The sequence below is a fragment of the Bos javanicus genome, chromosome 23 (genome assembly GCF_032452875.1).
Source record: "Bos javanicus breed banteng chromosome 23, ARS-OSU_banteng_1.0, whole genome shotgun sequence".
In the NCBI taxonomy this organism is placed as follows: Eukaryota; Metazoa; Chordata; class Mammalia; order Artiodactyla; family Bovidae; genus Bos; species Bos javanicus.
The window spans coordinates 31,839,336-31,953,990 of NC_083890.1; the positions used below are offsets into that span (position 1 = coordinate 31,839,336).

The following is a 114,655-nucleotide window of genomic DNA, read 5'->3' on the forward strand; positions in this document are numbered from 1 at the left end:
CAGCAACTTAGATATTTCAAACTGGTGGTCCAAGGCCTAATTTAAGAACAAGCCTGTACCGGTTTTCCATTGAGAAATATGTGAAACTAAATTTAAAATAGAAATATAAAAGATAGTTTTAAGAGGAAAATTAATAGTACTGCTAGGTAGTAACCTAGTAGGTAGTAGCAGGTTAGTAGCATTGGTAGTAACCTGCTAGGAAATTACAAGTGTGATTTTGAGAATATTTAAAATTTTGGGGTCACTCAATTTTTCAAATATAAGCCTCATATTTTCCCACCCACTAGGAAGGTAGCCTCCCACTTTATCTTTTAAGGACTTTTCAAAGAGTTGTTGTTCAGTCAGTCATTCGTGTCTGACTCTTTGCAACCCCGTGGACTGTAGCACACCAGGCTTCCCAATCCTTCACTATCTCTTGGAGTTTGCTCAAACTCATGTCCATCGAGTCGGTGATGCCATCCAGCCATCTCATCCTCTGTTGTCCCCTTCTCCTCCTGCCTTCCATCTTGCCCAGCATTAGGGTCTTTTCAAATGAGTCAGTTCTTCGCATCAGATGGCCAAAGTATTGGAGCCTCAGCTTCAGTATCAGTCCTTTCAATGAATATTCAGGATTGACTTCCTTCAAGATTGACTGGTTTGATCTCCTTTCTGTTCAACGAACTCTCAAGAGTCCTCTAGCACCGCAGTTTGAAAGCATCGGTTCTTCAGCACTCAGCCTTCTTTACAGTCCAACACTCATATCCATACATGACTACTGGAAAAACCATAGCTTTGACTAGACAGACTGTTTTTGGCAAAGTGATGTCTCTGCTTTTTAATACGTTGTCTAGGTTTGTCATAGCTTTTCTTTCAAGGAGCAAGCATCTTTTAATTTCATGACTGAAGTCACTGTCCTCAATGATTTTAGAGTACCAAAAAATAAAGTCTCTAACTGTTTCCATTGTTTCCCCATCTACTTGCCATGAGGTGATAGGACCAGATGCCATAATCTGAGTTTCTTGAATGTTGAGTTTCAAACCAACTTTTTCATTCTCCTCTTTCACCTTCATCAAGATGCTCTTTAGTTCCTCTTCACTTTTTACCATTAGGGTGGTGTCATCTTCATATCCGAGATTATTGATTTCTCCCGGCAATCTCCCGGCAATCTTCCAGCCTGTGATTCATCCAGCCCAGCATTTCGCATGATGTACTCTGCATATAAGTTAAATAAGCAGAGTGACAATACACAGCATTGATTTACTCCTTGCCTAATTTTGAACCAGTCCATTGTTCCACATCTGTTTCTATGCTTCTTGACCTGCACTCAGGTTTCTCAGGAAGCAGGTAAGGTGATCTGGCATTCCCATCTCTTGAAGAATTTTTCACCATTTGCTGTGATCCACACAAAGAAAGGTTTTATTTTAGTGTGATCAATGAAGCAGATGTTTTCCTGGAATTCCTTTGCTTTCTCTATGACCCAGTGAATGTTGGCAATTTGATCTCTGGTTACTCTACCTTTGCTAAATCCAGCTTGTACATCTGCATGTTCTCGGTTCACATACTGCTGAAATCTAGCTTGAAGGATTTTGAGCATAACCTTACTAGCATGTGAAATGAGCATAATTGTGCAGTAGTTTGAATATTCTTTGGCATTGCCCTTCTTTGGGACTGGAATGAAAACTGACCTTTTTCAGTCCTGTGGCCACTGCTAAGTTTTCTAAATTTGCTGACATAGGTAAAGATGGTCAAAAATAAAGTAAGTCCTGAGGAGGTAATGTACAACATGCTGATTTTTTTTTAAAAGAGGTTACACTGAAAATATACTAAAATGGACAGTATGTTGGGTCATAATTGAAGCCTCGCTTCAAAGGACCAGAAGCATTCACTTTGCTATTGGTTACAGTGCATTATACTAGAAATCAATAATAAAAAGGTAATCAGATAATCTATACCTGCTTGGAAATTATGGAACATACTCCTAAATAACACGTGTCAAAACAGAAACCACAATAAAAAATAAATATTTTTACTCAATTATATAGGCACATCATATTAAAATTTGTGGATGGTGTAAAAGAAAAAGGAAATTTTATAGATGTGAATGCACTTCAGAACATAAGAATGCCTGAAAATATGTAGACTAATCTTCCATCTCAAAAAAACTGAGCAAAAGAATAGGAACTCAAACTCAAAGGAAGCACAAGCAAAACAAAAAGGGATGCACAAGAAAATAAACATACAGTGGGAGATAATTAACAAAGCACCAAGAATGGCTCTTTGAAATACATTCTTGTCAAATGCAAATAAAATAGTCACCAAAGTAGACCATGTCCTGAGCCATCAAATGAGTATCTGTAAATTTAAAATTGAAATTTCACAAAATACCAAATTAGAAATCAACAACAAACATACCAAAAATTTACAGATATTTGGAAACAAAAAATAACCCATGGGTCAAGGAATAAGTCAAGTGAGAATGAAAATATTTAAACTATAAGATAATAGAAGGATAACATAATAAAATCCACAAAAGAAAATACACATACAAAATTGTATGAAGGAAAACACAGAGCTCTGAAGAGAAATTTATTTATTTATTTTTTAAATTTATTTGGCTGTGCCAGTTCTTAGTCACAGCATGCAAACTCTTATTTGTGGCATGTGGGTTCTAGTTCCCTGACCAGAGATCAAACCCAGGTCCGCTGCAGTGGGAGACTGAGTGTTAGCCACTGGACCATCAGGGATGTCCTGAAATGAGAAATTTAAAAGTCAGGGATCCGTTTCCACATTAATCAGATAGAAAAAAGAAAAAATTCAAACCAAAACAGTAGAAGAAAGGAAAGAGTAACACTAAGAGAGTGAAAAATAATTAAAATATAATAGCAAAATAGGGAAAATGAACAAAATAAAAAATTGTTAGTAAACTTGACAAACCTCTAGCAAGCTGTTGGGAAAGTAGCTGGATGCCCCATGAGTCCTGATGTGCCAAGTTTTCTCTGCTTGAAAAAACTTTGGTCACCCTCCTGAACCTTCTCCTAGGCCCGTCTGTGCACTCGCTTGAGAATTCCAGTTTTAGCAAGAACAGCGTGTGTCAATTTAACCAGAAATCCACCACCATGACCTGTGATTGCCCTCAATTTCTGATCCATTTCCTCATCCTCCACCATCCCCCAGGTGATGTCTGATCTCTGAGGATACAATAAACCTGGATCTACAGGTGTTTCATAAAATCTGGAAAATGGAACAAATGTTTTGTCAATGCAGAGTGGAGAGCTGTCGCCCTAGAATACAGAATGTACCAGAGAATAGTCCCTCTAGTGACAGAATCTAACAGAAAACCAGCCAGCAAAGGGGAAATGTGTTTTGCAGAATCACAGCCCAAGCATCCCCAAAGTGCAACACACAATTGGGACCTATGAGATTCATATCATATATTTTTATGCTAAGCTCACGTGCTTATATGAGTTTTCCTATTCTAGATTACCCTACTGAAAAGATTTTTAAATCTTATTTCCAAACTTTATTACATGGGTAACTTTATGTCTTTACATATTTTCTGTAAAGTAAATTCAATAGAATTATTTCGCATGTCTTCTACCTATTCTTTTATTCCCTTGGGCTTCAGATCCAAATCTGAGTATCTAGACCTGTCTCAGTTACTGAGAACTTAGAGATTTTCTGCTTATCCCTTTAAACCATGATTCTCAGAGTTTCTTCTACACCCTAATTTATCATGCTATTTTTGATAATAACTTTTAAAACCAACTAAAATATATTAGGTGAACATCAAGCTACTCTCACATCTGTCGATGAATTATAGTAAATAATATTTATGACCTAGAAACATGACCCTTGCACTTCTAAATTTCTCCAATGAACTGGACTGTTCATATCAGACTCCCACTTAAAGTTTCTTTATAGAAGACTGCTGCTGCTGCCAAGTCACTTCAGTCGTGTCCGACTCTGTGCGACCCCATGGACAGCAGCCCACCAGGCTCCCCCATCCCTGGGATTCTCCAGGCAAGAACACTGGAGTGGGTTGTCATTTCCTTCTCCAATGCAGCAAAGTGAAAAGTGAAAGAGAAGTCGCTCAGTCATGTCCGACTCTTAGCAACGCCATGGACTGCAGCCCACCAGGCTCCTTCGTCCATGGGATTTTCCAGGCAAGAGTCCTGGAGTAGGGTGCCATTGCCTTCTCCATTATAGAAGGCTAGTTAACAATAAATTCTACATTTATACTATCTCTATGGGGATGTAATGGACATAATGTAACATGGGATTAATATTTAGACATGCCAAAACACTAAGATTTAAAATTCAATCAAGCTTCCATTTGATCTAAATTTATAACCACTTAACTAAGTGAAGTAATTGAGAATTACTTTATGTAAGGGAACAAAGATTCCTGGCTGTTTCCAGACCTTTGGAATGAATTTTTTATTTTAACCTTATTTAACCCTAAGGATGAATTACTTATATTTTCAAAGTTTTCAAATACATGCAGAAATCCAGTGGTCAAGGGAGAATAACTCGTCATCATAAAGGGAGAATGTGTTGGGTCCAGGAAATCACCTGAGGGAACAAACTTTTGTCAGTGTATGTTTTCCAAAGAAGGGGTAGCAAATGGAAGTCTTTGGACCACGAAATGTCCCTGTGATTCTTGAGAATGTTTAGCACTCTGGTTGTGAAATAGTAGAGCTATGCTTAAGCCAGCTCTGCTTTCAGGTGGGAGAGATGCTCCTAAATTGAGAACATCTTCATGGCATTTCTATTGGGCTCTATTTCTAAAGATGATGGACCATGTACTTTATCAATTTAAGCTGTATTAAAAACTCCTGAAGCTTCCTGAAGATTCAGAAAGTCTGCCAGTCAGGAACCTTTTTCAAAGAAGATCTGGATCAGGAATCATCCTTTGAAGATAATTTGCTTCTGATCCTAGGATTCTTCAGGTTCTCACAGGGCAACTTTGGGCTCTGGATTTCTCGGCCAATCCAAGTTAAACTTCATCCTTCCTTGGTGATCTCATACTTCAGAAGATCTCTGTCACCGTAGGCCTTTCTGAAGTGCCTCCTTTAGAAAAGGCGCCTGTGGATCCTCTTCTAAAGTCACATGTGATCTTGATTTCAATATAGTTTTCATCTGTTTCTCTGCCTCCCTCTCTCTCCATGTCTGTCACTTGTACTGATTTGTACTGTGTTCTTCCGTCTCTCTCCGTGTCTCAGATTCCCTCACTGAGGTCCCCATAAGTCATACACCGGTCCCTGTATACAGCAGAGGGGCATGAAAATATTTGTCTCTTCAGATTGGTCTCTCACGCACCAGCAGACACTTTTAACTTACTGATTTCCTGAGACACCTTCACTCTATCCCTCAGTTATTCAGTGAAACTTTTCCAAAGACAACTCTAGGAAACATTTGGTAAGATTTTCACTTAATAAGTAAAGATTTTCAGAACCTGATAGGGAATCAGAATCAGAAAGTAAATAAACCCACGGACAAAGTTCCTAACAGATCACAAGGGAATGGCAAAGCACTTCAGTATTCTTGCCTTGAGAACCCCATGAACAGTATGAAAAGGCAAAATGATAGGATACTGAAAGAGGAACTCCCCAGGTCAGTAGGTGCCCAATATGCTACTGGAGATCAGTGGAGAAATAACTCCAGAAAGAATGAAGGGATGGAGCCAGAGCAAAAAGAATACCTAGCTGTGGATGTGACTGGTGATAGAAGCAAGGTCCGATGCTGTAAAGAGCAATATTGCATAGGAACCTGGAATGTCAGGTCCATGAATCAAGGCAAATTGGAAGTGGTCAAACAAGAGATGGCAAGAGTGAATGTCGACATTCTAGGAATCAGCAAACTGAAATGGACTGGAATGGGTGAATTTAACTCAGATGACCATTATATCTACTACTGCAGGCAGGAATCCCTCAGAAGAAATGGAGTAGCCATCATGGTCAACAAGAGTCTGAAATGCAGTACTTGGATGCAATCTCAAAAACGACAGAACGATCTCTGTTCGTTTCCAAGGCAAATCATTCAATACCACAGTAATCCAAGTCTATGCCCCAACCAGTAACACTGAAGAAGCTGAAGTTGAACGGTTCTATGAAGACCTACAAGACCTTTTAGAACTAACACCCCCAAAAGATGTCCTTTTCATTATAGGGGACTGGAATGCAAAAGTAGGAAGTCAAGAAACACCTGGGGTAACTGGCAAATTTGGCCTTGGAATACAGAATGAAGCAGGGCAAAGACTAATAGAGTTTTGCCAAGAAAATGCACTGGTCAGAACAAACACCCTCTTCCAACAACACAAGAGAAGACTCTATACATGGACATCATCAGATGATCAACACCGAAATCAGATTGATTATATTCTTTGCAGCCAAAGATGGAGAAGCTCTATACAGTCAGCAAAAACAAGACCAGGAGCTGACTGTAGCTCAGACCATCAACTCCTTATTGCCAAATTCAGACTGAAATTGAAGAAAGTAGGGAAAACCACTAGACCATTCAGGTATGACCTAAATCAAATCCCTTATGATTATACAGTGGAAGTGAGAAATAGATTTAAGGACCTAGATCTGATAGATAAGAGTGCCTGATGAACTGTGGAATGAGGTTCATGACAGGAGACAGGGATCAAGACCATCCCCATGGAAAAGAAATGCAAAAAAGCAAAATGGCTGTCCGGGGAGGCCTTACAAATACCTGTGAAAAGAAGAGAGGTGAAAGGCAAAGGAGAAAAGGAAAGATAGAAACATCTGAATGCAGAGCTCCAAAGAATAGAAAGAAGAGATAAGAAAGCCTTCTTCAGCGATCAATGCAAAGAAATAGAGGAAAACAACAGAATGGGAAAGACTAGAGATCTCTTCAAGAAAATCAGAGATACCAAAGGAACATTTCATGCAAAGATGGGCTCAATAAAGGACAGAAATGGTATGGACCTAACAGAAGCAGAAGATATTATGAAGAGATGGCATGAATACACAGAAGAACTGTACAAAAAAGATCTTCACGACCCAGATAATCATGATGGTGTGATCACTGACCTACAGCCAGACATCCTGGAATGTGAAGTTAAGTGGGCCTTAGAAAGCATCACTACGAACAAAGCTAGTGGAGGTGATGGAATTCCAGTGGAGCTATTCCAAATCCTGAAAGATGATGCTGTGAAAGTGCTGCACTCAATATGCCAGCAAATTTGGAAAACTCAGCAGTGGCCACAGGACTGGAAAAGGTCAGTTTTCATTCCAATCCCAAAGAAAGGCATGTCAAAGAACGCTCAAACTACCGCACAATTGCACTCATCTCACACGCTAGTAAAGTAATGCTCAAAATTCTCCAAGCCAGGCTTCAGCAATATGTGAACCGTGAACTTCCTGATGTTCAAGCTGGTTTTAGAAAAGGCAGAGGAACCAGAGATCAAATTGCCAACATCCGCTGGATCATGGAAAAAGCAAGAGAGTTCCAAAAAACATCTATTTCTGCTTTATTGACTATGTCAAAGCCTTTGACTGTGTGGATCACAACAAACTGTGGAAAATTCTGAAAGAGATGGGAATACCAGACCACCCGATCTGCCTCTTGAGAAATTTGTATGCAGGTCAGGAAGCAACAGTTAGAACTGGACATGGAACAACAGACTGGTTCCAAATAGGAAAAGGAGTACGTCAAGGCTGTATATTGTTACCCTGCTTATTTAACTTATACGCAGAGTACATCATGAGAAATGCTGGACTGGAAGAAACACAAGCTGCAATCAAGATTGCCGGGAGAAATATCAAGAACCTCAGATATGCAGATGACACCACCCTTATGGCAGAAAGTGAAGAGGAACTCAAAAGCCTCTTGATGAAATTGAAAGTGGAGAGTGAAAAACTTGGCTTAAAGCTCAACATTCAGAAAATGAAGATCATGGCACCCGGTCCCATCACTTCATGGGAAATAGATGGGGAAACAGTGTCAGACTTTATTTTTCTGGGCTCCAAAATCACTGCAGATGGTGATTGCAGCCATGAAATTAAAAGACGCTTACTCCTTGGAAGGAAAGTTATGACCAACCTAGATAGCATATTCAAAAGCAGAGGCATTACTTTGCCAACAAAGGTCTATCCGGTCAAGGCTATGGTTTTTCCTGTGGTCATGTATGGATGTGAGAGTTGGACTATGAAGGAAGCTGAGCACCGAAGAATTGATGCTTTTGAACTGTGGTGTTGGAAAAGACTCTTGAGAGTCCCTTGGACTGCAAGGACATCCAACCAGTCCATTCTGAAGGAGATCAGCCCTGGGATTTCTTTGGAAGGAATGATGCTAAAGCGGAAACTCCAGTACTTTGGCCACCTCATGCGAAGAGTTGACTCACTGGAAAAGACTCTGATGCTGGGAGGGATTGGGGGCAAAAGGAGAAGGGGACGACAGAGGATGAGATGGCTGGATGGCATCACTGACTCGATGGACTTGAGTCTGAATGAACTCCAGGAGTTGGTGATGGACAGGGAGGCCTGGCATTTTGCGATTCATGGGGTCGCAAAGAGTCGGACACAACTGAGCGACTGACCTGACCTGAACACATCACATCCGTCAAAGCCGGCCCTGGGTGGGCTTGAACCACCAACCTTTTGGTTAACAGCCAAAGGTGCTAACTGATTGCGCCACAGAGCCAGACACTATAGAGTTTCTTTTCCAAGGATGTTATTTTTTGTTTAAACTGTATATAACATTTTAGAAATGCATCTTTTGCTGGGTAATAATACAGATATTATCCCTAGTAGAGAAAAAGTGGAGTGTCAATTAAGTGGGCTGGGATGCGTAACTGTTGTTTACCCAAACATGAGCTTATTCTAAGGAAAGACATCCAGACAGAACTTATTCTCATTTCAGTGAGAGAGTTTTTGCTAATAATTCAATTGACGGAAAACCCCTCGAAGGATTCCGTAGACACGAAGATAAATTAAATGGGAAAGACACGAGTAAGAGCAACAAAGATGGGTAAATAATTTAGAAGAAAATCTGTTGTTAAGTTTTCCAATAGAAAGTTGGAAAAGTTGAGGGGAAACAAATGACCATCACCAAAGCCAAGCCTACCAAGTTGTTCCTTGAAAAGAATTCAGGCGAGGGCTTCCTTTAGGTGAGTAGTTTGGGCACTTTCACATTTAGTTAAGTGAAAGCCGTAACTCTGGTCTCCATTGTCTTATTATTTCATATTAACTAGTGCTTTATTATGAATTTCTGTCCTGAATGTTCAAATGGGTGCAATAGTATCAATAAAATGTACCTAAAAGTGCACGGCATTTTTCATTAGGTTGTTTATTTTCTCTTTATATATATAGTATATATTATATAAATATATAAAAATATATTTAAAATATAGACCCTTAACTCAATCACACACAGTAGCTCACGGGTGGGATGAGTGGGCAGGAACTGACAAGAGTCCCAGTTATTCTCAGGTCCCTTGAGACCAGTCCTGGGTCACTGCCTGGTCTTCGCCCTGGAAGCTGCCACCCATTGAAGCCCTCACGCACTGAAGCCCTTGTACACCAGATGTGCTTCTCAAACACATTTTCTTGTCCTTCCCTCCCCTTTTACCCTTCCCCTGTGGTTTCTAGGGTAATTCCAACCACTCCCTCCCATATCCTGCAGTATCCTGAGACACAACTGGTGTTTGTGCCTGCGCCAGGCTCCTTTGTAAGTTCTTCTGCATCCTCCTGAGTGATTTCACGCCTGAGAGGGGAGGCTGAGGAAAGGGAAAGCCAAAACACTTTACATTGCTGTTCACGGAAGCTTAGTTCAAGTCTCACAGGTATTCCGCATTTTAACATATTAAAAAAAAAATTAGAGCCTAGAAAAGCAAACTCTTTAACCGATTATTTTCCATTTCATTCCCCCTGGCTGAGTTTATTACTCAAATCGCTTTGTGTGTGGTGAAGGAAATGGCAACCCACTCCAGTATTCTTGCCTGGAGAATCCTAGGGACAGAGGAGCCTGGTGGGCTGCCATCTATGGAACCACACAGAGTTGGACACGACTGAAGTGACTTAGCAGCAGCAGCAGCAGCAGCTTTGTGTGGGTGTGAGAATGGTGGACACATTTACCAAAAAGGAAGAAAATTACCACTTCTGCTGGGAGTTGGAGGTGGGACTCCCTCTTAAAGGTTGGGAAATCTAATTAACACAGAATCTTCCTCTGCTGAGGATAGGGTCACATCAAATAAACCCATCTAAGTTGAAAGCATCTGTAATTCCAAAATGCATTTAATATACCTAACCTACTGAACAGCGTAATGTAGCCTGGTGGTGGTGGTTTAGTTGCCAAATCTATCAGACTAGGCTCCTCTGTCCATGGGATTCTCCAGGCAAGAATACTGGAGTGAGTTGCCATTTCCTTTTCCAGGGGATCTTCCTGACCCAGGAATCAAAGCCGGGTCTCCTGCATTGCAGGCAGATGATTTACCAACTCTACCCTAAATGTGCTCAGAACACTTTCATTAGTTGGGCAAAATCTAACCTAAAGCCTATTTCATAACTGTGTTGATTATCTCATATTATTTATTGAATACTGTACTGAGAGTGAAAAGTAATCATTTACCCTTATGATTGAATGGCTGCCCAGCTCCAGGAGAGTATCACACCACTTATCAATGGCACTAGCCATGGAAAAGATCAAAATTCAAAATTGGAAGTAGTTTCTACTGAATGTGCACCACCTTTGCACTGAAGATAAAAAATTAAACACTGAACCATTTTAAGTCAGGGACCACAAGCAATCCACTGAAACATTAACTCTTAGGGAAACGGCACATTCCTGAGGCTTAGACAAAGGGTTTTTCCCCTTTCAACTCTATAGTATTGTTACAAGACTACTTCCAGAGATAAGAAGAACAATGTAAAAGTAAACTGAGGAAGAGTGCTTTGTGATTTTTGGACATTTTCAGGAATTTCATATGCCTGGACACACCTATCAAGAGCCCTCCTACTCTCTTTAGCAGAATCCCATTCCTCATCTTACCAATTTATCATTTTCTGCAAATGCAGGGTCCTACCTTCTTGGATGGTGTGTAACTAAGTTGATTCAAAGAATTCATTGCAACAATAGGTTCCTAACTTAGTCTAACAGTCTAATCATATAGGGGATGGTTGAGTGCTGTATCACCCAGTTTGCAACACTTGGTATTAGATTAATCCATTCATATTTGCAGTAACTCTTCACTATATGTTACATGATGTTCATGCAATAAACATTTACCATATACACATAGGCAAAGCAACTGGGGAAGATGCTGGTAATAAAAAACATTAAGGAGCAACTTGTGTCACATATAAGCCTAATTTTAATGATGGAAATGTGGAGATGATATGATTTTGTATGCTTGTGTATTAAACAAGTTAACTCATATAAAAAACTTAAGCATTGTTCAAATGGGGACAAAACTGGAAGTATAAAAAAGGTATTTTCCTTTCAAAGGGCTTAGAAGTGAGGGAATCACAATTATAGTTCCTGGGAAATCGATTTCCTTCCACCCATTCTTATTTTCATTTTTCACTCCACTTGTGACTTACCCACCCATAGGTTTGAGCTCTACATGCAGAACTGTTTAAACTTGAGACTGAAATGCTGACTTTGAATATCCTTATATATAACATCAATCTGGAAACACAAGTTCATTCATTCAAAAAATTAAGCCCTACGTGTGTTTTACTGTTAGTAACTTAAGTTTCTTCATCTTCGTATTCTCTATGTAGGAGAAGTGACAACAGATACTCAGAACTTTGAATAAATGAATATAACAGCTTGTCAGATTCTGAAACTGGATCTTCCTGGTTCACATGGAAGACATCATGAAGAGTCCACATGGAATAAACCCAAATGAAATGAGCACAGATGTGTTTGTGTGCTGAGTTTTGAGGACTGTGAAAAATGTTACACCTAACAGATCATAATTCATTTCTTTCCTCCCAAATAAACTGCACTTATCAAGTTGAGATCTTAATAAAATTTGGTTATTTAGAGCCAAAGTAGGTGAATCCACTTGACCCAAAGAACACAATGATAATTACATTGATGACAGTTAAGCAGAAAGAACAAAAAGAACCTAAGAAAATAAATGGCACAAACAAAACTCAAATGACTTTACTATTATTGCTCTAACACTTCCTGTAAGTTTAAATAGCCAGAATTTTAGTCTATTATGAGGCTGTGTATAGATATTTTTCAGTTTTTTGTTGACATCTCAGTTTTCATTTCCCATCAGTGGCTTACATGCATTCTATCACCTCCAGAGCTGCTTTGCATGTTGTTTGTGAACCTTCCCTTGTCTAAGCATAGACAAAATGTATAAATGCACCAGAAGGACATTATGTGTGCACAACTACCTCCTAGGCTTTGCCCACCTTCACAACAGTCTGAACCCAACACGTCATCCATGGAGTTTTGTTTGCAATTATAGGAGTTTATCAGGCTCTTTCAGACTTTGGTTCACTTCTCAGGATGTTGCTGACTTTCCCAGATAGAATCAATCAGGCCTTCCCATGGCCTCACTCTACCTCTTATATACATCTGGCATGATGCCTACAGTACTTCTATACATTTATTTCTTAAACATCTGTCTTTTTTAGCAGTCTATAAGACTTACACCAAGGGCCATGTGTCCTCATATAGTGACTTAGTAAACGTTGAATTAAATAAGTGTTAACAACAAGGCCTAAGAAACTGATTAGATAGGTAAATGTTGAATTAGATAAGTGTTAACAACATGGCCTAAGAAACTGATTAGATGGAAAACTATCCAGGTTAAAATGGAGGGAGGTATCCTGTGTCCAGAAGATGGAGTGAAGGTGGGTGAATTCTGTCCAACACACAAGTTGGAACTTATCCAATGACCATCTCCACCCCCCCACGCCATAAACTACAAAGGTATGTTTAAAAATATGTATTTACATATCTTTTTCTATTCTATAAATATATTTTGAAGGTGGCTCCCAAGCCACTCTAGCCCATTAACCCCTGTCCCTATTAATCTTTTCTAAACAAAAAGGATGTTGCTGCTGCCCAATAATGTGGTTGGTAAACAGCTGTCTGGACTAGCCATTATCACTCTAATTCAAGGTAAAGGCTGTTCCTGGGGCCAGAAAGTAGGACTTTTAAAGGGTCCCAGTGGGCAGAAGGCAGGAAGCCAAGAACTGAACAAGGTAAAACAGACATGAGCAGACTAGCATAATCATGCTGGTAAGAACTAAGTGCCTCAGCCAGGCATGTACAGGAGCTGGAAGGAGGAAGAGGAGAGGCCTACAAAACTTCTGAGGAACTCACCAGACTCCTGGTTTGAGAAACACAACAGAATGTCCGCCTGGGTAGTCATTATAAGGTAGACAGGACGCTGGGCTGGGCTAGGAGGTGGAAGGGGCCTCTCTGACCCTCAAGAGTTCCTGGCCGGTGAGGAGTTCCCCCTGCTTTCTGAGGGTGTAGGGGCTCCAAAGATCTTGGCAAGAAGCCCTCGGTTGGAGCGGGCCTGGTCCTGAGCGTTAGCCAGGCGAGCTCGTTCACGCCCCCCTGGCCGAGCTGCCTTCCGGGCCCTCATCTCCTGCTCAGTAGGACGCTGGGCAAAGGCCCAGGAACCATTCGGGCGGGTAGAGTCCCCATCAGCCGCAAGAAAACGCTGTCCGCGCTCCACACTTCGAAGATAGAAGTCAGTCTCACGCTTGGCCTGGGCAACCTCAGCCCTCAGACGCTGCCTGCGCACCTGGCGCTCAAAAGCAAGATGCTCGCTGAGGTGGGACCAGGTAAAACGGTGCAGGTACTGTGGACAGGAAAACAAGAAAAGATCTGAGTAAGGCAGATCACAGATGGGGAGTTGATGGAAGGGATGGGCGCCATAAAGACGATAAGGGTGCGTGGGCTGTGGCCGCGAAGGCGAGAGGGTGAGTGGTGCGGCAGACAAGCCAATCCCCTCACCTTGAGGTTCCACAGATCATAACGGAAGGGGCTGCGCCTGCGGGAGCCCATGGGCGTGTTGTGAAGACTGACCGCCACACGCTTGGCTACTCGCTTGTCCCGGAACTCCACCCAGCCCTCCGTGTAGTCCTTGCTGTACTTGGACCGCTTTTTCCCTCCGGCGGCGGAGGCAGCTGCTGCCTTCTTCTTGCGCTTCACGAACCCGTCTGGAGTCCAAGACAAAGCAGTGGTCAAAGAGGCCCATACAGCATCCACTCAACAGCACCTCCCACTCACCAATTCTCCAGACCTCCCCGCAGGCCAGGATCCCACCTTGTCTTTGCCCATAAGTGGCTAACTGTATAGTCCACACTTTACCCCTCATCTAAACTCAACCTTTTCCTCAAATGTTAATTCTTTTATCATTACGTCTGCCCTAATCGTTCTATTTAAAACCTGCACAGGCCCCCAACCCCAATTAGTGACTGAATGGGAGTTGGGCGCGGCCTATCATATACTGTCTCTTGACCTGGGCCTCGACATGACAAAGAGGTATGTTCAGTTTTGTGGAAAAATCACTGAGATTTTAATTCAGGCCGTACTCATTTAACAAACTGGTAAATTCGCCTCAAGAAAGTAGGGTGGGCGGAGCCGAGATTAGAATCCAAAAATTAGCGAAACATTTAGGCTCAGCTAGGTATACAAAGCTACCCACATTCTGCATTTCAGCCTTCTAAAACGTGCGCGTCACCTACTTACCAAAGAAAACAGACGCAGGTACCCGGCTCCGTCAGCGCCTCCAAGCACGGCTGAGGCAACAAAACACGCACTGTGTATTCAGTGCCAGCGAGTACCACCCCTCTTCCCTCACCATCAAGGCCTGAGCACTTACCCTCAGCCTGGAAAAAAACACGCCCGACCTCCCCGTAGGCGCTGAGAAGGTTCCGTACGTGTAAAGGCCTAAAGCGGGGCGGGATGTGGCCCAGGTACACAATGCCCGGCACTACCCGTTTCTTGCTGCCACCAGCCGCGTCTTCAGATTCCTCCTGTTCCTCCTCTGCCTCTAGTTTCTGGTCACTCCCTTCCAGAGGTCCCAGCTCCGCGGTGTCCAACTCCAAACCCTCTACCTCCATGCTTGCCGATACGTAAGACAGGGCAGCCGTAAAGCGCCGCGCCTCTGACGCACTCGTGTACGACAGCCTGCGGTTGGTGGGCGGGGCCGGCTCGAGTGACGTCAAACGAAAAGAAAGGACTGTGCCGGAAAGTGCAGGAACTAGCGGAGAGGGCGGAAGTAGGCAGGGTCAGCCGCGAGATACAAAGTGTGAGAGCCTTTGACTCCCGAGCTGAAGAGACAAAGGCGAGGTAGACCCTCCAGCATAATTTATCCTAGAGAATTCCGTGGTGAAATGCAAAAGGAGGGGGATGAGGCATGCTCTTCGGAAATTTTGGAGAACTATTTTGGAAGTGAAGGGAGGTTTCTTTGTATTCTAGCGGTCAAAGTAGCATTTTACCCAAAGGACTCGGGTGAGACTCCAGTTGGGGGATGGCTCAACTTCTGAAGTTTACTGAAATTTCAGTTTTTTAATTAATTAAGTTTGAGTGTTAACTAATTTTCCAAATTTAATTTAGAGATTTGAGTTTTTAAAATTTAAGTTTTGAGAATGTAATTTACCTTTGCAAATAAAAGTTTTAGAAATTTAGTCAGACTTAATGTTTGAAAATTTCACTTGTGACCTTTTCATTTAGTTAAAATCTTTTTTACTTTAAAATATTAATTTAAAATTTGATTTTGTGCATAAATCATCTAAAAGTTTTAACTTGCCACAATTTCTTTTATTTTAAAATTTGGCGCCTGTTTTACATTTGTGTTAATGCATGATTTGTATTTATACTTCTGTTTCAAACATCTATTGGCAAATGTATACTTAGCCTTGATTTAAGCCACCGCTAGGACAGGGAGCTTTATTCTCCCTGGGACTTTGTTTTCACAGTGTTGGGGTCCAGGGTACCCAAAATGTGCCTCAGTGGCATACTGATTATGTTGAATTAAAGTTACTGAAGAATCTGATACTACTCTTCTGTCTCCCTAAAAGCAAGAAATCTCTCTTGTGAAAGGTATTTCCATGCATTTGGTGGAAAGACACCATTAGCACCAAAGATATTCTAGGTTAAGGTTATATAAACAAACCTTACTTCTTTAATTTACTACCTCAAGCCTAAACTCTATTTAGATTCTTCACTAGCTAGGTACCCAGAACCTAAGTTTCTTTGTCTAAAAAGTATCAAAGCTGCCTGATTTGGCCACTTCTTAGGTCCCATTTCCATGGGACCTCCATGTTCATGAATTAAAATTTCTTTCTTTTTCTCCTGTTAACATCTTGCAACCACAGGTACTCAAGAGGAGAAGGGGAAATTTCCCCCTCCCCAACAACAGATTTGCTGTTAGATCACAAACTAATTTTCCCTCTGTTGTAGCCAAACACTCCAGAAAGCAAACTCACTCAGAAGGACAGCATGAAGGAGTGGAGTGCAGTTTATTATACCAGCGGGTCTGAGGCAGAGTTTCCTCTTTAGCCAGGGTTACCAACCAATTTTTGTGACAACGTTTTATGCCCAAGGTGTATGTGCCCAAGCCCACATCTGCAAATTCTTTAAAACCCACTCTGGACAATGTTAGTAAGAGATAATCAGGTTTTAGCCATAAATTCACATTCTAAAGCTATCTGGACATACAGTTTACCCCACATCAATAGGTATTATTAAGATTTCAGAAGATAGTGATTGATTACATAGTGGGCATTGCATTCCTTCTGGCTCCGGGAGGTCTAGGTACAGGGTCTGCCTGGTCTGGTTTTTATCCATCCCGGAGACCTGTTCAGCCGCTGGTATTTTATCTCCATGGCCTCCCAGATATACAGTCCAAAAGTTTGCTGAGAGTGTAAGATGGAGTTCCTTTTCTTTTAAAAATGAAGTCAGTCCAGTCAAGGCAACCTGCTCCTTTAGTCTTTCATTCCCCTCTCTTGATGCTCTTAGCTTCTAACGTGAATATCACTTATAGGGACATATTGCACATTAGGTCTTTTGGCATGTACTTGGGTAAATGTAGTCAATATCAGCGACACAAATTGGACAATATACTGGAGAATACAAGGTCCACATAACAAAATTAACAGAGCAACTGTAACAACAATTGACAGTTCGCCAATCCCCCTTTATCCATGAAAAAACAGAAAAGGTACTGAGTCATCTGACATTTGTTTTACATGAGCTTGTGTATCTCTGAGAGCTTCAGTAACGTTTCCAGACAAGACTGGGATATACACACACCACTCAACCTTTATTATGGCACAAGTCTCTCCTTGAGCAGCGGTCAAGATGTCCAAAGCCATTCTATTTTGAATTACTGCCTTTCTCATTTGTATTTGTTCAGTATTTAATGCTTGAATTGCCCTCAGGCTGTCATTTAGGGCCCTTTGGGTGAAATTAGTTAGGGCTTCAACTCTAATCATTGTACCTGTAGTGCCCAACGAAGGAACAAATGTAGCAGTCAAATAATCATACCAATGGAAAAGTGATCGTGACCATCTGGCCCGTAGGGAGGGTACATTTATGGGGTCCTGTATTGTTGGCCTAATGTTCCCATGGGCAAAGGCCAGACCTAAAGTACATCTTCCTACCCACACTTAGGTACCCATGGCCACAGATTGGTCCTGCATAACCAATGAGTGCTGTTTGGAGCAATCCACCTGATTCCGGGGTTGACTCCCTAGTCCGTCCCAGGCCATTGGGTGGATTGATTTGGATCATAAGTAATTTTATAGGTCTTATAACACTGTTCTGTCCGTAGAAAGCCCACTGGCTTCAAGTCCTTTTTGTCTATTGTCTGGTTATTATATCCAGTAGTGTGTACAGCCTGTTCCCAGCAAATGTCAGCTATCATAACAAGTTGTCTCTTTTCTGGAGTAATCTACATAGATTCATTTCATATCTGGTAAAATTGGTCAAAATACCTGTTTTTTTTTTAATTGTTTGGGCATTGGCTATCACATAATATTGATAAGCATTTTCTGAGCTAAGAATACAATTAAAATGTATCCTGTGGCCTTTTGTCAGATCATCAGCCTTTTTATCAAACCAATGGGTAGTGGCTGCTGTAATGACAGTTTCCACATTCGACTTTTGTTGTTTCATCTGAAGAAAATAGTCACATAAACTAGGCATGTCACCCCTTCGTAGAGGTGACACCCACCATGGGAGTCCATCCATGATGGACATGGGCATAGCTCCACATACCCAGCAGTTAGATCTATTGTGGAAGTCAGCATAGGAATGTGCCCATGAGATGAAAATGTTGTCTTATGCTGAAATTAGGGTTAGTCCCAGGATACCAGAAAGTCCGTGTAGTAGGAGTTGATTGCGGAGCTTCATTTTTTCTTTTTAAGATGATCTTGGTTTCACGGAGATCAGCGAGGTCCTTTTGTATAGTCCACTCGGCATCCTCCAGGTCTGTGTGGTATGTCCTCTTCACCCTCGTGTGATGGATCCAGGGAGTGACACCTGCAACTTTAACTGCCTTAGGTGTAGTTAGTACAACAGTATATGGATCTTTCCAATGTGGGGCCAAGGAGTCATGCTTCCAGTCCTTGACCCACACTTGATCACCGGGCACAAATTCATGAATCTGCTCCCCAAGGGGGAATGACATCCATTCTTGGACAAACTTAGTTACCTGGTTTATCACTTTACCTCATTTTTCCATCCTCTGTGAAATCCCATCCCCCTCTTACATGGCAAATTTGCCAACACCTGTCTTACTATGGGAGGGGGTCTTCCATAGACAGTTTCATAAGGAGAATAACCATGGGAACATGAGGTCATTCTTAATTTGAGCAAGGCCACCAGAAGTAAGTCCATCCATGAACCCTCAGTCTTTATGATCCATTTTGAAAGTGTATCTTTTAGGGTTTGGTTAGTTCTTTCCACCATTCTGGAACTCTGGGGTCTATATGCTGTATGTAATTTCCATTTGACATTTAGAGGTTTACATAGTTGTTGAATTAAATTGGCTACAAAAGCAAGACCATTGTCTGAGCCTATACTGGTTGAGAACCCAAATCTGGGGATTATTTCTTGAATCAGACAATGAGCCACTTCATTTGCTTTTTCAGTTCAGGTGGGGAATGCCTCCACCCAACCTGAAAAGGTACGTACCACGACTTGTAAATAATGATAATACCAATAGGGTTTCATTTAAGTTAAGTCCACTTCTAAATGTTCAAAGGGCAGAGTACCCTTTAATTGTATTCCCAGAGATTTCTGCTTATGTCCGGGGGTAGCATTGACCTCTGAGCAAGCAGAACAGTTCTGGGATTCCATTTTACACAAGGAAGAAAGCCGTGGTATTAAAAAATATTTCCAAATTAATTCTTCCATTTTGTCACATCCCAAGTGAGTAGCCTAGGGTACTGAGACACTAATGAAGAGGCCAATATTTCAGGAACTAGCAATCTGCCATCCAGCAGTTCCCATCAGCCCTTTTCATTCTTGGTGGCCCTTTCTATCTCAGCCAGCTGGTCTTGGGCCGGGGTATACTGTGGGACAGTTGAAGTTAACTTGGGCATTCTCAAGAGCACAAAAGCCTTAACAATCCCACCCCAGTGACTCCAAATTCTTCAGCGGCTTATTTTGTGGCTCCATCTGCCTGTCGATTTCCCCCCGCCTGCAGGGTGCCCTCTTTTTGGTGAGCCCAGCAATATATTATTGCTACTTTTTCAGGTTCCCATACAGCATCTAGTAGGGTCAAGATCTCTTCCTTGTTTTTGATGTCTTTACTGTTAGCTGTTAAGAGCCCTTTCTCCTTGTATAGGGCCCCATGTACATTGCAAAGTAGCAAAAGCATACCTGGAGTCAGTGTAAACGTTGGTCTTCTTACCTTTTGACAACTGGAGGGCCCGAATGAGAGCCCATAATTCAGTCCGTTGAGCAGACCAGTGAGATAGCAGAGAACCAGTCTCGACGATGCTCTTTTCTGTGACTACCACATACCCCGATAGCCATTGTCCTTGTTTCACCAGGCTGGTGCCATCAGTGTACAGGACCCAATGTGAGTCCAGGATTGGCTAGTCTCTCAGGTCAGGTCTGCTAGCATAAACTTCTTCCAGGATTTCTTCACAATTATGTGAGGGTCCGCCTTCCCCCATAGGAAGGAATGTAGCCAGATTTAAGGTCTGACAGAGCTCAATAGTAACATGGGGGTTCTCACATAAAAGTCCCTGATATTGGGTAATCTGCTACGTTGACAACCATTTGTGGGGTCTCCTCATAGGAGAGCATTGACCTCATGGTGGACCTTTACAATTAAGTTTTGGCCCAAAGTTAGCTTGGATGCTTCTCGGACCAGTAAGGCAACCACGGCAATCACTCGAAAGCACCCGGGCCACCCGGTGGCAATGTTGTACAGCCGTTTTGAGAGATAGGCCATTGGTCTATCCCACGTCCCCATAGCCTGGGTTAATACCCCCATAGCCACTTTGTCTTTTTCAGTCACATAAAGAGTGAATGGTTTAGTAAGTTCTGGCAGACCCAATGCAGGTGCCGATGTAATTGCCAATTTTAGCTTTTCAAAGGCCTGTTGCTGCCTCTCAGTCCAATTTCGTGAATTCCCTTCTGGCCCTGTTAGGAGTTCGTATAACGGTTGGTCCATCTGAGAGTATCCTGGGATCCAAATTCTACAGAACCCAGTGGCTCCCCCAAATTCTCAGACCTATCGTCAGGTTTTTGGTCATGAGATTCTCAAGATTACTTCGTTTCTGGATTGGTCCAACAGTCTTTTGCTCCATCTCAGGACAAACCCCAAATATCTTACCTCCTCCTTGTAGATCTGTGCCTTTTTCCTCGAAACTCAGTAGCCCGTCTCCATCAATGGTTCTAGCAAAGCCTTAGTTCCTTCCCAGCAGTGTTCTTTATTCTCTGCAGCCAACAGCAGATCATCCATGTATTGTAGCAACCAGTATCTAAACCTTCCTGGCTGGAATGAATCCAGATCGGAAGCCAAGGCTTCCCCAAAAATGATCGAGGAATTCTTAAATCCTTGTGGGAGGCAAGTCCAAGTGAGCTGTTGTTTGGTGCTCCCTGCTGGATCTTCCCATTCAAAGACAAAAGTGGGTTCAGGTACCGGAGCAATGTGGATACAAAAGAATGTGTATTTTAGATACAGGCGAGTATAGGTCTTAGCACTCGGTGGGAGGAGACTGAGTAAGGTATATGGGTTAGCAACAGTGGAGTGTAGAGTTATCGCTGTTTGGTTGACCTGTGTGAGGTCCTGTACAGGCCTGTAGTCCTGTCCCCCTTCCTTCTTAACTGGCAAGATCAGTGTGTTCCAGGCTGACTGGCATTCAATCATGATGCCCACCTGCTGTAGTGTATTTATATGTGGAAAGATACCAATTCGTGCCTCCAGCGGTAACTGGTACTGACATTTCCTGACTGGTATGGCACCAGGTTTGAGTTCTCTTACCACTGGAGCTTAATGTTTGGCGAGCCCGGGCGGGGGCAGGGGGGAGGGGAGGGGGAGGGTGGATATCTTTCGCCCAAACCTCAGGGAATTGTTGGATTAGCTCTCTCTCTCTGGATTGTTTAACCCATCAGGTTTCCCTTCTGAAAGATCATGCAACCTCCATTCATCTTGAGGGGTTACCGAGAGGGAGAGTAAATAGGTGGTCGAGCCCACTGGAGAGTGGGTCTTTCTTGGGGGGAAAGGTCACTTGTGGCCCCAACTTAGACAACAAGTCTCTCTACAACAGAGGTACTGGGCATTCAGGAATATACAAGAATTCATAAGTCACTTGATGCCCCCCACCCCAATCTGGCATTTTTGGGGTAGACAGAATGGTTAGTCAGCTTTTCCCTGGTTACTCCTACAGCAGTGACCTTCTCTGGGGAGCCACCTGTTCAGTCACCACTGACATTTCTGCTCCAGTATTCACCATAAAGTCAATAATTTGGTCCTCCACTTTTAGTTTTACCATGGGCTCTTGGGGACCTTGTGTCTTTGAGCCCCGGCACCCCTATTCAGCTTCCAGTTCAGCCAGCCCGAAAACAGCCAATGCCAGTTATTTTTCCCAGCTATTCTGGGGCATTCATTTTTCCAATGACCGAAGCCCCGGCATCGGGCGCATTGATTTGGTTGCAGGGCGGTCCTGGGCTTCCTTGTAGGAGGCTTGCCAGGAGACCAACACTGATTTAGAGGGGGTGGAGGTTTTGGGGATGGCCCAGGGAGGGGCCTTCCCAAGGCCTGAGCCAGTAACGCGATCCTCTAATCTGCTCTCTTGTTATCCTTCTCTCCGTTTTTTCTCAGCCTTCTTTTTTGCCTCCATGTCTCTGTTTCTGAACACCTTATTAGCAATGTCAATTATTTGTCAGCTGGTCGTGGCTAATACTCCGTCTATCTTTTGGAGCTTGCGTCTGATATCAGGGTAGGCTTGAGATACAAAGGTTGTATTTATCACAATTTGAGACCAAGCTGCCTCTGGATCTATTGGTGTATAAAGTCTATAGGTCTTGCATAGTCTTTCATAAAACTCAGTAGGTGTTTCGGTTTCCTTTCGGACTACTTCGGTATGTTTTGCCATATTTATAGGCTTACCGGCAGCCCTCTTGAGATCTTGTAAAATAGCCGCCCTATATCTCTCAAGGTGGCCCCTTCCTGCCTCTGTGTTATAGTCCCAATCCGGCCTTTCATCAGGGGTGGCTAATTCTGCCTACCGCTGTGGGTTTACAGTACACTCGGGGTCCACTTCTTGTAGCCATTTTCTAGCCTCAGTATGGATCCTGTGTCTTTCTTCAGTACTGAAGAGGGAGACTAGCAGCTGGATTATGTCGTCCCACGTAAGACGGTAGATTCGAAAAATAGTCTCCATCAGCCTGATCATGCCTTGTGGCTCCTCCGAGTACGGTGGAGTGAGTTTCTGCCAATTTAGTAGATCCACAGAGGAAAATGGTTGGTAATAGTAGGCGCGGGGAGGCTGGTGGTAGTGTCTGTCTGCTCCCTGAACAGGCTGTTGTAGCTCTCTGCGAGGCACTTGTTGCGGGACCCTTTCCCCCGGCTCCTTGGCGGAGCGCAGCCTCGGTCGAATTCCTGTGTCTCCTTCCCCTCTTCCGTCAGTACTCACCGGGAGAGGCGGATACTGCTTAGGAGGTTCGGCTGAGGCTGAGTCCTGTGGACGTTGACTAGAAGTTCCTACCGCCGGGATCGGAGCCTGCCGAGATGGCGGCTGTACGATCTCCGAGGTAGTTGGCGGGGGAGCAGCTGGTGGAGCCCCAGCAGGCCCTGGATCGGTGGTCATTAAGGCGGTCTCCGGTCCTGGTGGAGCATTAGGGGGCCGACGCGTCATCCAGTATGGGGGAGAGGGCAAATAGCTCCCGTCCGGATCCTGCAGAATTTCTCTTTTGTCATCAGTCGATTTTTGTGCCATTAATGTTTTCCCTCTCTCTTTTTGAATGCAGAGTCTTGCCCGAGGGGGAGGATCTCGAGCCAACCACAGCCATGAATCAATATATGGGTATTGATCCGGCTGCTCCGGCGTTCCTGTGACTACTGCAGACTGCTTTTATTGGTTTTAAGTCCATGGTGCCCTCTGGTGGCCATCCTATTCCGGGAGAGGGCCGTTCAACCTCACAGAATACGCGGAGTCGGTTAGGCGTCATGTTCACCCCATAGTCTTCTTCATATCCCTTCTTAAAATGCTTAATCATGCACTCCAATACAGTTGCCTTAGATACACTTCCTCCCATCTCGCTTACTTTCTTGGACCTTCTTCTTCCTTCCCTTTTCGTTCTGTCCACAAGTTCTCGGTAACCTAAGTACTTCTTGATATTTCCACTCAATGAAACAAATTGCCATTCCTCCTCCTTCTTAATTGGGGTGAGGAGAGCCTTCCTGCCAGAAGGGGAATCGGCGAGTCTTCACCTGCAGGTCCGCACAGCCGAACCAGAACACCAAGTGGTCCAAGGTTGTTTCTCCTCTCACTTTGAAAGTCTGTTCTGCCTTGGTGGGCTTGATTGGGTGCGGATGAAAACATAGATGGATTAAATATTCCACGTCCCAGACCGTCTCCGGAAAGGTCAATTTCTATTCACTCGCGTATCTTCCTCCTTTTAGCCTGACAACCCTGAGGGATCAAGAATTCCACAGCAGATGGGACACCTCCTCGGGGAGGGCATAATATACGCACACAAAGACCAAGTTTCTTCCTCCCAAAGCTCTCTTGCAATCGCCTGGTAACAATTTACCCCAAGACGACGAGGACACCACCTCCTTTGTGACTTTGACTGTCAGTGTGTGTCCCCTATTCCCTCCCATGGGGTTGATCAGGCCCCCTCTTCCACCCGGCAGGGTGGGAACCTCCTTACCTGAGCGCCTAACTCCCCTGCCGCAGTCCACTACCCACTAACGTGAAAGATCCCGGCGTGGAGAAGTGGAATCTTTCCAGAAGGGCGAGGCGCCTTCCCCCCTCTAGAAGATCCGAGCCGCGAAGCCTCGGAGTAGCCCCAAATGGGACTTGTCTCTCACAGAGAAGAGTTTCCCGGCCAAAGCACGAAATGTTGTAGCCAAACGCTCCGGGAAGCAAACTCACTCAGAAGGATAGCGTGAATAGTGGACTGCAGTTTATTACACCCGCGGGTCTGAGGCAGAGTTTCCTCTTTAGCCAGGGACCCGACCGATTTTTGTGACAACCTATTATGCCCAAAATGTACGTGCCCAAGCCCACATCCCCAAATTCTTTAAAATCGGCTCTGGACAACGTTAGTAAGAGATACAGTCAGGTTTTAGCCATAAATTCACATTCTAAAGCTAACTGGACATACAGTTTAGCCCCACATCAATAGGTATTATTAAGATTACAGATAGTGACTGATTAGATAGTGGACATTGCTTTCCTTCTGGCTCCGGGAGGTCTAGGTACGGCGTCTGCCTGGTCTGGGTTTTTGTTCGTGCGCTGGTATTTTATCTCCATGGCCTCTCAGATATACAGTCCAAAAGTTCGCCGAGGGTGTAAGATGGAGTTCCTTTTCTTTTAAAAATGGAGTCAGTCCAGTCAGAGCAACCTGCTTCTTTCCTCTTTCACCTCCTTGAGCTGAACAACCGCTAGAACGGACTCGGCCCTGGCAGTTCCCAACTATGGCGAGGTCTTGAACGCGGTCCCTTCATCAAACCAGAGGCCGCTTTCCGGGCTCGCTCCCCTCATCTTGTGGCCGGAGGACTTGTCCGTTTGTGCGCGCTACCCGTGTCCTTAAGGCGCCAAGGTTCCTCCGACCCACATCTGCCTTGGGGTCGACTGCAAGGCGCCGCGCCCTGGAATGCGTACAAATTCTTGGGCCGGCTTCCTGGAAGGGGCTGTGGACGAGTTTGTGGCTCAAGATTTCCCATCCCGGTGGAACCAGGGAGCCAAGAAAGCCAGAGGATGCAAGCAGTAGTAAATCTACCCACAGTTATAATCCGAGATGACAGTCGTTGCTGAACAGGACTCCAAGTATATTTTCTAAAGTTAACTCGCCACGTGCTCTTTGATGGAGTGGTTCTAAAGACTAATAAACTGTGTTTCTCTAGTTCTCATATGCCTGTTTCATTCATTTATGGACGAGAACTTTCTGTTAGTTGCCTCCTACTTTTTTGGAATAGGGAGAGAAACAAACGAGGTTTCGCTTTTAGCTCTTAACACCGAAGTCTTCAAAATACTGAGCCACAAAGAGTGAAATGAGAAAACTTTTGGGGATTGACTACAAGAATGAGGGAGGTGGGTCTTGTGCAAGAGTAGATGATGTCAGTTGCCACTGTGATGGCCACAATGGTAAATTATTCTGTGTTCTTTACCTTGGGTGTATTTGAAATTGTCATTGATAGAACGTTTATTCACATAAGTCTCAACGGAGAGCTTTAAAGGGCCATTGAACCTTTAGGAAAAATGAAAACATTGTGGTAGGGTGACCTACCCCTTTGCCATAAACCCCTTCTCAATTCCTTGAAAAATCAGTTTCTGGAGATTCTTTTAGCAACCCAGATGAAACAAGTATTTTTTGACAGCTTCCTGTGCCTACCTCAGGTTCATTTGTTTGTTTATCTGTCTATTCCTACAAGATCATCGTGTTTAGGCTTGCAATGCTGCTAAGTCAATTCAGTCGTGTCCGACTCTGTGCGACTCCAGAGACGGCAGCCCATCAGGCTCCCCCATCCCTGGGATTCTCCAGGCAAAAACACTGGAGTGGGTTGCCATTTCCTTCTCCAATGCATGAAAGTGAAAAGTGAAAGTGAAGTCGGTCAATCGTGTTCGACCCTCAGCGACCCCATGGACTGCAGCCGTCCAGGCTCCTCTGTCCATGGGATGTTCCAGGCAAGAGTAGTGGAGTGGGGTGCCCTTGCCTTCTCCGTTAGGTTTGCAATGCTTTTCCTAAAATGAGACCTCCTTCGAGCCGGATTCGAACCAGCGACCTAAGGATAACCATCAACCAAGTTCCTACAGTCCTCCGCTCTACCAACTGAGCTATCGAAGGAGCTGTTGAGCAGTTGTCTTAGAATACTTTAAATAATCTTTACCTGAGTATTGTAATTTTGACTGTTTATTTCAAAAACAGAGGCAAACGTGAAAGGTGCTAGAAATATTCTAAAATTAATATGGGTAGTGATTATATAATTGTATTTTAAAAATTAATTCCCTTGAACACTAAAGAGTTTTGCTTTGCTACCCCTGTTCTATCTGCTTTAGCTCCTCCTCTCTCAATCAAAAGTGAGCCATGAGTGATACGGTTTTCCTAAATGGGTAGGACAGAATCTTGTTATCTTGAAGCGGAGTTACTTTTCAAAAAGTGTGCTCCTTCGAGCCGGATTCGAACCAGCGACCTAAGGATGGCCATTAGTCAAATACCTACAGTCCTCCGCTCTACCAACTGAGCTATCGAAGGATCACCTCCGAGAACTTTTTTAGACTCCCTTTTCTAATGTCTATCCAGATGATTTCTGCTTTGATAATACGCATTCATTTTTAAAAGTATAATTCATTTTGAGCAGTCTTTTTAAAGGCTGAATAGGTCCTATGTCATGATCTGGGTAATTGCTTTCACGGATTTAATAAATATCTAAAATCCATTGGGTTGTACATCTAGGACGTTAGGATATTGTTCTATGTATATCTTAAAAGTTCTACCGATATCCCATGTCCTCCTCCCTAAGTATTACATACCTACTAGGGTGAATTTCTTGCATTACGCCCGATTTCCTGCTGTCCCCTCTAATTACCATTTCCTTTTTCTCTAGAAAAAAAAAAGTCTAGATTTGCTCAATAAATGATATAATTACTGAAAACACAATTAGGTTAAAGAGGATCCCTAAGTTGTGAACAGAGAAATATCTGGTGCATTTTCGTATCATTGTGATTCTCTTTCTGAAAATCTAATGGGAAATTGTGTGTGTTCATAGATCTAATGATGAAATATGTGGAGTGTCAATTTTTTTAGTTGAATAAATAATTTGGGTGGTTCATATTATATTGAATGATTACTGTGGTGCAATTAAAGTGAAACCAAAACACCTATGAAATTTAAATGTGAATATAAATAAATGGTTTTTCCAGAGAAAATTGTCAAACATTGAGGTTCAACAGAGATTGCCTTAGACTTGTGCCTAAAGCAGAAATAGACATAAATGGGGAATACACTAAATTATCTGGAGAGAAAAGGCTTTCTTTGGAAATACACTTAAGGAAAATATATTTTATAAATGTCTGTGCTTATTTATACAAATTTATGCAAAACTATACTATTTATACAAAATGATATTATTGAAAAATATTCCCAAATTTTCCTTAAATGGCAGTTGCCAATGCCTTCTATTTAGGAATATTGAGAGCATGTAGTCAATATTGAATTCAGTAATTAAATCCCTTTCCGTGAAAAATTAAGAAAATATCTAGCAACTTGCAATGTTCCTGACCTAATAGAGAATTACCAGCTGGATAGGAGAGATCCTAGAAAGTGAAGTTTCTAATTCATTGTCCAGTGTCCTATCCATGCTTCAAATACAAGGTGGAAAATAGCAGATATGCCAAGTGTGAAAAATTCAGCATGGTGCTGGATTCAATTGCTGCTTCAGAACTGTTGTGTCTTTTGGGATGCAGAAGTTTACTGGGGTGATACTTAGAGGCGCAGGAAGCTCCCAGGAAGAAAACTGAAAAGACAAGTCCACCTTTCCTCTTCCTCCTCCTTGCATTCTCCCGCTAGCTTCCTTTTTGGCAAAGGAAGGGGATGACAGAGGATGAGATGGTTGGATGGCATCACCGACTGGATGGACATGAGTTTGAGTAAGCTCAGGGAGTTGGTGATGGACAGGGAAGCCTGCTGTGCTGCAGTCCTTGGGGTCGCAGAGTCAGACATGACTGAGTGACTGAACTCAATATAAAGCCTAGTAGTAAGTCAGCAGTGTGGTTTATAGAGTCCTACCTCCTTTATCACAAGGCAGATTAAAGGATGCGTGTCTTAGTCTGCACCAGCTGCTATGACAAAATGCCATAGACTGGGTGGTTTAAATAACAGAAATTAATTTTCTCACAGTTCTGGAGGCTGGGATGTCTGAGATCAAGATGACAACCATTCAGTTCCAGGTGAGAGCTCTCTTCCTGATTTGACAGAGAGAACTCTGATGTCTCCCATTATGAGGACAGTAATCCTACAGGATCAGGGCCCCACCCTAACTACTACATTAACCATAATCACTTTCTAATTCCAAATACAGTCACATTTGGATGTGGGAAGAACACAGTTCAGTCCAGAGCAGTGAGTTTAGAGTTCAGTCAATAGTTTAACAACTGGTAAAATGTCCGTGTGAATTTTATGACAGTATTCTTGATCTTCATTTTACTTCTAATGGAAGCTAAGAGGTTCAAAATTTAATACCTAATTCAATGCTATTGGAAACTAGAACTCCTAGCTCATGGTTGAAATCCCGAAGTTGGTCCCAGTTCATAATCAGTCATCCCAAAGCTCAATCCATGGATCTGAATTGTGGAATTAGGCCACTTTTTTCTTTTTTTCATTCCAGTTCCATATTTGCATCTCTAATATAATCATGGAAAATAAATGTTAAAAAAAAAATGAGTGGAGGACAAACTGGCTTTTGTACCTGGGTAAATTCTATCCAAGGAAGAGTAAAGTGAGAACATGTAGATGGAGAGAAGGTAAGGCTGACCTTGAGCTGAATTTTGAGATAAATGGTGGGTTTCTACATACACTTGGAATATCTGAGTTTTGAACTCTTTTGTCTCAAATGGAGTGGGTGCAGGAAGGTGGAGGACTTTTTCCCACAGAAAGTTATTCACTTTTTTTTTTTTTTTAATCTGCCTTGATTGCACTGAAATAGAAAAGAGAAGCGCAAGCATTTAAGAGGATTAAGAGGGTTCTGGAAAGGCCTGCACAGCATGCCTACACAGCATAGGAACATAGAGTCACTTTCTTGAGTAAAATGCTCCATCTTCTCCATTTCAATTTTATCACTTTGCCCCAGTTTCATTGAGACTAGAAAATAAAACTAAACAATAAGAACAAAAAGTTTCTAATGATGGAATTTCAGACAAAGAAGTAGTTGATATTTAGATGTTGGAGAAGGACCTTCAAATGACTTTACTGCAAGTGATGGTCCTCGAAATGCCCAAGAGTTCTCTCTTCAGAACTAACTCTGTACAGTACCTAGCACCTAAAACAGTGCTTGGTACCTGGTACTCCGCAGGCCCAGAATAAAAAGTGGCACCTACTACTTTTGTTTTTGTTTTGCAGAGAATCCAGATCTAAGCATGTAACCATGATTATATTCTCTTCTCCTATTAATATTTACCCTTAGAAAAATAACTTGTACACCCTTGATCGAAATCGGGACTACGAAGTCAGAATGAAGGGAGGAATTTACTGGGACGCACATCCCCTCGTGACCTTGTGTCCACCGACGGAAATTTTTTTTTAAGCCAGACAGAAAGCAGATCTTAGGGGACATTTGTCCGAACTCTGGAGAATCTGTTTCTGGGGCTAGCTGAGTCAACTGGTGGAAAACTTAGGAATGAGGGAATTGTCAGGAACTATTGGGATGGCCAAAAGCCGAGTCTCATTGGTCGAGAAACTTGAATTGCCCTTCTGGATACACCTGCAATTTCCTTTCTGTCCCCGGTTTCCGTAGATGTGAGTCAAGTGTGAAACTCTTGCGCAATATTGAATACAGGTACAAATCGCACTGGCCACAAGTTCTGAATTACTTTCAGATTTAAAGTGAGAAAGGAAGACAGGTTTACCTATCTACGTGGGGAATTAGCTCAAATGGTAGAGCGCTCGCTTAGCATGTGAGAGGTAGCGGGATCGATGCCCGCATTCTCCAGCTTTATGTTCCACTTACGCTTTGGCCTTTATTCCCATGCTTCTATAAATAATAAACACTTTGCTTAAACATTACCACTTAAAGACGCAATTCAGTAATATTGATGACCTCACCTTTGTCTTCAATGATAAGGTAGGCAAGTTTGGATGCTTTGGGTTTTCTCTCCGTTTTTGAAGACTGTCTCTACCAGGTGAATTTACACATCTACCTTCCAGTTATTTATACGTTAATGTTACATTTTTATTCTCAGAATCAATTTCCCACATGTCTGATCTCTTGAAGGTAACGTGAAATTCTTACAACTGAAACAAATGATTTCCACCTTTTTTTAAAACTTGGGAGATAATTGCTTTATGTACTTCTTAATACGATTGTGACGAGCTAAAGAATATGTAGGTATGTTTGAGGTTTTTTTTTTTTTTTTTTTTTTTACATTCACTCTTCCTCTTCTGAAGTCATCTGGCTGTTTCTACAGAGATGGTGGGGCTGCTGCTGGCACTAATACTGGAAATCTTGAGGAATATGGCCTGATTATGGGAGGGAAGGGCTTCCAGGTGGCGCTAGTGGTAAAGAACCTACCTGCCAGTCCAGGAGACTAAGAGACGCCTGTTCGATCCCTGGGTTGGGAAGATCCCCTGGAGGCGAGCACGCCACCCACTCACCTATTCTTGCCTGGAGAATCCCCTGGACAGAAGAGCCTAGAGAGCTACAGTCCATAGGGTTGCAAAGAGTTGGACACGATTGAAGCGAGTAAGCGGGCAAGCACAGCATGGGAGAGAAATCGCAGTGGAGAACTTGTTTGAATTGGAAGCTCTGGTGAGAGCTCGGTGAGAAAATCCAGGACAATCTAATAAGCTGTGCATCCAAGGCCCATGCTATCTTTGAAAAGAAAATTGGACCATTTTTCTTGTTTACTCTTTTGCCCTCAATTTGCTTTCAAAGAGCAAGGATACTACCAGTTCTAGCCGTTAATACTGGTAGTTGCCAATGTGTTATAGGCAGTGTCTCTCAAACCTAGTTCATTAAGCCTGGACTTCTGTGTCCTACATTAACTCTCTAGGTGGTTCACTCACCAAAGTTTGAGAATTGCTTACTTAAAGAATAAAAGTTCTGAAGCATGGGAAGGAACATGCAAAAGTGTCAGGCACAAAACCCTCAGACAACTCTTCCTTACTTAATATCTTTTATAGTTGGGAACTCTTCCGTAGGTATTCGGAATCACATTTTTCAGACGGGGTAGAAGTGTGGTTAACATATTTTAATGAAATTGGCATAAAATTAACAATTATTTTCTATTGTTAACCCTTGTCTATTAATTTTCTAAAAACTTCTATTCTGCAGTGGTTCTCAAATCGTGCAATACGTTCAAATTATCTGGGAGATTTTATTTTATTTTTTATTTTTGAAAAGTTAAAAATTCCTTAACTTTTTATTCCTGGTACCACTACCACAATTTACAGGGCAATATACCTGATGTAATGAAAAGAAAAAGAAAAAGACAAAGCTACAACAGATAAAAGACCTCAGAAATGTACATCTAATTGACACTACATTGCATTAATCAAAGCTGCACTTTTTGCAAACTGTGGCTATGACAGTCCTGAACAAGAAGGGTTTCCTGTTTAAGCTACAGTAACTTTTCTGACTATGGATCATCGTTCCTTCTGTGGCAGATTTTTACAGTTCCTCTAACGCATTTGGGACGACTGTCTCAAAGTAACCTGCAGCTTTCCTGACAACTCCTCGCTCTCTCTCCTGCTAAGAACTGTAGCCCTTTTCTTCTGAGTTTTTAGAACCTTCTGCTACCATATCCACCACTTCCACCACCAGATCCATAACCACCACCATAGGGACTGCCCAAACTTCTTCCACCAAAACTACCCCCTTTCATGGGTCCCTAATTTGACTGCTGTTGTCCACTATAATTTCCAAAATCATTATAGTTTCCACCACCACCATAGTTACCTCCAAAATTTCCTCCTTCATTGTAACCATCATATCCTCCACCACTGCCACCATATCCACCACCTTGGTTTCCATATCCTCCTGGTCCACCACCACCGTAACCTCCTCTACTACTATAACCAGGACCACCGCCATAATTGCCACCATCCCCTCTAAATCCATTATATCCACCATTGCCTCCTCCATAGCTCCCTCTGCTGCCACCACCTCCACCACCATAGCCGCCTCTTCCACCAAAGTTTCCACCACAGCCAAAGTTACCTCCACCACCTCCAAAGTTTCCTCCATGACCCATAAAGTTGCCAGATCCACCTCCACAACTTCTTTGTGATCCAGTAGATTGCATCTCTTGTTTAGAAAGGGCCTTTTTCACTTCACAATTATGCCCATTAATAGTGTGGTATTTCTGAACAACAATTATATCAACTGTATCATGATCATCAAAAGTTACAAAAGCAAATCCTCTCTTTTTCCCACTCTGCCTGTTTTCCATAACTTCTATGGTTTCAATCTTGCCATACTTTTCAAAGTAGTCTCTCAGGCAGGCGGAGAAGGCGGTGCCCACGAGGCGTCTTCGACTTCCCCGCCCTCCACTCCCGGCGTGGGCCTTTGGCCTCGTAAAGTTCATTTGGAAATACTGCACCCGGAAGCCGCCCCTTCCCCTCGAACACCAGCGCCAGAGCTGCGCCCTCCGCTTGAGGTTGCCCCAAGATCGGCGGCCCCCACGCCTGTGACGCGGGAACCCTTTTCCTTGACCGCAGGACCCGCGCTGCCTCTCAGGTAAGGGTCCTCCCTGCCCAGGTTCCCGTCTTGGAGGTCGGGAGGAAGGCATCTCGTGTCCGCATTTCACCCACGCAAGTTAACAGAAAAACCGACTTCAGCCTTCCTGCAAGTAAACACCAAGGTGGCGCTCGGCTGTTAAAATAGTGTTCCAGCCTCGTTCCACCTTCACAACACTGCGAGGAAGATCCTTTCATTTTATGCGTATTTCTACAGCTTGGAGAAGCCTGCTTCCGCACGCTCGCAGAGCCGGGAAGCCAAGGATCAGGTTGTGAACCGCGGGGGGCGGGGCGGAGGCGGGAGGCGGCGGGTGCGCTCAGGGGACGGCGTCCTGCCCGGAACACGTGCACAGATAGGAGCGTCGATTCTTCCGTGGACTCTGATGATGCAAGGAAACCCCTATTCTCCAATTACAGGTGTCCCAGGGCTCCCATCACTCACTCACCCACCTGCACCTACACCCACACTGAACCAGAGCACTAAAATACAAGGAAACTTTTATTTTCAGTTTTCATCAAGAAATCTGCTGTTTTTTGCTTTTTTTTTTTTATGCTTTTGGTTCTTTTCCTTTTTTTTTTTTTTTTTCCACTTTATTTCATTCTAGCCACTCAGGGGCTGGAGCCGCTGGGTTCCTGGTATTAAAAAGATGCCAACAGAGGTAGCTGTGTCTCGCCCAGGGGCCTGGCCCACTGTGAATACCCCCCAAAAAGGAGAAAAGAAAACACAAAATCAACCAACAAAATAAAACGGAAGGAGGAAGAAACTCAGATCATTTTCTTCAAGCCTGGCGGGAACCCACAACAGTTCGTGTTGTAACAGACAGTGTTACAGTGGGGAGAAGCCAGGGCCCAGAAGGCCAGCCCGCCAGCTCCCTGCAGATGGCGCCGGCGCTACTGCTGCAGTCTCTCCAGCAGGAAGGGCACCACTGCCCCTCACTCCCTCCCCTCCCCTAGTGCTCGGGGGGGCTGTTCCTCTACAACTTAGAAGATGGGGCAGAAGGAAGGAGAGGGTCTCTCGGGCGCCCAGGGGAGAATCTGGGCAAGGGAAAGTGAGGAAGGTCACTGCTCAGCGGTGGAGGTGGTATTTTCCATCTGGGTCTTCACTGCTGCTGGGCTACCTATAGGAAGACAAGGCCAAGGGAGTCAGAGTTCCAAGACCACAGCAACCCACCAGATCCCAAGAGAACTCACTGGTAAGCCCACCCCGCTGCCCAGCCTGTAAAGCTAGGGACAAACAGCAAAGTTTCCAACTTCTGGAATGGCTCTGTTCAACAGCTGGCCAGAGGAAAATGGTCCTATACCTGCTGTGGAGGTGGTTCAGGCGCCCGGTTTGCCAGGCGACTGAGAATATTACGCTCTGACATCTGTAGCCTCACAGCAACTGGGGGGATTCGGGCAATAGTGGCTGGGAGTCGAGTCACATCGGCTTTCATGTCACTCAGCAGTTCTTCTAGCTGTTTCAGAACTGCATGGGGAGAAAAAGAGGCGGTGAGCCGTGGTGGTCAAGACCCAGGTCTGTCCTCCCATATGGGGACCATCCCTTCCCCCTAGAACTTCTCAGCTACCGAAACTGATGTGCTGGAATACTGTCATTTGTCACTGAGTCACCTGACCTGGCTCCACCACGTATTTCTTATTCCTCATGTTCCAGTTCCAGCTGCCCGTGAGTCTATGATTTTAAAGTCACCTGTTCCTTGATCCCTATTGTCTTATTTCCTCCACTTCTTGAATAGTTATTCCGTTTCCTTTTCTCATCTTTCCTCTCTTCTTTTGGAGCTCTCCCTTCTTCCTACATACCAGCCTTCTTTCTGTCCTTTCACCCTCCACCCCCCTCACAGTGTCTTAACTTTAATCAGAAACTGAATGTTGAAAGGGGTCTAGAACTTGACAGGATATTAAATCACCTAAAATTACCTCTAAACTACCACAGATGAAACTATGTTATTCTGCTTTGTTTCCACCTCCAGGAACTATATTCAAGTTAAGAGGCAAAGAACTACTGTCCTTGATTGCCTTTAAGATGTCAGCTGCCTGAGGAGGAAGGCGAGGATACCGCGCATACCCTAAGCTCCCAGACAAAGGGGCTGGATAAAGGCTGAGGCAGGAGGAGTAACTGTGTACTGGGGAGGGGCAGAGAAGGAAGAGGCCAGGTTGGCAGGAGGCAGGGGAGCCACTGGCTACCTTTGTGCAGGACTGCGTTAGCTGGCTTGTTTCCTGCCATGGACTCCTTGGACAGGTGCTGATGACTCTCTGCCAGACACTCCACCTCAGCAAAGCGGGTGTTTAGGGCCATGGAAGGGTAAGAAGGGTCCTCTGACATGTTGAGGTAAGCTGCCCGACGCAGCTGCTCCTCAATCACCAGGGCTTGTTCTAAGAGCTGGACAAGAGACAAAGAGGAGACGGCAATCAGACTGATGCTCACTCCGCTTGCTTCTGACAGGCCTCTCAGAACCTGTAAAGAACCTCACAGATGGATGCTTCCTCCCCCTCATCTGGCAGTCCAACATTATACTACAGCCTTTTTTACCCCTCTTTGGAGGTCTGTGTTTTTAAAAGTTCTTCACCCTTTACTGATTCACCCTTATACAAAAATGATATTCAATTTAGAACATAATGTATAAAGAATTCAAATCACAATTCCACCTCCAAAAGATAACGTTAAAGGTTTTTCATTACATATGTTTTTTACAAAATTAGATTCTATATACGTATTTATATTGCTTTCACTCAAAGTTACATAGTTAAGTGAAGTCACTCAGTCGTGTCTGACTCTTTGTGACCCCATGGACTGTAGCCTACCAGGCTCCTCCGTCCATGGGATATTCCAGGCAAGGGTACTGGAGTGGGGTGCCATTTCCTTCTCCAGAGGATCTTCCCAACCCAGGGATCAAACCTGAGTCTCCCACATTGCAGGCAGACGCTTTACTGTCTAAGCTACCAGGGAAGACAAGTCTTACATGGTAAAACTCTATAAATAAAATATGACTTTAAACAGTAAAAAAACAAACAAACAAACAAAGTAGTCTCTCAAATTATATTCTTCTATATCTTCTTTAATATCACCAACAAAAATTTTCTTCACTCTTAGATGGGCACCAGGCTTTACAGAATCCTCTCTAGAAACAGCTCTCTTTGGTTCCACTACACGCCCATCAAGCTTGTGCGGTCGAGCACACATTGCTGCATCCACTTCTTCAACACAAGAGTAAGTCACAAAACCAAAGCCCCTGGAACGTTTTGTTTGAGGGTCTCTCATCACCACACAATCTGTAAGTGTGCCCCATTTCTCAAAATGTTCTCTTAAGCTATCATCTGTAGTTTCAAAGCTCAGACCACCAATAAAGAGCTTTCTCAACTGCTCTGGTTCCTTGGGATCATGATCCTCCATTTTGAGACCGGACTCGCCTCTTCCAACTCGAGTTCAATATGGGACCGAGAGCTACCTGGGAGCTTTTAAAACTACCGATGTCTAGGTCCCACCGCCAAAGTAGCGCAAGTATAGGCGCTTTGTAAAATATTCGCAGGTGATTCTGACATCCACCCACGTTTCCCAGCCAGTAATGAGAATCACCTTTCTTTGCATAACTAAACCTAGAAGGGGAGGTAGAATTTCATCCCTCCTCCAGGGGTTGTAGGTGGCTGCCAGTAGTAGAGCATCCACCGGGAAAGAACAGAGCAAGTCCCGGAAGTTGGTGATGGACAGGGAAGCCTGGCTTGCCGCAGTCCAAGGGGTCGCAGAGTTAGACACGACTGAGCGATTGAACTGAGTACACCAGGGGGCGCTCGTGCTCCACCAGTTACTAACAATTGGTGAGCGTTGTTCCAGCAGGCCGCCCCCTCCCCCTCCCGGGTTCTTCCCGCCCGGGTCTTCTGATCCCCAGGGGTGTGGCGAAGACTTGTCCCTTGATTCCTTGATTCCTGGGTCGGGAAGACCCCCTGGAGAAGGAAATGGCAACCCATTCCAGCATTCTTGTCTAGGAAATCCCGTGGACAGAGGAGCCTGGCAGTCCACAGTCCCTGGGGTCGCAAAAGAGTAGGACGTGACTTAGCGACTAGATCACCACCACCTTTGCTGAAAACGGGCCCAACTCTGATCCCCTGGTCGGGGTTCCGGACTTCTCTGCGGCACCGGCCCTTAATGAATTATGGTGCTGAAGTGCGATCGTGCGTGTTAGAAGTTGTTACGGAAAACAATAGTTTAAAGAAACATATTCCCTGCACACAGTTGAGTCTTCAACAGATGCACAACAAGTATTTACGTAAGTGACAAAGGCCTTAAGGTGGGCGATTTAATTTAAAACCACACAAAACATGAACTCCTTCGAGCCGGATTCGAACCAGCGACCTAAGGATGCCTATGACGTTTACACACTACAGTCCTCCGCTCTACCAACTGAGCTATCGAAGGAATTACGTTTCGAAGTTGACCTGGAGAGGATGCCATCGCTGCATAAGGCTGGGAGACCATTGGTGCTTGTCGTTTTGTTCACCCATGCTGTTGATAAATACGCTCTGGTGGCCTCCACGTTTTCTTTCTTTTTTAAAATAATCTAGACTTAGCAGCAGCAGTAGCAGCAGCAGTACTCCTTCACAGGGCGACTGCCCTGGGCCAAGGTGAAAACGGTAGCACCCACTGGTTTGCAAAAAGAAAATAAAACAATGAGGCATGAGGAACTAACAAAAATTTAGCAACAGATTGTCTTTTACTGTGATGAATGAATTTAAATAACCAGTCTTAGAATTTTAAGTACTTTAATCTGCAATTTTAACAGATAATTAATAGGAGGAGGAGGAAGAAAACAAGTACCGAGTTAAACTCTTCAAACCATACTAAGACTTCTTTAATTGACATTAGTCCCTGTAGATAGATCAGACTATCATACTAATTCTAAACTCAGAAAATAATCTGTCCATGGGGAGCTAAAATAATATTTTAAAGCTAACTCAAGGTAGAAAGTACTGTCATTCAAATACTAGTTAATTTTGCAAAGTGTGAGCCTAGTCTAATTTTCTGTGACAGTCTAAACCTCAAAATGGTTATTATTCTCTCCTAAATGAAATCCACTTGAGGTGGGAACCGACAAGAGAAATCTGCTTTGGTCTCTACGTTCCACTAAAGATCATTACATTGTCATACTGTTAGGGGAAGCACACTAATTAAAACCGCCCACCCTGGCCAGGCACCATAGTAACTATTTGCATGAGTTGTTTTATGACAGGAGGTTCTGGTAAAGAACACAACTAATAAGCCTCCACCAACCGGAAGAGTTCGGGAAAGGTCAAAAGGAGACACCACATATCCGACCACCTCACGGAACCCTCCTCTCTGGCTTGCTGAACAAGGTGTGCACCACTAGGAAGGACTCTGAGACAACCCGGAAAATAATCCCATCACCATAAAACCCGAGACTGCAAGCCATGTGACAGAGCAGTTCTCCTGGGTTCCCTTACCCTCCTGCTCTGTGCCCGGGCGCCCTTTCCCAATAAAATCTCTTGCTTTGTCAGCAATGTGTCTCCTCGGACAATTCATTTCCAAGTGTTAGACAAGAGCCCAATTTCAAGCCCTGGAAGGGATCCCCCTTCCTGCAACAATACGGTGGAGCCATACACATTGGACAAACGAACCCCTTGGGCAAATAGAACACTGAGACTAGCGTTCACTCTTCCATGGCACAAATATTTGCTTTTTGTCTGTTTCTGAATAGGTGTTGCTGCTGCTGCTGCTGCTAAGTCGCTTCAGTCGTGTCCGACTCTTTCTCCAGGCAAGAACACTGGAGTAGGTTGCCATTGCCTTCTCCATTGTGTTAAAGTGAAAAGTGAAAGTGAAGTCGCTCAGTCGCGTCCGACTCGTAGCGACCCCATGGACTGCAGCCTACCAGGCTCCTCCATCCATGGGATTTTAGGGAAATTTAAATAGAGGCAGTCTTACTCAAGCTTCAGAAGCAGGATAGCAGGCCTCTGAACAGTTTCTAACCTGCCTGGACTTTGCCAGGATTCCGAGCCTGCCTGCAAGCATAGCAAGTCAGGCAGCACTTTAGATAAGAAAGGGAGCAGGTCTTGAAATGCTTGAGCTCCTGGAGGTCTGGCCAACCGCGCATGGGGTTTAACCTTTGACTGGCAAGATAAAACAAAAAGCATTGTAATAATGTAAAAGTAAAACCAGAGCTGCTCTTTTTGCAGCCTGGGATTACAAGTTCAGTTCAGTTCTGTCGCTCAGTCGTGTCCGACTCTTTGCGACCCCACGGACTGCAGCCGGAAGACCCCGGAAGCCGGAAGACACCAGGCTTGCCTGTCCATCACCAACTCCCAGAGCTTGCTCAAACTCATGTCCATCGAATAGGTGATGCCATCCAACCATCTCATCTTCTGTTGTCCCCTTTTCCTCCCGCCTTCTATCTTTCCCAGCATCAGGGTCTTCTACAAATGTTAGGTAGTTAGAATAGGAAAAAGGAGTCCAAAATGATGGTGGCTAGAAGACAAAGGAAAAAGCCTGCGAAAATGAAACAAAAGAAAATCTGTGGACCGGAGTGAGAACCTCTGGTGAAACAAACAGCCCTCTTGGCTAGCCCAGTTTACACAGGGCAGGCTCAGGGGGAAGGAGACAAAAAACTTATAACAAGAGGAAGCCAAGACGCATTGAGGTCTCTCCTTCGGGGTAGGCCCGCTGTCACCACTCGAGAGTGTATTATAATTTGCTCCCAGAATAAAACTTAGTTGTAACTGAGCTGAAACACTGGTCCACCCTGTCAAATCTTTGTTGTCTGCTAGACAGAACCGAGGAAATTACACACTACCCTGACACAATAAGTCAGTTCTTCGCATCAGGTGGCCAAAGTATTGGAGCTTCAACTTCAGCATCAGTCCTTTCAATGAATATTCAGGACTGATTTCTTTTAGGATGGATTGGTTGTTTCTCCTTGCTGTCCAAGGGACTCTCAAGAGTCTTCTCCAACACCATAGTTCAAAAGCATCAATTCTTCCGTGCTCAGCTTTCTTTATGGTCCAGCTCTCACATCGATACATGACTACTGGAAAAACCATGGCTTTGACTAGATGGACCTTTGTTGGCAAGTGGGAGCCTCCAGAGCTGCTATTTGAAGTCTCACGGGTGAGATGGATGCATCACCTGGGACCCTTTCCCAACTGGACTCCAGATTGCTGTCATTTGGGACTGCCCAGTGCTGTCCAAGTGTGAATGTAGGTCGTCCCCTTTTGATGATATATATGCTGTTACTTCTCTCTGTTGTTTCTATGTCTTTTAAGAATTAAGTCAAATAATCTCTGTTATAAATTCAAATTGTTTATTTGTGTGTAACAAATGGTTTGTTTTGTTAACGGATCCTTCTAACCTAAAGCGAAAGTAAAACTTTCCACAAAACATTTAAAGGCAAGTTGCTAATCACTTAATCTGGTCATTTACCCCCTCAAGTCTTTATAAAACTGAAACATCTGTTTTGAGAGGGGCTAGTCTGAATGGTTTAAATATGAAATTTTATCTCTTCCCCAACCCCAACTGACTGAATAAGTTATCCTATTTTATAGATATACTTAATACTATCCATTTTGTAAAAGTATATGCAAAAAGTATCCATCCTGCCTTCCTTTTCTACCACTCCATATTACAATACAGAAGATTCAGGCGGTTAAGACAGGTCTTAAGGAGCTTTCAGGAAAGAACAAATAGCAGATTTGAGAGATTCTGAGAAGTGTGTGTACGTATGTGAATAACTTGAATTTTTGTAGGTCAAGAATCACATCTGGTTCTTCCATATGTCGACTTAGAAAAAATGCACATGAGAGTTGTTTTATTTGGCTCAAAAAGAGGACTGCAGCCGGAGATAGCTCTGAGAAACTGCTCCAAAGAGGTAGGGGAGGTCAGTATATATATGATTTTGGTAATGGGGAAGTGCATGCAATCAAGCTTAGATTCTCTTTTTACAGAAAGTTTCTGTTAGTCTTGTGAAGCTTCTATTAGTCATGAAGAGCAGTCATCACCGTGAAGGATTTTAGTGCTGTTCTAGATTTGAAGAGATACTAGAATTGGGTTCATAAAATCACCTCCTGATAATATCTAACTGTTGGAAGACCTGTCCTACCAGTTTTCCTGGAGCACAGACTGCCTCATTTCTGCACTCCACCCTGAACTCCTTTCAGGGGGTGTTGAAGGTCAGCAGCTGCAGCAGCACATGATTTAATCCTTGTAGAGTTAGACAGCAAGCACCCATGGCAAGTGCCAATTTGTAATTGAGACATATGTTACCGAGTCCGAACTCGCTCTACTCCCTGCACAAGAGACCAATTAACTGAGAGACGATGTGTTGAGGCAAAGAATGGGACTTTATTCTGAAAGCTAGCTGACGGAGAAGGTGGCACATTAGTACTTCAAAAGAACCATCTTATCTGGGTCTGAATGCCACATTCTTTTCTAGAACAGAGATGGGGGATGTTGAGGAAGTAAAGTAAAAGGGCCATCAGTCTTGCAAAACATCTCCAGGAATGGCCACCTTGTGGAAGGGATGTGTTCATTTCTTCTTTCTTGCAGCCATTCACAAGTAGGCAGCGTCAGATTATTTCTCTGTGAGCTGAATAAAGGCACCTGAGTTTGACAGTCAAACACAGGGGCAGTGTTCTCTGAGGCAGACCATTAGATATGATTATAATAACAAAAGCAACACAAAGCAAGTCAAAGAAACAGTTTCAAAAAGAGTCAGAACTGGCTCTTCCCTGCAACAAACCTAGCCTTCTTTTCGATATATTTACACAGTAAAGTATAACAATGTGAAAGTGTTAAGAAGCAGGAAAGTTTTGGAGTTCCTTTCTTTTTCGTCTTCATAAGTATTCTTAGATGCAGGTGGGAGACAAATTTTGAATGTTACCATAACCGGAAAGAACAAATCTGACTCCGTTTTAAACATATTTCTTTTACTTTAACCTTTGAGCCCACATTCCTCAGTGGTAAAGAATCCACCCGCCAAACCAGGAGACCGCAGGTTCAATCCCTGGATGGCGAGGATGCCCTGGAGAAGGAAATGGCAACCCACTCCAGTATTCTTACCCAGGAAATCTCAAGGACAGAAGAGCCTGGAGCGTTACATTCCAAGAGATCACAAAAGACTCAGACAAGACTTCGAGACTAAACACTTTAACCTTTGCATTCTATTAGCTTCATTATAAATTTATCACTAAAGGGATGTTGCCTAAGGATTAAACTATACATAAAAGCCTTTTTCCAGGAACCGTGCCTCCCAGGCCTGAGGGCTTAAGGTGAAAAATACCTTTGTTTAGCTTCCAGAAAAACCCTGACCCAGCCCCCTTGTGAATGGATGCTGGAAAGAAGAAATTATCAGATCCCTCCCCCTCCCCACCCCACCCCCACCCCACACTCCAGTCTTGTGAGAACAAGGAAATATTTGCTACAACTTACCGGGTTTTTTTGTTTGTTTGTTTGTTTTAACTTGATTGCCTCACTTTCCCCTCTTTGTTCCATAAAAGACACTAGCATCCAAGCCAGACCAGAGGGTTCTTGAGGCCGTTTGACCACCATCTTCTGCAGTTGGTTGGCCTTGCAGATAAAGTCGCTATTCCTTTCCCCAACACCTCATCTCTCTATGGATTGACCCGTGTGGGATGAGAAGTAGGAGCTTGGACTTGATCACAAACTTCTGCGACGCCAGTCAGGGCCTTGCTACTAGAGGCCAGTGGGCGGGTGGCACAATTTTAGGGTAAGGCCCTAGAAGCTGCAGGCACCACTTGTTCTGAAAATCTTCCCCTTCAAAGTCCCCTGAAGCGGCACCAGACGCTTGCAGCAAGGAATCCACAGACTTCTAGAAACTGAAGAACTCGATCATCCAGTAGTGTGAGTCGCTGTTGGTGGACAACAGGGAACACCCTCCCCCACACAGTTGGGGTTTTCCTCCACCAGGCCAGCCAATTTGTTTTGCATTTGACTGAGATACCCTGTTGGAGAGGGCACTTGTTGGACTCTACCCGACTTGGAAACCAGTTTGTTTCCTTCTACTCTGTTCATTCTTGTTGGAATGTGTGCTTTTAGTGTTGGGATTTGTTTGTGCTTTTGGTGCTTTGTTGTTCTTGAACTTTTAAATATGGGAAATACGCCATCTGTCCCTAAGGAAAGCCTTTTGGGGGATTATCTTAAATAAGTGGGCAAAATATAGCTTTGAGCCTATGACTAAGAAAGAGATGATATTCTATTATGACAATGTGTGGCTCCAACATATATCAGGATCAGAAAAGTGATGACACCTGAAGGGCTCACTCAATTACTATACAGTCTTGCAATTGGAATTGTTTTGTTCAAGGGCAGGAGAAAAGGGTTAAATTCCACATGCACAGCATTTATGCTATTACGTCAAGAGGAAAAGAAGTCAGATGACTGCCAGCCTACAGTGCAGCAGTCTGAAAGGAAACCCAAGAGAAAAATCTGTTGTATGAAAGGGAGCGGGAGAAAATGAGAGTGAGGGCATGTTAGTCACACCTTAAATCCCACTCTGGCCAATACGGCTCCCCCACCTGACCTGGTAACTTCAGATTGCTCCCATGCCCCAGAACTACTCACTCCTTTCATGTGTTCATCTTTTCCCTACTTATGGGGAACGATTAGAAGTTTCTATGTTAATCCCTGGGGCACAGGCACTTAGTTTCGTATTGTTAGGTAGGTAGAATAGGGAAAAGGAGTCCAAAATGGCGGTGGCTAAAAGACAAGGAAGGTCCGAGGACCACAGTGAAGACTTCAGGCAGAACAAACAGAACAAACAGCACTCCTGGCTAAGCCCAATTTGCATAGGGCAGGCCCAGGTGGAGGAAAAAACATATAAAAAGAGGAGCCAAAGGAGAAAAGGAATTGGAGAAAAGATTGCTCTAGGCTAAAAAATAAGAAGGAAAACAAGAAAGATAGGAGCCACTCAGATGGTTGAAAGAGAGGAATATTAATGAATGAAGAAGACCAGGGGCTCCATTGGACTTGAGGCCCAATTCTAATTTCCCCACATGAACCCTGAGTAAAATTGACTAGCGAATGAGTTGATAGACTTTTGATACATGCAGGTGCAACATACTCTATAGAAAACACCAAGGTGGCACCAAAAAACATCTCGATTCATCCTGCTCATGGGAGTCTCTGGAGAAGAACAAAATTGTAGACCTATGTATTCACAAAATTGTGATTTGTGTCTGACTTTACTTTTCTTCCAGAGACTGTCCTCTCAAGGTCAGATCTAACTGTAGGCTAACATGTTCTTGTAGACAGCCTCTTAAATTACTGACCTCTGGCTGTTCTTTGCTATCTGGCTCAATCCAGGATCAGTTAAACTGTAATCGTGAACAGAAAGTCTGGACTCTGCTTTCAGATTATCTGTCCTAAGAAAAAGCCACTTAAGTTTTTTTTTTTTAGTTATTTTGATAGGTGGGATTTATTAAACAATGTTATATGTATAAAAGATTGTGTTAAGTATTCTAAAGGTGAGGCAACTAAATTATTCTTCAACAAATACGTGAGAGCTTACTATGTATCAAATTCCTGAATTCCAAAATGTCATAATGTGTTTTTTTTCTCTTTTGTAACCCCACAGTGTGGCTGTATTTGGAATAAGGAAGTAATTAAAGTCAGATTGGTGTTCTTGAAAGAAGAGACATCCGGGAAGCGCATTCCCTGTTTCTGCCTTTGAGGACACAGCAAGAAGACAGCCCTTTATAAGCCCAGAAGAGAGTGCCCACCAGTAACTGAATCAGCTAGTGCCTTAATCTTATACTTCTCAGCCTCCAGAACTGCAAGAAAATAAATTTTTTTTAGTTTAAGCTACCCAATCTGTGGTATTTTGTTTTGGCAGCCCAAGTAGAGTAAGAAACCAGCAGGAACCTATGCTCTTTTTAACCACCTTCCTTTGCAGTTGAAGTGTTAGGTCTAAGGAGTTAGGTTAGCTTGTGTTCTGGACCAAGCTCAGGGATGGTCTTGGCCTTGGAGATGTTTGCATGGGTCTTGGGTTCAGAAATTCACTTTTTAAGTAGGTTAACTCAATTTTAACAAGATAGCCCAATGGCCATAAGACTGAGGAAAGGCAATCTGTTCTAAGAAACACAAAAAATTGTTTATATACCAGAAATCCATTAAGGTAATTGACAACAGGACATATGACTTATTAATACCAGTAATATTTGTTCCTCTGTGTAGGACATCCCTTTATAGTTTTTATCATACCAGGAAACCAAAACATTAAGCAGAGGCTGCTGAGTGAGCAAAGGGAAATCAGGCTTTACAATAAGACTTAGGGTGTGATATCCACAACATGTGGTCTGTAAATGTTCAATGAGTGTTTTCTCTAGTAAATAAAATGTTCGTATGAATCAGAAACAGGATCTCGGTTCCCTTGATTTTAGTGGATAAATACTGGTAATCTCTTAACTCTATTTCTGTCGCTGTCACCTATTTTTTATTTTTTATTTATTTATTTATTTATTTTTTACCTATTTTTTAAAAGTCACTCCAACCACCTTAATTTTGTAATAAGTATCCAACTTGGAAAAGATGCTTAATAAAAATATGGTCATCAATTGATTTGAAAGACTTCTTGTCTTTAAAGGAGACTGGAAAACAGTTACTTTCTAGGAAAGCTGCTGCTTGTCCATCCATTTTCAGTTGACTCGTGATTCTCAGTTTCACTGTTTATATTGACAATACTTCCAGATTGGAGGGTGTCAACTTATTTTAAAACGTGATTCCATATGCCCAACCATAGGTGCTATTGATTTAAATAGGTGAAATACGAACTTTAAACATTGGATTTCTTAATAACAATATTCAGGTTCCTGAGTAAAGAAAAAAGCAAGATCTGGATGGGAAGGTTGGAGAGTGGTAAACAGTATGTCTCCAGCGTGCTCAGAAGTAGGCACTCTTTCAATACAATAATCAATAGTTCTGGGGCTTTTGGTCTTAATAGGTACAGTTAAAATTGTCAGGTTTTCAAAACGACATAATGTTAACATCTAACTCCTTTTGCTCTGATATACACTAAGCAAACTTTCGCACGAATTTTGCCTTCCGAAATTTGAAAGCAGAAGGAAATGGCAACCCACTTCAATATGCTTGCCTGGAGAATCCCAGGGACGGGAGCCTGGTGGGCCCGCTGTCTCTGGGGTCACACAGAGTCGGACACGACTGACGTGACTTAGCAGCAGCAGCAGCAGCAGCAAAAACACACTAGGGGAATTTCCCGGGTGGTGAAATGGATAAGAATCTGCCTTCCAATGCAGGAAACAGGGGTTTGATCCCTGATTTGGGAAGATTCCACTTTCCGCAGAGCCCAGCGCCACAACTACTTAGACGGCACTCTAAAGCCCAAGGGTTGCAATTACGAAGCCCACGAGCCTTGGAACGTGTGCTCCGCATAGAGAGGAGCCCGCGCGCGGCATCGAGAGAGCAGCCCCTGCTCTGCACAAGGAGAGAGAGCCCGGGCACAGTAGCGAAGACCCAGGGTAGCCAACTTGACTATCCACACTTCCATTCAAGAGAGAATGGCAGAAATGCAATTTGGATTTTAAAAACCAGGTTTAGATCTTTAAATTTTATTTTCTAGGCAGTTTCAACCTGTTGTGGGTTGGATTTTCATCTATGTTGTGTTGTTGTTTAGTGGCTAAGTCGTGTCCGCCTCTTTTGACCCCATGGAATGGATCCCGCCAGTTCCTTCTCCAGGGGTTGATCAACCCAGCGATCAACTCCACATCTCCTGCACTGGCAGGTTTCTTTACCATGAGCCACCAAGGAGATCCATTGTGCTGTTTATGTGTGGGTGATCAGGAGCTGAAAGGGTATATGGGATAGTGGTAATAGAAAATCTCTCTCGTTACTACATAATGGCACTTGCTTGAGCCAGAAAGTAGAATCACCATTCTCAAAATTCCATGAACATCACTGCCTCTGCCCCCTAAACTGTTTCTTTTGTTTGGATTGTCTTCTCCACCCTCACACTTGACCTTCCCAACATCCTTGCATCCTAAATCGTTTTTGATGGGAAATCATCCCAGAAGTTTAAATAAACAAAGCCAATGCCCTACCAGAGACCTCGTATCTCTTATCAAAATAAAAGCTCTAATAAGGTCAGAAAAAAAAAAGCGTTGCCGCCAGGGGGCGATGAGGCTTAACTTCGCGGAGCCAGAAAGCTGGCCCGAATAGTTCAACAGAGCCAGTAAACCGTAGCAGGTCACCAGGATTCCGTAATTCAGTATTGGACAGTTTTGGAATATAAAGTTTCTCATGTGTGGCAACGGTGGGGAACTTCGTTTCCGAGATTAGGAAGGTGCGGAAATCTAGCGGAGAGAAAAGATTGAAAAAAAGATACAAAGGATACCACTCGCCCAACGTGGGGCTCGAACCCACGACCCTGAGATTAAGAGTCTCATGCTCTACCGACTGAGCTAGCCGGGCGGTTGGTTTGAAATCCTGCCTTAATGAATTAAGAGACTATGTCGAACAGACTTCCTGGACCGACGGTGATTATAGGATTTTAGATTTTATTTGACTGCTTTTGTTATATAAGCTAGATGATATGAAACGGCAAAGAATGTAAGCATTATTAGAAATTATTGGAGCGCACTCCAATCACTTTCATAACTTCTTCCGTCTTCCTCTCATTTTTACCAACCTGTACTGATAGACTACAAACTGTTTCTGGAATCCAAGAGTAGTAATCTGAACGTCCTAAGAGTGACCCCCAACTCTGGTACTCCTAGAGCTTCAGGCCTGGTTGACAAGGTGGTTGGTTACCAGCCTAAAGGGCTCAGGTCCTCGAACCCAGAACTGCACAAGGCCTTCTCCGTAACCCGCTAAGACATTCCTCTCCTGTTTCTATCACCTGTTAACCTTGGCCCCTCTTGCCACACTGTGTAGCTGCAGTCCTGAAGGAATTCCCTGCGGTTTTCTCCTTCCTTTTCAGGACCCTTATGCTCGTTCATTTGTTGTTCTTCTCCGTAATCAAAGTTTACACACATAGAAAAGGGAGGTGGGAAGGGGTGTTGCAACTGTATTTTAACATAAAATGTTTGACAACCACTGTAATATAGAATCCAATGATTTTTGTGTATTTTGTTTACCACAGACTGCAAAAGTTCATTGATTGTAATATGCTAAACAAATATCTGTTTAAAGAGAATACCAACAGTATGTTCCAGCAGTACGGAAAAAGTGTCCCTTCTCCATAAACAAGCAGAGCCCCTATTCCTAAATAATACAGGAAAACGCAACAAGGAAAGCCGAAAAAAACTTGTACAAAATTTTCCAGCCTCACAACTGTATACGCAAATATTTGATTATTCCATTTGAACCCATTTATTTGATGTGATGAATAAATGATGGATGACATTGAATTGAGATGTGACCATAGTCTTCCTATACATTTCATATGGCCACAACCGTGGAGTTGGAACTTCTAGAATAACCAGAAATATTTGGCTTTGCAAGAGTCAATTTATAGCTGTTGGAAAAGTGAATAAGAGCCAAAGCTGAAAAGTACTTGCCTCTCTTAATTAAATTATCAAGTTATTTGTTGGAATCAGGTGCATACACAGCCTACATCTACATGAATATACAACAGTTTAACTTAACAGCAAATGTACCAATTTCTTGTGGGTGAGTTTGACTTAACAAAAATTCAACAAGGTGAGCAGACAAAACCTGGGCTCGTCCGGGATTTGAACCCGGGACCTCTCGCACCCTAAGCGAGAATCATACCCCTAGACCAACGAGCCACTGGCTTTTCAAAACAGATTAAATATTTCACTTCTCGCTCTTCATTTGTGTTCAGTTTCATTTGTAGATGTACATAACTATAAATTACATTTACCCCACTGTTTCTCTTTCCCTTCTACCCTCTCTTCCTAGTTTCAAAAACAGATCGACTTGGCTCAGAACTTCCCTGGATTTCCCCGCAGCCCAGTTCTTCGAAGCTTGGTTTGTATAAAGCCTATTTCTCAAAAGTCGCTGATCCATCCTTTGTAAGAAACAACCGTGACGTTTACTTAAAATGCAGAAACTTGTAGTCTTCTTCAAATCTACTGAGTCAAAGTCCCTGCGGGGTGAGGCCCAATAAGCCCATTTTTTACAAGCTTTACATATCTTAGTATTTTCGACGAAAATAGTGAAAATTCACTCAACGGGATATAAAGCTCTGAGGTGGTGAAAAAAGAAAGAAAATTCGTTGTTCAAGGAACAAGGGGATACATAATTAGGGTCCTGAAAGTCGATTTTAGTGGAAAACGAGACTGATTCAGGAAGCGTTAACATCAAGGAGTGGATGGAACAGAGGGACAACTGGTGTCGATCAACCTGGACCGAATGGTTGGTGACAGACGGCAAGGCGGATTCTGGAAAAGGGCTTAGTCGTTTCTTACTTAAAAAATAAACAAACAAAAACGACAAAATTCAAAGTAGGAAGAAAACTGTTCTCAAGGTGAGAATCCTCCCTTCAGATGAAGGATGATCTAGTCAAATAGGAATCCTCAACTGAGCAATCAGAGATCATTCACACTTGCCCTGCATCTTAGTATGTTTTCAGACTATTTTGAGGACAGTGTTTGGCCACTAAACAAGCTGGTGACAGTTTTTCCTTCTAATGAATTTAATAATTCCTAAAGTGTTCTGCTCTTCTGTCCATGGAATTTTACACACACACAAACACGAATATACGGTGTCCTGCTGCTTTTCTGCTTCTCTAGGGCAAAACTTCGAGCACTCTGACTTACCCAGAAGACAAGTGGCCCAGACTCCCTCGGATGGTTTGGTCTTGTGGCAAAATCATGCAGCAGGTTGTCTCGTAGGTCAGTCCCAGAAAAGTAAACTATGGCCCGTACGGGGATCGAACCCGCGACCTTGGCGTTATTAGCACCACGCTCTAACCAACTGAGCTAACCGGCCACTTGCCGCCTCACCCGTCTTCCAAGCTTTAATAAGAAACTATTTCGATTCTTGCTATTTTGTTTGTTTATTTTGTTTTGCTATTATGAATAGAATGATGTATCTGAGCCACCGGATTTACCTACATCAAAGAAGCCTTCGTTCTTTTCCCATTTGTCCTACTTTTTCAGCACCGTGACTCAGCAACAATAGCCTCTACTCCCCTTTCAGTGTTTCCGGACCAGTAACCGTTCCAAGTTTCCAGGTTGTTCCTCTTCGGCCATATGTACGCTGGGTGTGTTTTGCTGCGTTTTCAATTTCATTCATTTTAGATAAAAATATCCTAAAATTCCTCAAGGTTATCCTGCTTCCCTCTCTACACATACAGTTCTATACTTCGTGGCTAAAAGGGAACCATAGAAAATTAGACTAGGATACAAAGTATTCACACATGTTTTTAAGGTATGATTTCTGATCACTTACGTAAAAGGACCTGGAGATGCCGGGGATCGAACCCGGGGCCTCATACATGCGAAGCATGCGCTCTACCACTGAGCTACATCCCCGACCCCAAAAGTAGCTGTTTGCAGTTCTTCCCAATGCTTTGAATTGGATTTTTCCTCCTAACTCTTAAGGTTTTCTGAATCCTTAAGTTAAATTATTCTTTGCGTTTTCAGTGGAATCTTGAAATGGTTAATGGGGCAACATTCATCGGCATCCCGAGTGGAGACAGCCTTACAGTAATTGCACCCCTGTCAAGCACTTAACATAGAGACCGAAGGATATCTGACGAGGAAAAAAAAGAGTGGGACTGTCCTTTTAAAGCTGCTGCTGCTGCTTTTTTTCTTCTTCAAAGATAGCTGAGACCCAGTACGAAATCATATCGCTCCCTCAGTCCCTCGACCGACATTCAGGTGTCCAAAGTGCGACCGAAAGATGATTTAATTACCCCTTAAAATTATCAGCTTTGGGTTGACTTCTTTTTGAAAGTATTTTGAGCCCAGATATAGAATATTTGACTTATTTCTCTGGGAAACTTAGGAACTAAAGGCCAACATTCTACAGTTTTTGACTGCGCTGAATTCTGTATAGTACTATCGTATATATCTCTATGTATATGCAACATAGAGATATAGTGCTTATTTATGCATACAGCGTTTATCTATATTAGAGTGGAAAGAACTGGGGAGACATTATAATTAATGTAATATGGTTATATCTCGGCCTAAAAGAAGACTGTGGCTGAGTTTCTATGTCAAGTAGTTTCCGAATAGCCATCTCTGAACCTTCGGAATCACAGTCGAAATGTCTAAAATGGGGCGTCTGAATGTATACATAAATTGACTATAGTCAATGTAGTAGTAGTCACTTATGTGAGCCCGGATAGCTCAGTCGGTAGAGCATCAGACTTTTAATCTGAGGGTCCAGGGTTCAAGTCCCTGTTCGGGCGGCTTTGTTTTCTTCCCTCTTCTTACATGTTTATCCCCCAAAACAGTAACGGAAAGGAAAGGAAAGGAAGGTCAAATCATAGACTGATTTCACACACACACACACACACACACACACACACACACACACACACACACACAAACAGGAAGGGATTATGAGCATGGCATAGTTATCATAACCCAGGATATTTTCAGACTGTAGAAGGGCCTTTTAGCCAGAAGTCAGAGCACACAACATTTCACCTAGATTCTGGAACACAATTAAAAGTTTCATTGGTCACAATGTATCAAAGGCCAAACTCTTTCTTGGAAAGCAACCAATGTGCAGAACTGCTCTCTCTTTCCTACACTGACGAGCTCTGCTCAGCGCTAAGCTTTGAGGATGTCCAGGTAAACTGTACAGAGGAGGTGGTACCATACTCAGAACTCATGGCCCAGGGACAGAGCTTTCCAAACTTCTTTGGCCACGATCAATTCGTACTTTAGTTTACATCTGGACCCCTACACAAACGTGTAACAGGAACAAAAAGTTGCCTGAATTACCACTTACCTGTACATGTATTGCATTCTGTTTTGGATTCTATGTTTGTCTAAAAATGCTGGGTGATACCCATCTTTAAATTCATTTTATATCACCCTCATTTGGAATCACTGGGCTGTAGGGTGATTTAAAAAAAATGAAATTTAACATACAGTACAGAACAATAGGTACTATGCTTGTTACGAGACCAGGCCCATACTGCTTGCAGAATGACAGACCAATAAATTGAGAAACTAGTTTTTGGGGCAATGAATAGCAACAGTATTCAGTGTCAGCAGATGGTGGACTAGTGTCCCAAAGAACCATCTTCTCTGAGTTAGAAATCAGGCTTCTTTTATACTAAAGAAGGGGATGGGGTGAAGTCCTGGTTCTGGGAAATATTAATTTCTTCCTTCCTGCCACCATTCACAGGCGAGCCTAGTCAGGTGTCCTGTGAGCTAAACAAAGATATTTTAGTTTAACATTCATTACATGGGAGGCAGGGCTCCCAGAAATGAGCTCTTACCTATAATTTAAGCTAATAGCCAACATCCCTTTAGTGACTAACTTGTAGCAAAAGCAACAGAATACAAAGGTGAAAGTAATTTATTCTTTCCTATTACACCCTGAGTAATCTGCCTGCACTGCCTTTTCCTCTAAATCCAAGTTCTCTCCTCTAGAGACTCCAAAGCCTCAGGTCACCTCAGCACAGGGGCACCAACACCATCTCTGCCCTGTTAGGAACTACTGAAGAAGCATAACTTGGCTTTTGGTAATTCCCCAAAGTGGAAATTTCATCCTAATGCATCCAGCAAATAACAGACAAATAAGATTTTACCTTGCTATTAAAAATTATCAAGGACTTCCCTGGCAGTCCAGAGGTTAAGAATCCAGGCTTCTACTGCAGTTATCAAACAATTTCTAAAACATCTAGAAAAGAATAACAGATCACTACTTGTCAGTTGACTTGCTGGCATGGTAGGCAGCATATCAGTCTCATAATGTGAGAACCCTGGGGCCTTCCTCAGAGAGTGTAGCATTTGCAGCAAGAAAAATACTGCAGAAGAAGTAACCCAATCTGATCATCATTATTATTGCAATGAGTCACACAAAAAATTTCTCCTTTAAGCGCTTACCACCTTAAAACTTTGATAAGGCCACTCAACTGTAGATGAAAGCTTTTTCTGTCTCTTAGAAAGTGCGTTTGGGCTGTGACCCCACAGATTTTTGTTTTTTAATAATGCTTAAAGTTTTTTTCAAAAGAAAAGAAACTTCTAACTTGAATTAAACATGATAAGTGGTGAGGGGGGTGGTCACAAAATTGAATATTTTCAAATGTTGAGCTGCTACACATCTTGAGAAGATGAAAGACTTACCAATATATCAGTATGTATAATTAGATGAGAGTCCAAGGATTCTACATGCAGCCTTTGGGGGAAGTTTGAGATAGAAAGAGAAGTCAACCACTTGAACTTTTCCATTTTGCGGCTTGGATCTTAGTGGGCTAAAACACCACCCCTGTTGAGGTGTGTGCCAACAACAAAGGTCTACCTGGATGCTAATCCAGATGCTACAACAAAGGGCTATGTGGCTAATTGACAGACTTGCCAAGAATGTTACTCCAGTTCCAGGAGGTGAGCAGTTTATATGTTAGTTATAAAATGACACTGTATTAAATTATATACAGACAAATTATATCTCCATTCTATACTATTCTCTTGATCTCTAAACCTGTCCCCATTAGCCTGTATATCTTCAAGCACTTAAAATCAAATGACTTTTAGGTAGAGGATTATTTTTTACTATGTGTAAAATAAATAAGCTACAAAGATATACTGTACATACAGCACAGAAGATATAGTCAATGTTTTATGATAACTATAGAGTATTGCGGAGAAGGCAATGGCACCCCACTCCAGTACTCTTGCCTGGAAAATCCCATGGATGGAAGAGCCTGGTGGGCTGCAGTTCATGGGGTCAGTAAGAGTCGGACACGACTGAGCGACTTCACTTTCACTTTTCACTTTCATGCATTGGAGAAGGAAATGGCAACCCACTCCAGTGTCCTTGCCTGGAGAATCCCAGGGACGGGGGAGCCTGGTGGGCTGCCGTCTATGGGGTCGAATAGAGTCGAACACGACTGAAGCAACTTAGCAGCAGCAGCAGCAGCATGTTGTATACCTGAAACTTATATACTATTGTAAATTAACGATATGTGTGTGTGTTCAGTCACGTCTGACTCTTTGTGATCCTACGGACTGTAACCCACCTGGCTTCTCTGTCCATGGTATTTTCCAGTCAAGAATATTGAGGTGGGTTGACATTCCCTTCTCCAGGGGATCTTCCCAGCCCAGGGATCAGATGAGCATTTCCCACACTGCGGGCAGATTCTTTATTGCTCAGCCATGGAGACTTCAATTTGAAAATATATTTTTTAAAAAGTAATTCTAATCATTTGCTTTACCAGTCAAAACGTGCATCCTCCGCTCATAAAGCCTAGGTAACTTGAGGTAGTTCCACTGGTTAAGGTACTGTACTATAAGATTAAAAATGTTTTATTTTTTGTGTTAAAAGTGTTATAAACCTATTACAGTACAGTACTATGTAGCTGTTTGTATTAGCTGGGTACCTAGGCTAACTTTGTTGGACTTAACAAACTAGACTTAACAAATACGCTCTCAGAACCAAACTCGTTCATGTGTAGGGACTAACTGAATTTCTCTCCAACCTGTTTCTTTACTCTTATGCTTCATCTAATCTCAACTTGTGGCTGCAGGGTTGTGTAAAGACATGGGCACTCTCTAGGTCTTTTCACCAAAGGTCATGCTTAGAGCTAAATCTTTTGTGCAAAGCAGCCTTTGAGTTTTTCCTTGCAAGGATGAATGGTTTAGAAACTAAGGAATCAAACTTTGGAACTTTTCACTTTTGCTTTTTTTTCTACTCTTCTTTTCAGATAGGTGAGCTTTTTCTCTGTCTCTGGAAGCTGAATACCATCATTCTCTGGTGAAGGCAAGGCCCTTGTCTGTCTTTTAGCCTTGGCACATAATCAAAGCTCTAAAAATATTGCTGGATAAATCAAGAAATTTAATCCTTAAAAGCATATCGTCTTCTCTTTCTTTTCACTTTGCCAACCCTGCATTCCCTACAAGCACCCAATTCAAGCTTTCCTTTCCTTTATACCACATTCGGTTAGAGTGTGCAAACAGCACTTTTTAGCACTCACATCTAAATGAATATATATATATAGCTAAGTATGTTATATATTTAGTTATTGGTTTTCCCAGTTGCTCAGCAGTAAAGAATCCACCTGCAATGTGGAAGACATGGGTTCCATGCCTGGGTTGGGAAGATCTCCTGGAGAAGGGAGTATGTTATTAAATAAAATCAATTTAGTTAATAACACTTTCTTATATATTTGAAAGTTGCTGAGAAAGTAAATCTCAAAAGTGTCATAAGAAAAAAAATTTGTAACTGTTAGGTGATGGATGCTAACTAAGCTTATTGTAGTGATCATTTCACAATGTATACAAATAGTGAATCATTACGTTGTACATCTGTAACAAATACCATACTGTATGTCTGTCATACCTCAAAAAAAATTTTAATGACTAAATTAGTGGCTTGAACATTTATCTTTGTGCTCTTTCAAGATTTCATATGCTTAACTTCATCACCTAAAAGAAATTTGGACAGATGTGACCAAAGTAATAATAAAAGTACTAATATCTACACGTGTGATGGGACTTTCAATGTGCCAGGTACTGTGTTAAGCATTTTTGCTGAGTTTCTTAACTTGGGGACTGGTGAACTTGGATAGGGAAAAAAAAATTACATCTTTAAAACCCCTAACCTCTAACTGAAATTTTGCATATCCTTCACGGATGAATGTAGGCAACGAATTACAGTCAGAACTGTAGAGCAGAAGAACTGTTACATCTCCATATCCCGTACTTGAGATACAAAGTATGTTACAGGTATCTCATACTTAACTGTTTCAAAGTTACAGTAGTCATAAGATGGGTCTTGATGTTTAATATTTAATAGCTGGAATCAAGATTGCTGGGAGAAATATCAATAACCTCAGATATGCAGATGACACCACCCTTATGGCAGAAAGCGAAGAGGAACTGAAGAGCCTCTTGATGAAAGTGAAAGAGGAGAGTGAAAAAGCTGCTTAAAACTCAACATTCAAAAAAAATGAAGATCATGGCATCTGGTCCCATCAATTCATGGCAAATAGACAGGGAAACAGTGGAAACAGTGACAGACTTTTTATTTTATTGGGCTCCAAAATCACTGCTGATGATGACCGCAGCCATGAAATTAAAAGACGCTTGTTCCTTGGAAGAAAAGCTATGACCAACCCAGACAGCGTATTAAAAAGCAAAGACATTACTTTGCCAACAAAGATTCATCTAGTCAAATCTATGGTTTTTCCAGTAGTCTTGTATGGATGTGAGAGTTGGACTATAAAGAAAGCTGAGGGCTGAAGAATTGATGGTTTTGAACTGTAGTTTTGGAGAAGACGCTTGAGAGTCCCTTGGACTGCAAGGAGATCCAATCAGTCAATCCTAGAGGAAATCAGTCTGAATATTCATTGGAAGGACTGATGCTGAAGCTGAAGCTCCAATACTTTGGCCACCTGATGCGAAGAACTGACTGGTTAGAAAAGACCCTGATGCTGGGAATGACTGAAGGCGGGAGGAGAAGGGGATGACAGAGGATGAGATGGTAGGATGGCATCACCGACTCGATGGACATGAGTTTGAGCAAGCTCCGGGAATTGGTGATGGACAGGGAAGCCTGGCGTGCTGCAGTCCATAGGGTCGCAAAGAGTTGGACACGACTGAGCGACTGAACTGAACTGAACCGAAAAAGTACACATTGATATACCGCAAATTATTTTGTTTGGTAGCTTTTTCTGTAGTATAACTGCTTTTCTTTGTTATCCTATTTTAATGCTTTTTAAAATGTAATTTGAGAAGGGCTTCGTTGGTTTCAGCAGGAGGCCTGAGGGCTCCCAGGCACCTTGAAAGCCCTGCACCAGCGGCGACCTCCTAGTGCTGGCAATACCCTTGGCCCAGACTTCACTGAAGGGAACTCGAGGTTGGAGCTCGGGACCGGAAGCCCGAAGGTCTGCGAAGAGTGTAAGGAGCAATCCAGGGGAGAAAACTTCACGGTTTTGGCCTCCCCCATCAGCCCAGGGAATCAGGATGCACTCCAGCGGGGTCTGAGCGAGGCGACCGAGCAGCGGGGACCTCCGTGCGGCCTAGGTTTGCTCAGAGGTGTGTCCCGGCGCTTTGCGGCCTCAAGAAGAGGTGAAGAGGCGAGGACATCAGGGTTCGTGTCCTCGTCTTGGGGCAGTTCAAGTATCATGCCTGTATGACCCTGGGTGGAAGGCGCAGCGGGGCCTGGAGAGGAATGACGTACATTTTCCAAGGAGCACTATGACTGTGTTGAGAGAACAAGAGCAGACCCGGAAAGTAAGTTTCCCTCCCTCTTCTTTCCAACTCTTCCAGGACCAATGCCTCAGTTTTGACGGTCAGAAATTTTATTATTGAAAACGCTGGATCCTCAGTCTGTTTCGTGTCAGACACCCAAATTCTCAAAGTATTAATAAACCAGGATGTTAATTTATGAATTTACAGATAAGAATGTAAATGCTAAGTGGATCAGGAGCGTGGGCAAGAGAGGTTTAAAGGCTACTTTGTAATTTCCAAATTTGCTCTTCTCCACTTCAGAAATATTTGTCTAAAAAATTCTCCTCCTTGTACAGAAATAGTATCCCTTCTAGCTTTATGTTGCTAGAGATACACTAAAATTCTGAATTCCTATAACCACTTTCCCCCTTTCAAATTGTCCTTGCATTACTAATCTTCTTCACTGGAAATTACAGCTGTTTAGCTTGTAGAATATTGTTACTTAACATTTGATTTTTTTTCCTAATGGTATCTGGGGAAATTCCTTAATCAGAAACACCAAATTATTCTTTTGGATGGATTACCTTTGAGGTTGGGTTACCAGTGATCTTAACAATAAGGAGCCTTCTAGATCCTGGAGTTATACACCTGGGTCTTAATCTGGATTTTACTTACTGTAGGACCTCAGGGCAAATTATTTAATTTCTGTTTGCCTCAGTCTCACTAAATGCTAAAATGGGGACAGTAATATGATTCAACTTATACAGTCATGGAAATAAAATTATACATGTAAATCACTGAGCAGAACAGTGTCTGGAAAACAATAAGCACTTAATGAGAAATATCTTATTACTGTTGACTAACTTGTTTTCATTTCACTGCTTAGGTGTCAAAATGCCTCAGAAAGTGTACTCTTTCATGCTCTGGCAACAAGGGTCAGGGCCTTCCTTCTGTGGGATTATCACAACAAACACCCAGTGATGACTTGAGTTTGATTTTAGATTCTTGACAACAGGGAATATTGATCTTTGATACTGTTCTGTGGTTTGGCAAAGAGAAAACACACATATTTGTAATATACCAAATAAAATGGAGTGGGAATAGTTGAACAGAGACAGGATAGTAATACAGCATGATAAAGTAGAATTTCCAGCAATTCAGTTGGGACAGCCATCTAACTGGTTTCCTCCTTCAACTCCTTACACCCTACTGCCCATGCATCAGTCACACACACACACACACAGATAACTTAGATTGTGTAGATTCCCTATTCAGAAATTTAATGGCATTCCATCATTTTCAGAGAAAAATGACAATGTGGAGAGTCTTCCATTTTCTGGCCTCTATCTCTGCAATCATATCAACTGTCACTCTTATCCACCCTCACTCCAATTCAGTCACTTCTGCCTCCTTGTTCTTCCTTGGCACACCAAACACATTTTCATCTCATCTCTGCATTTGATTTTCCCTCTGCTGGAATGCTTTCCCCTCGGAGACACATGTCTTATTCCTTTACTTCATTAGAAGCTCTGCTCAAATGTCATCTGATCAGAGAGGATTTCTCCAACCACCCTATCTAAATAGCACCCACTTACTCTTGATGAAAGTGAAAGAGAGTGAAAAAGTTGGCTTAAAGCTCAACATTCAGAAAACTGAGATCACGGCATCTGGTCCCATCACTTCATGGGAAATAGATGGGGAAACAGTGGAAACAGTGTCAGACTTTATTTTTTTGGGCTCCAAAATCACTGCAGATGGTGATTGCAGCCGTGAAATTAAGATGCTTGCTCCTCGGAAGGAAAGATATAACCAACCTAGAGAGCATATTAAAAAGGAGAGATATTACTTGTCCAACAAAGGTCCGTCTAGTCAAGGCTATGGTTTTTCCACTGGTCATGTATGGATGTGAGAGCTGGACTGTGAAGAAAGCTGAGCACCGAAAAATTGATGCCTTTGAACTGTGGTGCTGGACAAGACTCTTGCGAGTCCCTTGGACTGCAAGAAGATCCAACCAGTCCATCCTAAAGGACATCAGTCCTAGGTGTTCATTGGAAGGACTGATGCTGAGGCTGAAATTCCAATACTTTGGCCACCTCATGCGAAGAGTTGACTCACTGGAAAAGACCCTGATGCTGGGAGGCATTGGGGACAGGAAGAGAAGGGGATGACAGAGGATGAGATGGCTGAATGGCATCACTGACTCAATGCACATGAGTTTGGGTGAACTCCGGGAGTTGGTGATGGACAGGGAGGCGTGGTGTGCTGAGATTCATGGGGTCGCAAAGAGTTGGACACGACTGAACTGAACTGAACACTTGTTTATTTAAAGCACTCCATCACATAAATTTGTGTATTTTCTACACCCTCCCCCACTAGAATATCAACCTGGTGAAACCAGAGACTTTGTTTTGTTCACTGCTGTACTCCCAGCACTTGAACAATGCCTAAAACTAGAAAAAGGAAAGATTTAACGACTGTAAAGAAACAAAACAAAACAAAAAGAATGTATGGTTATCTATGTAGAAAGCCCAAAAGAATATACAGGTATAAGAATGAATTTATAAAGGCTGATGAATCAACTTCAGCTGAAAACAGAAAATATAGTAACTAAAAATATATTGTATAAAGGTAGCATCCAACAGTTTACTGTCTCTAAGAAATATTAACAAAAGAAAACGTTTAATGGAGAAAATAATAACTTTATTGAAAGATATTTTAAAAGCCTAAATAAATGGAAAATTATACCATGTTCATGAATTGTAGGACTCAACATTATACTTAATTTATAAATTCAATACAAATCCAATAAAAATTTCAACTTTTCATCTGTTTGATTTGGAACTTGTCAATCTAATTCTAGAAGTTGTATAGAAAAGTAATTGGCTAAGAATAGCCAAGATACTCCAAGGAAGAAAAGTTTGTTGATGTTGAAGGTGGAGGTGGAATTGTCCTGAGATATCAAGACCTTTTTCTAAAGTGGTAGTACTCAGGATTGTATAGTACTGCCACAAGGTTAGACAAATTGATCAGTGAGTCAGAACAGAAACCATCAACAAACTCCCCCACCCCTCCACACAAAGAAAGTTGATTTATGAAAAGAGTCAGTGTTATAGATCATTGGGGAAAGAATGAACTTTTCAGAAAATTGTGTTGGAACAACCACTTACCATATGGAAAAAAACATAATGAATTACTATCTCATGTTTTTGTAAAAATCAGTTCAGAGAGGACTAAAGACAAATGTGAAAAGCAAACTATAAAACTTTTTAAAGGCAGTAAAGAGTAGCTTTATGACTGTTGATTAGGAAATGATCACTCCCCTACCACAAAGCTAACTTGTATCCAGCTTTAAAAGAGACTTTCCAAAAATAGTTATTTCCAACAGGACATGGGTGACATTCCATAACATCTTACAACTTTCAAACTCCCCTCTCCAAAAAGTCAACAAAGTCTGTTGCTGCAATAAACAGGAAAAAATTTCAAAAAGGGTGATTATTTTACATGAGGCATTGAAGAGATTTTCACAGGTCAACTCCGACATGGAGGAAAGGAACTAAAAACTCCAGGATTATTAATGAGATGATCCACAAACTACAAACAGGAATCCTGGTTCTTCTGAGCAACACCATCTTGATGTCATCACCAGAAAGCCTGAGTATTGTTACCTGATGCAGCTGATTCTAGGGGTGTCAAGGCCGTATCATGATTCCTGGTTTCAGGAAGTCAAGAATGTGCTGATGACATCAAGAAAGGAGAAGACATGAAGTATTTTTTCTCCACACAGTAAGGCTTCTGAGCCATAGTGGCTGACATGCGTGAATGTCAGAGAATCTCTCCCGGGAACCAAAAATAATCTTCAAATACGAGGATAGATACTTCTATTTCCCCCCATTTCAATCTAGCTTCTGAAACATTCTACCAGTGGTTATTTGCCCTTTCCACAAAAGACAACAATGAAGTATCTCGTGTGCTAACAACATAACTTAAAAAAAAAAAATCTACATTTTTATAAAATTTGATTTAAAAATAGTATTTCAAACAGTAGAGTCACTAGAAGTACAGAGCTATCAAAAAGGTACACTTCATTTGGCATCCCCAGTGCCTTCTGCTTTCTGTGACTGGACTGTAGAGGCATCTCGGTTTTTCGCAGGGTTGTTCCCATCCTTGCCGACTTCTGCTTTCCCCTTTCTCCCTTTGGCCAGCTTCTCTCCCTTCTTTGCAGGGGCCTTTTTTGGCCTGGGCTCCGGTTTTGGAAGGGCAGGTTTAGCAGACAACCGTGCTGATCTCCTCTGTGGCTCATCCTTCACCTTCCCTTTGTCACCTTTAGCATCGCCTTTTGCCTTTCTCTTGGGCATGGTGGCAGCAGCGCTCGGCAGCCCAAGGGGTTCTTCTGTCTTTCTCACTGTTCCTAGAAAGATTTCTTTGACAAGACACAAAAAGTTAAGTCATAAAGAAAAAGACTGACAAATTTAACTACATTAAAATTCACATTTAACTATATTAAAATTTGTAATTTATATAGCAAAAAGATGTGTAAAAAAGTCAAGTTACAAGCTGGGGAAAGATCTTCATAACACATATAACTGACAAAGGATTAGAGTCCAGACTATGTAAAGAATTCCTACAGCTCCATGAGAAAAGGATGAAAGGAAAATTTAAAAACAATGGGCAAAAGTATTAATAAGTACTTCTTAGAAAAAGCATGAATGGTGAATAAGCAAATACAAAGGTCAACCTCATTAGTAATATGGGTGTGAATACAAAAATCAAAGGATATAACATTTCATATCCATCAAATTGGTAAATTGTCTGACAATATTAAGGGCTCAGCAGATGTGGAACAATTAAAATGCATACACTTCTAGGGTGTGTGTTCATATGTGTGTAAATTAGTGTGTGGCATTATTTAAAGCAATTTCACCTCTAGGTGTTTACTTGGAGGAATTCTTGGAGGTGTGCATAGGAGACCCCTACAAGAATGTTTATAGCAACTTTGTAATTTAAAAAGAACATAGAAAGCACCCAGTGTCCTTCAACAGAATAAATAAATTTTGGTAATATCTGCACAAGGAAATACTATTCAGCAGTAGAAATGAATAGACTACAGCTACATGCAAAAACACAGATGAATCTCAAGAACACAATGTTGGGCAAAAAACAGAGTTGCAAAATGGATCTACAGTATAGATCCATTTCTAAGTGTAAAACTAAATGACTTTTTCTATGCAGTAAAACTGAAAAGAGCAAGGGATAAATATAAAAATCCAAACAGTAGTCTCCTCAAAGGGAGCTGAGCAAAGGATGGTGTTCATCCAGAAATAAGAGGGGGTGGGGAGTTCTTCCCCTTAAACTAGAAGAGGGTGGGGAATGAAACATGAGTAGTACACCATTATTCTCTATATGTTACAGAGAGTAATTTTGTGTGTCTGCTCAAGAATAAAAGCCAGTTAAAAAAGGCGGGTAGCCCAGAGCACAGATTCAAGGTCATACAAAATAGAAATGATTTATTTTGAGTCTCGATAATTAGGACTTGGGCCCATGGCTGGTATTCAAACACTATGGAAATTTTTTAAAGCTTTAGGCCAAGATTAGCTACTCATCCTTGTGTCCCATCCTTGAAAATGTTACCTGGGGAATTCTGTAACCCTATGCCCTACCTTACTCTATAATATTTTATTTTAAGAAAAAAAATTATCTTTTATGTAAATTGCTCCAGAGTTTTGTTTGGTACTTCTGCTGGATCTCACCATCTAGGTGGAGTGGGCAAACTTAGTCCTTGAGTAAACTCAGATTTTTTTTGAGCAAACTTAGATTTGATTTTTATGTTTCTTGGCTAACAAAGGCCAAGTGACCACCTGTAAATGGTGCTAAAACATCAAATTACTATTTTTTCACTATGACTAGAATTTCTGGAAATTTTGTCATTTTCCTTCCTTCTTGTGGAAGAGAGAGAGAAATGAGTTAAAGTAAAGAGGCTCAGTGGTAAAGATCTGTTTACAATGAAGGAGATGCCAGTTCGATCTCTGGGTCGGGAAGATCCCCTGGAGAAGGAAATGGCAACCCACTCCAGTATCATTGCCTGGGAAATCCCAGGACAGAGGAGCCTGGCAGGATATGGTCCATGAGGTATGGCAAGTCATTCTCCTTCCATCTCACTCCAGTTTGTTTCTTAGCCCATGTCCTGTCCTGGGAATGCTCACAGTCTTTCCTAGGCTCAGTCTTCATGTTAGATCCCTTGAAATCCATCCCAAGCAGAGGAACCAGGATCACCACATGTCAAAGGCCCAAACACAGCAAGTGACAACAAAGATAAATTCAAGAAAAACAGGCCACAAGCTGGATTCTGGATCTGAGTATATGAATATGGATTACATCCTTGAAACTCACACTTAGGAAGTTTATCAGGAGAACAGGTGACTGACCTTACAAATATAGGAGATAAATGCACAAATAATGAAAAAGCTGGCAGGATAAACATTATGTCATTTTCATGAAGGCCAAGGAGGTCGGGGAGGAAAAGGCTCTCACTGCCATGTATTAATATAAAATAAATTACTTGAGGTAGAGTACAGGGAATTTTTTTAGGGCAATGAAACTATTCTGCATGCTACTAACTGTAATGTTGGATAATGACATTATACATCAGAGAAAACCCACAGAAGTACATACAAAGCATGACCCTTAATGTAAACAATAATTATAATAATTAGTTAATAATAATGTATAAATATTGGCTCATCCATTGTAACAAACATACCACACCAATGCAAGTTGTTAATAATGGAGGTAGAGAGAGAAGAAATATATGGGCACTCTCTTTCTGCTAAACCTAAAACTGTTCTAAAGAAATAAAGTCTACCAGTTAAAGTTAAACAAAAACATTTTAAGAATTAAAAAAGAAAGAAAGAATTTGCTAGGTGATAAAATATATAAGTCACAGGACTATAAATATTCCATCATGCATGTGAATGAAAAGAAAAATTATTAATTGGCAGATAAATCTTTTCTAAGATTTTTTTTTTACTTAAAAAAATTTTAACTGAAATATAGTTGATGTACAATATGATTTTAGCTTCAAGTGTGGCAGATAAATTTTTAAAGTAATATAACTTTGGGGAATACAGAGATAGGACTTTCAATGGTATCAACAAGGCAAGAAATTATCAAGACAGATACTGAGGTTTTTTTCCCAAGACATGGCAACAATTTTAAAAGCTTTAGGAATCTAACAATTCCCTTTTGTTAAAATAACATTTCTCATGGCAAAATTTTATTAACAGACAATAGAACAAGTTTGTGAAAGTTCTGAATCATTGGAATTCATTTTGTAAAGAACTGGACTGAAATTCTTGAGAAAATCTCAATTTAACCCTTCATTTAACCAAACTGCTTGTTTTATGATGTGGAAAGGTATCTCTCTCAGTAGCCTTAAGGGGGGAGGGAATGTCCTTTTTTTTAAAATCCTTTTCTTAGCTACGAAGATTTGTGGTTTTTTTTTAATATTAGAAAAAGACCTATGATGTTTAAATATACTGAGAGAAACAGCTTTAAAAAAAAGACTAATAGAGAAATAAAAAGCAAATGATGTTTTTCTTCTGTAATAAAAATATACAAATGGTTAGTAAGATGAGGAGATGCAGGTGTATTAAAATCTTCTGCAAAGTTAACTTCTGGGAATTCCCCAAACTGTGTCAATAACATATAAAATACATCAATCTCTGTCCCCAGAAATGGGCTGAATTTGTCCACCCCCACAACCAAATTCATAGGTTGAAGTCTTAACCCTCAGTACCTCAGATTGTGACTGTATTGGGAGATGGGGCCTTTAAAGAGATGAACAAGTAAAATGAATTTATATGGGTGGGTCTTAATCCAATGACTGTCATATTGGATATTAGGACACAGATAATACAAACAGAGAGGACCACGTGAGGATACAGTAAGAAGATGCCATCTGCAAGTCAAAGAGAGAGGTCTCAGAAGAAGCTGAACCTGCCGCCACCTTGATCTTGGACTTCCAGCTTCCAGGACTGTGAGAAAATAAATATCTGTGGTTCAAGATATTCAGTCTGTGATATTTTGTTATGGCAGTCCTAACAAACAAGTACAGGAGGAAAGAGTGTAAAGGCCTCAGTGACTTATGATATATCTTGTATTAGATTAATTCTGATGTTTTGCCCAGCTCTCAAAATCTTTTTTCCATGCTTTTTTCTCTTTCATCATGAGCCTGTCTCTACTATCCGAGGACCAAATCCCACCTCATCCCATACGCACCCCACATCATCCCCAGCAAAGTCACATTTTAGCAGCAGCCTTTTGCTCCTTTGATTGTTACTGAACTGGGTTCTAGGAAGTTTGTTCTAACTTGGGTTCTGGTTTCAATCCCATCCCAAAGTCAGAAAGCCACCCTCTTCTCTCCGCCTCTTACTTATGGCAAGATAGTGCCTTGGCGTTGGAGGGAAGACCTGGAAAATGGTTACAACACCAAGCTTAGGAAGGAGACAATAAAGAATATAGTATAAATAAATAAAAGAGCCTATTCAAGGTGCGGTACACTACAGGAGCAAGAGGTCACACAGTGTCACTCTCCAAGGCCTATTTGTTCTCCACATTCCAAGGTGGGCAGACTGAGCGTCTACATGAGGTTAAGTGAGAGAGACTGGGGGAGGGAGGGAGGGTGAGTAGGTGAAGGTAAGAAAGGGCAGAGTGTTTAAAAGGGTAGGCCTACGGCTGCATTTTGTCAGAACACACCTGATTTGAACAGAAGGAGACAGCCATAAGCTTCCAGACAAACTGTGACCCATCTGAAGCACGTTGGCTTGGGGCACACTCAGCTTCCCTGCTAAAGGACTCCTGTTCCTCAGCATCAGGGAAAGATGGAGAGGATGAATCCTCATCACCTTCTAGGCCCCTGAAGCCCTTGTTCCTCTCAAGGCACCACATTAACTCACCTGTATTTCTGAGTAGTATAGAGGGGATTTTAAGTGAAAATGTCTTAGATAAGTTTGTATTGAGCACTTGCCAAACTTACTGTCTTGCTAACAAGTGAAACTATTACAAGATGATAAAAGCATGGGTCTTCCAGAGAAGGTATGAAAATGGAGGAGTAGCAGGGCTGGGGAAGGGATGCCTATACACATTGCCTGTTAAAAAAAGGGAAGGGAAAAAAAAAAGTTCACAACACTTCATTAGGTAAGGATTGTCCTTTCTTGTCTTAAGGCCATAACAACACCACATTCATATTAGTCATTTGAGGGAACCTGGAGCAATGTGATCTGAGAGACTAGGTTTGGCTAACTGTTAGAAATAGTAACAATAATAATATTAATTCATCTAACAAGAAGATCCTGAGGATATACCCAAGGCTGTTTGGTATTAGACAGCAAGGCTTCTTTCCCAGAAAAGCGTTTGATTGATTCACTTAACATGGAAGCAGGTCATGTCACAAACAGAGTTAAGAAGCCAGACCCCAGGCCACAAATCCTGGTTTTAAACAAGTGCTGCCAGTGACTTCTCAAGCTTCAAAGCAATACAGAATATCCACAGCTGGCCCATTTCTTAACTTTGGAGTCTTTTTTCTTGTTGACAGGGAAAGGCCAAAGTGGAGGCAGACTCAACCCTTCGGTGTCTCCTTTAGGAGGGGGTTCTCAGTCGTGAGGCCTCGTAAGCTGGGGAAGGGCGGTGAGAAAGAGTCCAGGCCAGGGCAGCCCAGCCCACAGCCCTGCTGGCCCAAGGTTTTTAAATCCCCTCCTCGCCTCCCTTTTTTTCTGCCCTAGCGTCTCCGTGAGGGGATTTCTCATCCCTGAAGGACCTGAGATCTCTCTAACCTTCACCTCCTGGATTCCGCTTTTCCCAAAGATTCACACTCGAAGCCCAGGACAGCCACGGCAGCTGTTCTGGAGAGTGGAAGGCAAGGTGGGGCTGTCGGGGGCCCGAGGTCACCTAATCACGACAAGGGCCAGATTGCAGAAGGGTCGCCAATCTACGGAGGGCAGCGGGATTATCCCGGTTTTCCGGAGACGCAAGCTCAGGCTCCCCGGGTACTCACCCGAGTCTCGCGGCCGTCCGAGGGGCGCGGGACTCCCAGCTGCCGGCCTGCAGCGCCGGTGCCCGGGGCTGAGGCAAGGCCGTCACGGACCGCAGGCTGGCGAAAAGACGCCCGGAGCTGGGCGCTGCCGGGAACAGGAAGGCAAGTCAAGGCAAGGATGCGCTTCCGGGGCTGCGGGCTTCGGGCAGCCTCGCCGAGCCGGGGACCGGCCGGCTCTCCCCCGCGCGAAGCGTGCGTCCGCTTCCGGCGGCTCCCGACCCACCCTGAGCAGCGTGGCCTCGGCACCACGGCCTGGGGCGAGAGAAATAAGAAAAGGAGGTGTCAAGATTTTTAACTACCTTAAATTATAAAGGCGCGCCAGAGTCGCTAAAGGAAAACACTTGTTTCCGCCCGGTTTCGAACCGGGGACCTTTCGCGTGTGAGGCGAACGTGATAACCACTACACTACGGAAACCTCTTAGAAGTGGGTTTCCTCCGCAGATCCTTTCTGCTAAAAACAAACTCCTCCCATTTCCTCCTCCTCTTCCGATTTCTCATCTTTATCTTTGCAATTGTGCATTGTTAATACGCGAGTGGTTCTTCTACTACTCTCCCAAATGAGAGCGGCCAATTAGATGCGCAAAGCCCCTGCAGCATACAGATCTGAAGCCAAATTCTTAATACATTCTTATTCTGGAAATGACCGGATGAGGGAGAAAAAGAGACTTCAATCCCTTCACTCTTATTTTTCTCCCCACCCCCCTCACTATTACTTTCAATCTGAACTTTTGGATTTTAATTTCTTTCTCTTGCCTTACTGCTGCTGCTGCTAAGTCACTTCAGTCATGTCTGACTCTGTGTGACCCCATAGACGGCAGCCCACCAGGCTCCCCCATCCCTGGGATTCTCCAGGCAAGAACACTGGAGTGGGTTGCCATTTCCTTCTAGCCTTACTAGGTTAACCTTAAACCCATCTTTCAGTCAAAATGGACTGGCGGGGCTGGGCGTGTCACCGAGCCCAGGCACAGTTCTCTGTTCGGCTCTGGCTAGCGCCACCGCATGGTCGGACGCGGAATTTGCTCTGCAAAGGAGTTTTGACCCCACTTGTGGTCAAAAGCGGGTCCTTCTCGTTCATGAGACTTACAAGCAGAGGAACTTCAAACTTCACCTTGCAGTGGATTTTCTTTCTTTCTTTTTTTTTTTTTTTTGCAGTGGATTTTCTAACTCCACTCAGTTTCTCAGTGGTCAGCAGAGGTAAAGAAGGAAAAGTGAGGATGCGCGCTACGAGCCAGCCAGGAGTCGAACCTGGAATCTTCTGATCCGTAGTCAGACGCGTTATCCATTGCGCCACTGGCCCTCGCACGTGGGTGGTTGGGAGGCGGACCTGCCTTCACCAGAAACTAGGCGGCGGCACACGTCCACTTTTTGGAGTCTGCTCCTGGGCCTGAAAGCCGCGTTTTCTTGGCTAGTTCAGACTGCAGAGCGTGAACTCTCTGGCGGCCATTTCGTCTGCAGGCGCCCCAGCGTCTTGCTCCTTTCTCAGGATGTCTGTACCGACCCCTGCACCCTCTCTGTCCCCAAATCACCTCTCCATTCATTCATTCATTCAACCAATATTACCATTTAAGGCACTGGAAAGACGACTGAAGAAAACAAGTTGTGATCTTTCACCTCAAGAAGATTGCATGAACGTAGTTAAGACGGTATTAAAACACCCAATAAATGAAATAACCGTGATAAGCACTTGGAGGTAAAAAGAGAAACAGAAAAAATAATTTAAAAGTCCATCAGGCAAAGGGATGAAGATAAATATGGGTATCTAGGAAAAGAGCCCTCTGGAACTGTGGAAAATTCCAGGGCAAAATCCTGGAGGTGGGAGCGTTCTTGGGACGTTTCAGCAATGTCGAGGGGGCCAATGCCGGGCAAGAGAGGGTAGGAGACCTCGGGGAGATAACCTCGGGCCTTGTACGCCCTTGTTTGGACCTTGGCTGTTACACCCTAGGAAACTAGAAGCCTTTGTAATGCCAAAATCTTGGCTCTCTGTGCACCCATGCTGAACAGAAATACGGAGGCAGTCATGCAGGAGAAGGAAAGAGTGGCTTCACTTCTTTGCCAGGCAAAGGGGGAACACAGTAGGCTAGGGCCTCAAGAACTGTGCCTCGCCCCTCCTTCCGTGGTGACTAGGGAGAAGTTACACAGTCAGGCAGAGGTGTATGATAAGGATCAAGGCAGTAACAGTCTAGCATTCTTCTTCTGCCAAGTTTCAAAAGGGTGGGGTTGCTGACAAGATTCGGGTGTGTGCCAGTCTCAGGTGATCTGGCTTCCTAATTCTGATGAGCCTCTCTGGTCCCTTTAATCTTGCTTCAGGTGGTCTCCCGGCTGCCCCTCCTTTGATTAACACTGTTCGAATCTGCTCTTTGGAACTCAGAGAGGGTCATGGAGGCTGGGGTCTTACCTACAAGAAATGGGGGACAAAAAGGCCTCCCTCCATGCCTAGGATCCCTCTGCTCCACATAATATCTGCAAAGACCTCCCTTCGTTTTGAAGGTTTTGTAAGGTGTTTTTTTTTTTTTTTCTCTCTCTTCTTTTTTTGACTTCCTCAGATTTCTCTGGTGTTCTGACATGAGCTGAGGCCTGCTTTCATTTTGTTTTTAGAGATCTTCTGCTGGGTCTTTTCTGAGGGTTCCAGTTTCCAGTCTTTTCTTCAGGGCTTGTCCCAGCTAGAAAAAGAGAAAGAGAGTCCAGAATAAACATAACCAGTAGGAAAATATACATGCATTTCTAGAAATTGGCTTATATGATTGTGGTGACTGACAAGTCTGAAATCTGTATTGCTGGATGGCAGTCTAGAAAAATCTCAGCCAGGAGCTGATGCTAAAGTCTTGAGACAGTTTCTTTTTCCTTAGGAAAACCTCCATTTTGCTCTTAAGTCTTTCAACTTGTTAGATAAGGGCCATGCACATTACTGAGGATAATCTCTTTTACTTATAGTCAACTAATTGTAGATGTTAACCACATTTATTAAATACCTTCACAGCAACATGTACAGTACAGTTCATTTGCTCAGTCATGTCCAACTCTTTGCAATCCCATGGACTGCAGCATGCCAGGCTTCCTTTCCCAACTCTCACATCCATACATGATGTATATTAGTGTTTAATTAAATAACTGCAACATGTACATTAGTGTTTAATTGAAGAACTGGGCTCTGTAGACTAGCCAAGTTGACATGTAAAATCAATCATCCCTGTGGTGGAGTCTCCTCCTCCCTGGGTCACAGTGCACTATTCTTCCAGTTCTCTCCCAGGTATTTGGGAAATAGTAGCACTGCCAGCTATTTCCACTCTCAGCAGTCTATGACACAGAGATCTACACCTTCTCCAATTTCAGTTGTGTGGAACAGAGCCAATGTCAGGGGCCTGTCCATGGTCTTTGCAGATCACATCCAGATTTCTGAAAATGATTGCTCTTAGTCTCACATTTTCTCCCAAGACTTGTCTCTGGCTTGTTAAAAACTCCTTTGACTTCTCAGAATTTCTGTGCAAATTTTGAATACGTGCCAGTCAAAGGAAAAACCCAAACCAAATATTACTGGTTCTGCTGTCTTTCTAAATGTCCACTCCAGCTTGGACAAAGTCATGTTAGGTGTGACTGTGCTGTTTATGATTATCTTGGAAAATTCCATGGACTGAGGAGCCTGGTAGACTGTTACTGCCTGGTAGAGTTCCATGGGGTTGCAAAGAGTCGGACATGGCTGAGCAACTTCACTTTCTTTCTGGGTCCAAGCACATTGATAAAATGATGGTTAATCTTATATTATTAAAGAAATCAGTGCTTACTTATTTCATGGAATCAATCAGACTGTGTGTCAAGTTCATAGACTCAATTGTTTTATGAAAAAGAAATCTAGCAGAGTCAGGGCTTTTTAACCTCTCCCTCACATCATGTTTGCAGGCAGAGATTAATGCCAATGGCTGGTTTAGAGTGAGACAGAGATATCCTTCAATACTGTTACAGTTTAAAAATACCGGCATGTTAATTTCAACATTTGCAGAATGGTCACAGATTTCAAGCACGCAGCCGATTATAATTACAGGTTCATTTGGGAAGTTATTTTCACAGCTTTGAAAACAATTTCTAAAACTCTTGCTAGTTCCATTAAATTCCTTTGTCTAAGGACATACCTATTTCATAGAATAGAATGAATTTCGAACAGTTACAAATACACAAGCACCTATGAAGATATAGTACTTCTTGTGGATGCTCTCAATTTAACAGTTTTATCAAGTAGATCCTTTGGATAAGTTATCGAACAAGAAAGCTTCTCTTCCTCTAGCTGCAGAGGAGAGGAGATTGCTCCTTTATCTCTTTCCAAGACTAGGTTTTAATAATGAAATCTTGAATTTTTTAAAGATATGACTTAGTCAAGCAAGAAGCAGGCAGGTGGGAGCCAATTTTACGGAAAGAAATGAGGTAAGGAAGAGCTCGAATTTTAATTAAAATCCATGAAATAAAGAACACAGGGCGTTCTTTCTGCAGGGACTAGTTCCTGGTTCAGAAAGGGTTCTGGTGCAAATGTGTTACACGACTCGGAGGGGTGTTCTCGTGTAAATGTGGCTAATTTCCTTTCCTCCAGGGGTCTCAGGTCATACTTCACCCAGGGAAGCCTGAGCTGCTGAACTCTTGCCCTTCCTGGCAGTTTCCGGAGACTTCTCTGGCGCAGCCCAGAGCTTCAGGCTCGCTCCCGAGTTTCCCTTACCTCACTCCTGCACGGAGCGTCTCAGTTTTCCTATGGCTGCGCGGTCTTTTAGGTCTTTGGGGGAGAAGCAGGGGTTCATCTTTAGGATTTGGGAGATCGTCTGGAGAGCTCGCCTGAGCGTCAATACAAGGAAATACATGCAGGGGGCGGGGGAAAGCTAAGATTATTCCTTTTCTATGTTGATTTGGAAGCTGGCAAGCGTGTTGGCTCCGTGGCTTAGCTGGTTAAAGCGCCTGTCTAGTAAACAGGAGATCCTGGGTTCGAATCCCAGCGGGGCCTTTTGTGGTTTTCTGCCCGCAAAGGATACGGAGAGTTCAAAAACCCAATCAAGTTAAAGTGTAAATTTTCCCTATGGGGTTTCACGAAAGTGCTTTATGTGTCCCTGAGAGTGGGCACTGTTTTATTGTTTACGAAAAAGAAGAGACCAAGATAAATTTGTTTTTCTTTCAGAAGAATTTCTATCTTTCTTAAGTTTTCATGTAATATTTTTTTCAGCAAGTACCAAAAATTCATGTCCATTGGGTTAGTGATGCTATGTAACCATCTCATCCTCTGCAGCCCCCTCCTTTTGCCTTCAGTCTTTCCCAGCATCAGGGTCTTTTCCAGTAAGTTGGCTCTTGGCATCAGGTGGCCAAAGTATTGAAGCTTCAGCTTCAGCAGCAGTACTTCCAATGAATATTCATGGTTGATTTCCTTTAGGACTGACTGGTTTGATCTCTTCTCCAGCACCACCATTTGAAAGAATCAATTCTTTTGCGCTCAGCCTTCTTCATGGTCCAACTATCAAGTCTGTACTTGATTACTGAAAAAATTATAGTTTTGACCATATGAACCATTGTCAGTGAAGTGATGTCTCTGCTTTTTAATACATTGTCTAGGTTTGTCATAGCCTTCCTTCCAAGGAGGAAGTGTCTTTTAATTTCATGACTGCAGTCACCATCTGCAGTGATTTTGGAGCCCAAGAAAATAAAATCTCTCACTGCTTCCTCTTTCCCCCTTCTATTTGCCATGAAGTGATGAGACCAGATGCCATAATCTTATTTTTCTTTAACCTTAGAGAATGCTACAGCATCTCAATTCATACCAACCACTAAAATCCAACCATATAACATGAGTTGTATATGGCTATTTTAAAAGGTGGACTTGTGCTCAGAGTTTTTTTGGAAAGGAAAATCAAAAAGGAACATACTCGTCACAGTGATTTCAGAAAGAAGTTATCAGGAGAAGCATCCTTTTGATTGTATACCCACAGGGTGGACATCCCACTAGAACAGACTGACCTGAAGCTGTTAGCATACAGGCTGACATGAAGAAGCAGTCCAGGAGGGTCTAGGGTACCTTCTTCCAAATTCTATAAGAGGGAGGAAGGAAATATGAGAAGTGGAAAAGAAGTCTAGAGTTTTGCTCATAATTTGGCCCCTTTATATAGAAACTCAAGATCAGGGAAACAAAGTTCATTGTAACTGTTACCCACTTGCTCATCTCCCAAGACCAACCCCTCTTCCACCTGGCCCAGAAAGTCTCACCAACTTGACTTTTACCTTCAGAGCACATGATTTTGTGTAGATGGTCAGCAGTTGAAATATGATCTTCTGTTCTATCTGCAGAAACAAAATGTCCCAACACTTTGAAGAACAGTTCAGAAAACAATTCTACTTCTATGGAGACTTTCTCCACTCACTCTGCAGCTTAATTCCCCACTTTTCCTTATAGACATCACAGAGCAATGGAAGTGTCAATGAAAATTCAATAAATAATCAACTTAAGAAGAAAAAAAAGGGAACTTTATTTGAGCTAAACTAAGGATTGTAACCAGGAGACAGATCCTCAGAAAACTCTGACAACTGTTCTACTTGTTAGAAGTTGAAGGAACAGTCATTTGCATTTTCGAGACAAAGGATAGTACATCAGCATGATAGTACATCAACATGACATGCTGATATTTTATGTGAAGTTCACCAAGGTTACACCTAGTCCATAGAAGCACATACAAAGCAAGCATACAGTTACCATACTCCCTACAAAATTGGTAAAGAATGCTATTCTTTTAAGAAAAGGAAAGAGGGAAAAAATGATCTTTATGGTGGAGCAGTCACTTCTATCTTTGAGGTGCTCTGGTTAATGTGCCCACTGCACATTAAGGAGGGAGGAGGTCCAAACAAACACACAAAAAGAATTTTATGTTTAATTTTTCTGTCCTACTTTAATATACAAATTTTATTTCATCGAGACAGACCGTCTTTTTCATATGCTTCTATATTCTGCACAACAAAGCCTTTTTCCCAGGCCGAGATTACAGACCTCAAATGGTAAGGCCAGCTGGGTCACGGTAGAGATGTCAACACTAGATCACTCCTTAATTCTGTTACCAAATCTACCTTAACCTTCACCCTTCTGCTCCATCAGGCTGCAGGAATACCTTTACGAGGATGCTTCCAGCCAAGTGGCCCTCAATAGATTGCCTGATCTGTACCATTGGGATAGTGTTACTGGCTATGGAAGCTATGGAATATTTCAGGTGAAGAATTTAGCCATCTCTCCTAAAGTCTAAAAATCTTCCTAACTCTCCATGTATCCATCGTGAAAGTGATTTACGTATACAAGTGAAAATGGTTTACAGTTAAATACTTGTTTATCTACCCAGTGCTTATCATGTGGCAGGCACCATGCTAGTGTCACTTCGGTCATGAGTTTTGTCCTAAAGAAGCTGATGGAAGGGTGAATCAAACAGTTCAATGGCAATTACAGTATAGTGAGCTATAACCCCATTGGAGTGGAGGGTACAGTAGACCACACTTTGATACTCAGCTCAGACTGAGAGGAGATAGATGGTGGGGGAAGACTTCCTGGAAGGAGTGATAGCCAGACTGAGCATGGAGGAGATGTAGGTGAGATCCAGACAAGAAAGTGGGCTGGAGATGAAAGGTTGTTGTTGAGCCGTGAAAGACGTTGGGATTCTTGGCCTCCAGAGGAGAGGAATTCAATCCGGAGCCAGTGACGAGGCTTAATTGCTCAGAGCTTTTGTGTAATAAAGTTTTATTAAAGTATAAAAGAGATAGAGAAAGCTTCTGACATAGACATCAGAAGGGGGCAGAAAGAGTGCCCTGCTAGTCTATAGCGACATGTTTTAGGTCTGTTAGAAAGCTATTGATCAGATAAGAGAGACACCTCAGGGCTGACCGAGTTTCACCAGGCCCCTCTTCCACAGTATGCATTTTTGAGATAGGATGGCACGAGGTGTGTCATCCCGCAGCCATAAAACAATTGATATGAATACTGGTTTGTTGAGCTATTATCAGCCCAAGGTTTGGGAAAAGAAAAAAAAAGTTAGTCTTAGGTGGAACCATTTTAAAGAAGGGTAAATTCCAAAGCAAATACATAGTTTCATTAACATAGCTTAAGAAAAAAATTTCCATAAGAAAAACACATTGGTTAACTCAAGGTTTGAGAAAAGTTAAGTTCAGGTGGAACCAGTGTTGTCATGGCAGCACAGAATTTTAAGAGAAAAAAAATTTGACACTTGCAGCCTATTTCCTCCTTTTGGAGACCCCTGGCCTTCCTGCCTGTTACCTTCTCAAACAGAGAAGTAGAAGAGGTGCTCCAGGCAAAGGGAACAGTGTGTGGTGAGGCCGAGGATGCTCAGTTTGGGTAAGTGGAAGCAGTAAGAGAACAGAGTGTGCAGATCTTGAAATTCTTCTTTGTCTGGAGATGACCATAGGCAGGTAGGCATGTATTTATGGCATCATGAAAACCACAGGTGGACTTGACTTGACAGCTGATATAGCTCAAATGTTTCATACTTTCTTTTTAAAAGATCATAAGTTACCAAAGCAGTATGGGTGGAACTTGAATTTAAAAGTTATGGATTGAGTAGGGCCTCTAGCTGGGCTGCTGAGGATCTCTATGGGGTCAGATCCTTCCCACTCAAGGATCAAACCCTGGTCTCCCCCGCAGTGATTGAAATTGTTCTAGATATGGTCTAGGTGTATGCACAACATCTGCTAAAAAAACTGGCCAAAAGGCACAAAGTAAAAATAGAATGAGATATATGACACAGCGGCATTTATGTAAATTAAAAATGTATATAGCGAAACCAAAAATGTGTTCTACAAAAACACACAGCAAGAAAGAAAAGGATGATCTTTCCAATGATTTCTTAAGGGGGAGTGGGAGATGAGAAATAAAATTGAAGAAAGACAATTAAAAGGGAATCTATAAATAAATAAAACTAAAGAATGGCCCTGTAGACATCAGTGAAAAGAGTAACTTTTATTCAACTCCTTGAATGTAAAGGAGAGAGAGGGAGAGACAGCTAGAGACAGGGAAAGAAGATTAAAATGACTAGATCTTAACTTGTGGGTAATCTTCTGGGTACAGAGTGCTTTCATTTTAGAACTTGGTTGATGTCTTATCTTTAATATTTAAAAATTTTTTAATTTTGAATAATTTATTTAGGAAAAGAGGACAAACAGATTAAACCACAGGGGAAACGTGGGGGAAAGCTGATGATACACACAACCGTTATTAGACTGATTCAAAAACGTAGGTACTGTCAGGAGTGGGATTCGAACCCACGCCTCCAGGGGAGACTGCGACCTGAACGCAGCGCCTTAGACCGCTCGGCCATCCTGACCTGCTGGTAAATGGTTGCCCTCAAATTTTATTTCAATGTCTACATGAACGGTAGTCCCTTTTTTTTTTTTTTTTTCCCCTTTTTTCTCTTTTTCTGAGGATGCGGAAAATTTTCAATTAAAAAAGGCAACCACCAGTTTACGTACGGCCCTGACGCCGACCCCGAGTGGAAACGCGGAGTCAAGTGTCGGGTTGCGGGGGCCGCCGGGCAGTGTCTTCTGAATGAACGCAGATTCGATTCCAGGCTGCAGCCGGCCGGACGGCGCTCGGCTGCGTAGCCAAGAGTAAGGGAAATTTCTTTCCGCTCTCGACAGAATTCTTGTTTGTATAATGGCACCCATATTGCTGAAATTGCCTTACTTAAACTGACACCTACTCCTGGGAAGTCTTAACGCTATTCAGTTTGGTTCTTGCTGGGGCCCAGCCCTCGGGTGCTCATTAACTCCTCCCTCCTCTCCTTTCTGTCCGCTAGACCCTCGAGACCCATGTAAGGGGGTCCCAAGTGTCTTGCTTCTTGATCTGAATTTTCTAGCTGTACCCTGAGGATTTGTGGACTTTTCTGAATGGATGTTATGCTGCTCTCAAAAAGGAGGCATCAAACTAAAACCAGTTCTGCCTTTCTCTTTCTACAAGTATGTCACTCTATCGTCCCTTAATTCGTAAGGTTTTCGTACATCTGTGTTTATGTCCAGCAAAGCTGTACCTCAAAGACTTTCCAACTAGTTTGAAACACTCCTCAAAAAGTATTTAGTTTAAGTCCTTTGAACTAAACAATACAGATTCTTTTTATTTTTTAAAGGAGAAGTGAAAGTGAAAGTGAAGTCGCTCTGTCGTGTCCGACTCTTTGCTACCCCGTGGACTGTAGCCCACCAGGCTCCTCTGTCCATGGGATTTTCCAGGCAAGAATACTGGAGTGGGTTGCCATTTCCTTCTCCAGGGGATCTTCCCAACCCAGGGGTTGAACCCAGGTCTCCCGCACTGCAGGCAGAGATGCTTTAACTGGTTATATTTGAGTGAGATTTGGGATCATTTTTACTTTTTAAAATTAACTTTCATATGTATTCAAGGAAAAAGACGATTTCTATTTTAAATTTTAAAGTGAGTGGCAAGAGTAAAGGCGCGTATAGTTGAGAGTCGATTCGGAGTTTTCCAGAGGGCGATTTGAGGAGACCTGAGTGTTGTTTGGAGGCAGAAGGAGCAGATGAATAAGGATATGCAGAGAGATGGCACGGAAGAGCTGTTGTTGATTAGTGATGATAGGAGTTGCACAGTTATTTTTCTCTTAATGTGAATGTCTGGGTCTCTTTTAAAGAGAGGCAGACCCTTTCAAACATGTGATGACTAGAGTTGGCTTTTGGTGTGTGAAATGAAGTCCTGTTACTATTATTTCAGGAGCATTTGCATTTTTAAGGCTGGTCTTTAGCTGTGGGGTGAAAGGTTTTAGTTTCTGGTTTAAAAAGGAAGTCAGGCCTTGGAAATACTACAGTTAATTATTTGCACTGGTGGGAGAGGCCTTTCTGGACCTTCTGAAACCACAGTATCACTGATTCTGCTTCAGGTCATTAAGACAGGCTTTGACGAAGCATCAGCAAGGCCACCTTTCTTCTCTTTTGGAAGATTTAAAAATAAAGCCAGAGCTACCAAGACTGTTAATTTCCTCCTTCAGGCACTGGTATCTGGTGCCAGATGGAAAGGGAGCTGCGATGGAAAGGGAGCTGCAAGGCTTATCACATAAGTTCAGAATCTACTGCCAGCTCAATACTGTGTTTGGTAACCATTTTCCTTGAAGATCATGAGGAAATAGGAAGGTGAGGGCAGTCGCAGAGCTAATTGAAACCTCTGACTATTTCTCTTTCTACTCTCAGAGAGGGGTTCCTGTGGCAGCCCCATTTATTTAGGGTAAGATTTTATATATACATTTCAGGATACACATAGTACATTAAACTGGCAAAACAACTACTTAAGATTCTCAAGTATTTTTTAAAGAAGTTTGGACTTTTAAAAAAATCTTTTACTTTCTAAAAGTACAATTTGAACATAAATGCATACTTTGAAAGCAGAGATAAATAGTGGTCTTCTTTCAGGAGTCCAATGTAGGGTAGGGTGAATACAGCTTGAGGAAGGGGCAAGGAAAGGAGGATCACCCAAGTTTGTTTGTTTATCCAGTTATGAGGCATCACCAAATATTTCCTCCAGAGGCTACAGGTGGGTAGCCACTGGCACTGTGGCCTTTTTGTAAGTAGCTGGCCCTTCCTGGGACAGGAGGCCCTGTGCTGCCTGCCCTGGTGAGCCTACTGCCATCAGGTCTGGGGATGGGTCTTGGATAAACAGAACCACAGTGCTTTGACCCACTGAGTTCCCATGCAGGTTTATTGTCTCTGTTTTTGTGTCAGTTCCATTTGTTGAATAAAGAAAGGGAGGTGCAGAAGCTGTTTTCAACAGACAGACTTATTTATTAGGTTAAGACCATGGGCAACATTGACCCTGGAAAACCCAATGGAAATGGAAGGTGGGAGCCTGGATAAGACAAACACATACAGGAAAATGCAAATACAAACAAGTGCAATCAATCTAGCTGTGCTGAGCACAATGATGCAGCTTTCAGGGGACCCTGAGGAGAAGCAGCATGTAGGAAAGCTGGGGGTGGAGTGATTCATGGCTCAGTATGGGAGAGGATGGTGGTTAAAGCTAATTAAAGGTGTGGTTGAGCAGTTTTAAACCATATGTGGGTGAGACGTGGCCATTGGCCATGAGACAATGGCCAATGAAGTGGTGATATCACTGAAAGATGATGCCTGAAAATGCCTCTAAAGTGGAGAGATTCTAGATAAAAGAAAGAAGACAACCAGCAACTTGTGGAATCAACAAAGTGAGGTTGGAAAGAGCCCTTTGCATTTTGTTTAAAATTCTTTCCTCTTTCATTCTATCTGACCTCCTCACCTTCTTTACTCCCGTTGCCAATTGCTCAGATCCACCCTGTATGAATGACTTAGAAAATCTGAGATATGGGCCCTAAAGCTCTAGGGACAAGTCAGATGTTTATCACTGCCTGAGTTCACCTCATTTTCCTCTATTAGGATGTTCCCTCCAAGTTCCTTTATGGGATTTCAGCCACCGGTTTTCCCTTCCCAGAACCCTTTGGGTTTTCTGCTTACTTAAAACCTGTTCCTCTATATACCCCTATCCTGGACACCAAGATGTTTCTGTCATAACCCCATGCCGACCTAACTCCATCTTGATCCCCAAACTGCAATTCCCTCCCTAGAGGATTTGGCCTCTGGGATGGGAGACCACAAGAAGCAGTCTGAGTCACCTCCCTGCCCCTTGACTATTGTTACCGAAACAGATTAGGAAGGGCCTATTCCTAACACTCTATCAGCAGCAACACAACCTTCTCAAGATTAATTAATCCCTACCCAACAGGAAGAAACAGGGGCTGAGTAAAGCTGGCAGATGAAGCCCTGGGAGTGGTGGAAGGGGGGTTAGAGTAGAGGGGAAGAGCTGAGCTGGAGTATTTCTTAAGGCACCCCTTGGCTGGGCTGGAGAGGGATTAGTTTAGAATGGAGGGTTTCTATATCCCCGGAGGCAGAGTCCTCCCCCATGGGGGACAGTGGGATCTCCTTTGAAATATCCTTGGCATCAGCAACTACCATGACTCCCTCAAGCCCATCAGTGACTGGGCAGATAGTCAGGGGCTTTTTACCACAGGACCACAAGCAGAAGAAGGGCCGGAGGGGGCCAGAGAAAGAGGCCTTGGAGAAAGTATAGATATGGGATCCATCAGTCATGTTGTAGAAGAAGATGTCTCCTGATTCATAGTCAAGGAAAACCCCAACCCGGCGCGGGGGTCCAGCCAGTGGGAGAGGGGTCCGCAGTGGGGTGAGAGCCCAGTACCCATTTCCATAGAGCTCCACAGCCCAGAACCCATTCTCGGGAGTCATGGGGTCAAATCCTTTCTTCATCACATTCTCCCTACACACCCCAATTGCCCAGTCCGTCCTGTCTCCCACCTCCACCTCCCAGTAATGTCTCCCCGAGGTGAAGGCCTCACGACCCATCACACAGGGCCAGGAGTCAAATCTCTCTGGTTTCTCAGGAAGTTTCTGACGTGAATCTTCCAGTCGGACAGATTTTGAATCTTCATACAGAAAGAGGTGGGGGTGGGCAGTATCTGGATCCAGAGTCACATCCACTAGAGACAGAGAGAAAGTGAGTCTGATTATCAGTGAATGTCACAGGTTGAAAGAACCATCCTTTCTTCTCTGAAGAAGTGGAGACCTGCTCTAGCAGTTGACAGATCTCCTCAGGAAGGGAACTGCTTGGCCTGCTCAGCTGTCTCTTTTCCCCTCTTCCATCCACAGCCATAGGGTGATGTATCAACTGACTGTCCCCAGTACCCCATGGGACCCTGTCAGAGGGGGCTTGCCTTCTAGCCATCTTCCAAGGGCCCTTTATGTGCCTCAAGGATAATGTTGGGGCCATTTGTCATCATCTTTCCCCTCTATATATTAGTGGTTTTTATTTCCAAGTATTGGAGGACTTTCAATACCTGCAGGGTAGCACCTCAGAGCCCTTAAGATATTCAGAGTCACTGACCTGCATGCAATGTAGCCCTTTTCCATTCTGTAGTGAGAGAGGGTGGGGAGAGGGAAAGGGTGTTATTGACATGTTTTATAATAAGAGAGAGACAACTTTGTGGATGAAAAAAGACAAAGGACATAGAACTTACTGAGCTCTTCCAGGAGTTTCTCTGGAAAACAAACAGAAATACCTTAATGACCTTCTAGCCTGGGTGTGAGGGAGGGAACAAAACAGGTGTGAGAAACATATAAAAGAAATTATTTAATTCATGACTACCTGATTATTGAGGCATTATCAACAAATGAAGAACAAGAATTTTGTTTTGTTTTCTAAGAAATATGCAGGAAGTTCCTACTTACTTAGTATCAGAACTTTAATCATTACTGAGAAACCAAGTTAAAAGTAAGGCTAGAGTCTGAAGATTAATAATGAATAAACATCAGGTCTATTATCTCAATTAGAATTTCTTTGACTCATCTTATACCCAAACCTCTGTTATTCTTCATATTGGGTGCTACTGAATTCAGGAGCTTTACAATCCCCTCTGATTTTTAGAATTCTGGAATTAAGTAGATAATTGATTGGCAGTTTGACTCCCATTGGCAGTCATCCTAAAGGACTTGGGTTCACCCTCATGTGGAAGCACTCCTGACAAGTAGACTGGGATTCTATGACTTACCTTTAGAGCTGAATTCATTCCTCCTCTGTCTGGATCTTTCCTTGTATAGTCTCCAGGTAAAAAATATGGACCCAATTGTGAGAAGTCCTAGGACCACCAAGATGACAGCCACAGCCACCATCCAGGGAGTCAGCCTTGGGAAGAAGGAGGCTAGAACAAAATCCCCAAGAAGGACATTTGTTGAGAAACTCAGAGCAAATCTAGCTCCTCTCTTGATTCCAAAGGGGGCTGGATAGATGATGACCTGGACCTCTCACATTCCTCCCATGGCAAAAGAGTCCCTCCAATACCACTCTGAGGTTTTCAGATAAATTTTGGTCTTAGGTAAGAGAGAGCAGAGAAAGAGAGGAATGAAGATGAAGAAGAGTCATTTGAGGACAGGACCTGTGGAATAAAGAATATAATGGACCAATTCATGTTATCATGGAAATTTCTCCTTAGCCATCAATGCAGGATGGGAGCCAAGGGGATGAGGGAAGTAAATAAGGAAGGGGAAATATCACTTTCTGTGTGCAACAGAAGGGTATTCAATGACCCAAGAATAAGGAAAACTTCCTTGCTGAACCAGAGGTAGAGTATGAAGACTCTGGAAACTTGGAGCTCTAGCATGGGATAGGGAGGAGGGGGAGGTAAGGGTGGAAAGAGGAGAACTGATTTAGCTAGATCCAGAAGGCTCTGAATCAGGAAGACCACACCCTTCAAAGACAAAGCTTTTCCAAGATATATCTCCTAAGAAAATCTGGAAGACTTCCCTATCTAAGATATATCTTCTAAGATGGAAAATCTGGAAAGTTTGTGAGATCTAGGTATAAAACTTATGCCTTCAGAATCTCTAGTGAAGTTGGTGGGGCTCAGCGGGCAGGAGTTTAGGTGGGGAAAGTTTAAGATGAGAAAAATAGACAAATCTGCCAGGAGGTTGTAGCTGGGCAGATGTCCCATGTGATGTTGCCCTGAAACTGTGTCAAAAAGGAACCCAGCACCTGTTTTACTGACCTGGTATGGAAACCTCTATTTCTTTCTCCTGGCCAAGAAGGAGGTTCCGGATGCAGCAGGACACATTCTTCATAGAGGTGTCCCTGATGATCACTGAAGCTCTCACAGTAAACAAACCTTCTTCATCAGGATTCCTGGACTCTGACATGGATGGAAACTCTTCTCCCCTGTGAGTTCGCCACTGTACTTGGGGCTCTGGGTACCATCCCACTGAGGTACATTCCAGCTGAATCTCTCCACTCTCTTGAACTTTCATACTGATGTGAGGATCAGAGCCCAGAGCTATGGAGAAAGAAGGTGCCTTACTCCTTTAGTGGACACTCTTCTGGGAGCCTTATAACCATAGGGCTATATAGTTTGAGAAAGAGAAGCCCAGAGGAATTGGGAATAAGAGGGACCCATCTCCATGTTTTACTACACAAGGGAACTGAGGTATCCATAAAAGAAGACATCTTATCAGAGATGAAACAACTATTGGCTTAAAGTCATATTCCAAATTGTGTATATATGTGAGAATATGTTTTCTTTTCACGAAAAGGGCCACCATTTTCAGCAGATTCTCAAAGGTGTCTATCATTCATAAAAGGTAACATTGACAGCTTTATGCTGTCAAATCTCTAGGGCTTTATAACCAGTTTTTAAGACACTTCCTTAAAAAGGAAAGATGAGTTATATATGATACTACCATGTGGGACACCCTGTTATGAAACAGGGACCCACATTTCACCCATGTATTTTTCAAACTTCATCTTTACTTGAATATATGCATAAGAAGCAATATATATTGCACAGCAATATTTTACAAGTATATAATGCTTTTAGAATTGACAAAGCAGTTTCTCATATTCCAGGCATGAGGGATCTTAGTTCCCTGATCAATACCCCCTGCATTGGAAGCACCGAACCACCAGGGAATTCCTATACTGATTTTTTTTTTTTTTAAATCTCATTCTTGCAAAATCTTGTTCAGCAGGTGCTCCCCCAGTTTTACAGTAGGAAATGTAGCTCAGAAAGAAATTTTCTTGGTGCCAGGTGGGAAAGGCAGACCTCAAAGTATACTTTGTTCCTTGGTGTGTACCATTTCCTTATAGTTTCACTCTGAATTCTGGCTTGAAGCAAAAACAGAAACAAAACCAAAACTTTTCTAGGTAGGTCAAGACCCTTAACAAGCCACCATGCTCTACAATCTCACAAAATCAGTCTTGGGTACTAATTCACCAAGTAAGCACTGGGATTGCTCACTATAGCCTTACTATAAATGGTGAAAAACAGACACAACTTAAATGCTCAATTCTGGGCTTTGACCAAGCAAATTATGATGCACTAATAGAAGAGAATGTTATATAGTCATTACATCTTACACTTATTTAATTATTAACATGGGGAAATGATTATTCTATAATTGAGAGAAAAAAGCAGGACATCATGGAAACAAAGTTCCAAGGAGAAAGATCATTCGCTGCTCCCTGTCTACTCAGCTCAAACCCTCTTCCTACTTATCTACTACTCTAGGCCTGCCAATCCCTTCCAGCCTGAAAGGGATTTGGGGAACAGGTTTGATGGTTTCCAAAGTAACAGAGCCACAGGAAAATATTATCTCGCATGGAGTCACCGGAGAAAGTCAAAACCCGTCCACTCACCAGCCACCTTCAGATGCACAATGGCCTCTTCGTAGTTTTCGTCCTGCCTGAAAAAGCATCGGTACTCCCCATCATCAGAGGCTTTGACCTCCTGTATCCTCACAGCGACGCTGCCCTCGGCGATGTGGTCCTCCACCAGCGACACTCTTCCCCGGTATTCAGCCATCTCCTCGCCCTCCTGCTCTTGCCCTTCGCGGCTCACGAACACCGCAGGCGAGACCTTCTCCCGGAACCAGCGCAGCTCCATGCCCTTGGCGCTCACGTTGGGGGACAGACGACAGGGCAGCTCTGCATCTTCACCCACCACCGCCAGGATGGGCTCCGGGGGTCCGATCACGTCAAAGGGAGCTGCCAAAACACCAAGCGGGGCGGACGGAATGTGGAGGTGGGAGTTGAGGACTGATACAGATGAGGATCCCACTGAAGGGCACTCTCCCACTACAGCTCCAGGGAATCCATCTGGGCCCTTGGGAAAGTCCCTAAGGACAACCAAACGGGATTGCTTACAATTACTGAGAAATTTCAAGCTTGTAGGCTAGAAATTATCCTATAATTGAGAGAAAAAGGCAGGGCATCATTGAAACAAAGTTCCACCCAGAAAGATAATTCGCAGCTCCTTCTCTACTCAGTTCAAACCCTCTTCCAACTTATCCCCTAGTCTAGGCCTGCCAACCCCTTCCAGCCTAAAAGGGTTTTGGGGAACAAGTCTGATGGCTTCCTGACCTACCAGAATCCAGCTTGGGCAGCTGGAGGAGAATGAAAATGAGCAGACACCCTGCGAGGCAGGAGTTTGGAAAGACTGCCATCTCCAACCTTTCTGGGCAGCAAGATGCTGGTGGGCTCGAGTTTGTCGGGAACTTCAGCCTAGGAGAGATGAAAGAATAGGCAATAACTAGGAGTTATTGAGACACCGTGCTCCTGTGCCCTCCCAGCAATTCTTTTCAGCTTGGAAAGCATCATTTGCACCTTAAGCTTCCTCCTTGCCTTCTGCCAAGGGTAGACTTTCAGTCCCGGCTGCCATCAGCACACATCCACCTACCACCCTAAGGTTAGTCAATCTTGTCTGTACAAAACAGAAAATGGGCTCTAACCCCCCAAGAGAGTCTTAGGAGAAGGCAATTGTGATGCATAGTACCCATTAACGGGTTTCTGTATTATAAATAGACAAGTCTTGGAACTACTGTGTCAAAAAAATCTCTTCTTTCAAATACAATAATTTGACATCTGCTTTTAGCAATGATAATAAAGATACAGTGATGGAGGCAGAGATAGAGACTAGGGAAATAAGCAGGAGCAGGAAAGAAGAAAGGCTGGAGGAGACAGAACAAGAAAGGGGAGCTGAAGAGAGCCAAAGGGCTGGAAGAATAGAGGGCCTGGGACTAGGAAGGAAGGAGCCCAGGAAAGAGAAAATGACTGGCTGCTGGCTCTCTCAGGGGTGAGAACAGTCCCAGATACTGACCTCTGATGTTGGAGGAAAAGGCACCAACAAGCTTCTGCTACCAAATGAGAAAGCTGGTTGTGGCCCCATTGGCAAAAGTTAAAGGAGAAGGAAGGGGGAAGTACTCTCAGGAAAGTCTGCCTCCCCACACCCTTCCACCCCAACACACTCCCTCCTCATCCCTGATGTATTTACTTTGGGGGAAAAAAGTTCCAGAGAGGAGAAGAGTCTGTGGATTTGTGGTCTTCAGCTTAGAAATTACGCTATGCATTGATAACCTGTTTACAGAAGGGGACAGAGCGAAAAAGAAAGAGGATTTAAGAAAACACTAAAATAAGATGCAAAGTCTTGGGCCATCTCCAAGCCTCACTTTTTAAATCTCTAAAATGGAAATATTGTTAATAATACCTTCTTTGGAGTAGTGGTACAAGGGTTAAATGAGATTAAGCATGTTATGTGCTTAGCATATAATAGGGATTTAGAAGAGGGGAAGTTTTTATTCTATTATTATTTATATGAGCTGAAAACTAAAGATAGGCTGAGAATGCATGGGTATGATTCAGTTTTCAGGGCCCAGAGTTGCCTCTCTGCAAAGCTACCTCCCTAAAAGCAATTTATGAGGCCTACAACTCCCTGTTTTGGGTTAAACCCCTTACTGTTATAGAAAACATTTTAAAGATATGTATATTTTAAGGTAGAAATCACTCATAATGTCAGCAAGTAATGATAGCCTCCAGTAATAGGACTGATGATTTATATAATTTGATATACTTTTATATAATTTGGGTTTCCCTGGTGGCTCAGACCATAAAGAATTTGCTTGCAATGCAAGAGATCAGGGTTCATTCCCTGGGTTGGGAAGATCCCTTGGAAAAGGGAATGGCTACCCACTCCAGTATTCTTGCCTGGAGAATCACATGGACAGAGGAGCCTGGCAGGCTACAGTCCATTGGGTCACAGAGTCAGACATGACTGAGTGACTAATGCTTTTATGTAATTTGAAACATTGTTAATAGCTATATTATATCATATTGAAGGTTCCTATAATTCCTGAGATCATGGCACATCTTGGGTTTTTTGCCTATTATAAATAGTGCAGTTTATACACAAGTCTTTGTCCACATTTTTGTTAACTTACTGATACACTTTCTGCTGAATTCCCAGAAATACTCTCATTAGGCCAAAGGGTATGAACATATTGTCAAAGCTTCTTCCTGAAATGTCAATCCAATCACACCATCAGTGGAAATGTCCTTCTCACCAGCACTGAGGTCTATTCTTCCTCATCATCACTAATGGGCTGGATGAAACAGACCAAATTATTACTTTATTATGCATTTATACCATAGGTTGGTCATTTTTCATATTTATATATTTTAATATATTCCGGAAGTAAACTTTTCAAGTAATTGCCTTTTTTGACAGTCTGGTGCTTTTTTTTTAAAAAAAAAACAATATGTGTGAATTTTTAAAAATTGAAAACATCAGCTCTGTATTATATTTGTGGCAAAAACCCTTCACTACTCCTTTGTTCTTTGCCTTTTAATTGAGACTGTGATCAAGACCAACAAAAGAGAACTGCTTAAAAAAGAGAAAAGAAAAAGATACTTGCTTCAGTGGATATGCCCGAGTGCCAGGAGAATGAATTTTCTCAAATATAAATCTGATCTTGTCACTTTTTGCTTAAAAATGTCTACATGACTGCTTAATGACCCCAGCATCCAGTTCAAGCCCCTTAATCTGGTCAAGAAAATGCTGTAAGATCTAGTGGCCTTCCTGCTTCCTTTCTCTTCGCCTTTTCTCCCTAGTCTCCCAGCACTTGCTAGCTCACGTGAGAAACACTTCTAAAGTCTTCAGGCTTACCTATAACGTTTAAGGTAAATTAAAACATTTTACTGCATTAAATGTGAAATTTCGAAAGAAATGTGACCTTGACTAGACTTTACCCCCCTCCAACTGAAATCGGCTCTCCAGGAAGATGCGCCAGATTTATCCTGTGACATGGACAACTTCCTGGTCCCTCTTTGCTGTCAGGAACGTGACCTGAAGCCTACTCTGAGATGCATATGCATTTATTTTTGTCTTTTGTTTCCAAGTCTCTCTTCCCCTCCTAAACTGAGCTCTTTGAGTTTATACTCTCTGACCTCTTATCAGCACATAGACGGAAGTAGAATTTGCAGCTTAAATCACACCAACCAGTCCTTCGCTTTCCTAGTTTGAGATGTATCTGTCTCATTTTCAGCTTTCGTTTGTGCTTAACTTTCACAAGTATCACTGATAATGAGTTTCCTCTCCTTAATTCATTCTGATTAGACTTCTCTCCCTTGCTCTGCATTGTCAAAATATCTAATGATAATTTGGGAAGAGGGGAGGGGGAAGAACTTTTATTTTCACCTAAGAGAGCTAGATTGAAGGAAAGGAGCCAGGAAATAGACAGCAAATGGTACATAGAACTCAAACTATTATGTGGCAGCCAAGGTTCTGGTTGGATAATATCTGAGTCATTTCAACAGAAACCGACAGCACTGGACAGGATCTCTGAATTTTCCAGGCTCCATCTGTGAACACAGATTCTAGATGCCCCCACCTGTCATGACTCCCATTGTTTGTGGGGTGCCTTTGTGATGTGGGGCTGCTATGAGCAATTTCCTGCTGTTCTGGAGACTAGACGCATAAACTCTTTCTTTTAGACATGAAACCATTTGGGCTGAAGAATGTGATGTGCTCTGTATAAGAGCAAATTGAATGCAAAAATATAAGGGCTTCTCCCCACCCCACTCCACTTTTCATCACACGCCATTCAAATTTCCCGATATTATAAACTAGTCAGAGCCAATGATGACTCTCACCCTTGTCTTACTTGACCTCCAACTGCATTTTACTGAGGTAACCACTAGCATTTAAAAAAAAAAAAAAAAAAACAGTTTCTATTCTGTCAAGGTCATCCATACAAAGCTTTAAAAAAAAAAAAAAGTATAAAGAGCTTATAAGAATAGCACCAGTCTCACCCTATGTGTTCTCATTTCCTAGAAATAGCCTCTTCAAATGCTTTATTGCTTTATCTGGTATTTATCTAAGTATTCTCAAGAGGAACAATTTATGTTGCTATTTCTTGATTAATTAATTTTTAGATATTACTTTTTGATGCTCTAGTATGGTTAGGGGTGATTTAGTTCTTGTGATGGTTGATTTCATGTGTCAGCTTGATTGGGCTAAGGACCACCAGGTAACTGGTAAAATGTTATTTTTGGCTGTGTTTGTGAGGATGTTGCCAGAAGAGATAGGTATATGCATTAGTAAGTGAGGAAATTGCCCTCACTAATGCAGGTGGGTATCATCCAGTCCTTTGAGGGCCTGAATAGAACAAAAAGATGCAGAAAGGGTGAATTTGCTCTTTGTCTGGTCTGAAACTTCCAGGTCCTGCCCTCAGATGTTGGCACTTCTGGTTCTCTGCCATTTGGACTCTGCCTGGACTTACATCACTGTCTCCCCTGCTTCTCAGGTCTGCATGTTTGGACCAGAACTACACCACCTGTTTTTCTGGATCTCCAGGTTACAAAGGGAAGATTGTGAGACTTCTTTGCTTTTATAATTACATGAGCCTATCCTTCTTAATAAATCTTCTTAAATATATATCCTATTGGTCCTGTTTCTCTGGAGAACCCTGACTAACACCATTCTTTTATATCACCAATAGAAGTATGCCATTTTTGTTCAATGTTTCCTATACCATGGTTATGTGACTATATTTTTATGAAACCAAGTTTTGTATGTAATTACTTTTATTTTCCCGTACAACTTTTTGTGTGCGTGTTTGAGGGAGATGAGGAAGGGGGGGAGTTAAATGATTGATCTTACTTCCTTTGTTTGGTTTTCTGTGTTCCCATCACAGATTCTCCCCACCCCTTTAACAGCCTCTAAGTACAGTTTGCATAGTCAAACATCTCAGATGATTTATTAATGCTATTACAACCCCTCCCCATTCCCATCCCTCCCAAAGCAGTGCTTCTCTAACTGAAGTGAGCATATGCTTCACTGGAGGGTGTTATTAAAAACAGATTCTGATTTAGATCTGGACTGGGACCAGATTTCTCCATGCTGGCTGCTGCTGGTCCACAGGCACTGTATCCTGTTCTTTACATGGATGCTACAGGTTGAGAGGCAGCTGCTGGCTCTGCACGAATTGTGGAGATGCCCTGCATGATGGTTCTGGCTCAGGGTCTTGGGCTTATGTCTTTCGCGTGTGGCTAAACTGAGCTAAGAGAGGGCTGGGGGAACACAGGCACATGATGCATAGCACCATATCCTGTGGCTTGTCATGAACTTTGTAGCCAGCCGCTTTTTCTCAGGGCACACACTATTGGCATGCTGGTAATAATTAGATGTGACCTAGTGATATGTTGACATTATAATGCTGACACAATTCCCCCATTTATTAAGCCTGTATTAAGTTCATGTGCATTGTACAGTGATCACTTTGTAATGTACAGAAATATTGAATCACTATGCTATGCAGCATGGATTAACATGCTTGTTAGGTTGTAGGTCAGTTATGCTTCAAAACAAACAAATGAACCAACTCATAGAAAAAGAGAGAGATTTGTGGTTACCGGAAGTGGAGGGGTAGGGCGAAGGGGGAATTGAATGAAGGTGATCAAAAGGTACAAACTTCCAGTTTTAAGATAAATAAGCACTAGGGATATAATGTACAACACGATAAATATAATTAATACTGCTATATGTTGCATATGAAAGTTGTAAATAAAGTCAGTCTTAGCAGTTTTCATCACAAGGAAAGAAACCTTTTCCCCTTTTTCTTTTATTTTGTATTTGTATGAGATGATGACTGTTCACTAAATTTATCTTGGTGATCATTTCCTGATGTATTTAAGTCAATCATTATGCTGTACACCTAAAACATATACAGTGCTCTACGTGAATTAGATCTCAATAAAACTAGAAGAAAAAAATTATGTGCATTATAGTACAACCGATTTGTGTATGTAAAGGGTGAGTAGAAAGGAACTGAAGAAGCCCGAGGAAGATGTGATGGATTTTTGTGTAGAAGGGCAGCATTCCTGGGGGTGGAGTAAGGTTAAATGTGTCCCTCTGCAGCAAGAGTCTGAGGACTGGTTGAGGGGTGACATCTCTGAGTCATATTCCTGGAAATACTTTTGAAACAGAGAGTTCCTAGAACAAAGAGACTCAGGAAGGGAATATATGGGAGCCAATAAAGTTAGGTTGGATTGTGCAAGGGATAAATAAAAGGATATAAGGAAGGAGCTGGGGTTACATGAGCCACTCTGAGTAGTTCCCAGAATCCCCCCACTGACCCTCTCTTTCTGTTACTTGGTGGGATGAGGTCCTCCAAAAAAGGGCTCCATTCACCCTCTGGAGGACAGGCTATAGAAAACATGAAAGAATGTTAGAAGCAGGCTATGAATTCATCAAGGCTTTCCTGGTGGCTCAGCAGCAAAGGATCCACCTGCCAATACAGGAGGCATGGGTTCAATTGCTGGTTCGGAAAGATCCCCTGGAGAAGAAAATGGCAACTCACTCCAGTATTCTTGCCTGGGAAATCCCATGGACAGAGAAGCCTGGTGGGCTACAGTCGATAGAGTTGTAGAGAGTTGGACAAGACTTAGCAACTAAGCAACCAACCAACAGTCATGAGTTCATTATTGGTCTGATTTTTCTTTGAGGTTTTCACAGAGAGGTTTTATAAGAAATATAAGGCCTTCCATGCTACTCTCTTATGAAAAGAGAGCTGGTAGGGGGAGGGGGAGAAATACAAAGCCTTGTTTACAGAACAATGGAGGAAACACCAGAATTCTGCAAGTTCTTGTATGAGTTTCTTTGGAAAATTACCCATTAAGATTTGAGTTAAAGATGTAGGAAGGAGGATGGAATGTGAGCATGAAATGCACAATGGAGTGACTGTTCCCTTCTGTGAATACTTGATTACTGAAAAATTATAGATACATCATGAACAAAGAATACTTTTTGTTTCAATTTTTGTTCTAATAAATCTGTGGGAAGTTCCTCTTGGCTTTAGATACTGAGAGATTTTGCTGTATCTGAGGAACTGAAAGTCTGGGGCCAAATTTCATGTGGATGGGAGTGAGCGCTGGAGGCTGATAGTGGGATCTGGCTTGCCTGTGACCATGTTGAAGGCCAGCAGCCAAAGCCCACCTGTAGTTGAATGAAATTGGATTTGTTGGTACTTGTTACAGTAGTGTGGATTCCACACACCATGTGGGGCTGGGAGGTGAGGAGTGCATCAGTGAGAGCAGGCGCACTGAATATTACAGGATTTAGGACTGTGTTGGGTGATTTGGGGGAGGTTCAAAGAAAGAAGAGTTTGTTCTGGATGAATGCTGTCGGAAAGCAGTGGGCTGTTGTAGGAGTGAATATTCCAATAATTTTTATTAGAAAGTAAAGAACAGAGTGGGCTAAAATTGCAGTTGGTGGGAATTTCCTGGTGGTCTAGTGATTAGGACTCTGAGCTTCCATTGCAGGCGCCCAGGTTTCATCCCTGGTTGGCAAACCAGGATCCCACAAGCCTGGCAGTGGGGCCAAAATTAAATAAATAAACTGCAATTGGTAAAGATGTAGTAATTACTGCAGTTAGCCAAGAGAGGGAGGTGTATGGTCAATTTTGTGGCTTGCTTTGTGTTCTTGTTTTGTTTTTGCCTGTGCTGATAAGATCGTAGAGTGGATTTGTTTTTGTCTCTCTCCATCACAAGCACAGAATGGTCTTGTCTGATGTTGGTGTCTGTGAGATGTTTAAGTGAAGAACACTATAGCAGCTGCTAGGCTTGTTTCTTTCTTTCTTCCTCAACTGGAGTCTGCATTTTCCTTCAGATCTAAACATATTGGGGGCATTATAACCTTTAGAGTCCCTTTCAACTTTGAAAAATCTAGAATCGTATTCCTAAATTTCTAGACTAGGATGACCTTTGAGTGGAAGTTATCTAAAAGGGTATGAAATCCCAGCACATGTCTAGAGATAGGAGGAGTGCTAGGGATGGAAATACTACTAGAAGGTTTTGAGTAAGAAATAGAAATTTGGTGGATCTTGAACAATGGTGTGAAAGATTGAATTACTAACCCCAGTCCTTCAATCCTCCCAGAATCCTCATCTTTGATATGGTCTCATCATGGCAAAGTATATTTCCCCACCTCTTAACTTTGCATTTGGCCACGTGATTTGCTTTAACCAGTGGCATGTAGAAATTGACAATATTTCTATTCCAAGACCTCTTGAGATGCCTTGCCTGTTTCCATTCACCTTTTTTTTTTTTTTTTGGCCACGGCATGTGTAATCTTAGTTCCCCAACCAAGGATTGAACTGCATTGACAGTGTAGAGTCTTAACCACTGGACCTCCAGGGAAGTCCCCACCATTCACTCTTGAACACCATAAGGAACTGACTGTCATAAGAAGAAACTGCTTTGATCAGTCATTTAGTCTTAGGATAGGAGACAAGTGGAATAGTTGCCCCAGCCAACTCATAGACTTGTCACGAGAAGCTGAGCTACTTAGCCACTGCAGCTTGAAGCAGAAAAGCCCAGCTGAGTTGAGGACTAGATTAGCCACACTCAGCTGACACCTCGACATATGAATAATAACAACTGAGTGTTATTTTAAGTCAGTAACTTTTAGGGTGATTCGTTACTTAGCAATAAGTACCCAGTGTAGAAACTTGTTCCTAGAAGTGCAGTGGTATCATATTAAAAAACAACCTTCAAGGAGGGGCAATACAGGGGTAGGGGAATACTATTAGGTGTAAGATAAACTACAAAGATATGGTAGTTTACAATAGTTTACAATAACTAAATAGACTACAACCTTTACAAATTGTGACTTACTATATTGTACACCTATAACTTATATAATATTGTACAGCAAATACACATCAATAAAAAAATTTTTAATAAAAATCAACTCTCTTAGGATCTCTGGTTGTGAAAATTAAACTGACAAACACAAATTAACAGGAGAAAAGCATACAAATTTATTGAATTTTTACATGTGTTACTTGACAGACCTCACAAGAGATTGAAGACCTGAAGAAGTGGTCAGAGCAGGAAGTTTCAATCCATTTTAGGCAAAGAAACAAATTTGTGAGGAATTGATGAGGCAAAGGGGCTCATGGTAAAGGTAAATTGTGAAGTAAATTGTGAAGAAATAACAGGTTTGTTTATATAGCCTTCCCCTTGGTGATAAAGATATCTTCTTGCTACCTGGTACAGGGAAGTTACCTTTCATATGTGAGATTTATATTTCTGCTTTCAGGGAAAAAAGGATGAGAGGCAGATGCCTTTCTCCTGCAATTTTCTTAGACTCCTTTATCTTTAGTTCAGTTCAGTTCAGTCGCTCAGTCGTGTCCGACTATTTGTGACCCCATGAATCGAAGCATGCCAGGCCTCCCTGTCCATCACCAACTCCCAGAGTTCACCCAGACTCACGTCCATCGAGTCAGTGATGCCATCCAGCCATCTCATCCTCTGTCGTCCCCTTCTCCTCCTGCCCCCAATCCCTCCCAGCATCAGAGTCTTTTCCAATGAGTCAACTCTTCGCATGAGGTGGCCAAAGTACTGGAGTTCAGCTTTAGCATCATTCCTTCCAAAGAAATCCCAGGGCTGATCTCCTTCAGAATGGACTGGTTGGATCTCCTTGCAGTCCAAGGGACTCTCAAGAGTCTTCTCCAACACCACAGTTCAAAAGCATCAATTCTTTGATGCTTAGCTTTCTTTATAGTCCAACTCTCACATCCATACATGACTACTGGAAAAACCATAGCCTTGACTAGACGGACCTTTGTTGGCAAAGTAATGTCTCTGCTTTTGAATATGCTATCTAGGTTGGTCATAACTTTCCTTCCGAGGAGTAAGCATCTTTTAATTTCATGGCTGCAGTCACCATCTGCAGTGATTTTGGAGCCCAAAAAAATAAAGTCTGCCACTGTTTCCCCATCTATTTCCCATGAAGTGATGGGACCGGATGCCATGATCTTCGTTTTCTGAATGTTGAGCTTTAAGATATTCTATATGCCAAGGTGCTATGTTTTGGAATAATGTGCCCAACACTAGCTTCTAGAGGCTACCCATTTCTCTAACATCAAGTTCATTAGTATAACATCTTCAAAGTTTTCTATTTTTCTCTTTTAAAAGGAAATTCTTTCTTTCTTTTTTTTTTTTTTGCCTCACCCTGCGTGATCTTATTTTGCCCACCTCGAATTGAACTCATCCTCAGCAGTGAAAATGCAGAAACCTAACCACTGGGCCACCAGGGAATTACCAGAAATTGTTCTGTTACTTCCTTGTTTACAATAATAGTTTCCAATTATAGTTAAAAGAAAACACAAACTCCTTTTGCTACCTCAAGAGTCCACACTGCATTTGCTCTCCCTATTTCTCTGGCCTGTCCACACTTTTCCCTACCATCCTTTGGTGCTCTGATCTTTCTATTCTGGTAGTAGCCCAAATCCAACTGCACCCTAGTCCTTTCTCCTTGATATTGTTTTTCAAACTGTGTAGTGAGGAGTCTGGCCTTTGTCTAGTCTCCTGGGAAATAACCTAAACCCTTGGAATTTCCTGAGTATTAAGAGTGTTGTATTATTCCTGGTGAGCTCACTGGACTGAACCTGATAGTTTATTCTAATGAGATGGTGAGTCAGCAAAACAGAAAGTCCAATCATGTGCCAAGGGGATTGAGGATTTGAGCTTTTTGTGGTCAGCTTGACTCAGGAAGAGAGAGGGGCTGGAGAAGGAGTTCAATCACTATGTGGTCCATGATTCGATCAGTCAAGGCTACATAATGAAAGCTCAGTAGAAAGTATGGCCATTGAAACTTGGGTGTGCTCCCTGGTTGACAGTACTCCATGCATGACACCTGTCTTGATTACTGTTATTTTTCATCAAAGCCTAGACTGTGGTTGGCTCATGGCCGACAGTCAATGATTGTTAGATGGATGTAAGAATAAGCTGCATGTGTGCTGATTCATAGTCCCAAGAGACTGCTTGGATTATAAATGTTAGCTTATTTACTGATAATTGTACATATACCTTATCTGTGTCAGATTACTTATGTCACTAATATCAAAGTCCTCTAAGCTTGATTATTAATAGTAACTGTAATTAAAAGGTCTGGGATAATTATACACATACCCTGCGTTTTATGGTATGAAAGGGTTGATTTAGAGCCAAGCATCAGGGAGACTGGGGAGAAAAAAGAATGATCCTGTGAACCAGCCTGGCAGCAATGTGCCTGGCTGTTTCCCGTCGAGCCTGTGTAAATAGTTACGTGATTAAGGAAAGCTCTCCATGAGTCCAGAGATACGTAAGTTTCACTTTCCCTTAAGCTGAGAAAACTTCCTATAATGGTAGAATGTGCCAAGAAGACCTAACTTCCAATCTCCCCACCACACCTCCCTCCTTGGCCCAGCCCACTCTCTCCAACATGGGGATCCAAGGGGAATAAGATTAACCACTGAAGAAACTATTACCCAATAATCACTGATGATAACTCCCAGTCCATCCGAGGTAAAAGACTAAAGTCCCTCTTTGATATGTATAATCGAGTCACTTTGCTGTACACCTGAAACTGTCACAACATTGTTAATCAGCTATTACTCCAATATTAATTTTTTTCAAAGTCTCTCTTTAATTAAACTAAGATGCCAAAAATCTGAAAAACTTCCACTACAAGGTCTTGATTCAGAATTCTTTGAAGTTGAACAGAAAATGTCGGGAGTCACCTGACATTTTGGGGTTGAATCCAAGCCACAGTCAGAGCCAAGAGGGCAGATGGGAGTCACAGACACTGTGGCTCTCAGCCCCTGAGGGTGCTGGAATCATTATAAGGGGCCCGACTCGTGACACTCAATGAAGGGGAAAAGTCCCTGGAGGCCATTCCCCTTTTCTCCATATTCTACTCCACCTCCCTCCCAGGCCCCAAATCCAGAAAGAAGGAAATTCTGGAAAATTTAATTCCCCATGCTGTTAAGAATTAGTAATCTGGGACCTCCCTGGTGGTCCAGTGGTTAGGACTCTGTGTTTTGCAACCTGTGCAGTGTGACCAAAAAAAAAAAAAAGTAATCCTTTTAGGAAGAGGCAATAATAACACTCGGGTGACTCCAGACATTTTCTGTTCACTTGAGCTTTGGTTTTCCGTAAGATTCTGCTTCAGTTTGATTCTCAGCACTTTGCTATGAGGCCCCAGAGAGTCTGTCTTCTTTCTACTTGTTTGTCCCATTCTCAGTCTTTGCTCTGACAGTAGGGGGTTATGTCCTTTAACTAGTTAGTTTATTTCTGTTTTGGGGCTTGTAGGCACAAGATTCCTGCCACTTGGGAATCTTTCTTAGTCCTCAAGTCTCAGAAGACCCATCACTTCCTCCAGGAAGCCCTCCTTAACTTTACCATCTAATTTTCTACCTAAAGTAGCCCTCCTTAGCTCCCACCCATTCTTCTCTATAATATCATCCTGTTTATTTCTTTCATGGCACAACAGACTGCACATGATCAATACATTAAAGGTGATAAATTTCTTGAGAATGAATGAATAAATAAATATATGAATGAAAGATTGAGTAAAGGAAGCTGGGAGCTGAGTTCTATGCTATTTTATACAGTGATTAGCAGAGCATTGGGTTCATTCTTAGTTTCAATAAATACTTAAAACATCAAAATTTTATGTTTAGAAGCTGCCTTAAAGATGAGACAATTTTTTTAAAAAGTAAGAATGAAAACTCTATTTTCCTTAAATAACAACAAAAATCACTTTAACTTGCTAGACCACACTATTTCACTGTGAAATGGGGATTAGTACATTTCTTATGAGAAAGCAAGGATACTGAATAAATAAAAGTGTTTTACAAACTATAATAAAAGATATGCAAACCCACGCAAAGTCTTATTTTATGGAATCCAAAACACTGAAAAGCTGTAATTTTTCTAAGATTAACACAGGCAGGTATTAGTAGCACTTATTTCCTAACTTACAGTCTGGTGCTTTTAGTTAAAACTGCTCAAATGTTATCATGTCAACAGCACCAAAAATAAAACACACGCACATTAATAAACCAGTTTTCCATCTCAACAAATCACCGAGTTCAATGTTTCAGATATTTTCTAGAACGTGTCCATCGTGACACCTTGTTTACTGTAGGAACTGCAGTAATACAATTTTGAACTTTTTAACTATCTTTTAAATTTTTCAGCCAAGTTTTACAATTGGATGCCCGAATTACATAAAGTCCAATACTACCATTTATGCCATAATTTTAAATGCCTGACTCAATTCCAGGAGCCTTTATCCTGCTTCTCAAAGGATGTTTCACAGATTTTTTTTTGAGGGGGGGGCATCTCTGTTACATTTTGAGTTTACAAAGTTAATATTGTTCCATAATAATAATAAGATATTATTTGTCATTTTTCCTCTCATTCTCTCAGTAGTGTAGATAATGCTTTCTAGAGCCTCCATGACCTGTGATTCCAGCATTGAATACAGAGGCAGATGGTGAGGATCTAGCTACCTTCTAGGAGCCAGACATTAGATTTTCAAAAACATTAAAAAATACCACACTTCGCAATAAACTTTATTTTATATTGGAAACAACAGATAGTGATCATTCCTGAAACATGTTTTACATATTAACCTATAATTGACTTGTTCCTTTTTTAATATAAGTTAATAAATACATTAAAAAATTTCTCAGTTTAATCTCTAATGCCACACATATTGATAGATATAATTCAAATGAGCAAAAGCACTTTTCTGTCCTCAATAATTTTTACGTGTCTAAATGCATCCTGAGGCCAAAAAGTTGGAAAGCACTGCTCTCCTCACTGAACCTGAACTTTGAGATCCACTTGGTCCAATGCTTATCTGCTCATCTGGGACCTTAAACCTTAGGCCACAACCAATAACAAAGTATTGACGCCTTGTTTATTGTAGGGATACCTGAGCCAGGCCAGGCCAGGCCCAGATGCATCCTCGTCCTTCATTCTCCTTCATCCTAGATCATCCTGAATCTAGGCCTGTGGAGCTTTATTGTGTGCTCTGGAAATCCTGGGGGTGGGTTAGAAATGGACCTTCTGTCTTACTTCCTCCATCTCTGACCTCCATTTCTGGCTCCCTGTCCTTCTTACATCTCAGTATGTCCCATTGTCCTTGCCCCAGATCCACAGTGAAAGTGCAAGTGCAAGTCGCTCAGTCGTGTCCGATTCTTTGTGACCCCGTGGACTTTACAGTCCATGGAATTCTCCAGGCCAGAATACTGGAGTGGGGAGCCTTTCCCTTCTTCAGGGGATTTTCCCAACCCCAGGATCAAACCCAGGTCTCCCACATTGCGGGTAGATTCTTTACCAGCTGAGCCACAAGGGAAGCCAAAGAATACTGGAATGGGTAGCCTATCCCTTCTCCAGCAGATTGCAGGTGGATTTTTTTTTTACCAACTGAGCTATTAGGGAATCCCCAGATCCACAGTATCTGATGTCAATTCCAGTCTCGGGCTGAATGTGTCATCCGATGTTAAAGCAGCTGGTTCTCTGCCTGTCACTTTCTCACACTTACTTGTTGGTTGGGAGCCATGTGGCAGCACTTAGTGTTCCTGAGACTGGCCCCTGCCCCATGGTTACATGCAACAAGTTACTAAAGCAATAGCCTAATGAGGGAGACACATGCTCTGGGGCTTGAAGACATGTCCAGGGGAACCCCGGGGGAGATTCTCCTGTGACCAGAAGGAAGGAGGGTAGTATTCCTTCAGGCGGTGCTGTAGTAGAGGTGGCCTGGGTTTCCCTACCTGGCTCTGAGACCAGGGAATTGGTGGTTGTGGTGGGTCTCTGCCCTGTGAAGGACCAGGCCCCCCTCAGGCACTGTGACCCCCTGGGCCCCTCTAAAAGATGGACAGATACAGAGGGGGCTGTCATCGGACCCCAGCCTGAAGAAGGGCCTTAGGGGTCCAGAGAAGGGTGAACGGGGACATGTGTAGATATGTGACCTGTCCTTCATGTTATAGAAGGACACATCTCCAGCTTCATAGTCCAGGAAGACGCCCACCCGGTGAAGGCGCTCTTTCAGGGGAAGAATCTTCTCTGGGGAGGAGAGGGCACGGTATTGGTTCTCAAACATATCCAGGGTCCAGAAGCCGTTCTGAGGAACCAGGAGGGCCTCCCCTTTCCTCTCAACGTTGTCTCTACAAACCCCCACAGCCCACACCATCACGTTTTTGACTTCCACCTCCCAGTAATGTCTCCCTAAGGAGTAGCTCTCCAGGCCCAGGACACAAGGCCGACAGTCGAATCTCTCCGGGTTGTCAGGCACGCTCTGCCTGGAAGGGCCCCTTCTCACACTTCTCTGGTCCTCTGACAGGAAGAGCTCAGGATGAGCAGTGTCTGGGTCCAGGACCACATCAGCTGCAGAGGAAATCTCAGGGTTAGGCCTGGGATCTCACAAAACTGTGAGATCCTGAGATCCTGAGACCAGGACCTGACTCCTGGTCCCCTGAGAGATCCCAGAAAGCATGGGGAGAATCCCCTGGGTAACAGTCTTTTCCATGAAAGCCCCTTGATCCCAGATCCCAGGCAGCTCACAGATAGAACTGAATTACTGAGTCTGCACTTCTCTCTCTTGAGTGGCAGGAGCGCTGCCACGGGTAGAGGAGGACTGGGGCTCTAAGAAATACAGAAAGTTCAGCCAATGAGCTGAAATGAATGGCTCCACTTTCTCTCAAAGTTCTCAGATCTGTCAGCTTTTCTATTCAAGATATATGATCTCTGGGGCTCAAGTTAGAATAAAGTTTCCCACTTGGCTTAAACTAGCAAAGAGAATCCATCCTCTTCCCCTCCCCCAATTAAGCAAGTAAGGCTGATTTTTTCCCTATACAGATAAGGGTGATAAAGGGTCCCTACACGGTCCTCTGTGTCCTACTGGTTTAACCCGCTGACAACTGATTTAAATGACTAACAAGAGCACCCTTCAGAAGCTAAAAAAGGAAGATAATCTCCCCCAAAGTCATCCTGCTGCCTGAGGGCAAAAGGTAGGGGAAACTATATCCATCCATTTTGCTTTAATAACATGGGTGTGATGACTACAGTTATGACCTGTCAGATATAAGAAATGTTTCAGACCCCTGACATTCTGCAGCCGTCTCTGCAGTTACTTTTTGGCAGTTACTATTAGTCAGTCTCCATCTAATACAAAACAACTGTGTTAAAATGATTTTTTTCTTTCTCCAAATTTATATGTCTAACGGTGATAATTTTGAAATTTGAAAGAGGAAACGTCTGAGTGCTGTGGGATCCAGCAAAGGCTGGATTCTTTGATGCTCTTGAGCAGAAGGTGACAAATCATAAAACTCAAAAGTGCTTACTAGGACCAGGTCATTGGACTCTGTACTTTCCCTCTTGCCCACATCCCCTCCCCTATACACAGAATATCAGCGCTCTCTTGGAGCAGGAAGGCATTTCTGGCCTCTACACACCCCTGAGCCAGGCCTGGGAACTTCATTGCCTTTCCCACACACGGCTCTTCCACTGTGTAGTCTATATACCATCTCCCACGTTAAAGACAGCTAAGCCAGTATTGTCTTCTTTCAAATTAATCAGGACTCAAAGAACAACGGCTACTAAAATGTAACTTTTGGGGGGCTCTACTATGTGTGGTTTCCTGGGTTTTGGCAGCTTGAGTGTTTATGCTTCTTTGGTGGCTCAGACAGTAAAGAATCTGCCCGCAACACGGGAGACCTGGGTTCGATCTCTGGGTTGGGAAGATCCCTTGGAGAAGGAAATGGCAACCCCCCCCAGTATTCTTGCCTGGAAAATTCCACGGACAGAGGAGCCTGGCGGGCTATGCCCATGGGATCGCAAAGAGCCAAACAAAACTGAGTGACTTCCCTCACTCACTTTGTATGGTAGACCTTTGGTGATCATGGATGCTGCTGCTGCTGCTAAGTTCCTTCAGTCGTGTCTGACTCTGGGCAACCCCATAGACAGCAGCCCACTAGGCTCCCCTGTCCCTGGACTTCTCCAGGCAAGAATACTCGAGTGGGTTGCCATTTCCTTCTCCAGTGCATGAAAGTGAAAAGTGAAAGTGAAGTTGCTCAGTCGTGTCTGACTCATAGCAACCCCATGGACTGTAGCCCACCAGGCTCCTCTGTCCATGGGATTGTCCAGGCAAGGGTAGTGGAGTGGAGTGCCATTGCCTTCTCCGGATCATGGGTGAAATTATTCTAAAAAAGAAAGAATGGTCAGGAGTAAACTATAGAATTCGTTAAAACCTGTGGAGTGTCTCTGACAGCAGAGGTAGAATCCAGCACTGGGTGGGATCCTGCTAGTGCACTAAGCCAGGCTCCTGCTTCCCCAGCCAGCCTTGGGCCCCCTTGCTCCTCTAATGTGTCGTGTTGGCTGCCTGGTGGGGAGAAAGCTCAGGATCTCAGGGAATGTTAGAGGCGCTCACCCGCATGTAAGAGGTTTCTTCTCCATCCTGCAATGGGACAGGCAGAGAGATGAGCTTCATGAGATAATGGCTAAGAGAGCAGAATACAAATCATGCAGGGAATAGTTTAGGAAATGTTAAACTTACGCAATTCTTCTTGAAGTTGCTCTGAAAAGGAAATAGAAACAAATGAATGTCTTTAAGAGAAGAACTAAGAAAGTCTGAGTTTGTCTTAAATAATGAAAAGTTGATCTTTTCTGTGAATACCACCACCCTCCTCCCACACTGCCTAGGGAACTGTCAAGATACCAGAAATGATATATGATCAGGTGGCTCGATACTATCAGTACTTTTTTAGATTTGCTTTTGTCCAACAAGATAGGGCTACATGTAGCCAGGTGAATGGATGCAGCATTTGCAGAGTGGAAGAAAGTCAGGTCTGAGGGATTCATTACTAGGATGTGCGAGTTCCAAGCCCTTGGTGCTGCTTTTATTCATGCCCTCTCTGTTTCCCAGGCTTTTAGCTGGCCGAGTTGTGTGACAGTGAACTGTCCTCCTACTCTTTTACCTTTTGTTTGGCATTCTTTCTCTTTTTCCACACGTTCTTTCCCCAGTTCCTTACGTGCAATTTCTTTCTCTTCATTTTCAGCCTCTTTTTGCATGGACAGAATCTTTTTTCCCAGATGGAGTTTCTTGATGAGATAGATGCTCCCAGCAATGAGGAGAAGCAGAGATGGCAGGATGACCGCCAGGGCCACCATCCAGGGAGATGTTCTGGGAATAAAGGATTCTGAAAAGGGAGCCCCCAAATCCTATTTAGTGAGAAAAAGGAGCTCCAGAATGAGAGCCCCTCAGGGCACAGATCTGAAGAGCTCTCTCAGGTCCCTGCTCCACCAGCTTCTCTCTGAGAAACCCCAGCTAGGGAAACAAACTTCGACTTTGCACTGGCCACCCCACAGTGATTGCCAGGATTGGGGGCTCAGCAGACAAAAAAGCAAGTAACACGTTGAGTCACCATGGGTGGGACAAGGCTGACTAAAAGCTAACCAGCCATATAGAATCAGCACAGCCACTGTGTGATATAAGCCACCATCCCTTCTTGCCTGGAACATTACAATACCCTCCTCCCTGCTTCTGTCCATACCTTCTGCCCTTCTGCTGTCTGTCCTCAGCACAGCAGCCTAAGTGAGATCATGTTATTTCTTTGTTCAAAACCTTACAATGTTTCCTATCTTATTGAGATTAAAAGCCAAAGTTCATTTGTGGCCTACACTGCCCCATACAATCCAGACCTATGGCCTCTCTGGATTCGTCTCCTCCAACTCTCCCTGGCCTCAATTCATTCCAATCATATCTGCATCTTAAGGGGTCTTTGAAAACTGCCAGATAAACTGCCTCAGGAGTTTAAATATAATATTTTTCTACAATACTTATCACTATCTGATACAGTCCACAGTTTAATTACTTCACTCCTTGTTTTAATTAATGATTTCACTTATTGTCCTCTGCTGTTCTAGAATGTGAGACCCACGAGGGCAGGCATCTTCTTGTATTTTGTTCACTGATTTATCTTCGATTTCGAGAACAGTACCTTGAGCATACAGATACTTGTTTAGTACTTCTTTAATGCATTCATGAATGTCTATAGACAGACTTTCTTGAACACTGTCCCTTGGAAAATATCATGGGGAGGAAGGGAGGGCTTCAGCAGACAACACCCACCCACACCACCGTCCATTGTTTTAGGACTGTTCTAAATGTTTGCAAATTGCTGCAGGATAAGGACCATGATCAAACAACTATCAGATTTACCCTTAAGGAGGCTTTCTACCCCTGTGTTTTGAGACAATTTGATTTTCCTCTTATGACAAGGAGAGGCCTCAGCTCAGCTGTAGCTTCCAGCTCTTCAGGGCTCAGGATCCTTCTACCCCATGGCCCTACCTCCCCATCCTCCTGCTGGGCTCCAATCTGTCTGCTGAGCAACCGGCCTCCATGAATTGAGCCTCCAGGAAGAAAAAAAAGAAAGAAATAAAGAAATGAGCCTCCAGAGAGCAGGGAACTAACCTGGAATGAAAATCACAGTTTCCTTCTCCTGGTCGAGCAGGGTGTTGCTGACAGAGCAGGACATGTTCCTCACTGAATGGTCCCTGATGATCACAGCCATGGTGACCAGGAAGAGCCCATCTGCACTCACAGTGTAAGCCTCTTCCAGGGGGGGCATGGTCTCACCATGAGGGCCCCTCCACACAGCGTGGGGCTTTGGGTACCACCCTGCAGATGTACACTCCAGCCTGATACCTCCATCCTCGGGGCTCTTCATTTCAATAACGGGTTTAGAGCCCAGGCCTGGGGAGAGAGACCAGGGCTCTGTAACAGAGGTAATGGTGTCTTAGCAAAAGTGTATTAGGAAAGCAGCTCTTGGTGATGAAGAGGCAAGAAAGCAAGAGGCTGGTGTCCAGAAAAAACTATTAGGCACATTCCATGCACTCTCTTCTGTGAAGGGAGAAAGAGGGAGGGATGGAAGAAGGAAGGAAGAAGACAGTAAGGAGAAAAGGAAGGAAGAAAACCTTGATTTTGGAGAATACCAGGAGGCCAACATGTTGAAAAAAAAAAAGTGAGATCTCTAAGAGGGGAAATGCTTACATTGCACTCTTCTTTGGGCTCTCCCTACGGACTCCATCACAGGAGCAAGCATCTATCTGCCTCCTAATAAATGTTTGTTGACTGATTCATTCAGCTAGAGATTTTAATTTTCTCACTTCTGGATGGGTGTGTCCACTCTGATCAGAAACAAACAGGTCTAGGCTTTCACTTTCTGCCCTGAGAGGACTTCTCAGCAGCTCTGGCTTCTTGAAGTTTTAAGTTCAATATAATAAGGACAGAAACCTGCCAGGCTGGCAGAATTTTAAGAAACTTTTTGACTTGAAGGCACTGTCTCCCTTCTCCTGGTTTAGGGCTTCTCATCACCACAGCTATCTGATAATCAAAAGGAGGTGTTGGTTTTTAGAATTGACAGAGCTAGCGTGCAAAGCCAGGCTTTACGCCCCAATTCAGAGATATTTACCTTCCACAAATTATACCAAAGACAAAATTAAACCTCACTTAAGTCTTACTGATTCTTCCTCAATTTGATCTTTTCAAGATGGAAAATAAAAAAAACAACTAGTTGCGGATTGAAAGGCTGGCATGGAAACTCTGAAGTGGGATAAGATTCAAAAGACCTCAACAACTTGGGAAGAAATCCTACAAAACATTTCAGGGGGATTCAGTAAAGGCAAGTATGAGACAACAGATCGAAGGACAAAACCAGCCAGCCAATTAACCAAACCAAAAAAACAGTAAAACAAACAAAAAATTGTCCAACGACTCAATTCAGAGTGGGATAGGCCAAGCTCTCTTTCCCTCTGCCAAGGTGAACCATAAAGTTCCAGGCAGGTCTGTATGAAGTAGAGCCCCACCAGACTCATGAAGGATATACTTCATGTGTCAGAAATAGATTTTTGTTGATTTAACCTACTAGGATTTGAGGGCTGCTTAGACCAGAGCATAAGCTCAACAATCCTGACTAAAGCATATGTCAAAGATAATTAAAAGCATGGACTGGTAAGAGGCTCATGGGAAAAGATGAAAAATAAAATAGATCTCAGGCTTAGAATAGAGATAGCTCAGGTATGATGTGATGACCACTTACAGCTTTACGGAGCAGATTCACTTATTCTGTCGATAATATTTACTGAGCATCTGTTATGCTTCAGGTTCAGTTCTAAAGATGTGAATACAGCAAGAACAAAAGAGAAAACAACCCTTTATGAAAACTACATTTTAGTGGAAGAGACACAGTAATCTGGATAAATAAGTAAAATGCATACTCTGTAAGATGGTGATATGTCCCAAGGAAAAAAGCAGGGAAGGGAGAGGAAGTGAAAAGCGTCAAGAATGGTGTTTGATCCTCACAGTCATGGAAAATAACTTACTAGAAAGGAAAAAATAGATTGAAGTCACATGTGAAAAACTTCTCTTTGGACTTAATGAAAAAGGTGTGGAGTATCCTATACGATCGGTGAGAGTGTATATTGGTACAAACACTTTGCAAAACAAATGTGTAGTATCTATTAAGGATGAAGATAAATATTTCTCATTATATTTTTAATATTAAATATTTAATATTCTCAAAATATTTAAATGTTTTCTCATTATTTCTCATTTTACTCCTAGGAACCTGTCTCAGCTGGGCATTTTGAGAAACGGCATGTTATGGATTGAACTGTGTCCCTGCAAAATTTTTATGCTGCATCCCTAATCTCCAGTCCCTTAGAACATGACTGTATTTGGAGACAGGGCTTTTAGAGATGTAATTAAGTCAATGTGAGGCTGTTAGGGTGGGCCCTGATCCAATCTGCTGGAGTCCTTATAAAAAGAGATTAGGACACACAGAGATACAAGAAATGCACACCCATAGAGCAAAGGCCACATTAGGACCCAGATGGAAGACCAGGGTAGCCACCTGCAGGCCAAGGTGGTTCAGTGATAAAGAATCTATCTGCAATTCAGGAGACGCAGGTTTGATCCCTGGGTTGGGACGGTTCCCTGGAGAAGGAAATCACAACCCACTCCAGTATTCTTGCCTTGGAAATCCCATGGACAGAGAAGCCTGGCAGGATACAGTTCATGGGGTCACAAGGAGTTGGACACAACACAGGGACTAAGCAACAACAAATTCTATTTAACAATAAAAATGTCTAATTCTAAAACATGTTACTGAGAAATATGCTTAGAGATTTCTCAGAAGTAGGCATAAGGATAATCTGTAGGGACTAAGCATTCGCCCCTGCTCAAGATGACAGTTGTGTGTGTCTCAAGAGCTGATACCCACAGTAGCAGAGCAAACCCATTGAGTCCTTGAGGAGGGAAAAGCCACCCTCCCTGTTTACTGGGAATTCTAGGCACAAACTCCCCTGATCTGCAGGGGGCCTGGAGTGAAGAGAAAAACTTTCCCCAAGAGTCAGGCTGTGAAAAAGCAACCTCACAAAACGAAAGCACGCACCTGTCACTGTTAGGTGCATGATGGCCTCATCGTAAGATCTGCCTTCTTGAAAATAACAGCAGTAGATGCCGTTTTCGTGGGCGGTGACGTTGTGTATGATCAGCCCCACGCTCCCCTCGCTGATGGCTTCGCTCACAAAAGTTATTCTTCCCCGGTATTGCTCCATCTGCTCGTCTGTTCTCTCCCTCCTGCCCTTGTACACGAACACCGCAGGGGAAAACTGCGTCCGGAACCATCGCACCTCCATATCCTCAGCGTTTTTCTCAGGTGACAGGTGGCAGCGTAACGTGGCGTCTTCTCCCACCACGGCCAGGATTGGATAAGCTGGTCCCAGGACAGTAAACTGGACTGTTACACAAAGCGGTAGACTCAGACAAGGGCACCAGCCATCAACTCTCTGAGACAGCAAAGGAACTGGGTGTTCCAGGGGACAGACATGTTCTCTCTAAGGCCATAGGGGCTTCCTGGGCTGAGGATTCTGGGGGCGAAGGGATATGGCTGGTCGGTAGTAAAAAACAAAACAAAACAAAAAACACCTAGTAGGTGTGTCTAGCGGGGGTACTAATGCTTCATGAACAACACATTGAGAAGCCTACGCTGATCACCCCTCATGAACCCTGGGCTCACAGAGGTTTTCTTCTGTTTCCCAAACCAGTACAGTGCCTGCGGTATAGGATATAAACTGTAGCTGTCCAGTGTGATCACCACTAGCTAGTCCCGATTGGCATGTGCTGTAATGTAAAAGACACACAATTTTAAAAATTTAGAATAAATTTCATAATTTACATTATGTTCATATTTTACATTAATTAAAAATTTAAATAATAATACTTTGGTTATTTGAAGTTAAAATGTTTTATGAAAGTTTGTTTCATCGGTTGGTTTCCTTTTCCTTTTTAACATGTAGCTACTAAGGATTTTTAAGTTACATATACAGCTTGGCTTTCTGGCTCTCACTGGATTGCTACTGGAGTGCGCCTAGGATCCATCTGATGACTGTGATCCATATGATGACTGTGTGCAGAATGAAAGGGTGAGTGAGCACAACTGCAGCCCTTCTTTACCCTTTGCAGACTTAAGTGTTGATTTTCCTTTCTGAGAAGTTGATAGGAGTTAGTGGCGTACACCCCTACCTGAGATCGGTGCAAACGAGCTGAGGAGGTGGAAGAAGAGAAGGAAGCCTGGCAGGGAAAAATACAGAGAAGCAACTGGCTCCATAAGCATCCAAGAGGAGTCACGCGGAGAGGCACCGACGGGAGACCTAGAGAGACGTGGAGAATCAGCCAAGGAGACTTGGCACCATAGTTCTGATCTAGGTCATACTTTCCTGTAACCCGTGTTGGTATCATCAGCGCCCCAGCTTCTCTCTTGGGCCGCCCCCTTCGACTCCCGGTTTAAGTATTTCCCGATAGATTGATCCTTTAAACACTGCATGGAATGTCAACAATACAGCGATCTGGAAGGCAGTTTTCCCCTCTCCTCGGCTCACTTTTCTAGCCAGAGTTGAGTTTCTTCAGACGCCACTTGATACTCTTCCAAACCCTCCCTCCCTTTTCTCCCAGCGATTCAGGCTAGACGCCAAGATAAGTCCACCCTCGCCCCCGGAAGCCTCCCTTCCCCGGGTCCTCGCTTCTCCCCTTATTGGGTTTTGTTCCTCCCATCTACCGCCTCCCACCCTTTGCCTCACCCCGAGCGGTCGCGCATCCCCTCCCCTTCTTACCTTCTAGAATGAACGTCTGCGTTTTCTTTTCTCCTCCCTCCGCTCAAATAATGATTTTCTGGCTGTCCCTCTTCCCCCTAAACCCGCCCAGGGGCATATTCACCACCCTTCGGGAAGGGGAGAAAAAAACTGTTCTTCACCTCTTGTTAGTGGCGGCGTGGGGCTTGCGGGCCCCGGGGCCCGGTCCACCTGGTGATCACAAAATCACAATATTTTCAATGAATGATTCAGAGCCGGCTGTGGGTCAGCCAGCCAATGGCATCCCTGAGCTTGCTTTCTCACTAGTTACTGGGCAGAACACACAGAAACAGTACAGGAATTGAAATCTTACAGCTGTGCAGAGCCTTTTAATAATTTCTTTTTCTTTTTTTCAGAAGCGTGATACTTTTTTCTTTTGAAGCCTTGATACTTCCCCAAGGATTTTGGTGTTGCTTGTAATCACCAGGAGAGCCCTCCCCATTTATGTGTGTATGTATGTGTGTGTGTTTAGTGGTTGGGGTGTGGGCAGGTGATGATGTCAGCATAGCACATCTCAATTTCACATATTTCTTAGTGCTGGATTGGAGAAAGCAATGGCACCCCACTCCAGTACTCTTGCCTGGAAAATCCCATGGATGGAGGAGCCTGGTGGGCTGCAGTCCACGGGGTCGCTAAGAGTCAGACAGGACTGAGCAACTTCACTTTCACTTTTTCACTTTCATGCATTGGAGAAGGAAATGGCAATCCACTCCAGTTTTCTTGCCTGGAGAATCCCAGGGGCAGGAGAGCCTGCTGGGCTGACGTCTATGGGGTCACGCAGAGTTGGACACGACTGAAGTGACTTAACAGCAGTGCTGGATAGATGGGATGGAGCCCCGTTGCCACATGACAACCAACTGATTAATGTACCCTTTATGTCATTTTTCTTTTAGTTGGCTTTCTCTTCTTATTTATTTTCAAACTTGCAGTTTCTTGGGATTACATCTCAAACAGACAACCTGACACAAAATCCTTGACTCAGAGTCAGCTTTTGGGGAACCGATGGTGACTGCAGCCATGAAATTAAAAGACACTTACTCCTTGGAAGGAAAGTTATGTTCAACCTAGATAGCATATTCAAAAGCGGAGACATTACTTTGCCAACAAAGGTATGTCTAGTCGAGGCTATGGTTTTTCCTGTGGTCATGTATGGATGTAAGAGTTGAAATGTGAAGAAGGCTGAGCGCTGAAGAATTGATGCTTTTGAACTGTGGTGTTGGAGAAGATTCTTGAGAGTCCCTTGGACTGCAAGGAGATCCAACCAGTCCATTCTGAAGGAGATCAGCCCTGGGATTTCTTTGGAAGGAATGATGCTAAAGCTGAAACTCCAGTACTTTGGCCACCTCATGCGAAGAGTTGACTCACTGGAAAAGACTCTGATGCTGGGAGGGATTGGGGACAGGAGGAGAAGGGGATGACAGAGGATGATATGGCTGGATGGCATCATTGACTCGATGGACGTGAGTCTGAGTGAACTCCGGGAGTTGGTGATGGACAGGGAGGCCTGGCGTGCTGCGATTCATGGGGTCACAAAGAGTTGGACACAACTGAGTGACTGAACTGAACTGACCTAAGAGATAAGATCAGTAGAAATTTCACCAGATATCATCAACAGGGAAAATCATCTTTTCTGCAAAGGGATACTTGCATATATACCTGAGTTTAGTAATTGAATGAAGAACTACAGATTAAATTTCCAAAAAGAGTCACTCTTGTTGAGAGTCACAGGAATGAATCTCCAATCATGGAGGCCCTTAGCATATACAGAACAGAGGCCTCCTTAAGAGTGAGCGAGGCCATGGCTATGTGTGCTAGGCTGAAGAGTTCACACCATAATCTTCATAGCCTCTGATTATGACACATTACATGGCAAAAAGAGACCTTCAGTTCAGTTCAGTTCAGTTCAGTCGCTCAGTTGTGTCCGACTCTTTGTGACCCCATGAATCGCAGCACGCCAGGCCTCCCTGTCCATCACCATCTCCCGGAGTTCACTCAAATTCACATCCATCAAGTCAGTGATGCCATCCAGCCATCTCATCCTCTGTCATCCCCTCTTCCTCCTGCCTCCAATCCCTCCCAGCATCAGAGTCTTTTCCAATGAGTCAACTCTTTGCATGAGGTGGCCAAAGTATTGGAGTTTCAGCTTTAGCATCATTCCTTCCAAAGAACAGCCAGGGCTGATGTCCTTTAGAATGGACTGGTTGGATCTCCTTGCAGTCCAAGGGACTCTCAAGAATCTTCTCCAACACCACAGTTCAAAAGCATCAATTCTTCGGTGCTCAGCTTTCTTCACAGTCCAACTCTCGCATCCATACATGACCACTGGAAAAACCATAGCCTTGACTAGACGGACCTTTGTTGGCAAAGAGACCTTACAGGTTGGAATTAAAGTTATGGATCTTAAAGTAGAGAGATTATCCTGGATTCATAGGAAGATTATCTTGGATTACTTCTTTGAAGATGGAGGAAGAGGACCAGGAGGTAGGGAATGTGGGAGCCTCCAGAAGCAGGAAAGAGCCCTAGGCTGACAGCCAGCAAGAAATGACCACCTCAGTCCTACAACTGCAAGAAACGAAATTCTGCCAACAATTTGAATGAGCAAGGAAACAGATTCTTTGCTAGTGCCTCCAGAAAGGCATATAGTCTGCAGTCACCTTGATTTTAGCCCAATGAGACCCATGATGGTCTTCTGGCCTACAAAAATATGAGATAATAAATTTATTTTTGTTTTAGGTCACAAAATTTGTGGCAATTTATTACAGCAACAATAGAAAACTAATACAAGGAGAATTTTGTGAAAATATTATGAGATGAATTGTAAAACTTGTGGTGAGTAAACTGTAGGGGCTTAAAATCTAGAAAAGTTTCAGTTAAAGAGTGAGGATTATTAACACGTTTATTTAACAAATGTAACTTGACAACCACATGTCAGATAGAGGGGATACATTGGTGAACAAAATAGTGATGATGATGAAGAGTAATTTCTGCCTGGTACCCGTCAGCTGAAAGGAACATCCATTAACATCAATAACTGATCAGGCGTGGAAATATCCCTTTGCTAGAAATGGACTCTGCTGTGTGACTAAAAATACCATTACAGTACACCCTGCTTATTTAACTTATATGCAGAGTACATCATTGCGGGGAGCGAGCTCCGCCTCTGGCAAAGGTCATGAGGAAGGAGGCTTGGCATACGCAAAGGCGGGATCAAGCCTCAGGAGTCTCCCTGGAAATTCTCGAGCAATCTACCCCCAAAACCAGAGTCTGCCTACTTTCTGCTTTGTGCTTTCACCTACACTTCTGACTTTACGGGGGGCTGTCCCCCACTACCTCTCTGAAAAAAGAGTTAGCTTATAGCTCCAGTTAATAATTCCTGGGTGTGACAGTGTTTCAACCTACAAACTCCCTTGGAAGTCCTCTAGCCTGCCTGAATAGGTTTTTCCGGCCACATGTGATTGCTCAGAGCCTTCAAACTGTGAGAGGCATGAGATGTTCTAAACTGTCTAAATACAGATTCCTTTGGGCAGTCAAAAGATTGATTAGAAATTGTATTGGTGAAGGGATTTTCACTTGTTGGGCCAATGTTTGCTGCTAAGTCTCCATATCCCTTACCTGCTGTGTCCCTGGCAGTGTACTGATTAATATAATTGGTGTAAATAGTAGCTTTAATGTTTGTAACCTGGGACCCTTGAGTTAATTCTTTTTCTTGTTATAGCCCACCATACCTTTGCTCTGTAGGAATGCAACTTTATCTAATGCTTTTTGGAGGTTGGCACCTGACTTGAGAATAATCACCTTTAGAGAAAAAGGCCTCCGGGCCAGAAGATGATGCAAATCACCTAAACTTTTGCATATGATAAGTTTGCAGGAAGAAAGCCTGGCTTACTGCATGACTCTACCCCTTCCCCCATTATCCTCTATGCATAACTTAAGGTATAAAAACTACTTTGGAAAATAAAGTGTGGGCCTTGTTCACCGAAACTTGGTCTCACCATGTCGTTCTTTCTCTTACCTTCTGGCTGAATTATTCAGCCTCTTTTCTCCACTGAATTTCCTCACTGAGCTATCCTTATTTCAGCCTCTTTTCTCCACTGAATTTCTTCACTGAGCTATCCTCATTCTATTACTCTTTATATCCTTAATTAACGTTTAATTAAGCAGTTGTTTCCTGATCCTCGCCGACGCCGTCCCCGCTTCGAATACCCTGGATCAGCCGGGGCTGGTCCCCGGCACATCATGAGAAATGCTGGGCTGGAAGAAGCACAAGCTGGAATCAAGATTGCCGGGAGAAGTATCAATAACCTCAGATATGCAGATGACACCACCCTTATGGCACAAAGTGAAGAGGAACTAAAAAGCCTCTTGATGAGAGTGAAACAGGAGAGTGAAAAAGTTGGCTTAAAGCTCAACATCCAGAAAACTAAGATCATGGCATCTGGTCCCATCACTTCATGGGAAATAGATGGGGAAACAGTGGAAACAGTGGCAGACTTTATTTTTTTGGGCTCCAAAATCACTGCAGATGGTGACTGCAGCCATGAAATTAAAAGACGCTTACTCCTTGGAAGAAAAGTTATGACCAACCTAGATAGCATATTCAAAAGCAGAGACATTATTTTGCCAACAAAGGTCCGTCTAGTCAAGGCTATGGTTTTTCCAGTGGTCATGTATGGATTCCAGAGTTGGATTGTGAAGAAGGCTGAGCGCCGAAGAATTGATGCTTTTGAACTGTGGTGTTGGAGAAGACTCTTGAGAGTCCCTTGGACTACAAGGAGATCCAACCAGTCCATTCTAAAGGAGATCAGCCCTGGGTGTTCTTTGGAAGGAATGATGCTAAAGCTGAAACTCCAGTACTTTGGCCACCTCATGCAAAGAGTTGACTCATTGGAAAAGACTCTGATGCTGGGAGGGATTGGAGGCAGGAGGAAGAGGGGATGACAGAGGATGAGATGGCTGGATGGCACCACCGACTTGATGGACTTGAATTTGAGTGAACTCCGGGAGAAGGTGATGGACAGGGAGGCCTGGCGTGCTGCGATTCATGGGATCACAAAGAGTCGGACATGACTGAGTGACTGAACTGAACTGAACTGAACAGTTCATCTGGTTTCATTCCTCCCAAATTCTTGTTCTACAGACAATCTTTAGGTATTAAGTTAGGGTTTCTAGACATCTTGAACATAGGAGGATTGGTTCTGGCTCCAGGATTGCACATCACATTGACAGTGGGAGGAGAGAAGCAGGGCACACATGCCCTTTAGTAGTTAAGACTTTGGCCTTTAGTCCTTTTGCACTTCTGTGTATTCATTCTCTGGACCAAGTCACCCTGC

At 42.9% G+C, this 114,655-nt stretch overlaps 4 protein-coding genes, 3 long non-coding RNA genes, 13 other non-coding genes and 1 pseudogene across 24 annotated transcripts; 5 read left to right on the top strand and 16 right to left on the bottom strand.

The window, feature by feature from the left end:
- Window positions 1-2,552: 2,552 nt before the first annotated feature.
- On the bottom strand, window positions 2,553-15,099 carry ABT1 (activator of basal transcription 1). Of its 2 annotated transcripts, XR_009733090.1 has the most exons (4): window positions 14,807-15,099; window positions 13,936-14,141; window positions 13,294-13,780; window positions 2,553-2,727 (listed from the first exon to the last, which is right to left on the bottom strand). XR_009733090.1 is itself a non-coding variant. In XM_061399315.1 (3 exons), the coding sequence occupies exons 1-3, from the start codon at window positions 15,045-15,047 to the stop codon at window positions 13,400-13,402; spliced, it is 828 nt and encodes a 275-aa protein (XP_061255299.1). In that variant the 5' UTR covers window positions 15,048-15,099; the 3' UTR covers window positions 11,292-13,399. The 2 variants fall into 2 exon arrangements, 1 of the variants encoding a protein (XP_061255299.1); XM_061399315.1 differs by lacking the exon at window positions 2,553-2,727 and having other exon boundaries at window positions 11,292-13,780.
- Window positions 8,573-8,646, bottom strand: TRNAN-GUU (transfer RNA asparagine (anticodon GUU)). Its single transcript has one exon. It is a non-coding gene; the product is annotated as a tRNA-Asn (tRNA).
- An 11,274-nt stretch (window positions 15,100-26,373) lies between the features above and the next one.
- TRNAY-GUA (transfer RNA tyrosine (anticodon GUA)) lies at window positions 26,374-26,463 on the bottom strand. The gene is given in 2 exon segments: window positions 26,374-26,409; window positions 26,427-26,463. It is a non-coding gene; the product is annotated as a tRNA-Tyr (tRNA).
- A 318-nt stretch (window positions 26,464-26,781) lies between these two features.
- Window positions 26,782-26,871, bottom strand: TRNAY-GUA (transfer RNA tyrosine (anticodon GUA)). Its single transcript is given in 2 exon segments — window positions 26,782-26,817; window positions 26,835-26,871. It is a non-coding gene; the product is annotated as a tRNA-Tyr (tRNA).
- Window positions 26,872-32,054: 5,183 nt separating this feature from the next.
- LOC133237029 (heterogeneous nuclear ribonucleoprotein A3-like) lies at window positions 32,055-36,516 on the bottom strand (annotated as a pseudogene).
- Window positions 32,835-36,058, top strand: LOC133237036 (uncharacterized). Its single transcript, XR_009733097.1, has 2 exons — window positions 32,835-34,729; window positions 35,034-36,058. It is a non-coding gene; the product is annotated as an uncharacterized LOC133237036 (long non-coding RNA).
- Window positions 36,517-37,383: 867 nt separating the features above from the next.
- Window positions 37,384-37,474, bottom strand: TRNAY-GUA (transfer RNA tyrosine (anticodon GUA)). The gene is given in 2 exon segments: window positions 37,384-37,419; window positions 37,438-37,474. It is a non-coding gene; the product is annotated as a tRNA-Tyr (tRNA).
- Window positions 37,475-47,430: 9,956 nt separating this feature from the next.
- On the bottom strand, window positions 47,431-47,503 carry TRNAK-CUU (transfer RNA lysine (anticodon CUU)). The gene has a single exon. It is a non-coding gene; the product is annotated as a tRNA-Lys (tRNA).
- Window positions 47,504-48,750: 1,247 nt separating this feature from the next.
- On the bottom strand, window positions 48,751-48,822 carry TRNAP-AGG (transfer RNA proline (anticodon AGG)). The gene has a single exon. It is a non-coding gene; the product is annotated as a tRNA-Pro (tRNA).
- A 1,091-nt stretch (window positions 48,823-49,913) lies between these two features.
- TRNAI-AAU (transfer RNA isoleucine (anticodon AAU)) lies at window positions 49,914-49,987 on the bottom strand. The gene has a single exon. It is a non-coding gene; the product is annotated as a tRNA-Ile (tRNA).
- A 473-nt stretch (window positions 49,988-50,460) lies between these two features.
- On the bottom strand, window positions 50,461-50,532 carry TRNAA-CGC (transfer RNA alanine (anticodon CGC)). The gene has a single exon. It is a non-coding gene; the product is annotated as a tRNA-Ala (tRNA).
- An 811-nt stretch (window positions 50,533-51,343) lies between these two features.
- On the top strand, window positions 51,344-51,416 carry TRNAK-UUU (transfer RNA lysine (anticodon UUU)). Its single transcript has one exon. It is a non-coding gene; the product is annotated as a tRNA-Lys (tRNA).
- A 4,920-nt stretch (window positions 51,417-56,336) lies between these two features.
- LOC133237038 (uncharacterized) lies at window positions 56,337-65,417 on the top strand. Its single transcript, XR_009733099.1, has 2 exons — window positions 56,337-57,417; window positions 65,253-65,417. It is a non-coding gene; the product is annotated as an uncharacterized LOC133237038 (long non-coding RNA).
- Window positions 59,658-72,352, bottom strand: HMGN4 (high mobility group nucleosomal binding domain 4). Of its 2 annotated transcripts, XR_009733093.1 has the most exons (3): window positions 72,141-72,352; window positions 67,403-70,101; window positions 59,658-61,774 (listed from the first exon to the last, which is right to left on the bottom strand). XR_009733093.1 is itself a non-coding variant. In XM_061399371.1 (2 exons), the coding sequence occupies exon 2, from the start codon at window positions 61,707-61,709 to the stop codon at window positions 61,437-61,439; it is 273 nt and encodes a 90-aa protein (XP_061255355.1). In that variant the 5' UTR covers window positions 61,710-61,774; window positions 67,403-67,492; the 3' UTR covers window positions 59,658-61,436. The 2 variants fall into 2 exon arrangements, 1 of the variants encoding a protein (XP_061255355.1); XM_061399371.1 differs by lacking the exon at window positions 72,141-72,352 and having other exon boundaries at window positions 67,403-67,492.
- On the bottom strand, window positions 67,784-67,856 carry TRNAV-CAC (transfer RNA valine (anticodon CAC)). Its single transcript has one exon. It is a non-coding gene; the product is annotated as a tRNA-Val (tRNA).
- Window positions 68,666-68,738, bottom strand: TRNAR-ACG (transfer RNA arginine (anticodon ACG)). The gene has a single exon. It is a non-coding gene; the product is annotated as a tRNA-Arg (tRNA).
- TRNAT-AGU (transfer RNA threonine (anticodon AGU)) lies at window positions 72,346-72,419 on the top strand. Its single transcript has one exon. It is a non-coding gene; the product is annotated as a tRNA-Thr (tRNA).
- Window positions 72,420-76,690: 4,271 nt separating this feature from the next.
- On the bottom strand, window positions 76,691-76,773 carry TRNAL-CAG (transfer RNA leucine (anticodon CAG)). Its single transcript has one exon. It is a non-coding gene; the product is annotated as a tRNA-Leu (tRNA).
- Window positions 76,774-79,202: 2,429 nt separating this feature from the next.
- On the bottom strand, window positions 79,203-85,477 carry BTN1A1 (butyrophilin subfamily 1 member A1). The gene is made up of 7 exons (XM_061399285.1): window positions 85,393-85,477; window positions 84,666-85,013; window positions 83,026-83,307; window positions 82,033-82,182; window positions 81,502-81,522; window positions 81,369-81,395; window positions 79,203-80,964 (listed from the first exon to the last, which is right to left on the bottom strand). The coding sequence occupies exons 1-7, from the start codon at window positions 85,469-85,471 to the stop codon at window positions 80,291-80,293; spliced, it is 1,581 nt and encodes a 526-aa protein (XP_061255269.1). The 5' UTR covers window positions 85,472-85,477; the 3' UTR covers window positions 79,203-80,290.
- Window positions 85,478-85,524: 47 nt separating this feature from the next.
- On the top strand, window positions 85,525-89,736 carry LOC133237040 (uncharacterized). Its single transcript, XR_009733102.1, has 2 exons — window positions 85,525-85,713; window positions 89,521-89,736. It is a non-coding gene; the product is annotated as an uncharacterized LOC133237040 (long non-coding RNA).
- A 4,360-nt stretch (window positions 89,737-94,096) lies between these two features.
- BTN2A2 (butyrophilin subfamily 2 member A2) lies at window positions 94,097-111,460 on the bottom strand. Of its 3 annotated transcripts, XM_061399283.1 has the most exons (8): window positions 109,308-111,459; window positions 108,721-108,848; window positions 107,588-107,935; window positions 104,608-104,889; window positions 103,112-103,333; window positions 102,691-102,711; window positions 102,565-102,591; window positions 94,097-100,523 (listed from the first exon to the last, which is right to left on the bottom strand). In XM_061399283.1, the coding sequence occupies exons 2-8, from the start codon at window positions 108,809-108,811 to the stop codon at window positions 99,907-99,909; spliced, it is 1,608 nt and encodes a 535-aa protein (XP_061255267.1). In that variant the 5' UTR covers window positions 108,812-108,848; window positions 109,308-111,459; the 3' UTR covers window positions 94,097-99,906. The 3 variants fall into 3 exon arrangements, 2 of the variants coding, with proteins under 2 accessions (XP_061255267.1, XP_061255268.1); XR_009733082.1 differs by having other exon boundaries at window positions 100,437-100,523; window positions 102,386-102,591; window positions 102,691-103,333; window positions 109,308-111,460; XM_061399284.1 differs by having other exon boundaries at window positions 100,469-102,591; window positions 103,166-103,333; window positions 109,308-111,460.
- Window positions 111,461-114,655: the final 3,195 nt, after the last annotated feature.

Bases quoted from the DNA above. Each gene is read 5' to 3' on its own strand.
- HMGN4 (XM_061399371.1), bottom strand. From the start codon at position 61,709: ATGCCCAAGAGAAAGGCAAAAGGCGATGCTAAAGGTGACAAAGGGAAG.
- ABT1 (XM_061399315.1), bottom strand. From the start codon at position 15,047: ATGGAGGTAGAGGGTTTGGAGTTGGACACCGCGGAGCTGGGACCTCTG. The intron at 14,142-14,806 runs GTAAGTGCTCAG...CTTGGACTCCAG, and splicing joins TGTTTTTTTCCAGGCTGAGG to ACGGGTTCGTGAAGCGCAAG. The intron at 13,781-13,935 runs GTGAGGGGATTG...TCCTGTCCACAG, and splicing joins ATGATCTGTGGAACCTCAAG to TACCTGCACCGTTTTACCTG.
- BTN2A2 (XM_061399283.1), bottom strand. From the start codon at position 108,811: ATGCTTATGGAGCCAGTTGCTTCTCTGTATTTTTCCCTGCCAGGCTTC. The intron at 107,936-108,720 runs GTAGGGGTGTAC...TTTGTGTAACAG, and splicing joins CTCGTTTGCACCGATCTCAG to TCCAGTTTACTGTCCTGGGA. The intron at 103,334-104,607 runs GTTAGTTCCCTG...CTCCCTTTTCAG, and splicing joins AACTGTGATTTTCATTCCAG to AATCCTTTATTCCCAGAACA.
- BTN1A1 (XM_061399285.1), bottom strand. From the start codon at position 85,471: ATGGCAGTCTTTCCAAACTCCTGCCTCGCAGGGTGTCTGCTCATTTTC. The intron at 83,308-84,665 runs GTGAGTGGACGG...CTTTCTCCATAG, and splicing joins TGTGCATCTGAAGGTGGCTG to CTCTGGGCTCTGATCCTCAC. The intron at 81,396-81,501 runs GTAAGTTCTATG...CTCTCACTACAG, and splicing joins GAAACTCCTGGAAGAGCTCA to AATGGAAAAGGGCTACATTG.